Raw genomic sequence first — 121896 nt, 5'->3', positions numbered from 1 at the left:
CTGTATATTTAGTACTCTAACTGGTGTTATGGTTATACAACATTTTACCTGTGAAGAACCCAAGCTAGGTACACAGGTGTATATTTAAGGTAATACTGGGCCTCATTTATAAAAACTAGTCCAGAAAAAAACTTTTACTTTCTAACCATGAAACCTGGAATCTGGTAGCTATTGACAACTACTCCACCAATCTGAACTATTTTTATATAGTAAACTCGCTGTTTGTATTTCATTACCTTCAAGGCTAGTTTTATCCAAAGGCCTGTTTATACAAAGAAAATTTTGTTCAGATCTGAATTACAAGCATTTCTAATGATAATTGCCCCATGTAAATGAGTAAATCAAGTATAAATGAATGATAAGAACATTACTGATCATTCATACATGAAAATGTCAAAGATACCCCATGTATGCACAGAAGTGTACCCTTCTGCTTATTACATGTAAACAGAAAACTTAGAAAATATTACTACTTGCCCATCGCTTATTGGTGAACATTCCATGTAAATGGGCCTTAATTTGAAGTATTTTGCTTTTACATACCACCAATCTCCATGTAGAATGGAAGATAAACATATAAAGAGACCTCAGCATATAGGCATATGCATAATTGGGGGCTTATGAGAGAATCAACTCAAGATAATGCTTTGAATGAAAACCATATTCTTTTATGTGTAAAGGCAAAAAGTGGGTTATATTTACTATTGGTGAAGCACCAGAATTCTGTACAACTTGGAGGTTGTACAGAATCATAATACACTCATGTGCATGACCTCTAGTTGAGATACTTAACATCGCCTTCACAATTTTATCACTCCACTTGCCGGAGAGGATTGGCCCAGTAATTCGGCTCACAGCTTCTTGCTATCTTGGACAGGTTACAATGTAGACTATTTATGTACAATTACACACAAAAGGGAAAACAAGAATATACCCAATTTTCAATAAAAACAATATTGCTTCATCTTTTAATTTATAAAATAAACATAATGAGGAGACACTTATTTCTTTCATTTTAATAAATCACCAGATAAATGATATATTGTTTTCATTTTTCCAGCATTTTTCACTGTTCCATTGTTACAATACTTCATTATTACTATCTACATGTAAATCATCGTCTTCTTCTAGTACTATGTCAAAGGATGGTATTGATTTTGGAGGTTGATACATTGATCTCGCTGACATCTGTTTCTTTGGCTTTAGTGGCCAATGTACTCCTCTGGCTTTGCTCCTTGTGCCTTTATTGACTTTCTGTTCTTTCATTTTATGTGATGGTACTTTTGTTAAACTGGTTTCCGGACTAACTAGGACCTCTGCTATTTCTTCAAATACAGAGTCATCATCATCGTCATTGTGATGACCTGAATGAAAACCGATAGACATTTAGAATATAGGCGGAGCAGATACACAGGAGATCATTCAAAACTAAAAGTCTAAGGCCTTATTCACACGAACGTGTTATACGTCCGTGATATGCGCGTGATTTTCACGCGCATCGCACAGACCTATGTTAGTGAATGGGGCCGTTCAGACTGTCAGTGATTTTCACACAGCGTATGTGTGCTGCGTAAAACTCACGACATGTCCTATACTTGCCCGTGTTTCGCGCAGCACGCACCCATTGAAGTCAATGGGTGCGTGCAAATCGCGCATGGCACACGGAAGCACTTCCGGGTGACGCGCGTGAATCCCGCAACAGCTGGTAAAGAAGAGAAGGGAAACATAAAATCCCCTCCTTCTTTACTGTGCCGTAACATAAAAAGGTAGTGTCACGCAGCCACGCACCATGTACACATGTCACACTGAACTTTTGTGCGCGCAAAATGCAGCGATTTTTGCGCGCGCAAAACGGACACGTTTGTTTGAATAGGGCCTAATACTGAAAAAAAGAACATCTTTTGCATCCTGTCATTCATTAAAGAGGTGTAGGTAATCTGTATTGTGTGGCTTAAAACTAGAAGATTATGGCTACAGACAGCACCATGCGTGACAAGGGTAATGGTGTTTCTTAAAAAAAAAAAGCTTGGACAACCCCTTTTAAATGTTTTTGTATTTTTTTTTATGTGTATTCACATGAGTGGGTGTCTACAAACTGTAGAGAACACAAACCTTTCTACTACTGATTATGGATGCCCAGTGTCCCCCATTGGTGGGATCTTTTATCTCATAAACTCTTTACATTATTGATATAATAATAACATTATCACACACGTCCCTACATCACTTCATTCTAGCTTTCGCTCTAAGCTGGGCATATACAGGTGTATAATTCACACGGTAAATACTCTTTTTGGCATTTGTCAGGAAGTATTTATATATTTCATACTAGTGTAGGTTTACCTACTGTATATAGAAATATTACCTTGGAGGGATTCATGTTCAAAGTATTCCTCTGGTTTATAATAGTGATGAGGCAGTGATAAATAGCGGACATTTTGCACATCTGTCTGTTAAGAGAGGTATACAACATGTTATAAATTATATTTAAAGAGGCTCTGTCACCAGATTCTCAAATCCCTATCTCCTATTGCATGTGATCGGCGCTGCAATGTAGATAACAGTAACGTTTTGTTTTTTTTTGAAAAAATTTTTGGCCAAGTTATGAGCTATTTTATATATATATATGCAAATGAGCTTTGAAATGGACAACTGGGCGTATTTTTTTTCGTATGTCCAACTGGGCGTGTATTGTGTTTTTAACTGGGCGTGTTTACTTGTTTTACTAACTGGGCGTTGTGAATAGAAGTGTATGATGCTGACGAATCAGTGACCAATCAGCATCATGCACTCCTCTCCATTCATTTACACAGCACATAGTGTTCTTACTAGAACGATGTGCAGCCACATACACAAGTGTCCTGATAATGAATACACATGACATCCAGCCTGGACATCAACACTTCTGAATCTTTTCTGTGAGATTCCAGCAAGATTACGAGGTAAACGAGATTTAGTTTCACTTGCTGGAAATCTCACAGAAAAGATTCCGAAGTGTCAGGATTCTGAATACACATGACGTCCAAGCTGGACACTTGTGTATGTGGCTGCACATCGTTCTAGTAAGAACACTATGTGCTGTGTAAATGAATGGAGAGTGCATGATGCTGATTGGTCACTGATTTGTCAGCATCATACACTTCTATTCACAACGCCCAGTTAGTAAAACAAGTAAACACGCCCAGTTAAAAACACAATACACGCCCAGTTAAAAAAAACACGCCCAGTTGTCCATTTCAAAGCTCATTTGCATATTTATAAAATAGCTCATAACTTGGCCAAAAATGAAAGTTTTTCAAAAAACGCCGATCACATGCAACAGGCGATAGGGATTTGAGAATCTGGTGACAGAGCCTCTTTAATTTAATCACACCTTTTTTTCCCAAAGTTGCACTATTTAATGTTTGAAATTATGTTTGAAATAGTTTCAAATATCGTTTTGTAACTAACATAATCATAGCGCTTGGAAGCACCACATGAAAATATTTTTAGAGTAGAATTAAATAAATGACAATGAGCAGCTAAACAGGCAACTCATGTGAACTTTAATGCCAGTTAGTATGGGTATGTGCACATGTAGTGTTTTTAGGAGTATTTGGGGAGTTTACACTTCGAAAAACGCCTGAAAAACCAGAAGCCTCCAAACATCTGCCCATTGATTTAAATGGGAAATACTGCATTCTGCTCCGACGTGGCGTTTTTTTACGCCTCGTTTTCCAAAAACGGCATGTAAAAAAACTACCCGCAAAAAAGAAGTGCATGTCACTTCTTCAGCTGTTTTTGGAGCCGTTTTTCATTGACTATTGTAAAATAGTTAAAAAATACGGCCGTAAAAAACGCAGCGAAAATCTCGAGTGGCTTAAAAAACTTCTGAAAACAGTTCCATATTTTCAGACATTCTTGATTTTGTGTGTGCACATACCCTATGTGTTACATCAAAACTCTAAATTTTTGGCTCAAAGCAAAGTGAGTCAGGTAACAAAGAGTCCAAATCATCAGTGCCTAAATTGTAGGTACATTGTCTGTAAACTGGATAAAAAATAGTGTAGAGAGGAACAGTAGTCCCAAGTTGTAGTCTTAAAAAATACTACACAATTGTATCAGCAATTACCAAGACAAACTGTACCTTGCGGTCTTCACAAAGTTGGAATTTATAGCCGCTGTTTCAAACATATTCTACAGCTTTACCAATCACTCCTATCACCACTTGTGTAAGAACATAAATGATTATGGCAACCTATAAGATTTCAGTTGTAAATCTTCGAGACAAAAACAAACAATCTGGAAACAATCAATTTCGATGATGCTATTGTGTCTTTGTATTTTATGCCCAGTGTGATGGATCTGAATAGGTTAAGTGGACCACAAACTAGGCATCAGTATTTTCACATATGTAAATTATATGGTAGCGGAAACTCACTATTTCCTATGTATATCATTTACCTGTCTCTCCCAGGGGAGGCTGCTTCCCTTCCTGAAGCTTGAAAAACGACGAATTAGTATTTCCCTGTTTTGCCTTTCATTATCTTCTTTTGGTAAATTGTATTTGACATATGAAGATGTCTTGAATAAAGAGAAAATGAATGGAGAATGTCATTTTTGTACACATATTTCAATGTACACACACATTCAAGTAGTAGTTGTTGTGATAATAATAGTAAATGAATTGACATAGTCCACGTTAAAATTGCATTGTATATAATTGTTTATTTTAAAGAAACACTCAAGGCAAAACTAAAAATGTTCTTTTCACCCCTATAGTACCTAGCTTTCTAAATTTTAAAGCTATAAGGGGTTCCTGAACCTGTTCTGAGCCTGACCTAGTGTAATGCACCACCCCACATTCTTCCCCCGAATGTATAGCAGATATATACTGTTGCCATGAAGGCGTGTACCTGGTCTGCAACAATGTTCATGACAAATTAACATCCACATGAATGCCAGGACCCAAGGCTTCCCAGCAGAAAATTTCCCAGCGCATCACACTGCCTCCGCTAGCTTATCTTATTCCTATAGTGCATCCTGGTGCTATCTCTTCCCCATGCACCCAGCTGTCCACGTGATGTAAAATAAAACTTTATTCGTCAGACCAGAACACCTTCCTCCATTGCTCCATGGTCCACTGATGCTCATGTGCCCAATGTATGTACTTTCAGAGGTGGACAGGGGTCAGCATCGACACTCTGAGTCATCTGCGATTACATATCTCCAAATTCAGCAAGCTGCGATGCACTGTGTGTTCTGACACCTTTCTATCATAGCCAGTATTCACTTTTTCAGCAATTTGTTCTACAGTAGCTCTTCTGTGAGATCAGATCAGATAGGCTAGCCTTTGCCAGCCCCCCACGCACATAAATGAGCCTTAAGCTCCCATAACCCTATCGCCGGTACACCGGTTGTTCTTCCTTGGAGCGATTTTTGTAGGTACGAACACTTCAGATTGGGAAGAAAGCACAAGACTTGCCATTTTGGAGATGCTGTAAACCTGTCATCTAACTTTCACAGTGTGGCCTCGTCAAGGTTGCTCAGAATCTTCAGTTTGCCCATTTTTCCTGCTTCCAACACATCAACATCAAGAACTGACTGTTCACTTGCTGCCTAATATATCCGACACCTTAAGGCTTCATGCACCCAACCGTGCCCATAATTACAACCCGTAATTACAGGCACGGCCGTCCGGGGACAGGCGGCCGTTTTTACAGGCCGTGCTCTCATCGGAAAGTATAGGAGCATGGTCCGTAAAATAAAAATTAGGACATGTCCTATTTTTTTGGGCATGTTTCTGCGGCACGGACACCCTCCCGTAGACGTACGGGAAGGTGTCTGATGGCTATAGAATTGAATGGGCCCGTAATTACGGGCGATTTTACGGTCGTGTGCATTGGGCCTAACAGGTGCCATTGTAATGAGATAATAAATGTTATTAACTTCATCAGTCAGTGGTTTTAATGTTATGGCCGCACCGTGTGATCTTCTGGACACAGAGGAGTAAATTTCTTATACGTAGAATGTATTAAGGTTGGTGCAGAACTCATATCACAATATGCCTGCATGACTCCAGAGAAGAGAGGTGTTGCGTCAAGATCATCAGAGCATTATGACTATCTCACATCACTGAAATAAAGTGCCTGAGTACTGTAATATTTATGGGGTGTGGTGCGGGCAGCGTCTAAGACCTAATTCACACGAGCATGTCCGTGTGGCATCCATGTACCATGTGCGTCTGTGTTTTTTACGCGCGTATGTCATCCGTATGTCACGCGTTTTTTACGTCCGCAAAAAAAACTGAAGGAGGTGTTTTCTTTTTTCCTCATCATTTCTTTAGCAACTGGTCCGTGTGCTGTCTGTCTTTTTCACGCACACATTGACTTCAATGGGTGCGTGATGCGCAAAAAACGCACAAGAATAGGACATGCAGTGAGTTTCACGCAGCAGACACATACTGCGTGAAAAACACTGAATGTCTGACTGGCCCCATTGAATTGCATAGGTCAGTGTGTGGTCCGTTGTTTTAACGTGCAAAACTCGGGCGTGAAATACGCTCGTGTGAATAAGGCCTAACACTTGATGCGAAACAACTGATGAACAAATGTTGATTTCAGCACTAAAGGGCAAACAGTCTACTGATTATTATGTTATTTTGGACATGTAACAATCTTACAACTAGAACTGCATTAATTTTATATACCATTAAAAAGCTCCACTGTAAATTATGGTTCCAATAAATATTAACATACTGTATAGAGTACCATGTACATTTTCTGCAGTTGTAGACATGGACTTAAAATAAAATATTCCACATCTCCACATAAAATATGTAGTTCCTCAAATATTCCATTCATACATGGAGAGAATATGCAGAAGAAATTGGGCCTTGTACATAAACATTAACAAAACTTGTCAGTGTTGTCCATAGCAACCAATCAGATTCTAGCTTTACTATTTCTAGCACGTTAGAAAATTAAAAAAGTCACCTGATTGACTGCTATGGGCTACACTCAAAGGGGTTTGGACAGGATTAGAAAAACTTGTCTGCTTTCTTCCAGAAATTGCGCCACATCTGTATTTGGTTTGTATCCGGTATTGCAGTTCAGCTCCATTGTAATAAATGTGGCTGAGCTGCAATACTACACATAACCTGTGGACAGGAGTGGCACTGTTTTTGGAAAAAAAAGCAGCCAAGTGTTTTGTTCCTGGACAACCCTTTTAACACTTTGTGTGTGGGCTAACATGTTAACAATCGTACATTACTGTATTAAAATATTCATTTAATAAAGAGAACTGTAGGCTGAATTGTATCTTACCCTTTGACGCACGCGGTAAAGACTATTTGTTAATATGTCCTTCAACTGTACAACATCTTCTGATGAAAATGAGTTTGCAAGTTTTCCTTTTCTATAAGTTCTAGAAATTATGAAAAAGACACAACTATTATTCTTGCATCAGTTCTGACATATTAACTTGAGCTGCCAATAAGAATCTAGGCCAATCTAACGTACACAGAGTTGCCGACCTCCACTTTAGTAATTTTTGCACAACTGAGCTAAAAATCACAGACAGACCAAAATTTTTACAGACACATTACAAAATCATTGCCTGTGTAGTGTGCTAGGAGTAACTCACCAATCACAGACCCGCTTGTATCTTTCCCTCGCTAACTCACCGTGGGAAAGCTGCAAGTGGGAATATGATTAGTGAGTCAGACTCACTCACCACTCACTCCACCGCACCACCCCCACTACTTTCTTTTTTACAAAGTGTTGCCCTGGGCAAAGATAAAAGTGGGGCCCCAAATGTTGAGGTATTGTATCAATAATGCAGTCAATTCAGAGGGTGACGTGCAGAAAACTGCAACGCTGTTCTAGCGCATCTAAAATTGTTGCAAGCCCTAAAGCATATGTCCCCCCTCTCACACAAAACATTATCTATATACATGTACATTTATTAAATCGTACCACTATACCAGATTGAATATTACCTGCGTACTGTTACTGAGCACAACTCACTATTATAAAACTCATAAAACCAGTAATAACACGATATAAGGTCCACGTAACACTGCGACACCATAATCATATAGTGACTGACTAATACCTCCATGTTGTTACTAAATGATACCGCCACATCATAACCACAAAGTGACTGAATAATGCCCCGATACTGTTACTGAATACCGCCACACCATAACCACATAGTGACTGAATAATACCCGCATACTGTTACTAAATAATACATCCACACCATAACCACATAGTGACTGACTAATATCCCTATACTGTTAGGCTGGGTTCACACGACCATGTTACGTCCGTAATGTACGGAACGTATTTCGGCCGGAAGACACGGACCGAACACAGTGCAGGGAGCCGGGCTCCTAGCATCATAGTTATGTACGACGCTAGGAGTCCCTGCCTCTGCGTGGAGCTACTGTCCCGTACTGTAATCATGATTACAGTACGGGACAGCTGTCCTGCAGCGAGGCAGGGACTCCTAGCATCGTACATCACTATGATGCTAGGAGCCCGGCTCCCTGCACTGTGTTCGGTCCGTGTCTTCCGGCCGAAATACGTTCCGTACATTACGGACGTAACATGGTCATGTGAACCCAGCCTTACTAAACAATACTGCCACACCATAACCACATAGTGACTGAATAATACCCCATACTGTTACTGAATAATTCCACCACACCATGACCACATATTGCACCACACTGTGTCTGAATAATACCACCATACTGTTACTGAATAATACGTCCCCATCATAACCACATAGTGACTGAATAATACCCCCATACTGTTACTGAATAATACCGCAACACCATAACCACATAGTGACTGAATAATACCCCCATACTGTTACTGAATAAAAACACTATACAAAGACCAATATTACCACCCTATAGTGACCATATAGTGGTAGACGTTGGTTATACACAGGAGCTCTGCAGATCATGTAATATTACCACCATATAGCGACCATATAGTGGTAGACGCCAGTTATACACAGGAGCTCTGCAGACCATGTAATGTTATTACCATATAGGGAGCATATAGTGGTAGATGTCAGTTATACACAGGAGCTCTGCAGACCATATAATATTACCACCATATTGTGACCATATAGTGGTAGATGTCAGTTATACACAGGCGCTCTGCAGACTATATAAGTAAATACAGCACATTTATATCTAGTGACTCACAGGTGATGTTTTCTGTAATTAGAGTCTTTCCCTTTCCCTTTTTTTTCTCCATCCGGTCCAGATCTCTGTGACAACTTATTCCAGCCACGACTCGTCTCTGCAGAATTTGTCACACAGACCTTTTGGTTTCTCGCTTTTCCAGTATCCTCCCCACCTATACCCCATCCTCTAAACAAACTCGTAATCCACAGTGGCCCAGATGATAATAATGATGCCTTAGTGATTGACACAATAAAAGTGCCCCCTCAGTAACCATGCCCCCACAATGTAATAATGCCCTATTTGTGCCCCCTGTAGATAGCACCACACACACAGCCCCCTGTAGATAGCGCCGCACACACAGCCCCTGTATATAGTGCCACAAACCACCGTTTGTAGAGTGCGCCACAGCCCTCATTGAAGAGTGCCACACAGCCCCCCCCCATTTTAGAGAGTGCCACACAGCCCGGATGTGAGGTCAGGTGACTCAGATGTGAGGTCAGGTGACTCAGGTGGGATGACTGGACTGGTCCACTCCTGGGCCGGCACCTACCTCACCCAGACCGCTTACTCACTTGGTCTTGACCTGCATATTGTCCTCCGGAATCTGAAAATATGCTCGCGCCATGGCCTACTCTTCCCTTTGCACTGTACATGTACATTTTGGCGCATGCACAGTGCAACGTTCCGAAAGAATGAGGCTAAATCCCGGACAGTGCTTTTTTCTACCGGACACTACGGGTGTATGTTATATAAATTTGTGGACAGTCCATATCAATCCATATCACTTGGGTATTCAGAGCCTAACGGAGGCTCCAGCAGTGGCGTAGCTATAGGGGTCGCAGCGGTCGCAATTGCGACCGGGCCCTGAAGCCTGGGGGGCCCACGGCCCCCCCCACCACATTTTCGTGAGGTTACTTATGTAAAAACGCTGCATAAGCAGCATTAAAGTTGGACAGATGCCGTTTGCTAAAGGACCTTTAATGATGTCATGCCCATGTGACCTGATTCGCCTTTGAGGAACAGAAGCCACGCCCACCGATCAGGTCCTTCTATCACAGTATAGCAGCAGCAGAGTCGGCAGAAGAGAAGGCACGTCCACCTCTCAGGTCCTGGTGAGCGCTTCCTTAACCCCCTCTCTCCCTGCATCCCCCATTGTCTCTTCTTTACTTGTCTCTCCTGACCCCAACTCCTGTAGGGTTAGTTACATTTTTTAATTCACCATGCGTTTTGCGGCGATTTTCGTAATCGCGGCAAAAATGGCGCGGTTTTGCCGCGATTTTCGTAATCGCGGCAAAAATGGCGCGGTTTTGCCGCGATTATGAAATTTGCAGCAAACCACACCATTCATATTAGTACCCTATCTCCTACATAAGGAGATTGGCGCTATAATGTAGGTGACAGTAATGCTTTTTATTTAGAAAAACTATCTATTTTAAACCACTTTATGAGTGATTTTTAGCTTTATGCTAATAAGTTTCTTAATACCCAAGTGGGCGTGTTTTACTTTAGACCAAGTGGGCGTTGTACAGAGGAGTGCATGATGCTGACCAATCGGCATCATGCACTCCTCTCCATTCATTTACACTGCACTAGCGATATAGTTATATCACTATGTGCAGCTACATACACAAGCCCTAACATTACTAGTGTCCTGATAATGAATATACATGACCATCCAGCCTGCACGTCATGTGTACTCAGAATCCTGACACTTCTGAATCTTTTCTGTGAGATTTCCAGCAAGGGAAACGAAATCTCGTTTACCTCGTAATCTCGCGAGATTTCGTATCCGTTGCTGGAATCTCACAGAAAAGACTCAGAAGTGTCAGGATTCTGAGTACACATGACGTCCAGGCTGGATGGTCATGTGTATTCATTATCAGGACACTGTAGTAATGTTAGGGTTTGTGTATGTAGCTGCACATAGTGATATAACTATATCGCTAGCGCAGTGTAAATGAATGGAGAGGAGTGCATGATGCTGATTGGTCAGCGTCATGCACTCCTCTGTACAACGCCCACTTGGTCTAAAGTAAAAACACGCCCACTTGGGCATTAAGAAAGCTCATTAGCATAAACCAAAATCGCTAATAAAGTTGTAAAAATAGATTGTTTTTTTAAATAAAAAGCACTGCTGTCACCTACATTACAGCGCCGATCTCCTTATGTAGGAGATAGGGCACTTATAATGTGGTGACAGAGTCTCTTTAACTACGCCCCTGAGACCCAGCAATTGAGCTGAAAGCTGTGGGCCATCAGCCATTAACTGGGGGGGGGGGAAGGACTTTTGCATCGGGGCCCATGAGCCTTTAGCTACGCCCCTGGGCTCCAGGATATGTTGCGTTTGGTTATAGAGGAAAACTGTGTGCTTTTATAATTCCTAGGAGCTGGAGAGACACCTGGAGCGTCGGATGCAGGAGAGCTGGTATTATATCAGAAGCTGCTGCTCTAATTGAGTAGATGAAAATAGTATGTAACCTCTTTACATAGGAGCAGTATTTAGCAATGTCTATGTTAGACTGGAGCAATTGATGGTAAGCCAAACATAAAACCCTATGAGTATTTGTTTATGCTGAGTCCCCATGTCTAGTAGTATGACAGTGGTATAGTGGAGGATTATTGTTGTGTTAATGGCAAACTGCGTTGAACTTTCTTACTTTTACTCAAGCCGTGTCCTTATTTTTTGGCACTAAAGACGTTCCATATATATATATATATATATATATATATATATATATAAATATAATATATATACAAGAAATCCCACAGCACTCCAATCAAGCTTGAAAAAGGTCCCATAGTAGGACGGAAACGTTGCAGCTTTGTGTTGACTGAATAAACTACACCTTTTGATTCATTGGAGTGCTGTGGGATTTCTTCTATTTATACGCTAAAATCCTCGGATCAGGATTGCCTGCTTGCACCCACTACCATCTTGGATTTTGACACTGAGTGCTGCTTATTTATACTTGTATATATGTATATATGTACTCGCCAACATTGAACTTGCAACACCAAAAAGGAAAAGTTTTGGAATTGTGGAAATCAGAGGATCGATAGATACATTAATGATGTGTAAATTATAAAACATGGAAACAAAATATTCCAAACATATTAATTTATTCAGTATCAAGTATGAGCACCATGCAAAGAAATACACACACTTGCACGGCTTGGCATGCTATCCATGAGGTTATTAATGGTTGTCTGAGAAATGCCATGCTGATTGCACTTGGGCACGTACATCATCAAGATTGGCTGCTGGCAGCTCCCTTTGCAATTGCTGACCAATGATTTGTTCGATGGGAGACAAGTCCTGAGATGCTGCAGGCCATGGTAGCACGTTTAGGCCATGCAGGCTACTCACAGTTGCATGAGCAACATACGGCCTGGTATTGTCCTGTTGAAAAACTTTGGAGAAATGGCCGTACCACTAGTTCGATGGCCAAATCAATGTAATGCCAAGCTGTTAGTGTACCTGAAATGAAGACTAGAGGGGTCCGGCTACTGTACAATATGCCACCCCACATTATAATCCCGGGAGTGGGACCGATGTGATGTACACTTGTGGAGGACTTACAGTAGAGTCCGATCGGGAGATAATAGGCCTATTTTCTCTAGATCAGTCTCTACCGTAAGTCCTTCACTTTTCAGTTTTACACAATTACATTCATTGGTCATACCACTGCATTCTATTGGTCTATGCATCTGTCTATCAACTGTAACTCCCCTACCTTGTATGACGTCGGATTTAGATGTTTTTTGGCATTTTCTTTTTAACAAACATTTTGTCTAATTGATCCTTGTATATAAGTTGTGTGTGTTGTATGTGTAAAATTATTGGCCTGATGAAGACAGTAGTACAGTGTCTAAACGAGTAGCCACTAATAAAGACTCTATTACATTAAAACCTTAATTGCCTGGTTTTCCAGGTTGATGTATGTAGTGCTTCGTTTAAGTACTTATCTTTTTGGATTCTTTTACAATTACTTTTATTGTGGTATCTATTCTGCTACCCGTTGGGACCTAGCTGCAGCTCAGAATTACATCATACCTTGCTTACATCAGAGTTGTGCCTGAATTTGCACAACCACTACAGGTGATGATAACTGCCACGTAAACGTACTCCCTCCCCCTACTCTGGTGACCTGCACAATGTGGCGCTGTGCATTTTAATTTTTTTTCTTTTAGGTAACTTTGTGGAAGCCTATTCATGGCGTTGCCAACGTGGTCACCAGGCCAATCTCCGGCTATCATTGCATCCAAGACAAAAGCAGGACTCATTGCTGAAGACGATAGAACTCCATGGCAGCCTTCATTGCCATTTTTCTGTGCACCATGATAGCCTTTGAGAGTGTGGTGTGTGATCAATGGAACACCTGTAGCTGTAACAAACACCTTCTGATGGTTTGTGTCAACACTCGTTGCTGCTCTAGGCTTGGGATGTGAAGTCCTATTTCACTTCCAGTACGCAATAGATCACTACGCACTAGTCATCAAATCAGGCAATCCGCCCGTACAGAGGTTCACCCCCGCTCACCTCTTGCTGTCATTCCAGTTAGATGAGTTCTCTCAACCTCTGGGACATGCATGTTGAACAGTGCTGACATCTCAACCTAGGCACATAGCGATCTGCCTGAGTGATAAATCAAGGTCTCTCAGTTCAAGAATTCTTCCCCTCTCAGTTTATGACAAGTGGCGATAACTGGCACGTCGACAATCAGTAGGCTTCACTCCCGCTCACCTCTTGCTGTCATTCCAGTTAGATGAGTTCTCTCAACCTCTGGGACATGCATGTTGAACAGTGCTGACATCTCAACCTAGGCACATAGCGATCTGCCTGAGTGATAAACCAAGGTCTCTCAGTTCAAGAACTCTTCCCCTCTCAGTTTATGACAAGTGGCGATAACTTGCACGTCGACAATCAGTAGGCATCCACAATTATCCCACACCACTTGATCCGATTTTTGAGGTTTCATGTGGCTAAAAAAAACTGTGCTTTCAATCTGGCTTTTATGCCTCCCCCTCATGCCACAGATTGGAGCTAGCTGCTTGAAAATGTGATAATTTGCAGATCTTAGCGACACCTTCTACTTCCTCGATTTGCATAACCTTACGGCTTGCCCGTCTTGGTGTTGCAATTTCAATGTTAAGGAGTCTCTATCTATCTATCTGTCTATATATACAGTATATATATACAGTGGAGGAAATAAGTATTTGATCCCTTGCTGATTTTGTGAGTTTGCCCACTGTCAAAGTCATGAACAGTCTAGAATTTTTAGGCTAGGTTAATTTTACCAGTGAGAGATAGATTATATTTAAAAAAATAAAGAAAATCACATAGTCAAAATTATATATATTTATTTGCATTGTGCACAGAGAAATAAGTATTTGATCCCCTACCAACCATTAAGAGTTCAGCCTCCTCCAGACCAGTTACACGCTCCAAATCAACTTGGTGCCTGCATTAAAGACAGCTGTCTTACATGGTCACCTGTATAAAAGACTCCTGTCCACAGACTCAATTAATCAGTCTGACTCTAACCTCTACATCATGGGCAAGACCAAAGAGCTTTCTAAGGATGTCAGGGACAAGCTCATAGACCTGCACAAGGCTGGAATGGGCTACAAAACCATACGTAAGACGCTGGGTGAGAAGGAGACAACTGTTGGTGCAATAGTAAGAAATTGGAAGACATACAAAATGACTGTCAATCGACATCGATCTGGGGCTCCATGCAAGATCTCACCTCGTGGGGTATCCTTGATCCTGAGGAAGGTGAGAGCTCAGCCGAAAACTACACGGGGGGAACTTGTTAATGATCTCAAGGCAGCTGGGACCACAGTCACCAAGAAAACCATTGGTAACACATTACGCCGTAATGGATTAAAATCCTGAAGTGCCCGCAAGGTCCCCCTGCTCAAGAAGGCACATACAAGTACAGGCCCGTCTGAAGTTTACAAATGAACATCTGGATGATTCTGAGAGTGATTGGGAGAAGGTGCTGTGGTCAGATGAGACAAAAATTGATCTCTTTGGCATTAACTCAACTCGCCGTGTTTGGAGGAAGATAAATGCTGCCTATGACCCAAAGAACACTGTCCCCACTGTCAAGCATGGAGGTGGAAACATTATGTTTTGGGGGTGTTTCTCGGCTAAGGGCACAGGACTACTTCACCGCATCAATGGGAGAATGGATGGAGCCATGTACCGTCAAATCCTGAGTGACAACCTCCTTCCCTCCACCAGGACATTAAAAATGGCTCGTGGCTGGGTCTTCCAGCACGACAATGACCCGAAACATACAGCCAAGGCAATAAAGGAGTGGCTCAAAAAGAAGCACATTAAGGTCATGGAGTGGCCTAGCCAGTCTCCAGACCTTAATCCCATCGAAAACTTATGGAGGGAGCTGAAGATCCGAGTTGCCAAGCGACAGCCTCGAAATCTTAATGATTTACAGATGATCTGCAAAGAGGAGTGGGCCAAAATTCCATCTAACATGTGTGCAAACCTCATCATTAACTACAAAAAACGTCTGACTGCTGTGCTTGCCAACAAGGGTTTTGCCACCAAGTATTAAGTCTTGTTTGCCAAAGGGATCAAATACTTATTTCTCTGTGCACAATGCAAATAAATATATATAATTTTGACAATGTGATTTTCTATTTTTTTGAAAATATATTCTATCTCTCACTGGTAAAATTAACTTAGCCTAAAAATTCTAGACTGTTCATGTCTTTGACAGTGGGCAAACTTACAAAATCAGCAAGGGATCAAATACTTATTTCCTTCACTGTATATATGTGTATATATATATATATATATATATATATACATACATGTACTCTACAAAAACAAAATCATCCAATCACTTACCACCTACATCCATACCACTTACTGTATTGATGTCTGTGACATATCTCTGTCCATACCAAACTTTGTCATCTCAATAGCTTGTTTAATTTCAAGCTTTTTGTGGAGATCAACAATTCTTGATTTCGGCTGATTTTCACGAATAAGAGCTTTTCGTAGAAATCTGTGGTCAACTTTTTTAAACCTGAAAAACAAATGTATCTCTGTTATTTTTACCTATTACCAAAATATCTGTTAACTAATTACCTATGACCTGATATCTCACGATCAACCAACCACCTTTGGCCAATTTTAATAAAAGAAATTGATTATAACTATATAAATCATTAGAAATTCTCCCCCAACAATAGTTGCCCCCTTTGTCTGCTGATACCTAAGACACTGGGAGATCATTTACAAATAATAGAATTAGGTATCCACATAAATATGTAAAATACATCGTGATGATGCTAAAAAGATGGAGCTTACATCAGGTGCTTAAAGGGGTTTTCCACGTTCTGACAACTGATGACCTATCCACTGGATAGGTCATCAGTATATGATCGGTGCATTTCCGACACCTGGACCCCGCACCGATCCGCCACTCCGGCTGCCTGCCGGAAGCAGATGGCTCCGGTCAAAGAATAGTGGCCGAGCTGCAATACTGCAGCTCGCTCCTATTCAAGTGAATAGGGGCCAAACTGCAGTTCTGCCGAACGGCCGCTATGCAGTGGTCGGAGCCATCTGCTTCCTTCTCCAAATACTGCATACCGTTTCAAACATCCGATGCACGGAGGCAGCCAGAATGGTTGATCAATGCGGTGTCCAGGTGTCGGACACGCACCGATCATATACTGATGGCCTATCCGGTGGATAGGTCATCAGTTTTCAGAAAATGGAAAATGCCCTTTAATGCCTGTAATGCAAAGGTGCTAACGTGACAGGCTAAAAAGATGCCTACACACTGAAGATCCTACGATACAACAGGACATGATATGTGCCTGATGAATAAATACAAGGTGATTGGTACATACAAAAAGAGCCCGATCCACCTGTGCAATGGATCTAATGTGATAGGCTGAAAATATGCCTACACACTGCAGATGCCAGGACAGAATAGGACACTCAATATGCCAGGTATATAAATGCTAAGTGATTGGTATACACATAAATTGTCTAGTCCACCTGCGCCTGATGAACAAATGGAAGGTGATCAGCAGCTGTATACAATGTCCAATCCACTTATTAAATCAGTACTAATATTAGGCGATTAATAAACCAGTAATCATTGTGGCAACAGGTAGCCGGAGGTGTTCAAATGAATAAGACATTAAGACCAAATGTAATCAATAGGAAAAGCCCATAGTATCTAAAAAAAAAAAAAGCCCAGCCTAGTGTGGAGCAAGGCTTGACATGTCATGCATATGAGGTGGGGATTGGAAGAAAGCCCACTTCATGATTGGTTGTACATTAGCCAAGCCCCACAAAGGGAGGGCTATGGTACATAAGAACCACCAGCTCACTTCAGACGCCGCCACTGCCGATATATGACATCCTGTTATAACTTCGCTCGATATACCTACCTGACTAGCCGGGAAACCCGGGTGAAATGTGTAGGGACCTGAGCTAATAGCATTAAGGTTAATGCAACACAACGAGGGTTAGGTCCCAGTGGTATTTTGGTCTGTCTTTTCAGGACAGGTGCCCAGCAGAATACCATATTATGGCTAACAATAACTGTAACCTGAGAACGTAATGTGGGGAATAAAAAATTTGCTACTGCCATTTCTCCTACATGACCGAGAATACCACTTACAGAAATTGAACTCTATACCCAAGCTAGATATAAAAAAAACTGATTTAAAATGAGTCTGTAAGTGTGCAGCCAATGCTTTGGTATTTACACATAACTTAGGCACCATGCACACGACCGCAAAAAATCTCCGTAATTGTGGACCGTAATATGGTCCGCAATTACAGACCCATCTGGTTCTATTGGCCGCAGACACCTTTCCGTATTGCCCCAGATAGGTGTCCGTGTCGTAGAACTGTACTGAAAAAGATAGAATATGTTCTATCTTTTGCGTTTTATGGGCCCTGCTGCCATACTTTGTATGGGAGCACGTCCCGAACATGCGGCCCGCGGCCATCGGCGGCCGGCCGTACCCGCAATCACGGGCCGTCATTACGGGCACGGCCGTGTGCATGAGGCCTAACTTTAGGTACTAATACATTTTATGAAGAGCACAATAAAAGCTAAGTTTTATTATTTAGTCCTTCTAGTTGAAAGCAATAACTAATGAATTTACATTATACTAATTGATTCTTTGCTAGGCAGAAAATAGATTTTTGAAAAAGAAAAGCAAATCTTAGCAAAAGGGCTATTTGATCCGATAAACATGATTAGAACATGTGTTTGTGCAGTGCTACATGATATGTCTTAAAAAACATTTGCAATAGTTGTGTAAAAATAATAATAATTTTCATTTATGCAGCCCTGTACAACATATTAGTGGATACAATAATATACATTAACACTAACAGATGTACAGTTCAAAAACAGTTCTTATTTGAGTAATATTTTACAGCAGTGAACCAGCCACATATTAATAAATAAGGATATAGGCTGAGTGAGTCAACTGTTCATCCAGTATCAGCATTGTGAGAAACTAGACATGGACCGCACAATCCACAATATATACGTTGATCTGAGCCGCTAGGCATAATTTAGAAACATGAACATGAGGTTCTTTGTAAACATTTTGATCAAACTGTATAAGCCCACTTGCCACTTCACGGCGACCTCTTTAAAGTGGGTCCCTACTCTAACGGCTGCAGCACCGCATGGTGGCCCCCGCCACCGCAGCACCGCTCCCGCAGAGGGAGCAACCCAGTGGTCCAAAAGCACCCATGCTAACAGACCGTGCCAAGCCTCCTTGGCTCTGGGCCACGTCCCCCCACAAGTGCAGCACTACAGCAACAGACACCACCACAACATGTGAACAAATGGAATGAGCTCACCTTGCCATGCGCCCCCAGTGGCCAACTGAGAGCAATAGCAGTATACAGTATGTATCAAAGTAAACAGAATAATTCTGTATTTGCTCTTGTGAAGATTCTATGAATGTGTAAGAAAGACTACATATACGTTCATGTTACTCTATGGGGGAAGTCATGCCACCTTTTCCAGTCCCAGGAAAAGCTCACCTACCTGAGTCTGTATTTCTCTTCCTTGTGCTGACCGTTTTCATGACGGATGGCACACGGACCCATACAAGTCAATAGGGCTAGTCACACATCCGTTCTTTCAACAGAGTGTGTGTTCGTGGTGCGAAACTCAGAGCATGCCCCATTCTTGTCTATTTTTGCGGACCAGACTAGCCTATTGATGTCTATGGGTGCATGAAAAATAGACAGCAAAAGAACGACATCTGTGTGCTGTCCATTTTTTATGGATAAACGGTGCATAAAAGAAAGTGAATCCAGGAAGTGCTTGGAACGGAGAAAAATGGATGAGAAAAAAACGATGACATACGGACATAAAAAATGGACACATGGAATGCACTTGGACGCAACACTGATATTCATAAGGATGAACAAAGGGTCCGTGTAACTATCAGGGTAGCTAGCATAGCATCTTCTATAGGGTCAAACAGGTGAGGGGGCCCTCCTTCACTGTTATAGGAGCCTCAGAGTAGAAGGTATTTAGGGGTTGTTGTAGATGTAGTATTGAGTGTGCACAAACAGGGATAAAGTTAAAGCCGTAATATGAGAACTTTTCCATTTTCTGAGCTCACTTGCGACTGATAATGAAGATGGCAGAAGGATCGTATTTTTACTTGTTAGGCCCAAGTCAAGCCACCTTTTCCAGTCACAGGAAAAGTTCACCTACCTGAGTCTGTATTTCCCCTCCATGTGATGACCGCTTACCGTTTTTATGACGGATAGCAAACTGACTTATACAAGTCAATAGGACTATTCACACATCCGTTCTTTCAACAGAGTGTGTGTCTGTTGCGCGAAACTCAGAGCATGCCCTACTCGGCTGTTTTTGCGGAAAAGACAACTGATTCCTTGGTACAGGAGTTACTCTTGCAGCTGTTGTATAGAAAAAGTCTATGTGTAACCCTAACATTATTATTATTATATGAAGAAAAACATTGTATATTGGACTTTGGGTCCTGTAAGTAGTGTTTGGTATAAAAAGAACAACAGATGTTTAGAGCTAGATTTTTTTTCTTATATAGAACAAAATGGATTGGAAAATTAATGCATTTAATTCATTGTTTTTTAATAATTTGTACTTATAGCTTATGATCCTAGTATGGTTTTTAATGGACTAAATAGCACTATGCTACATCAAACTTAAAAACAATACACTTATTGGCGGAGAAGAATAAAAAATACTTACTTCTCCCTCATTTGATAGTGTCCCCAATGGCCACATACATCTGCAATTCCTGCCTTCAGGTGATCCATTAGCTACCAAGTAATGAGAAAAACATTAGTAATATAAAATGTATCTAAAATCATTAATGGGTTTGTCTGGTTTAGAAAATACATTTTCAAATATCCTTTCAAGGAACTATGATTTAAAAAGGGAATGGGGTCCTGGTGGGGGGGGCCTCTTTTCAGTGGCGAAGGTATTTATCTGGAGGACCTGGTGCACCTATTCATGACACAGACAGGCCATTAATTTCAATGAGAATTGTGAAATGTCCCATTTCTCCTGCAGCAGTGCTGAAGGGGAATTGGACACATGCTCACAGAATGGTGAGGTTTTTTAATTATTGCTCCTCGCTCCTGGGCTCCTCTTTACTTCCGGGTGCCATCACGCACAAGTTACTGCTGCTGGCATCAAGACATTGTGTTCAGCAGTGCCCAGGGGGGAAGAGGACTGATGTGAGGAGTGTGGTGTGGGGTCTGAAATAATTTTTGGGTATGAAATCTGAATTTTGTTAGGAATCTGGTTTGGGGGTATGAATTAATTTTAGGGACTGGTCTAGGATCTGAATTTATTTTGGGATCTGATATGAGGTCTGAATTTATTTTGGGGTCATGTCTACAGAGTATCTCTGTGTTTCTGGGGACACATATGACAGCACAGTATATCTCTGGGAGCACATATGGTGGCACAGTGCATCTATGGGGGCACATATGGCATCACAGTTTATCAATGGGGCAACATAGGGTGCACACTATCTCTGGGTGCACATGTGTGGCACAGATTGTATATGGGACACAGTATTGGAGGCACTATAATTCTGTGGCACAGTGTATATCTCAGTGGCAAAGTATATATATCTCTGGGACACAGTATTGGCGGCACCGTATCTATCTCTCGGGCAAAGTATTTATCTCTGGGGAACACTATATATGTCTATGGATGGGACAGTATATCTCTGAAGCATAGTACTGGTGGCAGGCACAGTATTGGAAGTAGAATCAGAATTTGAGTTTCTATAAAGAGTGAGAATATGCTAAAAAAAAAGTGAGGAGCCAAAGATGACTGCGTGGCAAACTGTGCAGAGACGAGCCATAGCCAGAAGAAGCCATCATGATACAAAATCATCCTAGCATTCCTTTCTATTACTTTTTGTAATGGTACTGACCAGTCCAGTAAAAGCACATCCACTACCAGACTTGGCGCTAGCTGCCCGATTCGGCAAGAGGTGGTGATCTAGTCCTGTGACGCCTCTGAAGAAACTAGGATCCTGCCTAAAGCAGATAAATCGCCATGAAAAGGGCGTACCCACTATCAGGTACTCAGCTAGCAGACACTGAGTGAATCCTGTTAGTGGAAAAAATTTATTTGCTTTCACCAAGCAGGTAGAACGGACAGGTAGAAAAGTTAGAGTAGCCAAGGTCAGAGTGGTAACACAGTACAAATTCAGCAGGTAAAAGAGAAATCAACACAGTTCAGGTCATACACAGTTTATGTACACAGCGTTACCAAATCAGCAGGCAAAGTCAATCTGGGTCATACACAGTAGCAATAAGGGAGAATGCAAAGTAAACAGGAATACTCACAGCACAGGGCTAAAGAATCGGGTAGAAAACTAGAAACAGCTCCATGACTTAACCCTCGCCTAGCATTCTGTCTAGCTTCAGGAGCAGAAAGTGTGACACTGAAACAACGCACAGCACACGGACCCATTAATTTCAATGGGACCGTTCACACATGCGTGAGAACATGCAAGTGTCCGTTGCATGAAACTCACTGCATGTCCTATATTGGTGCATTTCACGCACCTAGCCACCCATTGAAGTCAATGGGTGCATGAAAACCACGGACAGCACATGGTCATCATCCGTGTGCTGTCCGTGTTTCACGCATCAATTACACTGAAAAAAAAAGTGCTTGCGAGTGCGTGAAAAACACATGCCACACGCAAAGCACACTGATGCAAAATGCAATGCACACAACCAGATTTACACGCACATAAATCTGTCACGCTCGTGTGAATGTAGTCTTAAATACAGGGCCCCAGCAGTAAGTATCCTTGTACTAACCCTCAGGGGCAAATTTGGCATTTCTGGGGCCCCAAGCAAAGTTATGTCTCTGGGCTCTAATCAAAGACACCTGTAGAGAGTGCCCCACACAATGCCCCCGGTATATAGTGTCACAACCCCCCTGTAAGGTTCCACACATAGTCCCCCTGCCATACGTCCCCCTTGTAGACAGTGCCATGCAGTGTCCTGTAGGTAGTCCCACATACCCACCTTGTCTCAGCAGACAGTATCACACATGATAGGCTTAGATACATGGCCCCAGCAGACAGTATCACACATAATAGACTTAGAAATAGTGCCCCAACAGTCAGTATCACACATGATAGACTGAGGCCCCATGCACACGACAGCAAAAAACCTCAGTTTTTGCGGACCGCAATTGCGGTCCGCAAAAACGGAGCCATTCACTTTCATTGAACACTGACACCTTTCCGTAGCACTACGGAAGGGTGTCAGTGCCGTGGAAATGTTCCGGGAATTATGGAACATGTCCGTTCTTTCGCATTTTGCGGGCCGTGCTCCCATACTTTGTATGGGAGCACGGCCCGAAAATGCGGCTGTCAGTCAGCGGCCGGCCGTGCCCGCAATCGCGGGCCGTGATTGCGGGCACGGTCGTGTGCATGGGGCCTGAGACAGTATCACACAGGATAGACTTAGATACATGGCCCAGCAGACAGTATCACACATGATAGTTAGATACAGGACCCCAGCAGTAAGTATCCTTGTACAAACATATGTTCACCCACCCCCAAAAAGAAAAATGTGTGTGCTTGTATGTATACATGTGTGTATATATATATATAGCATATCTATACTCTGACCCTATACTCCGACACTCCGACCCTATAGCTATAGATAGGATTAGATACAGTGGCTCAGCAGACAGTATCACACATGATAGGATTAGATATAGGGTCCAGCTCACTGACATTGCAGCTCCAGCGCTGGACCCAGGAAAGGTAAGAATAATAATTGTTTTGCTTTTTTATGTGCTACTAATTTTTTTGGTGTATTGTGTTTTTTTTACAGGTTTGGATGTTGGACTACATCGGATTCGAGGACTACTTCGATTACGGCTTTTTTATTTTCAATAAAATGGTTAATGAGGGTTGTGTGGGTTTTTTTAATTTCAGTAAAATATTTTTTCTATGGCCTTGTATTTTTTTAAACTTCATTACTACCGCATTATTAATAGCTGCTGGCTGATTGACAGCGTCCATTACTAAGGCGGGGCTTAATGTTAGCCGTTGCAGAGGCTAACACTAACCCCCATTATTACTCCTGTACCCACCACCACCAGGGGTACCGAGAAGAGCTGGGTACGATCCAGTACCCAACCATCGGTAGTGTAGGTCGGGTACTGGGGCGGCCACAGGCTGGTATTATTAGGCTGGGAAAGGCCAAAAACAGTGGCCCTCCCACCCTGTTAATGCTAGCCTGCTGCTGCTCTGTTGTATTGGGCTAGTTATGTAAAATGGGGGGGACCGCATGACGTTTATTCCATTTAAAAAAAAATGACATGGGGTCTCTATTTTTCATAACCAGCCAGATACAACATAGCAGCAGCAGGCTAGCATTACCAGGGTGGGAAGGGCCACAGTTTTTGGCCTTTCCCAGCCTAATAATACCAGCCTGCGGCCGCCCCAGTGCTCGGCCGTCACTACAGATGGTCAGGTACTGGATCGTACCCAGGTGTTCCACTTGGATAGCCCACAAACTAAAATGAAAATATAAAGTAAAAGTGACTTCCCATTTAGGTATTCCCTAAATAAAATTAATAATCGTAAACTGTGTGGTACCTTTCAAAACAGGGGAAGTTGCAGAGTCTGGTTGAGATGGGCAAATCGGGCAGTAAAACTGGCTATCCCTCCTCCTTCTATGCTTACTGCAAACCTGGCACCTTTTATGGGCATATCTTTGGTTCTCGGTGGAAGGGACAATGTGATGAAAGTGGCGCTCTGCAAGTCTTCAAACATCCTCTGACTCGGTTGTGAACCCCGTTGTGCTCTATACCTTATACAGTTTAACACAATATCTGGCACGTTTAGAGGGGATGAACTGCCGGAATGAAAGACGGCCTTTATAGCTCATCAGGGATTCATCCACCGATAAATTTTGATCTGGGGTGTAGGATTTAAGAAAAGATTCTTGTAGGAGGGAAATTAAAGGTCTCAATTTATTAGGGCGATCGGAGCCTGTGTCATTTCTTTGGGGGACTTGGGAGTTAAAGGTAAAATGCATGAAGCGCATTATTGATTCATATTGGTGTCGGGACATAACTGCTGCAAATACAGGGGTAGCGTGGACCTCTCTTGATGCCCAGTAGGAGTGGATAGTTTGTTTTTTGACCAGCCCCATATTTAGAGTTAGGCCTAAAAAAGTTTTTAGCAGGGACACTAGTGGAGGTCCATGATGAGTAGAGGGATGTGGGTTTGTGTGCAATAAATTGTCTTTCATAAATATTTGTCTGGTGGACAATCAACTCCAGGACTTGGTCACTGACAAATATGTGGAAGACGTCACAAGGGGTAAAATTAGCAACAACCACTTTTATTTCTGGGTTGTTGATAGTTGCGGTACTTGGGGTGAAAATGAAATTGCGGGATCCCAGAACACGGGAGTGACTGCACCACTAGGCCCTGCTCCACTAGTCCCTGCCCCAGGGGATTCGACAGCAACGACTGATTCCCCCACCATAAGGCTATGGGGTCCAGAGGTAGAAGTAGAACTTGAGCCGTCACTGTCTAAAAAAAGTTCTATCTCTGATGCAAAGTCTGTGTCACTACCTGAACTGCTGGAGCATAGCAAGGTGTACGCTTGCTCCGCAGTAAACATTCTCTGAGCAATTATTTATCAGAACTTGTTGTAAGTAAATAAGTTGTAAGTAATATTTGTCACACTATATCTCTTACCAACGATACATAAAGATCAGAGGAGACAACCTGGTCGTCCGATAGTGTCTGGATGTGGGAGTCTCTGTGAATCTACCTGTCGTTTTTTGGATTACTATCTACGCCAGAGGACTCAAACTCGGCAGGGTAAGTGGGCCGCATATAGAAAAAATGGGAAGTTGACGGGCCGCATTACTTTCAAACTTGATACAACACAAAATTATTGTTAATAAATTACTTATTTGAACTACTATAACACTATATTACTATAATAATAATAATACTACATTACTATAAAATTAATACTACATTACTATAATAATACCGCTAGGTTTAAAATTTGAGATATTTCTCCACGTGCTTATTTCAACAATCCAGTTTAAGTGTCGCTAAATGCAGTCTGGCGGCTCAGTTGGCAGCGTTTGGCAGACACACATGTCAAGATTGGGCAGCCCCTTTTTAGATAGTGCCACAGTGCCCTCTGTAGATGCTGCCACAGTGCCCTCTGTAGATGCTGCCACAGTGCCCTCTGTAGATGCTGCCAGAGTGCCCTCTGTGGATGCTGCCTCGATGCCCTCTGTGGATGCTGACACGATGCCCTCTGTGGATGCTGCCGCGGTGCCCTCTGTGGATGCTGCCGCGGTGCCCTCTGTGGATGCTGGCACCGTGCGCTCTGTGGATGATGCCGCAGTGCCCTCTGTGGATGGTGCCGCAGTGCCCTCTGTGGATGCTGCCGCAGTGCCCTCTGTGGATGATGCCGCAGTGCCCTCTGTGGGTTCTGCCGCAGTGCCCTCTGTGGATGCTGCTGCAGTGCCCTCTGCGGATGCTGCCGCTGTGCCCTCTGCGGATGCTGCCCCTGTGCCCTCTGCGGATGCTGCCCCTGTGCCCTCTGTGGATGCTGCCACTGTGCCCTCTGTGGATGCTCCCGCAGTGCCCTCTGTTGATGCTGTCGCAGTGCCCTCTGTAGATGCTGCCACAGTGCCCTTCGCAGATGCTGCCACAGTGCCCTCCGCAGATGCTGCCACAGTGATGTCAGGGGCTTGCCCAGAGCTGGAGTCCCGGAGCAGAGCCGCTTCTAGTACTCTGCCTGGGATTCCAGCTCTGCTCCTGACATCACTGTCCAACTGGTTCAATTCCTTATTTTCCTTATGCGTTTTGTTCTTGAACACAATTATTTTGTGTTCAGGGACAAATATTATTTACAACTTTGTGGGACTGCCGTGGGTGCTACCTGTGCTCCATCCTACGCAAACTTATTCCTAGGCTTTTGGGAACAAGAGTATGTACGGGAACTAATGGATATGGATAGAAATTATGGCATTTCTGGGTATTAAAATTGCAGTGCAGGGCACAGGTAGGTTGAGCACTACCATTTTTCAGAAAAAAACATTGGTTCATACTCTCTTACATGCTTCATCTTTTCATCCCCCACATACCATACGTGCCATCCCAACAGGTCAAGTCCTGAGGGCAAGACATGTTTGTGACTCTTATTCCAATTTTGAGGATGAATCCCACCATCTGAGGATTCTATAATGCGGGTATCGTAAATATGACATTGAAAAAGGTTATCAAAGAGCATGCAATACTGACCGTAATAGTCTGCTAACTCAACAAAAGCGGAGAAGCCAGGACAACACGGTAAGACTCATTACAACATATTATACACTGTGGGCAGAAATTAGGGCAATTGTGACTCTCTTCTGGCCAATCTTGCTGACTGATCCGGATCTCAAGAGATATTTACTCTTGAGACCCCAACTGACAGCTAAAAGAAGCAAAACTTTGAGTGACCATTTAGTTCGAAGCCACTATAGCGCTCCCAATTCTAACACCTATTTATATGGCTCTATGGGACAGGATTGGGGATCATTTCCCTGTGGTCAATGTTCCATCTGCAAACTGGTGACTAAGACTGACACATTTTTTGATTCTGATAATCAAAAATGCTTTAAAATCGTGCACTTTATCAGTAGCAGTACTGACATTGTCTATATGGCCACATGCCCCTGTGGCCTTTCCTATGTAGGGTTGACCACAAGAGAAATGAGAATCAGAATTCAGAAACATGTGAGAGATATAAAAATAGGCTGGTACAATTGACTGCAACGATTGGGACAAACTTAACAAACTCAAATTCATCCTTAGACTTTTCCGGGAACCTCATAACAACAGATGGCAAGATTTGCGAGTACGCGGTATCGATAAAATTATCATTGGATCTCATGGTGGCGACACCTTTCGGAAATTGGAACGTATAGAATGCAAGTGGATAACTAAATTAGAGATTAGCTCTCCACTAGGACTTAATGATATAATATTGCGTGAGCATCAGTAGTTTTATTGTGGTATGTATACAAATGATGGTTGGGGTGACCTTTTATGGTGTATTTATAAGACCTGGGTGGTGTTTTGGTTCGTTTGTATTGAATAATTAATTCATTCTTGGTAGAGATTTCTGTAATTTTTCATGTTTTTGGATTATAGGCTTGATATTGTCTATGCTCTCTATTGATCGGGCGAATTGGAGTGACTGGACTACTTTTGAACTATATTGGGCCTCTTGATGGCCTCCAGCATTGTACAATATATACTGATATTGTTCCCTGTGTTAGTCCCATGTTCTCAATTAGAATTAGGTTACTCATATGTATGTGTAATTACTATAGTGCATATACAGGTTTTCCAGCTTTTTCAAGGGGTACTCTTGCTTAATGTTACACATATATTTTTTTATTTTATATTGGGCATTTGAGTCCTGTCTTTTTGGGCTCATATGTGCATCTTAAATATTGTCACATTTTCACTATTGATTTTAAATTCATTTATGTAATCGCTAAAAAAAAATTATATACAGATATACACATTTTATATACATATACACATTCTTTATTATTAGTATTGTATTCTTAATAGAACTATTTTGTGTAATTAAATTTGTATCTATATATTTCATCTTTATTTGTTTTTTAGGTGCAGGTATTTATTCACTTTATTTATTTTTTCACTTATCACTTTTGCACGTGTTCACTTTTTATTTATTTATTTTTGCACTTTTATTATCAATTATTTTGATATTTACTTTGGAGTATATGTACTCTTGTAAGAATACGGTTTAAGCCATTTAGCATATTGTATGTGTACATTGCAATTTATTTATATGAATTTAATTAGTTTTGGTATATGTACAATCTTATATGTGGTACTGAGCAGGTACTCTTGGTTGTGTATTTTAGTCATGAACATACATGCACTGTATTATCTATTGATTGTCATCTGTACTTAGATACATTTGTATGCCTCTTTGTTGTTATTCTTGAATATGGCTGCTCTTTTGCATCCATCAGAGGCGCATGCGCTGTTCCGACTCCCTCCTATTCAATGAGGGACCCGGGGCGGCACGTCCACCTCAGACGTTTATGTATGTCAATGCCTGTTATGCTGTTCCTTTGCCAATATGACTATTTTTGATATCCAGCTCACTATGCATGCGCTAACGCGATTCCCACCTTTTGGCCTATTGCCCTTTTGGGGATCTGTGTGTTTAGCATCCGCCGCGGGCTGTCTCCATGTATTTTAGTATTTTCATTTCTGCTAAACATTCATATGTGTGCATACTTATCATTAGCCTGGCATCTTGCCCTTACTCAATACGGCCATTGTGTTGCCCGTTTTTGGTGCATGCGCCGTCTCATGCTCTCACTCCCAGTGCTATGTGATGATGTCGAGTCCGCAGCTTCCATACGCCGGGATGGGGTGGTCAGGGTAGCAGCGTCCGCCATTGAAATGCTTCATTGAGCTTATCCTCAGGTATGTATAACATAACACCTGTACAACAATTTTTACAAATGGTAGTTAGAATGATCTTATTGCATAACTGAGGAAATCTCTTCCCATTATTCAATTTATTTAATGAGCCAGTCATCTCGCTAGTCATTACCCCTTGAAAAAGCTGACGGTGAAACGCGCATCAGGGCTTCTAGTGTGGTGGCTGTGTGTTGGGGTGGTAACAGTATGCAGCATACGGGTTGGTACTTGCTTTAGGGCCCCGATTTTGGGTTTTTATTTTTTTTAATGGAAGTGCACTTATGTATAGTAATTGACTATGTGTACATTTATTTGTCTTTCCTTGTAGTCTATTTTGCAGCACCATGCCATATTGTGCTCTTATTGTAAATTGTATTATATTGCTGTGATCCCACCACCACCACACTATTGAATTTTTAAATTGTATGTATATTTTAGGTCTTGATGGCCAAATTGTTTTTATGGTATTCCTAAATAAAGTATTTGAATTTTGTATGGTACGTACTATGTGCTATGAATTATTTTTCTTTTTGGATATTGATGTGTCTACGCATATACTTATAGGTATTTTTTTTTTTTTTTTAACAACAGATAGTAATAACCTGCCGCTGCCAGAAAACAGAGCAATAAAAAAAACGTACTGATCACTTATGCTTACACTGGTCAGGGGATGAGGGGGCACAAATGGGGTCATCAGGGGGCACAAACAGGGTGATCAGGATGCACAGACTTGAAAAGTTTGTGTGTTTTTTCAGTTCACTTCACTTTATACAGCTCAGGATTTGTAGTGTCTCTCTCCTCTCACAGATCAACTACAGGGAGGGGAGAGGAAGAAACAGCTCATGCCCTGGCTGTATTTTCTAAACAGACTGACATAGATAACAGTGATAGGTATATCACAGAGACCATGTCAGCAGGGACCAATGAGATTGGTCCCTGACTGTTACTATTTGGCATATGCTGCCACAGGCAGCATTGCAATATGCAAACAGCGATGCTATTCGGTGAATAATGGCGATCACGTGACCGGGAACTGGTTCAAAATGGTCCTCGGTCGGTACTCCGAGGCCTCAGCTAACTCCGTAGCTGAGTACACAGAGTTTAAGTGCTTCTTAGGGCAGGGCCATATTTAGGGTTGATGCTGCCCTAGGCAGTTTTAGTGCTGATGCCCCCCCATAACTCCCGAAGTTATGGAAACAGCGTAGCGCGCTGACATTGCAGCTCCAGCGATGGACCCAGGAAAGGTAAGTAATAATTGTTTAGCTTTTTTATGTGTTACTAATGTTCTTTTTGTGTGTTGCATTGTGTTTTTTTATAGGTTCGGTTCTTGGACTACTTCGGAATCAAGGACTAATTCGATTACTGTGTTTTTTATTAACGAGGGTTGTGTAGGTTTTTTGTTTCAGTAAAATATTTTTTCTGTGTGTCTGTGTTTCTTTTTAATTTTATTGCTATCGCCTTAGTAATGGCCGCTCTCTGATTGACAGCGTCCATTACTAGGATGGGGCTTAGTGTTAGCCGATGAATAGGCTATCAGTAACCCCCATTATTACCCTGTACCCACCACCACTAGGGTTACTGGGAAAAGCGGGTATGATCAGAACCCGACCATCTCAAATGGCGAGGAAGGGAACTGATGGTTCACTTGCCTCACCTGCGCTATTTCAATTGAATTTGCGTCCTGAGGACATGGATACAATTGAAGCGACCCTCTGGTCCTGGGAATTGTGACATACAACATTGTAAAATAATACACACCTTACCTGGTGCACTCCAGTTGTGCCGTGGATCCGCTGTTTCCCTCAGCGCTGTTCAGAAATGGCTGCAGCGCTACATAAACTATAAGTTTGAGCAGGGCCGGCCTTAACCCCTTAGTGACCAGCCTATTTTAGGCCTTTTTGACCGAGCTATTTTTTATGTTTTTCCATCGTCTCATTTAAAGAGCTATAACTTTTTTATTTTTTGCATTGACAAAGCTGTATAAGGTCTTTTTTTTTTGCGGGACAAGTTGTATTTTTTAATAGCACCATTTTGCGGTACATAGAATTTATTGATTAACTTTTATTAACTTTTATTTGGGGGGAATAGAATAAAATACCGCAATTTTTCCACAATTTTTTGCATCCTAAATTTCCACCGTTTACCGTGTGGTATAAATAACAAAATAACTGTATCCAGCGGGTTCTTACGATTGCAACAATATCAAATTTATATACATTTTGTATTTTTACTACTTTTAGGCTATGTTCACACGGAGTATTTTGGGGGAGGAATATCTGCCTCAAAATTCCATTTGGAACTTTAAGGCAGATTTTCCTCTCCCTGCACGCCGCTTTTCGCGGTGATTTTCGCGCCGTTTTTCGCCCGCGGCCATTGAGCGCCGCGGGCATAAAACAGCGTGAAATACGCTTTCTCTGCCTCCCATTTAAGTCAATGGGAGGTCAGAGGCGGAAGCGCCCGAAGATAGGGCATGTCGCTTCTTTTTCCTGCGAGGCAGTTTTACTGCTCGCGGGAAAAATACGCCGACGCCTCCCATTGAAATCAATGGGAGGCGTTCTCGGGCCGTTTTTGCCGAGTTTTGCGACGCGGTTTCCGCGTCAAGAAACTCGGCAAAATACCCCGTGTGAACATAGCCTTACACAGTAAAAACACTTTTTTCAAACTTATTTGTTTTTGTGTCTCCATGTTTCAAGAGCCATAACTTTTTTAATATTCCACCAATGCAGTTGTATGAGGGCTTTTGTTTTGCGGGACGACTTGTAGTTTTTATTGGTACCATTTTGGAGTAGATGCGACGGACGCGGCGATACCAAATATATGGAACTTTGTCGGGTTTTTTTTAATAATAAAGCATTTTGTAAGGGTATGTTCACACGCACTGTTTTCAGACGTAATTCGGGCGTTTTACGCCTCGAATTACGCCTGAAAAAACAGCTCCATTACGCCTACAATCATCTGCTAATTGCTTTCAATGGGAATTACGATGTTCTGTTCCCACGAGCCTTTATTTTACGCGTCGCTGTCAAAATACGGCGCGTAAAATGAGGGCTCGTCAAAAGAAGTGTAGGACACTCTTGGGAAGTTTTTGGGCCGTAAAAATGCAGCGAAAAACGCCCTGAAAATCGTGAGTGCTTTAAAAAACTTCTTAAAATCAGGAGCTGTTTTCCCTTGAAAACAGCTCCGTATTTTCATACGTTTTTGGTTAAGCGTGTGAGCATGCCCTAAGGGGGAAAAGTGGGCTTTTCATTATTTTTTTCACGTATTATTTTTTTATTAACTTTATTAAACTTTTTTTTTACTTTTTTACTAGTCGCACTAGGGGACTTCACTATGCGATCCTCCGATCGCTTTTATAATACACTGCAATACTTTTGTATTGCAGTGTATTACTTGCCTGTCCATGTAAAACGGACAGGCATCTGCTAGGCCATAAGTAGGCATAACTAGTGGCAGACCTGGGGGCCTTTATTAGGCCCCCGGCTGCCATAGAAACCACCGACACCCTGCGATCTTACTCAGAGTGCCGGTGGGTTAAGAGAGGGAACTCCCTCCCTCTCTACAAAACCACTCAGATACGGCGTTCGCTATTCGCTATAACTGCACCGTTCATGACGGCGGCCTGCTGCCTCTCTGAGGGTGCGGAGGCACCACTGTAACCAGATGTGCCCCCCCCTCCTGCACTTATATTGTACCTGTGTCTATAGGAGGCAGATAATATTACAAGCATAAGCAATGAATGGCCGGGTAAGTTCCATGCCCGCCCATTTCGCCTTTAAACGTCACAAGCGGCGCAACTACTTTTTTCCGCCGCTTGCGTCGTTGAAAAGCGCTGATTGACAGGGCAAGTCATTCTGCCAGGCCAATCAGTGCCTTTCAACGATGCAAGCGTCGTTCAACCCCAGCAGACCTGCTCAGAAGAGAACAGGTCTGCATTGCCACCGGACGGCACGGGAACGGGATTAAGGTTAGTATGTAAAGTTTTTTTTTTTTCATCCTAATAAATATGTGAGTGGCATTATCTACAGGGTGGGGCTCCATCTACAGGGGTCGGCTCTATCTACAGGGGGGCTATATGTGGAGCACTATAGGGGGAGCTATATGTGAGGCACTATATACAGGGGTAGGCTATATGTGGAGCGATTACTTTTTTGCGCTGCTTGCATCGTTGAAAAGCGCTGTTTGACAGGGCAAGTCATTCTGCCGTGCCAATAAGCGCCTTTCATAGACGCAAACGGCGCGATGACATCAGCGTGCCGCTTGCGTCCAAGAAAGGCGCAGATTGAGAGGACAAGTCATTCTGCCCTGTCAATCAGCACCTTTCAACTACGCAAGCGGCGCGATGACGTCATTGCGCCACTTGCGTCGTTCAAGCCCAGCAAACCTGCGCAGAAGAGAGCAGGTCTGTATTGCCACAAGACGGCGCGTGAACGGGATTAAGGTTAGTATGTAGAGTTGTTTTTATTTCATCCTAATAAATAGTGAGTGGCTTTATCTCCAGGGGTCGGCTCTATCTACAGGTGGACTATATGTGGAGCACTATAGGGGGAGCTATATGTGAGGCACTATATACAGGGGTGGGCTATATGTGGAGCATTATCTGAAGGAGGAGTTATATGTGAGGCACTATCTACAGGGGTGGGCTATATGTGGGCACTATCTACAGGGGTGGCTATATGTGGGGCACTATCTACAGGGGCTCTATGGGGATCACTATCTAAGATATAGATGACATAGATGTACCTCTGTACATACATGAAGGCACATATTTTGACATGGCAGGCAAATATATATATATACACACACACACACAGTCACACAGTGTAGCGCCCATGGCCGCGGGCCGTCGGGTTCACTCACCTCCCGACGCCCGCAGCCATGGATCTGTGAGCGCTGGCCTCCGTCTCCCTCCTAGGAGATGCCAGCGCTCACTTCCGCTCCGTCCGGCTGGGTCCCGTATGATGTGCGCGCATGCTCGCGCCCGCTCTTAAAGGGCCAGAGCGCGCACATGAAAACAATGATCATTAACCCACATGATTTCCTGCTCTATAAGAATGCCCCAGCCCTTCTGATCCTTGCCTGAGCGTTGTTAGTCTTTCCCAGTCTGTCTCGCAAATGGTCCCTTAGTGTCTCCCGTTCCAGCTGTTACCCGTGCCCTGTTACCGTTCCTGTATTCCGCATTGTTCCTGTGCCTACCCGTGTTCAAGTGTCATCTGCCACGTTAAGTGCCATCTGCCACGTCAAGTGCCATCTGCCACGTCAAGTGCCATCTGCCACGTCAAGTGCCATCTGCCACGTCAAGTGCCATCTGCCACGTCAAGTGTCTTCTGCCACGTCAAGTGCCATCTGCTCATCGGATACTGCCCGCCACGTCTGGCGCCACTTTCCGCACCTGCCTCCATCCGTGCTGAAGCCACAGCCACCGCCCGGACTATTTCAGGTACCTAAGCATTACTGTCTGCCATCTTACTTTCACATAGACTGTGACCTGGTCAGCTGCCTCCCCGCTACGGCGGAGCGGCCTAGTGGGTCCACAAACCCAGTGTCCGTGACACACAGGCACATAAATATACACATACTGGAAGATATACGAATACATAAAGGCACATATATATACACACACAGGCACATGTATTCAGGCACAGAGACACATGTACACATATAAACCCATATATACCCACACATGCGCACATATACACAGTACAGATAATGTAGTAGACGTTACATGAAAACCTATGTAACACCACAGATAACAAAGTGATAACTCTCTTGGTACAGATAATGTAGTAGATGTTACCTGCAGTCCTATGTAACACCAGAGATAGCACACAGCGATAACTCTCTGAGTACAAATAATGTAGTAGGTATTACCTGCAGTCCTATGTAACACCGCTGATAACACAGTGATAACTCTCTGAGTACAGATAATGTTGTGGATGTTACCTGCATTTCTATGTAAAACCACAGAAAACACACAGTGATAACTCTCTGAGTACAGATAATGTAGTAGATGTTACCTGCAGTCCTATGTAGCAAAACAGATAACACACATTGATAACTCTCTGATTACATATAATGTAGTAGTGTTACCTGCAATCTTATGTAACACCTCAGATAACACAGTGATAATTCTCTGAGTACAGATAATATAGTAGTGTTACCTGCAGTCCTATGTAATACCACAGATAACACAGTGATAACTCTCTGAGTACAGATAATGTAGTAGTGTTACCTGCAGTCCTATGTAACACCACAGATAACACAGTGATAACTCTCTGAGTACAGATAATGCAGTAGTGATGTTACCTGCGGTCCTATGTAACACAACAGATAACACACAGGGATAACTCTCTGAGTACAAAGAATGTAGTAGATGCACACATACAGACAAATAGACACACACAAATAGACACACACAGAGACACAGAGACAAATAGACACACACAGGGACATATAGAGGCACGAACAGCAGACAGATTGAGCACTCACCATCTCCTTTCTCACAGGCTTCTTGCAGTGTGGGCTGTGGGCGGAGCTTCCTCCTCTCCTCTTGCTTCTTTTGCTCGTGTCTCCTCCGTGTGGGCCCTGAGACAATCCAACAGTCCTTGTATTGGCTACAGCACCAATCCATGAACGGAGGACGTGTCTTAGAAGCACTGGGGTAGCCACCCCCCGCCCCTGCCCTGTGAGTGACCTGACGCTGGTCGGTCAGGTCACAAAGTAATATTTAAAAAAAATAAAATAAACAATCCTGCAGCTCCCCCCTGCTGGACACGCTAGGAACTGCACCCCTAGTGCCTAGTGGCAAATACCGCCCTGCCCAGGGGCGCTATCTCATGCCAAGGCCCTGATGTGAAAAGGCGGCACTTTGGTATAAGTACCCCTAATGGCCGCAATTAAAACACGTATAGTCGGTCATTAAGGGGTTAGTATCCTTAGGGGGTGCATAATTCAATATATAAACATTCGAGTTTGTAATTTTAATATACTTACACGTGTATGAATCTCTTGGTTAACTGTTTCTTCTCTGGATGTTCTTTTCACATTTAGGAATCTAACCAACGGTCCAGTTGTTATTCCCTGTATTAATATATACATATATTACACATTGCATTTTTTATATGTTGTATGATACGGTATATATGCATTCTTACCATGATAAACACTGTGAAGTATATGACTACAATTGTGGAAGTGATAAACATTTTCTTTCTTGGAAATAATAGAACTGGTAGCAAAAATACAAGTGAAAAGCTACTGGCGCCACGTAAACCACTGTATGCAATGATGACTTGGTCCTTAAAACTGAATGGATATGTCCGAAAACGGTTAATGATGGAGAATAAAAGGAAAACACCTACATTGTAAACAAGACAGAAAAAAAGATTTCAAAATGTGTTTTCGCTATATTAACAAAACAGGCAAAACATATTATATAGAATTTTTATATTTATACATTTTAATGTGCTTTTAACACTACAATTTTACTGTGCAGTAAGAATGATCTAAAATAAGCAGAGCAGTAGGAGGACTTTCGAGTCCTGAAGTCCCATCAGTTAGCTAATGTTTCAACCACCATCTGGATTTCATTAACAACAATGCATTATAAAACGGCATTTTACACATTTCTTTAAAGGGGTTTTCCCACCAAAGAAAATGTATGGCATAGCCACAGGATATGCTATTAATGTATGATGGTGAGGGTCCCACCTGTGGGACCACCACATATCAGAATAATGAGGACCTGCCTAATGAGGTGGTTGCAAACTGCTGCATCCAGGTAGAGTAAGGGCATGACCACACATGGCGGAATTCCTCCGCAACTGTCCGCATCAATGCCGCACCTAATCCGGGTTGCGGATTACGGCTGCGGATCTGCACAAAATGTGCAGAAAATTGATGCGGACTAGCTGCTGCGGACTGCGGGAAAAGTGCTTCCCTTCTCCCTATCAGTGCAGGATAGAGAGAAGGGACAGCACTTTCCCTAGTGAAAGTAAAAGAAATTCATACTTACCGCCCGTTGTCTTGATGACGCGTCCCTCCTTCGGCATCCAGCCCGACCTCCCTGGATGACGCGCCAGTCCATGTGACCGCTGCAGCCTGTGCTTGGCCTGTGATTGGCTGCAGCCGTCACTTACACTGAAACGTCATCCTGGGAGGCCGGACTGGAGACAGAAGCAGGGAGTTCTCGGTAAGTACGAACTTCATTTTTTTTTTACAGATACATGTATATTGGGATCGGTAGTCACTGTCCCGGGTGCAGAAACAGTTACTGCCGATCGCTTAACTCTTTCAGCACCCTGGACAGTGACTATTTACTGACGTCTCCTAGCAACGCTCCCGTCATTACGGGAGCCCCATTAACTTCCTCAGTCTGGCTGTAGACCTAGAAATACATAGGTCCAGCTAGAATGAAGAAATGTCAAGTTAAAAAAGCAAGACGTATCCGCAGCACACATGACATGTGCATGACAGCTGCGGACTTCATTGCGGAACTTTGAATCTCCATTGAAGTCAATGGAGAAATTCCGCCATGAGTCCGCCACTGCTCCGCAACAGACAGAGCATGCTGCGGACACCAAATTCCGCTCCGCAGCCTATGCTCCGCAGCGGAATTGTACGCATCGTGTAAACGAACACTGCTAAATTAAAGTGAAAGTCAATGGAGAAACGGCTCCGCTGCGGATTAACGCTGCGGAGTGTCCGCAGCGGAATTTAAGTGAAATTCCGCCATGTGTGAACGTGCCCTTATAGAGAGAGATGGCCGTGTATGTCCGCAGCTCTCTTTATTCGAATCTATGGGAGGTATTGGAACTGCAATGTTTCAGTTCTCCTGCAGTGACATGTAGGGATATTGAATACTGCTGGGTTCTCCTACAGATTACAGCTAAATGATAGGGGTTCCAGCAGGGAGACACCCTATGATTAGCTTATCATAAGGGAACCTTTTTACCACTCGCGGGAAAAAAAACGCTTCCGCCTCCCATTGAAATCAATGGAAGGTGTTTTGGGCCATTTTGTGGCACATTTTCTGACGCGGTGTCCGCGTAAAAAAACTTGTCAAAAAGGGCCTAAAAGTTGCTTCATTTGAGTAAAACAAGTATATACAAAGTTGTTTCTTCTCTGTTCAGACAAAATACCAAATTCAAGTTCTGCTTGTTTCCTGTTATCAGAGAGTAGTGCATTATGGGAGTTCAGATAAACAGCAGAACATTTACTGCTCTTCTCATAGGTTACGTAAACTGGGTGGAGCTAAACTACAGTCTGGATTAAACCCTTAAGGACACAGCCTGTTTTGGCCTTCAGGACACAGCCGATTTTTTCAAATCTGACATGTGTTACTTTATGTGGTAATAACTCCGGAACGCTTTTACCTATCCAAGCGATTCTGAGATTGTTTTCTCGTGACATATTGTACTTGATGTTAGTGGAAAAAAATTGTCGATAAATTCAGTATTTATTTGTGAAAAACACCAAACTTTTGAGAAAATGTGTGAAAATTTGCATTTTTCTTAATTTAAATGTATATGCTTGTAAGACAGATAGTAATACCACACAAAATAGTTACTAGTTAACATCCCCCATATGTCTACTTTATGTTTGCTTAGTTTTTTGAACGTCCTTTTATTTTTATAGGACGTTACAAGGCTTAGAACTTTAGCAGCAATTTCTCACATTTTCAAGAAAATTTCAAAAGGCCATTTTTACAGGGACCAGTTCAGTTCTGAAGTGGCTTTGAAGGCCTTATGTACTAGATAGACCCCATAAATCACCCCATTTTAAAAACTGCACCCCTCAAAGTATTCAAAACAACATTCAAAAAGTTTCTTAACCCTTTAGGCGTTTCACCGGAATTAAAGCAAAATAGACGTGAAATTTACAAATTTCATTTTTTTTTGCCAAAATTAATTTGTGATAAAAAAAAATTTGTACCACAGAAGGTTTTAGCCAAGAATTGCAACTCAAAATGTGTTACCCTGATTCTACAGTTTTTAGAAATATCCCACATGTGGCCCTAGTGTTCTCTTGGACTGAAACACGGACCTCAGAAGCAAAGGAGCACATAGAGGATTTTGGGGCCTCCTTTTTTTAGATTTTATTTTAGACACCATGTCAGGTTTGAAGAGGTCTTGTGGTGCCTAAACAGTGGAGACCCCCCAAAAGTGACCCCATTTTGGAAACTACACCCCTCAGGGAATTTATCGAGGGGTATAGTTAGCATTTTAACCCCACAGGTTTTTTGCTAAAATTATTGGAAATAGTCTGTAAAATTGAAAGTCCACCTTTTTTCTGAAAAAACGTAGACATTTTTAATTTTTACTAGAAATAAAGGAGAAAAAGAACCACAAAATTTGTAAAGCAACTTCTCCCGATTACGGGAATACCACATATGTGGTAATAAACCGCTGTTTGGACCCACGGCAGGGCTCAGAAGGGAAACAGCGCCATTTGGATTTTGGAGCACAAATTTTGCTGGAATGATTTTCGGTGCCATGTCGTGTTTGCAACGTCCTAGAGGTACCAAAACAGTGGAAACCCCCCAAAAGCGACCCTATTTTAGAAAGTACACCGCTCAAGGAATTTTCCTAGGGGTATAGTGAGCATTTTGACCCCTCAGGTTATTTGCAGAATTTAGTGGAATTCGGCCATGAATATGAAAATCGACTTTTTTTTTTTCTGAAAAAACGTAGACATTTTTAATTTTTACTAGGAATAAAGGAGAAAAAGAACCACAAAATTTGTAAAGCAACTTCACCCGATTACGGGAATACCACATATGTAGTAATAAACCGCTGTTTGGACCCACGGCAGGGCTCAGAAGGGAAACAGCGCCATTTGGATTTTGGAGCACAGATTTTGCTGGAATGATTTTCGGTGCCATGTCGCGTTTGCAACGTCCTGGAGGTACCAAAACAGTGGAAACCCCCCAAAAGCGACCCCATTTTAGAAAGTACACCCCTCAAGGAATTTTACTAGGGGTATAGTGAGCATTTTGACCCCTCAGGTTATTTGCAGAATTTAGTGGAATTCGGCCATGAATATGAAAATCAACTTTTTTTTCTGAAAAAACTTAGACATTTTACATTTTTACTAGGAATAAAGGAGAAAAAGAACCACAAAATTTGTAAAGAAACTTCTCCTGATTACGGGAATACCTCATATGTGGTAATAAACTGCTGTTTGGACCCACGGCATGGCTCAGAAGGGAAGTAGTGCCATTTGGCTTTTTGAGAACAGATTTTGCTGGAATGGTTTTCGGTGTCATGTCACGTTTACAGAGCCACTGAGGTGCCAGTACAGTGGAAACTCCAAAAAAGTTACACCATTTTGGAAACTACACCCTGAAAGTATTCATTTAGGGGTATAGTGATTATGTTGACCATGTCGTTTTTTTTAGCTAGAATTACGGGAGAGGATAAAACTGAAGGAGCGCCTTGTGGCTTTTTGGGCCTAGTTAGATGAATTCCAGGCACAATTTATTTGCAGACTTTCTGAAGTGACTGAGCAGAAAACACTGTCCTTCAGTATTCATCTAGGGGTATAATGAAGTATTTCGTTTTTCAGTATTCATCTAGGGGTATAATGAAGTATTTAGTTTTTCAGTATTCATCTAGGGGTATAATGAAGTATTTAGTTTTTCAGTATTCATCTAGGGGTATAATGAAGTATTTAGTTATTTTTTTAGGTTTAATTCCAAATCATAAATGGGCAATAATGTACTAGTATTCATCTAGGGGTATAATGAAGTATTTAGGGGTTTTTTTAGGTTAAATTCCAATTCATAAATGGGCAATAATGTACCGGAAATAGGGATGAAAGGCCAAAAATGGGTAAAAAAAAAGTAGAGAGTAAGTCATAAAATTAATAATTTAGGGAGGAATGGTAGGCGCGAAAACAGTCCTTGATACACAATCCTGGCTTATCAGGACAAGTCTCACACTGATAGGCCGTGTCTTTTCGCATTCCGTTTTTATAACAGACGCGACATTTTTTGTATGGTCTTCTCTTTTTCTCAGTGGGGGGCACTTCACTTGGGAAGTGCTGCCCTGATACAATTCTGCTGGCCTCGCTGCTATGGGATGTACTTGCAGCTTCTTCTGCTCGGTCTTTGAAAAGTAGTTGCTTTATAACTTTTTCCTGGTATTCAAGATACCGTGCTTGATTCCCTGACTTCCTATAAATAATAAAAGAATTGTACAGCGCTGTTTGTATGAGGTGCACTGCAGTCTTCTTGTACTATACGCGGGACTTCCTCATAGCGCTGTTTGGCTGTAGCATTTGATCTGCCAGGTCTACGCCACCCATGTGCTGGTTATATTCCTGTATACACACAGGCTTGAGGGCGGTGGCATTACGCCCTCTTACTGGAACAGGGGTGCTGCTGTCCCCATGAATGGACGTGATGATAAAAACATCTTTTTTATCCCTACATTTGGTCACCATCACAGTCCCATTAGTCAATGACCTGCTATCACCAGGTCTCAGTTTCTGGTCGACCAAATTTTTTGGGAGGCCCTTTTGATTCCTCCGTATTGTGCCACAGGCGACTGTATTTTTATCAAATAGGCAGTGGAACAATGGGACGCTAGTATAGAAATTATCTATATAAAGGTTATAACCTTTATCTAGCAGGGGGTACAAAAGGTCCCACACAATTTTGCCGCTTATATTGAGGACAGGGGGACACTCTGTTGGGCAGATTTTGGAGTCTTTTCCCTCGTAAATTCGAAATCTGTGAGTGTACCCACTTTCACTCTCACAGAGCTTATAAATTTTGATCCCGTATTTTGCCCTTTTACTTGGCAAGTATTGCCTAAATCGTAGCCTTCCTTTGAAGAGCACGAGTGACACATCTATGGCAATATTGTTATTAGGGGTGTATGCCTCTGAAAATTTTTCACTCAGAAGTGAAATGAGCGGCCTAATTTTAAATAATCTGTCCTGGATGGGGTCACCAGGCCGAGGGCACTGGCTGTTGTCCGTGTAATGGAGGAATCTCAATATTGACGCAAACCGAGTTCTCACCATTACAGCCTTGTACATTGGGGTAGCATACAGAACGTCGGTTGACCAGTAGGACCGTATGGTGGGTTTCTTAATAAGCCCCATATTAAGAAGGAGCCCCCAGAACTTTTTAATTTCTGCAGCACATGTTGGATGCCACTTCTGGCCTCTAGCGTAATATGACGCGGGGTGACTGGCCAGATACTGTTCGGCATAAATATTTGTTTGGGTGACCATTAGGTTCACCAATTCCTCCGTGAAGAAAATGTGAATTTTTTTTAATTCCGTGTACCCAGTGGTATCAATTTTTATTCCTGGGGCAGAAGTGAATTCAGGAATTTGGGGTGAAAAAATATTTGGGGGCACCCAATTGGAGTCACTTGAGTGACTGTCACTCTGCCTACTCCGCCTTTGTGGCTGTTCCTCACTATCGCTAGAGGATGACAAAATAAGGAAGTGTTCCTCATCCTCCCTGGCGGTTTCCGTGTCTGTGTCTGAACACAGCATGGCGTAGGCCTCCTCCACAGTGTAATTCTGTCTAGCCATAACTTTATACTTTTTTTTAAATTTTATGACAAATAAAAAAACGACGTCTGAAATGTCGTCAGAAACCTGGTGTATGCGTGTGTATATATGTAAACCTACCTAAACTACTACTAAAATGTTTTAGATTATTTAAAATTTAAACTTTTTATTTTATGCTAAAACAAAAAATCGCGCCTAAAACGTCAGCGCAGGAAGGGTTAACACTCTTTTTCGGACGTCTGCGTACGATATATATATAGCGTATATTTATTACCTATATATATATATATATACTATATAACGTATATATGTATGTATATAATATACACGTGTATATATATATATATATATATATATATATATCAAATAATCACCTATATATATCCTACACTACCTATCATTTTTGTAGATTTTTTTTTATATTATTTTTTAGATATTTTTTTTATTTTTTTAACAAACTAAGTAACTAGGCAAAAGGAGAGGGAAGGGGAGGTGGATTGGGGAGCTCTATGGGGTTAAAAAACGGGTTTGTGTGCTGTTTTACAATTGTGAGGGGACACACTAAATTCACTCTGGTCCGATCTCCTCAGAACTGTCACAACTGTGACAGAAATGAGGAGATCCGTCACAGAGGAAGGGCGGCAATTCACTTTTCTGCTGTGATTGGTCAGTCTGGAGTGACTGACCAATCACAGCGATCCACGGGGGGGGGGGGAGAGCCGTGATTGGTCCCACCGCCGATAGCTGTGACGCTCAGCTGTCTGTGACAGCTGAAGTCACTGTCCACAGTTTAACTGCAGGACGAGAATGCTCGTCCTAATGCGGCAACGACCCGCCGCTCAGAACGAGCATTCTCGTCCTGCGTCTTCAACCAGTTAAAGGCAACCCGCAGAATTTTGAACAAAGCAACACTAAATATGAATGGAGAAGACAACATTGAATAACGCAAAACTAGCACAAAAACACTGAGGGTATGTGCACACGATTAACAAAATACGTCTGAAAATATGGAGCTGTTTTCAAGGGAAAACAGCTCCTGATTTTCAGATGTTTTTTGAGCAACTCGCGTTTTTCGCTGCATTTTTTACGGCCATTTTTGGAGCTGTTTTCAATAGAGTCTATGAGAAAACGGCTCCAAAAACGTCCCAAGAAGTGTCCTGCACTTCTTTTGATGAGCCGTCATTTCACGCGCCGTATTTTGACAGCGACGCGTAAATTGACAGCTCGTCTGCACAGAACATCGTAAGACCCTTTGCAAGCAATGGGCAGATGTTTGCCGACGTATTGGAGCCGTCTTTTCAGGCGTAATTCGAGGCATAAAACGCATCCATTACGTCAGAAAAGAGGTCGTGTGCACATACCCTAAAACGAAATAGTTAGGGGGAATTCACAGGCGGCAGATTTGTTTCATACATTTATGCAATTGTCCAATTGATCTCAATACGGCTTTCAGAAACGCATGCACATGCTGCAGAAACAACCTCATTCAGATGTATGGAATGGATTTTTAAGTTGCAGAAATGACTGCAGCAAACCGGCTGCGTGTGAATATACCCTTACCTAAATTGAACCTGAACTTTTTGGAAAATTTTTTAAAATCTCTAGGCATCCTTGCTCATCGATGCATTGTAATGTACTTTCAAAATATTGACACCTGTTGCTAAGAAGCATCTGAAATCTCTATGAAAATAAGTTTTAATATACATATTAAAATATGACAAAAATAAATTAAAGTGTAAAAGACACAATATGAAATATCTTACTTAATGCTCGCCAAATGAGACAGAAGAGTAATGTGAAGCTGACAAAGGCCCAGTTCCATTCGTGGTTTTTTCCTACTGTGGAAACGCCCATGAAGATAAATATCAGAGTTTCGCTCACGCTGCTCAACATCTTCATGAAGTATTTAATGGTTATGCTTGAATTCTTTGAGATGTTTTCTTCAATATAGTTTTTCATGGTCATTGCACAGGCTGTCATACTGTTGGGCATAAAAAGCTAATAAATCCTTGTGTATCTATGAAAAATTCATGGAACCTATGTCTAAATATTGGCATATTGATTTTTAAATGTATACATTTTCTGAAATGTAGAGTCATACTGTGAATTATAGATCTATCAAATGTTACTATGGGAGTGTTGCATGTTCACAGATAGCACTGAGACGACACCAGGCCATATGGGTATGCCAAGGAAATGGTGAATAAGGACTAACTGTTAATGCACGCAAAATATGTTCCAATAGACAAAATATTGTTTCCACCTTAAAAAAAAATATTGGTATTGTTGTATTAATGAGGTTGCCAATGCCAATTGAACTTTGAGCTGAAAGGAGGAATATTAGAAAAATAAGTGAATTAATTTTATGTTTAAAAAAAAAAAAAAAAGGCAAATTACGGGGAAATATCACGTCTTATAACTGTAATGTGAACTGTTTACTACATCTAATTTTGAAAGATCTGACTCTCTGGTCACATGGTTCATGGTTGGTCATAACTACTACTCTACCATAGGATCCTCAGGTTAGCTTAGGTTCTGAACCAATGAGCACCAAAGGTTTAAAACTGATTTGTAGAACTCCGCTTCCTGTTAGAGACAGTTCTTATGGGATGATTCACAAATAACCTATTAGAATGTATTAGTTATATTACCTCTGTGCACAATGATAACAGCATAATTTAGGGTTTAACTAAATGTGGGCATGCACATGTTCTGTGTAGATTGACCGTAGACCGTAGACCTTCAGAATCATTACCTCTGTTAGGCCCAAGGCATGGCAGTCCGACACTGCCATGGTGGCACATTTTCTGTACCAACCCTCTCAGTAGTCAGCACTGTTCATGGGCAATAATGTTTATGCAGGTTATTTGGTTGGTAGAAATATAAAGAAAGTGTTTGATAAGGATATTTTGTGTCGAAGTGGCTAGGAACCAAGCAAATTTCCAAATATAATATAGTACTTTAAAGATGCCAAACACGGTATATATACAGTAGTAGCTTTCCAATGCCTCTTGCACATGGAGTATTCTGGCTCTGTACAAGTTCGAGTTGTATGGAGCCATATTACGGTGCACGTAGAAGTCTATGGGCCCAAAATGTACCAATTTCATATGGAGGCAAAGGTTGGTTGTTTCTCAGATCCATATGGAATCTGAGAAAAAGAAATCGTACTACAGTTGTGTTCACCGTTAACTTTTCTTGAATTGCATTAAATTATACAATTTGTCATGATTCCAATTCAATATAATCTTGCGTCAGCCAATAAAATACCGTAAATATTTTCATATGGGAGTTGGATAGGCGATGGATGGCTAGGAGATTGCATCCATCAATATAAGTACAACAATACCAAATTGATATAGTTTTTTTTTTTATTATTTACTACCTTTACAAAGAAAAAAAATTGTTACAAAAAATTAGCTTCGTGTAGACATATTCTGCGAGCCCAAACTTTTTTATTTATCCGGGGGCGAGCTATAGTTTTCATTGCCATAATTTTTGGGTGTATAAATAACTTATTGGTCACTTTTTATTCAATTTTTTTGTGATAGCTAAGGTGACCAAAAAACAGTAATTCTGACGGTCGTTTTTTATGGTGTTCACTCTGCGGGTTAAATAACATAATATTAGAATAGTTTGGACGGTTACAGACTCAGCAATGCAAATGATGTTTATTTTTCTTATTTTTTACATTACTTTAGTGGAAAATGGAAAAAGTTTTTTTTTTTCTACTTTTAATATTTTTTTGTATATTACAAAAACATTTTTCAACTATTTTTTACATTCCCCCAGGAGACTGCAACATGCGATCATTTGATTGCTAGTAAAATACACAGCAATACTTATTTATTTATTGCAGTACATTGTGATTTTTACCCGCTTCTATTAACCCCTTCCCGCCGCAGCCATTTTTCAGATTTTTATTTTCGTTTTTCCCTCCCCACCTTCCAAAAGCCATAACTTTTTTATATTTCCGTCGATATAGTCCTATGAGGGCTTGATTTTTGCTGGACGAGTTGTAGTTTTTTCGTAGCACCATTTATTGCGCCATATAATGTACTAGGAAATGGGGAAAAAAGTATGTGTGGGGTAGAAAATGAAAAAAACAGCGATTCCTCCATTGTTTTTTTGCGCTTCGTTTTTACAGAATTCACTGTGCAATTAAAACAACATGTTAACTTTATTCTGTGGGTCAATACAATTACGGTGATACCAAATATATATAGTTTTTTCTATATTTTACAACTTTTACAAGTAAAAACTAAGTGTAAAAAATAAAATTTCTTTTTTGTCGCTAAATTCTGAGAGCCATAACTTTTTATTTTTCCGTCGATTAAGTGATATGAGGGCTTATTTTTTGCAGGATAAGCTGTAGTTTTTAATAATACCATTTTGGGGTACATGCGATGTTTTGATCACTTTTTATTTAATTTTTTGTGGCAGATGAGGTAACCAAAAAATAGTGATTCTGGCTTACGGATGCGGCGATACCAATTACCGTATTTTTCGGACTATAAGACGCACCTGACCATAAGACACACCCAGGTGTTAGACAACAGAAAATAGTAAAAAAATGATTTGTTAAAAAATTATTTATTCTGTTTCACCACATTCTGAGAGCTAAAAATGTTTTTATATTTTTTTCATCAATTGAGTGGTGTGAGGGCTTATTTTTTGCAGGACGAGCTGTAGTTTTATTGGCACCATTTTTTGGTACATACGATTTTTTTGATCACTTTTTTATTTATTTCATATTTTAAGCTATAAGGTGACCAAAACCCTATTTTGATGTTTTACATTTTTAAACTCACTATGTGAGTTAAATAATGGTATATTGTAATAGATCGGACTTTTACGGACGCAGCTGTTTCCGTAACTACTGTTCAGTTCTATAGGAGTTACGTAAACAGCGTAGCTCAGCGAGTAACTTAACATGTAATCAAGTGGCCGGGAGAGCACAGAAAGCTTGAAGGGGGTTTAGGGGGCCCGTTCTAGAGATTGGTGTGGGTCCCAGAGGTGGTACCTGCATCTATCTGACATTTATGACATATCCTGCGGATATGTCATAAATGTCCTTCATAGAAAAACCCCTATAAATGCCGCGGTCGCTATTGACCACGGCATTTAACTAGTTAGAGGGTTTGCCATAAAACACATTTATCCCCTATCCACAGGATAGTGGCTACAAGTTGGATCTCCGGGGGTCCGACCGTTTGACCCTCAGCAATAAGGAGAACTGGGGACCGAAAGTCACCCAAAGCTCTACATGAGAAGCCTGGACTTCCGGGTTCTGTGTCCAGCTTATTTGTTCTGCAGCTCCAAAGAGATCAATAGAGTGCCGCTTGCGCATGCGCAGAAGAATCCCATTGATCTCTATGAAGCTGCCGGACACAGAACGCGGAAGTCACAGCTTCTCATGCAGCGCTCTTTGTAACTTTCGGTCCCCGCTCTCCTTATCGATCACACATGTATCCCCTATCCTGTGGAAAGGGGATACATGTGTTTTATCGCACAAACCTTTAAACTGCCAGGAAAAGCGAAATTGCTGTTCCTGGTCGTTAGAGCAGTGTGTCAGAAGCGGACACCTGCAGTGTATGGAGCGGGCTCAGCGTGTGAGCCCGCTCCATACATCACCCCCCTCCAGCTCCATGATGTGCTCGCACGTCATTGGTTGGGAAGGGGTTGAGTAATGAAGCGGTCAGGGGGCCCGACAATGCCGGGTCCCTTGACTGCGGACTATAAGACGCAGGGACTTTTTAGCAAGATTTATTCTTGCTAAAAACTGCGTCTTATAGTCCGAAAAATACAGTATGTTTATTTATTTATTTTGTTACTGTGCTCTAGGGGGGAAATGGGAAAAGGGGGGTTTTTGAACTTTTTATATTTTTATTTTTTTTTACATAAAAAACAACTTTATTTTACAAACTTGGCTATGACTTAAATGTACTTCAAATGTTGGTAAGGAGTTAAACGATATTTGTTGAAAGGCGGTATCTTGAAAAGTCCTGTATTTTTAATTATATTGACTTTTATATATTTTTTCTTGAATTTTTAAATTTTTTGTATTATAATTCATTTCTATATTTAATTTATACATTTTGCAGCACTGTACAGAAGATGTACTCTGTACCCAGTAGAGCTCAAACTCTAAATTCCCTGTGAGTTTTTAAAGGATTTATCTGGGCAGTAAAAAAAATGATCTCCAAATCCCTTTCACACATATAACCCCTTTAGGCCGGGTTCCCATGGGTCGGATACACTGCGTAAAAATTGCGTAGCGTATCCGACATGGAACCCGCAGCACCTTCCATCCGAAAAATCGCACCACATTGTGGTGTGGTTTTGCAAACAGAATTTACGCATACTTACCTCCTCCGTCTTCTCTGCGCGTAGTCCAGACTCCTATGATGACATTGCAGGCCATGTGACGCTGCAGCCTGTGATTGGCTGCAGCGGTCACATGGGATGAAACGTCATCCCATGTGACCGCTGCAGCCAATCACACGCTGCAGCGTCACATGGCCTGCAACGTTAACGTAGGAGGCCGGACTACGCACAGAGAAGATGGAGGGGGTAAGTATGAGCGCTTTATTCCGCAACGGAAATTCTGTTCGGAAAAAACTGGACCACAATGTGGTGCCATTTTTCGGACGGAAGGTGCTGCGGGTTCCAGGTTGGATATGTTTTTACGCAGCATATCCGACCCGTGGGAACCCGGTCTAAAGGGGTTATATGGGGAATTTAAATAAATGGAGAAATCCCGCAACGGAAAATCAACTAAAACGCAGCATAAATTGATATGCTGCGGAATTCAATTCTGCACCGCAGGTCAATTTATTAACATTTTCGATACGATTATTTTCATTGCTGCGGATTTCCGCACAGAATTCCGTTGCGGAAATGCCGCAGTATTTTCGCTACATGGGAAACCGGCCTTAATGTGTGGGAGGAAACCTGAGTACCTGGAAGATATAAACTCCATGCAGATTTGAATCCAGAACCCCACTAAGTATTAACCACTAAACCAACGTGCTGTACATTTTTTATGGATTTAGCACCATGAAAACTGAAAACTTCACCTGACAATATATGTAAAACCATGTCAAAATTGTGTCTGTAGCTTAATTTAGAGAAGCACATGTATAAGTCATAACCTTGGAATACAAAGGATGTTATGGAGGGCTTCATATTACATATACGGTATATGCTATGTAACAACATCACACTATGATACTCACGACAGAATTCCAGAGAGGTAGAATGCTTCGGCAGATAGGTAGGACAAGTAGCTGAACATGAAAACAAGAAGAGGCTCAATAGAAGTGATGTTCTTGGTGAATCGAGTGATGAAAGCTGATAGGAATCCAAAGAGGATCCCAAAACACACTCCTCCAATGCCAACCATAAAAAAACGCCCAATACCAGCAAAAACGTCCACCGTTTCAATTTGTTCATAAGTATGCATTTGTGTAAATGAAATGAAAATGTTATAAAGAACCTGGAGGAAAAAGATAAGAGTACAAATTGGTAGTCTCTATATTGGAAGACCTTGAATTACAGAATACAAGGGTTTTATAGACATTTATTTGTACAGTATAAAGGTTTTAATGGTTTCTGACATACAGTAGGGTTCCAAACAGAACATTGCGGTTGAATGGCTATGATTTTAGATTATAGGATTTGGTATCATTGTGAACTGACCTTGAGGGAAGATTCAGACGAACGTTGAGTTTTTGCGCGCGCAAAAAAACGCTGCGTTTTGAGTGCGCAAAAACCACTTGACAGCTGCGTGTGTCATCCGTGTATGATGCGCGGCTGCGTGATTTTTGCGCAGCCGCCATCATAGAGATGAGGCTAGTCGACGCCCGTCACTGTCCAAGGTGCTGAAAGAGCTAACTGATCGGCAGTAACTCTTTCAGCACCCTCGACAGTGAATGCCGAACACAATATCGAGAAACCTGTTAAAAAAAAAGAAAAAGTTCGTACTTACCGAGAACTTCCCTCCCGGCCGTTGCCTTGGTGACGCGTCCTTGGTGACGCGCCTCTCTTGACATCGGGCCCCACCTCCCTGGATGAAGCGGCAGTCCATGTGACCGCTGCAGCCTGTGCTTGGCCTGTGATTGGCTGGAGCTGTCACTTGGACTGAATTGTCATCCCGGGAGGTCAGACTGGAGGAAGAAGCCGGGAGTTATCGGTAAGTCAGAACTTCGGTTTTTTTTTTACAGGTTCATGTTTATTGGGATCGGAAGTCACTGTCCATGGTGCTGAAACAGTTTAACTCTTTCAGCACCCTGGACAGTGACTATCTCCTGACGTCGCGTACCGGAAATTTTATTGCCGGGTTCGGCCAAAACGAGTTCGGCCGAACCCGGTGAAGTTCGGTTCGGTTGTCCGGGTTCGCTCATCTCAAAGACACTCCGTTTGGATGTTTGGAAACAGAAAAGCACGTGGTGCTTTTCTGTTTACATTCATCCTTTTGACAGCTGGTGCGCTGTTTCAGTCGGTTCGCACGGAAGTGCTTCCGTGCGACCTGCGTGGTTTTCACACACCCATTGACTTCAATGGGTGCGTGATGCGCGAAATACGCGGAGATATTGAGCATGTCGCGCTTTTTACGCAGCTGACAAACGCTGCGCAAAAAGCATGGACTGTCTGTACTGCCCCAAAGACTTGTATTGGTCTGTGCGTGGCGCGTGAAAACCACGTGGCCCGCACGGACCCAATACACGTTCGTGTGAATCCCCCCTAAGTGTTGGTCTCAGTAGTTATTTGATCCAAGCACTTCCATTAATTCTGCATTTGATCTGTTCTGTGTTATAAATGGCGTGATAGAAGGTGAGATCCCTGGTGGCCATTAAAACGCTGGTCTCAGTTATGTTAATATTCTCAAACACAACACCATCTCCTGTACACCTCTACTAAGAAATGCTGCCCTTACTTTCTCAAAATTACTTGGAAAAGGTGGAATAGCTTTAGAAGGGCCTAAAATAGCAGAAGCTTATTTGAAAAAATAAAAAAAATTCCAAACCAGGCAGTCGATTAGAACCAAAACCAAAACATGAGGGTGTTTCCACATCTGTGTACAATAAACGAAATCATGACGCCTGCAAAAATAATATTGCTTGCAACTGCTTTTCTCTTTGCACAAAATAAAATAATCTGTTAGACTATTTTAGGATAGAGTGAAGTCTAAATTTATACCAGGCTCAGCTCCATAATTAAGATCCTAATTATAAATGAATATTTATTAGTAAAACACTATCCGCCAGTCTTAAAATATTCCGTGCTGTGTTCATTTTCAAGTCAAAGCTGTTCTGAAAATCCTTTTCTGGGATGTATGAGGTAATGAAAACCAAAATGACACTAATATGTTCACCCTACTTACGAGGAAGACGTATATGAGTTTACACCGCACAATTAATGCTTAGCTTTAAGGTTCCAGCAAACCTTTTTGAGTTTGTTTTGTGTTCTGTGTATGTTTCCAAGGACTTATGTGAAAGCAGGTGATGGATACAACAACTCAACCTCTCCTCCCCCTTCCACACTTGTTTCCTGACAGTAAGTGAATATACACACGCGGCAGATTAGTTGCAGAAATTTCTGCAACTAGAAATCAGTGGCAAACATTTAGGGCATGCCCCCACGTGGCGGAATTCCTCCGCAACTGTCCGCATCAATGCCGCACCTAATCCGGGTTGCGGATTACGGCTGCGGATCTGCCCAAATGTGCAGTAAATTGATGCGGACTAGCTGCTGCGGACTGCGGGAAAAGTGCTTCCCTTCTCTCTATCAGTGCAGGATAGAGAGAAGGGCCAGCACTTTCCCTAGTGAAAGTAAACGACTTTCATACTTACCGGACGTTGTCTTGGTGACGCGTCCCTCTTTCGGCATCCAGCCCTACCTCCCTGGATGACGCGGCAGTCCATGTGACCGCTGCAGCCTGTGATTGGCTGCAGCCGTCACTTAGACTGAAACGTCATCCTGGGAAGCCGGACTGGAGACAGAAGCAGGGAGTTCTCGGTAAGTATGAACTTCTATTTTTTACAGGTTGCTGTATATTGGGATCGGTAGTCACTATCCAGGGTGCAGAAACAGTTACTGCCGATCGCTTAACTCTTTCAGCACCCTGGACAGTGACTATTTACTGACGTCTCCTAGCAACGCTCCCGTAATTCCGGGAGCCCCATTGACTTCCTCAGTCTGGCTGTAGACCTAGAAGTACATAGGTCCAGCCAGAATGAAGAAATGTCATGTTAAAAAAGCAAGACGCATCCGCAGCACACATAACATGTGCATGACAGCTGCGGACTTCATTGCGGAATTTAGAATCTCCATTGAAGTCAATGGAGAAATTCCGCCATGAGTCCGCAACCAGTCCGCCACTGCTCCGCAACAGACAGAGCATGCTGCGGACACCAAATTCCGCTCCGCAGCCTATGCTCCGCAGCGGAATTTTACGCATCGTCTAAACGAACACTTCTAAATTTAAGTGGAAGTCAATGGAGAAACGGCTCCGCTGCGGATTAACGCTGCGGAGTGTCCGCAGCGGAATTCAAGTGAAATTCCGCCACGTGTGAACCCAGCCTAAAATGCAGTTGTTTCTGCAGCATGTGCATGGATTTCTGCAAACGCCATTTAAATAAATGGGACAGTTGATGTAATTTCTACTACATGTGAATTTACCCCCCCCCAAAAAAAAAAAAAAAATCATAGACGTGCCTTCAAATAATAAAAAAAAAAGTTCTTTGTATATATTTATGTTTGACATTCTGCTCAGGCAATGCTCAGTAACTAGTGTGGAAATTGCAACATTTCAGGATTTTTCATTAAAGGGGTTGTCCAGGCCTGTGCCAGTTTTTCATACTGATAGGTCATCAGAATATGATCGGTGAGGGTCCGATACTCGGACCCAGCACTGATCAGCTGTTTCCGGCAGGCTTCGGGCACCAGAAGTTATACAGTGGTCGATACCAGAAGCATATGGCTATTCAAGTGAATAGAAGCAGAGCTGATTTAACCCAACACGGCCGCTATACAATGACTGGAGCCCCACCGATCATATACTGATGATCTATCCTGTCGATAGGTCATCAGTATGAAAAACCGCCCCATGCCTGGACAAACCCTTTAATATAGATAGTGTCAAAAATATTTTAATTATCTTTATATGTGTGAACCTAAAAGTGCTATAGACAGTTGTCACTGGAGCTCACAGATCTGCTAACAACAGCCTACAGGGGGGGATGAGTATTCTATTCTAAGGCTTCGGCCACATGACCTAATGACCTTGTAATCAGCTGATACAAGGGCTGACATGACAAAACCCAAAACCACTTGTTGTCCATTTTAACTAAATATATATGTTGAGATAAGTTGCTTGGAACTCTATGTTTTACCATATGTGGTATGTATATGTGTACGCATGAGGGTAACACCTTCTCTCTCTCTTCATTATAAATAAAGATGCATCTGCCCCCCATGGCAGAGACTGTTTTGAACACCAACCCATGCGTGTCATTGTGTCTCTGGCCGGCCACTCTCTGAACCTCCAGGAGAGAGAAGATCACCAATTTGAAACTCATAGACAAATGCAGAAAATGTCCGAAGTTAACTGACATACTAAATTCTGCAGCGACATTACTTGGGGGCTCTTGTCCGGGATTCTCAACACAGATCGAAGGCGACAATCGAAGGTGGATGACGGCTAAGATAACGGAGAACTGCACACAAAACCGGTGAGTAAGAAATGTTATTCTTACTGTGCACTTCTCTCTTGTTTTAGCTGCCGTCCAGGTATTGTCTCTTTTGACTATTTGGGAACCATGAACACCATTTGTCTATGAGTAATTGTATGTATGAATTATAGGAATAGGCGTGTGAGTAGAAACAAATCTGTGAGTGTATCTGTGAGAGGCTGAGATAAGGGAGCGTTTGTTTTCTGATCCCAAAACATACAGAAACAACCAAATACCGAGATAACACTAAACGGCCTGTCCGAAGTGTTCCCTCCGGCCCCTGGGTTTAGTATGTATTAAGATCAGGTTGCAAATTGATCCTTGCAGAAGTGACGGGTAACCATCCCCGCCCAAGTGATTGTTAGGACTTTCGCGTATCCAGACTGTGACCCATAGGAGGCGCACCTGGCCGGAAGTAAGTATGTATGTGGGCTAATCCTCGGACGCCCGAACTGAATGAGTTGCTGATTATTAAATAACATCTCTGTAACTAGAAAGTTTATGGAATATCCATGGGCGCCTGAGACAGTGAGTTATAAATCACACCCATCCCTTTAAATACAACATAAAGTAGGTTAACGTACACTGCACCGAGGGACTTGCAATAATTGTGATCTTGTTGACAATAGTTGTGATTTGGCTGCTGTTTAGGAGACCGGATCAGAGACGTGGTTGCCCAACGACAGTCTAAAACATTTAGCAGAGCGCGTGGGGGGTAAACTCCATGACAGTCTAGAATATTTAGCAGAGCGCGTGAGGGGGAAACCACCATGACAGACTAGAAATAGGCCCAGGATTTAGCAGAGTGCTTTGAGGAGTCCTACGGACAGACTAAACACAGGAGTTAGTAGAGTGCCTAGGGAATTCTCATTGACAGACTAAGAAAGCCGAAAGTCTAGCAGAGGGCGTGGGGACTTCTGATTCAAAGTATGCCCAAGGTAAAGTGCTGGCCAGCCGGGAATTGGGGCATAACACCCAAGGTACAGGGTGTGGAAAAACAGCAGCAGATATTGTTAGGAAACTAAGTGGGAAAAGGTTTAGTTTAGAACCTAGAGAAAATAACGTAGAAATCGAGAATGTCCAAGCAGGTAGTTTTCAGCTATACTGGATGGGATGGTTTCTTGAGAGATGATGGGCCCTGGATTAATAGACAGAGTTGCAGAGAACAGATAGAAGTGATTGAATGCACCAGAAATAGGGAAAAAAACAAAAAAAAAACACAAGGAAGCACAGTTGTCAGTTGTCAGTAAGAATTGACCAGCGTCTATTTCTATAGATAGAGACATTCCAGTAGAAAAGAATGTGCCAACGTATAATTGTTCTATGTACAGTTTTATAAACCAAAGGCTTACAGAAACAAGAGGTTTCCAGGGGTGACATGCGATCAGTTATTAGTCATACATAGAGAGAAAGGCGTCATCAGAATTCATAAAGGAATCAAGTAACTCTTCACTTCCTAAAAAGGAAACATTGGGTGAAATGTTCAGGGATTATTGATAGAGAGATAGATAGACATGGATTAGGAATTGGCTAGAAATAGAGTTAAAGCCAATAGGATAATTATAAGTGTAATGACCCGGATTGTAGAAGACGTGAGATTGATAAAGTGAAGATTCTTATGTATTTCTATCCAGATCTGCTTGTTGGAATATACTGTATATCATCTGTCCTAAATTGTCACTAATGAAATTTCCTCTCGTTATAGGAGTTTTCCAAGACATTTTAAACTTTACTGTAAATCTTTTTCCTTTTTGGTTTATTTAACAGTCATTTTAATAATTGCATGGAATGTCTAACAAGATATTGTTAATCTATAGTAACCGTGTTAGACTAATAGAACTAATGATAAGAGAATAACGTGTGTTACGTACAAGAGCATGCCTCAGATATCCATTGTGGGGAAAAAAAAACATGTGAAGAGGTTTTGTCATTGATTGACAGGAGCACATGGTGACATTTTGACGTTGTAGCTCATAAGTTTTAGCTAGTAAGGGGTTAATGCTACATTCTCTGTTATCTGTAGTTTAGCTGTGTCTGCAGAAAGTGCACATATAGTGCAAAATAAGAACTGTAACTTAAAGATTAAAATAAGAAAGGAAAAGAAGCCTAATAAGAATACAGGATTGAGTATCATATGTTTTATGTTCATATGTTATATGTTATGTTATTTGTGTTTTATGTGTCGACCACAATGGAAAACGTCATTCATATTTAAATTTAATATGATGCGCATTACTAAATGATTATAGTTCATTGGATGAAGAATCCAAGAATAGGAGTTTATACACAGTCATTCTAGTTATATACTTGTTTTACATAAGGTCACACACAAAAGGTATATAATGTGTGAGATTGGATTCTCAGTACTGAGAGTGTCTGGGAACAGCTGGTATTGTGAGTGACTGGTGTGTGCTGAACTATTTTTAAAAGGAAATGGTTTCTTTGAAATCACCACATGAGAAGTGACAAGACAAGAAAGATTTTTATGTCATTGTTACATTTTAGTTTATGATCATTTGATATTAAAGGTTTCTATTGGCATATGATGACGCATATAGTGCACGATATGTTTCATCATTTGTGTTAATAGATTGGTTTATTTAATAATTGACATATACTAATTAAGGAAACAAATATTTTGCTATTTTGCAAAGCTCTATTATTTAATTATAAGAGTATCCTTTCTGTTGAATGATGGTATATACATTACATATGCACATGACACACACACACACACACACACACACACACACACACACACACACACACACACAGTAACATGTTGGGAATATATTTTATGAAATGAAAATGTAAATAAGATGACAGCATTCACAGGAGCTGTTGTCAGGTGTATGGTGTCAGATTCCTGTCAAGTCAATCTTATAGTTTCTGACATCCTTGCAGCAATTCAGGTTGTCATTGGATATAAGTCTGATGGACAGATTGAAGTTACTGATGTGCTAAATTTTATGTGTGCTGCACTCTATGGGGATTGCACTGAGAGGAGGACCTCACATCTCAGGCATTGAGGGCGGTCCTGTCCTCCTTCTGGGCGCAGGGTAAACAGATGTAGGACGTATGTCTGTGGCCCCTGTGACTTAAAATTGTTTGCAAACATCCCCAAACCTCAGTTGAAGCCGTGCCCTCCGAGCCTCCCGCAGTTGAAAAGTATTGATAACCAGATAAGACAGTATTTGGAGGCCGGGGTACTGAAGGAATGTGTATGTTCTTATAATAAGCCCCTCTCCCTAAGAAAAAAAAAATAAAAAAAAATTTGTACCTTCCGTCTTGTATCTGTGTAGTAGCAGCAGCTGCTCTTCTCAAAGACAAGACAACAGACATAGTGCTAAGATTAGCCTCTAGTTCTCAGGGTGCCCCGTGCTGTTAGTGAGATTCTTCATCAAGCACACACTAAGTATATGTCTACAAAGTATAAGACCTGTCTCATGGCCCCATATAAAACTAACCATACATTGATGTACAGTGTTAAACCCTACTACATTGCTTCCGCAGGGATCAACAAAGGAGGAAGAGACGGATATATGGTCAATGGGGGACTTGAGGGAATGGGATGTCACAGGAAATAGTAGACAGTGAATTTCCGGCCTGGTGGGAAGTTGATTTCTCAGCACATTTGATTCCCTAGTACCCAGATCACCAACATAATTGTCTTGAATTAATGACAATAGAGATGAAAACATTAGAAAATGTAACAGGGGATCCAATATCTAATCTAGCTTTTGAGTTTCTTTTGTAGATGGTTCCAGGTACCACCATGAAGGATGCTACAAGACTGGGTATATACTGTCACCACCGAAACAGAGGTAATAATGTAACAACCACTCCCATCCTCCATGTCAGCACAGGAGGTGGAGGTGAAGGTACTCGCTGAGGTGTGTAGACTGGCTGAAGGTAAAACCGCAAACATATATACTGACTCTAGATATGCTTTTGGTATTGCACATGATTATGGCCCAATCTGGAGAAGCAGAGATTTTGTTGGATCCTCGGGTAAACCCATAAAAAATGTTGAGAGAGTGAGAGAACTGTTTGAGGCTCTGACACTGCCAAAGCAGGTAGCTATAATCAAAGTGCAAGCCCACACTAGAGAAACTACCCCCGAAGCGAGGGGAAATAGACTTGCAGACGAGGCGGCGAAAGCTGCGGCTCTCATGTCCCTCATAGAGGAGGACGTAGTATTCTTGACCAGCATAGTATCTGGTCCCATAGACATGATAATATTAAGTAGACTACAAAGTCAAGCCACAAAAGAGGAAAAAGGACATTGGCAGACAAAAGGTGCCAGTGAAGGGGAGGATGGAATATGGAAGGTGGGTAACAGGATGTGCCTACCCAGAGTCCTCTTCCCCATGATAACCCAACTAATGCACGGACCAACGCAGGTGTCAAGAGAAGGAATGAGTGCAATGGTGAGCAAATGGTGGGTACCCCCGAGGTTTCAGCAAGTGCTGTTGCCAGATTTGTCCAGAGGTGCATGATATGTGTCTGCCATAACATAGGCAAAACTGTGCGGGTTGCAAAAAGGCATATGGTAAAGGCAGACTACCCATATCAGCGATTGCAGATTACCAAAGGTGGGACAGTATGAACATGTACCGGTCCGTGTAGATCTGTTCTCTGGGTGGCCTGAGGCGTGGCCAGTAACGTGGGCCACAGCAAAAGTAAAAGATGGCTCTCAGAAGTGGTATGTAGATATGGGGTCCCTGAGACAATAGAAAGTGATAGAGGAATTCACTTTACTGGAGAGGAACTCCAAGACATCCTGCAGGTCCTGGGTATACAGCAGCTTTTCACACCCTGTATCCCAAGAGCAGTGGGAAGGTAGAAAGGTGGAATGGGACTTTTAAGTTAAAAATCCAGAAGGTCATGGCTGAAACTCATAAACCCTGGACTGAGCGCCTGCCTATTGCCCTCTGACCTCACCAGTTATGTGGGAGCTCTGAAGAAACAGCTCACGCAGATGTATAAATATGTTTATGATTCCATTCCAGAACCGAAGTGATAGGAGGACATTGTTTACAGTCAGGGGACTTGGACGTGTTTAAAGAGACACCGTAAAGCACTAGAGCCGCACTGTGACGCTCCGTACCAAGTCCAGCTCACAACTTCCACATCCGTTACATTGGAAGGAAAGAACTTGGACACCCGCCGGTCACTGCTGAAAGGTCCTCAATCACGATGAACTGTGGGTCTCGTCAAGCTCTGGCTGACCTTCATCTTTTCTGTCATCTCTACATTACCTATTGTCTAAATGATGAGCGAGAAGAAGAGTTTAATGACACGTTTATCAAACATCAAGTGATATCAGTATTGACTAAATTGCTGGACTGTTGTATATGTCTCTATTCAAAAACGATGCCAGATCTGAAGATAGATGAAGTTATTGCTTGGCCTTGCGGTCCCATCTCTTTTCCCTAGCGCTTAACCCTTACTCTCCTGGAGTTGTCCTTCGTGTAATAGCAGCGTGGGCATTGGTTCCCTGGCTGTTTTATCGTGTAAGATATTCAAAGAGGGAAGCGCTGTGGAAAACAGATCTCAGGCCAGGAATACGGCCGTCCATGATTAGATGTTACCCCAATGACAGTGTGTGATGTGTAAACAGAGGTCAGGTTAATAAAAATGACATGTTGTTTGATGCTGTAGACCTCACCGACTGTGAGGGAAGAGACACAGAATATGTATAGTCTGGGGATAAGAGCAACTGGCAGCTCCTAGTGCTCAGAAACAGCTAGAAAATGTTTAAACGCAGGGTCTAGGGGGTGTAACACGAGGTAATCTAACTAATAAAGGGGGTGGCATCGATGAATGCCACCGGACAGGGCATGATCTTGTTCTCCTGGATTGCAGGAGTGTTAAATCACTCCAGGGATGTGCTTCAACCCAACATGTATGTCATATATGTGGGTACGAGGCATATAAGTGGTTGCCACCCGGGAGGCCAGGAGTATGTACCTTAGCAAGGATACAACCAGCTACTTGGGTATGGGAAGATAAAGATTTCCCCTATGCTAATGTTCCCCAACACGTTATTAAAAAGGGGAGTACAAAAGAAGGCCAGGCCATTAGTACATGTACCATGGCAGGAAAAGTTCGGCCTAGCATTAACACTTTCAGGCTTATCTATAAAAAATGCTCACAATATAGAAAGATTGGCCGAGCTATTTGATAATGTAACTGATTATATATTCGATAGTTTAAACATAACATCAGCCATCATGGGACAATTAGTCTTAGTAACCAATCAACACACTATGGTACTTGATTATTTAACTGCATCACAAGGGGGTATGTGTCAAATTGTTGGACCAGCCTGTTGCCATTATGTAGATCCCTCAGGACTGGTGCAGGTAAAGCATGACATAGAACAAGCCCAGAAGGTAAAGGAAGAATTTAGGAAAGCTAATTCTAAAGAGGACTGGAATATTGATTGGCCCGACTGGTTGAGCTGGTTAAACCCCGCCAATTGGTTTAAAGGAATTGGAGGCTGGGTTTCTGGGATAACTCATGTGGCTGTACAGGTATTAGTTTTTGTTTTGCTGGGATATATTTTGTTTAAACTTGTAATATGTTTGATTACAAAAATAACAAATATCAAGAGAACAACACAGGATATTAAAATTCATGTGGTCCAGACCACCCACCACCCTAAGAACCGAGGTGGTAGGAAACATTCAGAGCCACCTGTTTACGTGACACTAAATGCTTCCATACCTGATAAAGTCATCTGTCAAGCCGTAGAAAACCACCAAGATAGATGGTAATGCCCGAATTGTGAAACCTGTAATTCCCTAAATCTTCAGGTGTGTACAGTATGTAACGCTGTGCACTCACCTATTGCTAGACACGTATCCTGAGTATTCATTTCGCGGTGAATGGCATTAAATGCCCTGGTCTAGGGGATCTAGTCAGAACGTAATCTCGAACGAATATTCGAATACATGGCTAAGCAATTTTATGTTCAAAAGAAGGGAATTGTCAAAAATATTTTAATTATCTTTATATGTGTGAACCTAAAAGTGCTATAGACAGTTGTCACTGGAGCTCACAGATCTGCTAACAACAGCCTACAGGGGGGGATGAGTATTCTATTCTAAGGCTTCGGCCACATGACCTAATGACCTTGTAATCAGCTGATACAAGGGCTGACATGACAAAACCCAAAACCACTTGTTGTCCATTTTAACTAAATATATATGTTGAGATAAGTTGCTTGGAACTCTATGTTTTACCATATGTGGTATGTATATGTGTACGCATGAGGGTAACACCTTCTCTCTCTCTTCATTATAAATAAAGATGCATCTGCCCCCCATGGCAGAGACTGTTTTGAACACCAACCCATGCGTGTCATTGTGTCTCTGGCCGGCCACTCTCTGAACCTCCAGGAGAGAGAAGATCACCAATTTGAAACTCATAGACAAATGCAGAAAATGTCCGAAGTTAACTGACATACTAAATTCTGCAGCGACATTACTTACATGGAAAATAAAAAAAATCACCACAAAAAATGTCTACAAGATAAAGGTCAAAATAGGTCATTTTCTGGCATTAGAATGTGGGCACTGCTGAAGGGGCAGTGTATCTGGCTGACACTTTTAAATGTCACAAGGACAGACCTCTAGTACTAAGGTCATCTAACAGATGTTAGCACCCGCTAAACAGCCACCAAAACTCCCGTTCTGTGCAACACTAATAAAACATGTCTTTTATGTGGTTCGAGTAGGACCATGTGGTAGCATTAAGTTCACTTTACAAACTAAAGTGCCATGGATGTGGCCACATGGGCCTGCTTGGAACAGAACATTCACCTGATTGATCTTTTGCCAGAGCTTAGTCAATCTGAATGTGGGTGAATTTGAAGGGTTTGGCCATAAAGAAGCAAACTGGACTCATTATCTCCCCTTATCCCTTGCTCTAAGGGCATGTTCGCATCAATGTCGAACATAATCTGCGTTGCAGATTCCGTTGCTCCTTTGCCTAAAATGTGAAGTAAAATGCTGCGGATTAGTCGTTGCGGATTCAGGTGAAGAGTACATCCTGCTGTCTTTTAAAACATTCCATCTCAGTCTTGCTATAGACCTCGAAAAACACATAGGTCCAGCAGAATGATGAAATATCCTGTTCGCAAAAGCAATCCCCAACACAACACACATTACATCTGCGGATTTCATTGCGGAATTTTGCAACTCCATTGAAGTCAATGGAGAAATTACGCCACAAGTACGCATCAAGTCCGCAACAGCCAGTGTATGCTGCGGACACCAAATTCCGCACCGCAGCCTATGGTCCACAGCGGAGATTTCCGCAACGTCTGCACAAAGATAACTAAAAAGGTGTGGAAACCAATGGACAGACTGTCTGCTGCGGATATCCAGTGCGGACTGTCCGCAGCGGAATTCCACAGCAATTCCACCACTTCTGAACATGCCCTAAGCAGGGGCGTAGCTAAAGGCTTATGGGCCCCGATGCAAAGGTTCTTCTTGGGCCCCCCCCAAACTTCTCATGGCCGATGGCCCGCAGCTTTCAGCTGCATCGCTGGGTCTCCTATGTGATCCAACAATGCAGCACTAGCAGCCGGGGGTGTCACTAAGGACTTAAAACATCAGGGGGAATAGCCCCAATACATATGTGCCACCCTAATCCTTTGTATGTCCCATGAAAGCCACCGTATCTATCACCTATGACCTTGCTGACATCACCAAGTCAGCTCTTCAGCAGCCATTTCAGATTCTAATGTCGAACAAGCAGTATCTAAAGACATCCTCTTCAACCAAGCCTATGGTAGCATGGCTGGTATGTCCAAATTACCATCTAGCGTTGTAGGTTTGTGTATTGATGAATATGCATGTCTCCTGCTGTTATTTTCCAGTCTATAGATACCAGTCAGAGACCATGCCTGTTACAGATAGGACAGCATCTTCCTGTGTCTGTCTATCTACACTCATCATCTCTGTGCTCATGTTCATGTATATCATGCACATGTTCATGTTTGTATAGCTTTGTATAGTAGTGTGTTGTTATATGCTGGTGCGGTTTATAGTAGAATGAACACATATTCCATAGAAACAGATGCGTAATAGTTTTCCTGTGCTTTATAGACCTGGAATGAACAGGATCTATGTGTAGTTTATAGTAGAATGAACACATATTTCATAGAAACAGATGCGTAATTATGTGTTCATTCCACTATAAACTGCACAAAGATCCTGTTCATTCCAAGTCTATAAAGCACAGGAAAATAATTACGCATCTGTTTCTATGGAATATGTGTTTATTCTACTATAAACTGCACATATATCTTGTTCATTCCAGGTCTATAGAGCACAGGAAAACTATTACGCATCTGTTTCTATGGAATATGTGTTAATTCCACTATAAACTGCACAAAGATCCTGTTCATTCCAGGTCTATAAAGCACAGGAAAATAATTATGCATCTGTTTCTATGGAATATGTGTTCATTCTACTATAAACTACACATAGATCCTGTTCATTCCATGTCTATCAAGCACAGGAATTTCCAAAGACGTCTGTTTATATTATCGTTAATGAGGAAATAAAAACAATGAAAATCTTTTCTTGCCATGTCTACCAAACATAAAAAAATAGTTATGCCCTTTTTTGTATTTTCTTTCCATTAGTAACAATGTTCATTCTTTTTCTTCATTCTTTGTCTTCATTCTTTTTAGTATGTCCCTAAATATTTGTTACAACCTGTAAAAATTTGCCCAAACTGACTAGGCTGAATACAACCGTGTCAGGATTTAGTCACAAATGTGTGCTTGTGAATGTAATTTTACAAATCAGAAAACAAATTCATCCATCAACGTATATGCTTTCTTTCTTTGTGTTATTACAGCATTTTATTTCTTTGCAACCATCATATGTCTGCCTTTACTGTTTGCATTAGGCATGATTCTAAGTACTGGAAATTACATTTCTCCTTTCATCTTTTGTTCCATATCATTCTCTAGTACAAGAGTATGAATCATGAAAAATACATTAACTAAATGTGTTTAAACTGTGAACAAAACAAAAGTCTAAGGTGTGATTTTGCTGCCAGTCACAGCTCAATATTTGCTTGAAAACGGACATTCCGGGTTGTAGCGTGAGCCCTTTCATCTCACAATACAAGGGAAGTATTTGCACTTACTAAGGCCCCATGCACACGACCGTAAAAACTCCCGTAATTACGGCCCGTAATTACGGGCCCATAGACTTCTATTGACCACGGGTACCTCCCCGTATGCTTACAGGAAGGTGCCCGTGCCGTTGAAAAAGATAGAACATGTCCTATTTCAGGCCGTAATTACGGCACGGGCAGCCCATAGAAGTCTATGGAGCTCCTGTAATTACGGGTGACTACGTGTGTGCACCCATGATTATGGGAGCATTACTAGGCGACGTCAGTAAATAGTCACTGTCCAGGGTGCTGAAAGAGTTAAACGATCGGCAGTAACTGTTTCAGCACCCTGGACAGTGGCTACCGATCACAATATCGATAAAGCTATAAAAAAAAAAAGATGTTCATACTTACCCAGAACTCCCTGCTTCTTCCTCCAGTCCGGCCTCCTGGGATGACGTTACAGCCCATGTGACCGCTGCAGCAAATCACAGGCCAATCACTGGCTGCAGCGGTCACATGGACTGCCGCGTCATCCGGAGAGGTCGGACTGGATCTCAAGAGAGGGACGCGTCACCAAGACAACGGCCGGGTAAGTATGAATTTCTTTTACTTTTATTACGGAAAGGGCTGTCCCTTCTCTCTATCCTGCACCGATAGAGAGAAGGGGCTGCCGATTAGTGCAGTGTAATTTTGCAGGCAAAAACGTGCCCATAAATACGGGTGGAATACGGGTGACACCGGACACGTAGTTACGGGCACGGGTCCGTAAATACTGGTGCAATACGGGTCCAATACGTGTGACCAAGGACCCGTATTTACGCCAGTATTTTCGGGTGGCAAAAAATACGGTCGTGTGCATGAGGCCTAAGTCTGTCATTTCTCTATTATGCTTTTTTAAAAATAACTACCCAAGCTATTTCCTACCTAGTCCCACTGTCCATGTGGCTGGCAAACATGAGCTAACTACGTAAATTATATTGCCGTTGAGTTGTGCAGTATTCTTGAGAGCTTGGGCTCTTGCCATCAGTACAAAACCTGTACCCCTATGGCCCCTACATTATTAATTTTCTATCCTACGAGCTTTCTGCCTGCATTGTATAAGGATCACTGTCCTGCACAAAACTATCAATGACCACAGCTATTGTATCTATTATATGACAGTGTGGTCACCAGTACAGGAAGTCCCAGAAAACTGGGGAAAAGAGAAGATAGCGTTATTGAGTGGATTAAGCGGAAACAGCGCAGTTTAATTGACGGACATCTGAGCTCTGATTGGTTGCTAAGGGCATGACTACATCACCTAGAGACAGACGGCAATGTAATACACGTAGATACACACACAGTGAATGAGATGTTGCTATAATAACAATAATTCCACCATTTTTCCTATTCAATTGGTCCATAGATGTCATGTAACCCTGTTGACTGAGTGCCAAAGGTCACATGATGTGTGTGTGGGCGAAGTCAACGCACTGCAGACGACAACATTACTTTACTTCTATAAACAAAGCCATGTCCAAAGAGGCAGAAGAACAAGCTGATGCTAAACGCCAAAAAGCCGATTATGGCAGAACAATGCGGCAACAACGAACTGCAGATGAAAGAAATGCTGAGCTTCAGTGTTTGCATGATCGTTATAACGAAATGACACCACAATATGTTACAATTGTCCATGGAACAGCTAAAGGCAAACTGCTTTCCAATTCAGAAAAAATCTTTACAAAAAACTTTGTATACAAAGAAATTTTCAAACATTGATGACTGATTTGTAAAGAATCAACGTAATCATACTAATATATAAAAGAATAGCTGTGTTGCCAGCAGCTTACTTTTTAACAAATTCCCGCCGCAGTCATTTTTTGGATTTTTACTTTTTTCCTCCTCACTTTCCAAAAGCCATAACTTTTGTATTTTTCCACTAATATCGGCGTATGAGGGCTTGTTTTTTGTGGGACAAGTTGTAGATTTTTACAACATTTATTGTACTACATAATGCATACCTCGAAACTTTTGAATTGGGAAAAGAGGGACATTTTTAAGCCACGCCCCTAACCACGACCAATATCCCGCATAAACACATCAAATCATGGCCAGATGTTTCTTCAAATAACAAGAACATATTCTCACTGCGGATCTCCAGACTATCTGGATATCACAGCAGTGGCGTAACTGGAGCTATAACAGGGCCCGCAACATGAGGGGGCCCGTGCCACCCACCGGCACGGGCCCCCCCATGGCCGGAGGCTCCGCTAGCAGCCGCTATGGCCGCTACAGCGCAACGCCACTGAAGGGGTTGTTCCTACAAAAGACATGCATCCCCTATCCAGCGATAAGGAGAACGGGGGACCGAAAGTCCCCCGTAGTTCTCCATGACAGACCCCGGACTTCCGGGGTCTGTCTGCAGCTCCATAGAAATGAATTGTGCACTGGTCCCGCTTGTGTGCATGCGGGTCCAGCGCACCTTTCGGTCCCCCGTTCTCCTTATCGCTGCCAGCGATCACACATGTATCCCCTATCCTGTGGATAGGGTTTACATCTCTTTTGTAGGACAAACTATAGGCCGTTTTTTTTGTGGGGGGGGGGGGCTATATGGGGTTATCTACAGGGGGGTCTGTATGGCGTTATCTACAGGGGGGGTCTGTATGGCAATATCTACAGGGGAGGTCTCTATGATGTTATCTACAGGGGGGTCTGTATGGCGTTATCTACAGGGGGGTTCTGTATGGCGTTATCTACAGGGGGGTCTTTATGACGTTATCTACAGGGGGGTCTGTATGGCGTTATCTACAGGGGGGTCTGTATGGCAATATCTACAGGGGGGTTCTGTATGGCGTTATCTACAGGGGGTCTGCATGACGTTATCTACAGGGGGGTCTGTATGGCGTTATCTACAGGGGGTTTCTGTATGGCGTTATCTACAGGGGGGTTTGTATGGCGTTATCTACAGGGGGTATGTGTGGCGTTATCTACAGGGGGTCTGTATGGAGTTATCTACAGGGGGGACTCTTTATGGCGTTATCTACAGGGGGGCTGTATGGCGTTATCTACAGGGGGCTGTATGGCATTATCTACAGGGGGTCTGTATGGCGTTATCTACAGGGGGGTCTGTATGGCGTTATCTACAGGGGGGACTATGGCGTTATCTACAGGGGAGTTGTATGGCGTTATCTACAGGGGGATTGGGGCTGTAAGACATTATCTACAGGGGGCTGTGTATGGTGCTATCTATATGGGGGTGCTGTGTGGTGGAATCTATAGGGAGGCACTATCTACAAGGGGGGGTTGTGTGATACCCGGCAGAGGGGGGGCCCCAGTCGAAAGTTTGCTATGGGGCCCAGTCTTTCCTAGTTACGCCCCTGTATCACAGATATTATGGCTCAGGTTATATCGTCTTTATGTTACTTTTCCTGACTTGGGTATAACATTTGCTCATCACGGCAGCAGCAGCTGCAGGACAAACCAAAAGGCTGAGAACAATGAAAGTCAAGATGGAGACTCTGTGGTTGATGACTTTTCAATTGACAGGTAGCAGAGTTACATGATGGGGATTTTTTTTTTCCATTTATGTAACTCTTCTACCGGTCAATGGAAAAATCATCCACCAGAGCCCCTTTGCAGATCGCTCTACACACAGCCCCCTGTACATAGCGCCACATGCAGCCCCCTGTAGATAGCTCCACATACAGCCCCCTGTAGATAGCGCCACACACAGCCCCCTGTAGATAGCTCCAAACACAGCCCTCCTGTAGATAGCTCCAAACACAGCCCCCTCTAGATAGCTCCAAACACAGCCCCCCGTAGATAGCTCCACACACAGCCCCCCTGTAGATAGTGCCACACAGCCGCCCTGTAGATAATACCCCACACAGCCCCCCTGTAGATAATACCCCACACAGCCCCCTGTAGATAGTGCCAGACACAGCCCCCCTGTAGATAGCTCCAGACACAGCCCCCTGTAGATAGCACCAGACACAGTCCCCCTGTACATAGCACCAGACACAGCCCCCCTGTAGATAGCTCCACACACAGCCCCCCTGTACATAGCTCCACATAGAGCCCCCTGTAGATTGTTCCACACACAGCCCCCCTGTGGAGAGCGTCACACACAGCCCCCCTTCAGATAGCTCCAGACGCAGCCCCCCTGTTGATAGCTCCAGACACAGCCCCCCTGAAGATAACACCAGACACAGCCCCTCTGTACATAGCACCAGACACAGCCCCCCGGTAGATAGCGCCACATACAGCCCCCCTGTACATAGCTCCACACACAGCCCCCCTGTACATAGCTCCACACACAGCCCCCCTGTACATAGCTCCACACACAGCCCCCTGTAGATAGCTCCACACACAGCCCCAATGTAGATAGCGTCACATACACACAGCCCGCCTGTTGATAGCTCTAGACACAGCCCCCTGTAGATAGCACCGCACACAGCCCCCCTGTAGATAGCTCCACACACAGTCCTCCTGTAGATAGCGCCACACACAGCCCCCTGTAGATAGCGTCACACACTGCCTCCTGTAGATAGCTCCACACACAACCCCCTGTAGATAGCTCCACACACAGCCCCAATGTAGATAGCTCCAAACACAGCCCCCCTGTAGATAGCTACACACAGCCCCCCTGTAGATAGCTTCACACACAGCCCCCCCTGTAGATAGCTCCAGACACAGCCCCCCTGTAGATAGCACCAGACACAGCCCCCCTGTACATAGCTCCAGACACAGCCCTCTGTAGATTGCTCCACACACAGCTCCCCTGTAGGTAACGCAACACACAGCCCCCCTGTAGATAGCGCCACACACAGCCCCCCTGTAGATTGCTCCACACACAGCCCCCCCAGTAGATAGCTCCACACACAGCCCCCAGTAGATAGTGTCAGATACAGCCCCCTGTAGATAGCACCACACACAGCCCCCCTGTAGATTGCTCCAAACACAGCCCCCCAGTAGATAGCTCCACACACAGCCCCCCAGTAGATAGCGCCAGATACAGCCCCCTGTAGATAGCTCCACACAGCCCCCCTGTAGATAGCGCCACACACAGTCCCACTGTCGATAGCTCCACACACAGCCCCCTGTAGATAGCTCCACACACAGCCCCCCCTGTAGATAGCTCCACACACAGCCCCCTGTAGATAGCTCCACACACAGCCCCAATGTAGATAGTTCCAAACACAGCCCCCCTGTAGATAGCTACACACAGCCCCCCTGTAGATAGCTCCACACACAGCCCCCCCTGTAGATAGCTCCAGACACAGCCCCCCTGTAGATAGCACCAGACACAGCCCCCTGTACATAGCTCCAGACACAGCCCTCTGTAGATTCCTCCACACCCAGCCCCCCAGTAGATAGCTCCACACACAGCTCCCCTGTAGGTAACGCAACACACAGCCCCCCTGTAGATAGCGCCACACACAGCCCCCCTGTAGATTGCTCCACACACAGCCCCCCAGTAGATAGCTCCACACACAGCCCCCCAGTAGATAGTGTCAGATACAGCCCCCTGTAGATAGCACCACACACAGCCCCCCTGTAGATAGCGCCACACACAGCCCCCCTGTCGATAGCTCCACACACAGCCCCCTGTAGATAGCTCCACACACAGCACCCCCTGTAGATAGCTCCACACACAGCCCCCTGTAGATAGCTCCACACACAGCCCCCTGTAGATAGCTCCACACACAACCCCCTTATACTTTGTGCCACAATGCCGCCAGAGCGGTAGAGGTAGCCGGCCCTACTGCTGCCACTCTCCGCTCTGCTTTGACGTCACTCACCGTCAGAAGAAGGCAGGAGTCTTGCAGCGGCATTCTCACTGGTGTCGATGCCGGCCCGGGAGTGGACCAGTCCAGTCACCTGACCTGTCACCTGACCGTCAGGTCACTGTGTGGTTCCCGATTCACACTGTCAGTTACAGTGTGCATCGGGAACCAGGAGGTCAGCTGTCCCCGACAGCTGACACTCCACTGATGCCGATCAGTGGCTCAACGCCGCTGATTTAGACAATTAAGCCCTTAAATGTGGCAATCACCGCATTCAGGGGCTTTGTAGCACATCGGCAGTCCCCATGTAATTGTGGGGGCTGCCGATGGTTGTCATGGCATCCGGAGGCCAGACAATGGACTCCGAGTCTGCCATTTATGGAAGCCTATGAGGACCAGCCTCTGGCTGGTCCTCATAGGCTTACTGTCAGAGTGACTATGACGTCACACTGACAGTTTGAATACATTACACTACTAGGTAGTGTAATGTATTCTAGCAGAAATCAGTGCTGCAGTTAAAAAAAAAAGTGTAAAAAGAAAAGTCAAAAAAAAGTTAATAAAAAATGTTTTATAAAAGTAAATAAATAAAAGTGTTTTTTTTCCTATAAGACTTTTATTATAGGAAAAAATGAAAACGTTAAAAAAAAGTACACATATTTTGTATCACCACATTCGTAACGACCCAATCTATAAAACTATAATGTTATTTTTCCCACATAGTGAGCACCAACAAAAAAATAAACAAAAAACCATGCCAGAATCACAATTTTTTTGTCACCACCCCTCCCAAAATATAGAATAAAAAGTGATCAAAAAGTCGCATGTACCCTAAAATAGTACCAATAAAAGCTACAACCCGTCCCACAAAGAAAAAGTCCTTACACAGCTTTTTTTACTGAAAAATAAAAAAGTTATGGCTCCCAGAATATGGTGACACAAGAAATAAATTATTTTGCAAAAAAGTGATTTTATTGTGCAAAACATAAAAAAACTATATACATATGGTATCGCCGTAATCGTACCGAAAAAAGTAAAATTTAATCTATAGCGCACAATGAACTCCGTAAGAAATAAAGAATTTAAAACGCCAAAATCACTGTTTTTTGGTCACCTTAGCTCTAAATAAAATGTAATAAAAAGTGATCAAAAAGTTGTATGTACCAGAAAACGGTATCAATAAAAACTGCAGTTTGTCCCGCCAAAAATAAGCCCTCACACCGCTCAATCGACCAAAAAATAAAAAAGTTATGGCTTGCAGAATGTGTTGATATAAAACAATTTTATTCTTTTAACAAATAGTTTTTTCTTTGGAAAAGTAGTCAAATATAAAAAAATAAAAATAAATGTGGTATTACCATAATCGTATTGAGATGCAAAATAAATTTAAGTTATCTTTTTTACCGCACGGTGAAAGTGGTAAAAACGAAACCCAAGAAACAATGGGGGAATCACAGTATTTTTGAATTTCACCCCCCAATGAATTTTATTTTCAGTTTCCTCGTACATTATATGGTACTTTAAATGGTGTCAATAGAAACTACAACTCTTCCTACAAAAATAAGCCCTCACACCGCTCGGAAAAATAAAAAAGTTATGGCGTTTGGAAGGAGGGGAGTGAAAAACAAAAATGAAAAAGCAAAAAAAAGGATCAGTCCTGAAAATGTTAATTAATTTCTAATTAAAAAAACATTTATGACCATATGTGGGGTATTGCCATACTCGGGAGAGATTGCTTTACAAATGTTGGGGTGCTTTTTCTCCTTTATCCCTTGTGAAAATTAAAAAAATCAACATTTAGTGGACAAAAATATTGATAGTCATTTTCTCGGCCTAATTCCACTAAATTCTGCAAAAAACCTGTGGAGTCAATATACCCCTAGAAAAATTCCTTGAGTGGTGTAGTTTCCAAAATGGGGTCAAATTTGTGGGGGTTCCACTGTTGTAGCACCTCCAGTGCATTGCAAACACGACATAGCACTGAAAACCAATCCAGAAAAATCTGCGCTCCAAATTCCAAATGGCGCTCCTTCCCTTCTGAGCCCTGCTGTGGGTCCAAACAGCAGATATTACCACATGGGGTATTTTCGTAATTGGGAGTAGATCCTTTACAAATGTTGGGGTGCATTTTCTTCTTTATTCCTTGTAAATATTAAAAAATGTCTATGTTTTTTCAGAAAAAAAGTAGATTTTCATTTTCACAGACTAAGGCTGGGTTCACACGACCTATTTTCAGACGTAAACGAGGCGTATTATGCCTCGTTTTACGTCTGAAAATAGGGCTACAATACGTCGGCAAACATCTGCCCATTCATTTGAATGGGTTTGCCGACGTACTGTGCAGACAACGTGTCATTTACGCGTCACCGTTTGACAGCTGTCAAACGACGACGCGTAAAAATACAGCCTCGTCAAAAGAAGTGTAGGACACTTCTTTCAGACGTAATTTGAGCCGTTCTTCATTGAACTCAATGAAGAGCAGCTCAAAATTTACGGCTGTCAGAGAAGCCTCTCAAAATGTGAGGAGGAGCATTTACGACTGAAACGAGGCAGCTGGTTTCTCCTGAATACAGTCTGTCTTTTCAGACGTAAATGCCTGCTATCATGTGCACATACCCTTACTCCAATAAATATAGCAAAATACCTGTGATGTCAAAATGCTAACTATACCCCTAGATAAATTCCTTGAGGGGTGTAGTTTCCAAAATGGGGTCACTTTTGGGGGGTTACACTGTTTTGGCACCACAAGACCACTTCAAACCTAACATTGTGCCTAAAATATAATCTAAAAAAAAGGTGGGCCCAAAATCCACTAGGTGCTACTATGCTTCTGAGGCCTGTGTTTCAGACCATCAGGACACTAGGGCCACATGTGGGATATTTCTAAAAACTGCAGAATCTTGGCAATAAATATTGAGATGCGTTTCTCTAGAAAAACCTTCTGTGTTACAGAATTTTTTTTATTACAAATGAATTTCGGCAACAAAATTTAATTGTAAATTTCCCCTCTGCTTTGCTTTATTTCCTGTGAAACACCTAAAGGGTTAAGAAACTTTCTGAATGCTGTTTTGAATACTTTGAGGGGTCCAGTTTTTAAAATGGGGGTGACTTATTGGGGTTTCTAATATATAAGGCCCTCAAAACCCCTTCAGAACTAAACTAGTACCTGTAAAAATAGCCATTTGACATTTTCTTGAAAATGTGAGAAATTGCTGCTAAAGTTCTAAACCTTGTAATGTCCTAGAAAAATAAAAGGACGTTCAAAAAATTATGCAAACATAAAGTAGACATATGGGAAATGTTAACTAGTGACTATTTTGTGTGGTATAACTATCTGTTTTACAAGTAGACACATTTAAATTTAGAAAAATGCAAATTTTTGCAAATTTTCTCTAAATCTTGGTGTTTTTCACCAATAAATATTGAATTTAATGACCAAATTTTTCCACTAACATAAAGTACAATATGTTACGAGAAAATCTCAGAACCGCTTGGATAGGTAAAAGCATTCCCAAGTTATTACCACAAAAATTAACACATGTCGGATTTGAAAAAAAACGGCTGTGTCACAAGGCCAAAACAGACTGCGTCCTGAAGGGGTTAAGACAAATTTGCTCATCCCTTATACAGGTTTTTGCCTTCCTCTGGATCCACAATTTATACCTTTCTCTCCTTCTGTTTATCCACATCACTTTCATCTCCCTGGTTGAACCTGATGGACATAAGTATTTTTTCAATCATACTAGCTATGTAACTATAAAATATGTCAAAAGATGGTGTACAGGGAGTAATAACTTAAAATATGTTTGATAATAACATTTGTCTGAAATACTGCAAATTGAGGCATACAACAAATCGAATATTCTCAATCTTTGTCAAATCTCAGAGGTGGGAAATGAGACAAAACCTTGTGTTGGTGTAATCTTTTTGAATATATTTTTAGAAATAACAAATAGGTACTTACCACAGTTATACCGTCATTCAACAATGACTCTCCAAATATCATCATGTATAGCTGTTCATTGACAGAAATTTCCTCAAATACAGCAAGGACAGCCACTGGATCCACTGCTGAAATAAGACTTCCAAACAACAAATTTTGAAGCAGAGATACATCACTTAATGCAAAGGCTTCAATCTGGCATATGCCATATAGGGAAAGACCGATGCCAAAAGCATTAATAAGGGTCCCCATCACTGACCACCAAATAATGGTTCCAATGTTGTCAAAAAAAGGACGAGTAGGTAAAAAATATCCTCCTTCAAGCACAATTGGAGGCAGGAGATAAAGGAAATAAATATCAGTCCTCATAGCAGGTGGAGCTTTGTGATCTGTCCCAAAAATAATTCCTCCAAGTAAAACACCAATGGCAATCAAAATGCAACTTTCTGGCATTATTGCTGGCAATTTGTGGTAGAGATGAAATCCTGAAGAATAAAAGAATTATATAAATGTCGTAAATAACACCGTGGCAGACTTAAAAGAGGTAAATGAAGCTTGATGTTTGAAGATATTTAATGAAGAATGCTGTGAATAACCTAATATGATCAAAATTACATGCATTTGTGTATACGCTTTAATACAGGGTGATTCAAGTACATACACAGTATGGTGTATCTTAAGAAAACATCTGCGTTGTAGACTATACAGATTACATGTACTTCAAGAAATGAAACCAGATGGCAAAACCAGATTGCCGTGACTTTTAAACTGACTTACAGGACCGATTGAAAGAGGCCGAATTCACTGACAGGCTGGTGTTCAAGGATGAGGCTACCTTTCACCTCAGTGGAAAGGTCAATCACCACAACGTTAGAATTTTGGGCTCACAAAAACCACGTGCCCTTATCGAGCACATGAGGGACTCAAAGTAAACGTGTTGTGTGCAATGAGCAGACGCAAAGTCTACGGTCCCTTCTTTTTTGCCAAGATACTGTCACTCGCCACTCCTACCTAAACTTGTTAACGAATGTCTTATGTCACAGATAGAGGAAGATCTGCCAAACGTAGTCTATCAGCAGGATGGTGCACCTCCACATTTCCATTTGGATATTCACCAATACCTGAATCATACTCTACCGGAACGTTGGATCGGCCATGCATGAAACAAGGATTCACCATTGTTGCTCTGTCCTCCACGATCGCCAGATCTAACACCCTGCGACTTCTTTCTGTGGGACTACATAAAGGACTCAGTGTAAGGACTTCGTGTATCTGCCTCCCCCCCAGCCACAGGATCTGAATGACCTGTGACAAAGCATTACTGAATAATGGAGTCCATATCCGAGGATATGCTGGCACGCGTCTGGACAGAACTGAACTACCGCCTATACATCTGCCGTCACACCAATGGAAATCACTTTGTACATTTTTAGTGTATAGTTAAAACTTGGATAGATGGTGTGTCTTTTCATGTTAATAAATTTGTGTTATGTTCTCTCGGTTATAAAAACCGAGGCTATAATTTTGCACCTTCCTTTTTGAACCACCCTGTATTTTAAGTCATATATGTATTAAATGTAATTAATAAAGGGGTGCAATATCCATAAGAGGATGTGAAAACTTAATCTCAGGCAGCACCAGCAGGCAGCATTTTGGCAGACCATTTGAGCCTTGAGGAGAGGAAGGGTGCGCTATTTCACTTTTTGCCTCAGCCACCAAAAAGGCTAGTAGCACCTGATAAATAACACATATAAGACTTGTGCTGTTAAGGGAAAAATACTGAATTAAAGGGTAGAAACAGTTGCAAAAATATTATTATAGAATTACATTTAACATTACATTATAAATCATAAATGTTTGTGTTATATAACTAAAAATAAATTTTCTATATAAATGCAAATTAATTATACACATATTATATTACTTGACGTTAGATCTTTGCCCTCTTAGGCTGCAGTCACACGTGGCGTACAGTTTTGAATTTCCACAGCGTAAACATACCCTGCAGAAAATTGTACAATGTAAGCTTATGGGAAAAATATTCCATAACGCAAGAACTATTGAAATCTGTCTGAATATTTTTCCAATAGGCCAACATTGTTTTTTTCCATTGCTGTGGAAATACGAAGCACATATGCCATGTGTGAGTGCACCCTTATTGGAAACTTGTAGCTAACCTTAACCTATCTAAACCCTCATACTATTTATATTTTTAGTAATAAAAACTTTTCTAATAAAAATTAAGTTACAGTTTACATAGAATAAATATTGCCCTATAATAATTATATGCTCCTTCTTCTCTCTATTAAAGAAAACTTGTCATACAGTGGAATCATAGTGGGGCATCAAAATAAGCCATGAAGGATCACCTGGTGTTTTATTATGATTTAGATATTTTTATGTTTTTCACCTGAGAATTGGATCCCCTAAGCCGCAAACACTTTTGCGCTGGTTAGATTGGGCTACAGAGTCTATGAAATCTCCCCATTTTTCAACTTTTACTCCCTCAAGGAGATATGGACTTTTCCGGTTGGATTCTCAAGTCACAGTTCCCAGAATAGTCACCAATTTCTGGCAGATGTGCTGTGGTAAGAACTTGTAGTGACGGTAAGAATGTGGCCAAGGGTCCTCAGCAAATAAGTGGTCGAGATTCAATAAGCCGGAGGATGAGATGGATTTGTAGTCGGGAGTCGATATCAGGAGATGTCTGCCAACCAAATGTGTCCATCAGCTGGAGCCGTGGCCATGGTACTCGGGGCTCGACCCAGTAAAGGTACGTAACAGGACTCTCCCTCTTGGGGGCCCCCCAAAAGCGGTTCCAAGAGGTTTAAGAGGATACTTTAAGGGAAAAGTCTTTATGAGCTGTGCAGCATCAATATCCTACTTAGGAATCCAGCTCCTCTCCTCTGAACAATATGCCTTCCAGTCGATTAGATAATAAAGTCTTCCACAAAGCTTACAATCCAGGATTTACTTAACCTTGAAATCTGATCGGATTTGAGAACGAGGGCAGAAAAAGTCTTGATCTTCGTAGAAAACCTGTTGATGACCAGCGGTGGAAGAAGAGAGGTATGGAAAGTATTGTAAATTCGGAAAGAAGGCTGCAGTTTCAGGCGGGAAGTAACTTAGTTAAACTGCTTAAGTGCCTGTAGTGGACCAATGAAACGTGGAGTCAGTTTATAAGACGGAACAAGCCCTATTGGCCATAGCAGCAGCAAGCTCCAAAATTGTTGTAGACTTCTCTCGGACACCAATTGTATCGTGAAAGCAATTTGCTGGTACGTTCAATTCTAAGGTGTACTGAAAACAATGAAGAGTGAGCCCAAGATAACACTTTACAGTGGAGATTAGGAGATATAAGGGAACATCCTCTAAGAGGAATTACAGTTGAAATATTTGGGGTCGATAAAATGTGCTAGAACCTCAGGAAGGGAATCAGACAGATCAAAGTAACTGTAGTATGTTTAGATTCTTGTTAGTCGGACAATTGGTCAAGATTAAATTAAAATACCAAAAGAAGAGTCCCCTGTGTGTTGACGTGGATTAAGTCTTCTAGCACTGGAGATACTCCAAACATTTGTGGTCATGTAATGATCTGGTTTCATGTAAACTCCAGAAAAAGAAGCAACTGGACAGCACTATTTACTTGTAGGGAACCCTGTCCCACAAGTTCGGTTTTGATTTAAGGTACAGTACTAAGATGAAACCAGAACTTTGGTGCAAAAGTTGTCCGATCTTTGATTCTCTGGATTTAAGCCATCAGAGGGTAACCAGGTCTAAAGAAGGTATATGAGATGCATTTGCAATGGGTAACAGCAGATAAATAACTGACAAGTTCAGCTCTACTACTCTGATGCGTATGTAAAAAGTCCAGGTTTCAGCAACAAAGTTGCATAGCTGGATATGGCACAGGAGTAGAAGACAAATAGGTAATCAGACATTCCTAAGTTCAGTAACGTTGTAGCAGAGCCGGATTGTGGTACAGAGGCAGAAAGCAAATGGGTAGTCAGACAGTCCAGGATACAACTACGATGTAACAGAGCCAAATCACATCACAGAGGCGGAAGGCAAGTGGTTAGTCATAAAGTTTCCAGGTTCAGCAACAAAGGTATACCAGAGCCAAGTATTGAGTACAAAACATCTAGAATCAAAAAACATAGTCAGGGCTAGGTCAGGTCACAACAGACATATTCAATCATATATATAAAAGAGCAACCTTGTTAGGAATCAAACACTAATTACCAGTGGCGGATTAAGTAGACCATAGGCTCTGGGCTGTTCCCCAAACTTGGGCCCCCCTTCCCCACCGCCGCTCTGCCGTGTCTATAGTGAACACCACCTTTTTGTGCGAGCATTGGCAAATGGGTGTTACGATTCTCCTTGTCAAAGGGCTGTGTCCCTACTTACTTACAGTCTCCAACCATCGCTGACAGTATCACCCTTCCTCTTGACAATGGGAATGGTAACACGCATTTGTCTATTAGTCCTGGGTACACAAAGGTATGTAGAATACAAGGATTTCCTACAACAGACATGTCAGGAGAGGGGACAGATCCCCAATAGATCCAGTGACTCACAGGTGATGTCTTCTCTGATGGAAGTCGTTTTCTTTTCTTCCCCATCTGACGCAGACCGTTATGGCGAATTCTCATGATGAGACATCTTTGCCCATCACTTCTGCAGCCATTTCCAGTCTCTATAGAAAAACACAAATTTAGACACCAAGGCCAAGAACCATACATTAAAGGGGTTGTTCAGGCACAGACCGTTTTTTATACTAATGACCTATCGATGTGCCCGGACAACCCCTTTCACTCAGACTAATAAGTTTGGACCCCAGACTAGATCATAGAATACATACAGACCCAGACCTTCTAAACTACTGCATCCCCAGACCAGACCCCCCTAAACAAATACAGACCTCAGAACAAACACCCTAAATAAATGCAGACCTCAGACAGGACCCCTAAATCCAGACCGACCCTCTACACTAATAATGACCCCAAACCTAACTCCCTTAATACAAACCCCAGACCAGACCCCCTAAACTAATACAGACCCTAGACCAGGCCCCCTAAATACAGACCACATAAACGAATACAGACCCCAGCCCCCTAAATACAGACCCCTAAATACAGACCCCAGACCTTAAACTAATACAGACCCCCTAAATACAGACCCCAGTCCTGACTTCCTACACTAATAATGACCCCAGACCTAACTCCCTTAAAGAGGCTCTGTCACCACATAATAAGTGCCCTATCTCCTACAGAATGAGATCGGCACTGTAATGTAGATAACAGCAGTACTTTTTTATTTAGAAAAACAATCTATTTTCACCAAGTTATGAGCGATTTTAGCTTTATGCTAATTACTTTCTTAAAGCCCAACTGGGCATGTTTTTACTTTTGACCAAATGGGCGTTGTGGAGAAAAGTGTATGACGCTGACCAATTAGCGTCATACACTTCTCTCCATTCATGTAATCAGCACATAGTGATCCTGCGTTGTTCACTATGTGCAGTCACTTACTCAGACATTAATGTTACTGAAGTGTCTTGAGAGTTAATAGACATTACCTCCAGCCAGGACGGGATGTCTATTCACAATCCCGACACATCGGTAACGTTTGTGTGGGATTTACAGCACAGCAAGTGTAATCTCGCTGTAAACTGTCATTTACAGCGAGATTACGCTTGCTGTGCTGTAAATCACAAACAAACGTTACCGAAGTGTCGGGATTGTGAACAGACATCCCGTTCTGGCTGGAAGCGATGTCTATTTACTGTCAAGACACTTCAGTAATATTAATATGGGAGTATGTGACAACACATCTAGCAAGATCACTATGTGCTGATTACATGAATGGAGAGCATGAATGGAGGGAAGTGTATGACGCTAATTGGTCAGCGTCATACACTTCTCTCCACAACGCCCACTTGGTCAAAAGTAAAAACACGCCCAGTTGGGCATAAAGTAAGTAATTAGCATAAAGCTAAAATCGCTCATAACTTGGTGAAAATAGATCATTTTTCTAAATATAAAGCACTGCTGTCACCTACATTACAGCACCGATCTCATTATGTAGGAGATAGGGCACTTATAATGTAGTGACAGAGCCTCTTTAAGTAATACAGACCCCAGACCCCCTAATCTAATACAGACCCCAGACCAGACCCCTAAATACAGACCCCTAAATAAAGACCCCTAAACTAATACAGACCCTAGACCAGGTCCCCTAAATACAGACCCCATAAACTAATGCAGACCCCAGACCCCTAAATACAGACCCCAGACCTGACCCCCTACAATAATAATGACCCCAGACCTGACTCCCTTAAGTAATACAGACCCCAGACCAGACCTTCTTTTCTAATACAGACCCCAGACCAGGCCCCTAAATACAGACCCCTAAATAAAGACCCCTAAACTAATACAGACCCTAGAACAGGCCCCTAAATAAACCCCATAAACTAATACAGACCCCTAAATACATACCCCAGACCCGACCCCCTACGCTAATAATGACCCCAGACCTGACTCCCTTAAGTAATACAGACCCCAGACCAGACCCCCTAGTCTAATACAGACCCCAGACCAGACTCTTAAATACAGACCCCTAAACTAATACAGACCCTAGAACAGGCCCCCTAAATAGACCCCATAAACTAATACGGACAACAGATGTCAAACTAATACAGACACCCTAAATACAAACCCCTTAAACTAACACAGACCCCTAAATATACAGACCCTAAACCCCATAAACTGATACAGAACTCGGACACCCTAAATACAGACCCCAGGCCCCTTAAACTAATACAGACACCAAACTTCCTAAATACAGACCAGACCCCTAAATACAGTCTCCAAACCAGACCCCTAAATACTGTCCCCAAACTAGACCCCCTAAATACAGTCCCCACACCAGACACCCTAAATACAGCCCCCTTAAACAAATACATCCCCTTATACTTACATAGCAGCTCGCCTCAGTCTTCTCTGTGGAACTTTGTTGCTGCTCATGGACTTGCGGTCATGTGACCAGCAGGTCTCTAAACAGTAGTAAGAACTTCAGAGATGAGGTCATGTGACCTTATGTCTAAAGGTCCTTTTGCAGGACATATGCAATGCCGTTTAGTCGCGGCTTGTGCCGCGATTCTCGCCAAAATCGCGGCAATAACGCGACAAAACTACATTGTACGTTGGGTGGCCATGGGCCCCCCGGGAGCCTCGGGCCCCGGGCGGCCGTCTAAAATGCCCTATGATGATCCGCCATTGCTAATTACTGAAACACTAATAACTGGCGCTGAGGCCAGCATAAAGAGAATTAAAAAAGAGCGCCCCTGCTGTATGTTCTGACTGGACAGATTTGCGCTCTGCGAGATTAATTGCGGTAGCTGACAGGGAGAGATAACACTGGAACACAGAGAGGTGAGTATGTTACAGGTCAGGGAAGATAGTTATGGGAAAGTTTGCATCCTCCAATAGATGTGGCCATTCCTCCAGGGCAAGTTTCCCTGCCAGCAGTACTCGAGTTTTATTTTTTCGACACAAAAAAATTATTTTTGAAGAAGCCGCCAAATGGAGTGTCTCTTACCCTCAGACAGTTGGAAAATAACTTTGTGTAAAGGTTCAGATAGCACCAGATACGTGGAAGGGTGAGGTTTTGCACGGATAGGGGCCCAACCCAAACATAAATATAAAAGAGTATCCGGCACACCTATATTGGTGTGCCGGATACTCTTTTATATATATAGTTGGAAAATAACTGTTATGACTTTGATTGAAGAGGCATCGACCTCCAAATAGAACGGCTTATTAGAAATAGGTTGATGGAGAACCAGTGCTGAGATGGCAAAGGCTTATGCTGCAGAAGCTGGCCAATCCAGGGTATTAGCGCCCTTTCTGGATAGGGCAGAGAGTGGAGAGACCTCTTAGGAGAATTTTTAATAAATTGACAAATCCCAGGCGAATCCCAGGAATCTGCACTGAACTTGATCCATGCGAAAACCTTCAGATAAGATGATTTAGCTCAGGAATACTTGGCGTGTACGGAATTCTGACTTAGCCGAAGTAATGCAGAATGAACATGAGAATGATGAGTTTTCAGATCTCGTGATTAGATTAGGATATTGTCGAGGTGGACCAGGACATACTGTTTAAGAACATCTCTAAAAATGTTATTCAAGAACAGCAGGGCATTGCAGTGGCCGAATGGCATCACCAGGTATTCATAGTGCCCTTCCTGGGTATTAAAGGCAGTTTTCCACTCGTCTCGCCATCCTTCAACTTTAACACCCAAGTCACGGTCCACAGAATAGTCACCGATTGGCGGCAGATGTGCTGTAGCATAGAACTTGTAGTGAAGTAAGGAACTTAGCCAGGGGTCATTAATGAATAATCGGTCAGGATGTCGATACCAGGAGAACCACAAGAGTCAGATAACAAATTCAGAGGGAAAATCAGGAAAAAAATGCAAAGGTCAAGGATTAGAAGTGAGGAAAAGAGCCAAAATAGCAATAAAAATAATAGCAAACCACAAGATGTACCTTGCTTTGCAGGCAAGGGATACAAGAAAATCGGCCGCCTAACCTGATATCATGACTGGCTGACAGTCGCCATGGTAACTCAATGCAGCCGGCAGATAGAAGGAAGCCACGGTGTAGTAACAGAGGAGGAGGCGTCGGGGTGCCAAGAAACCGAATGCTATAGCCAGGACCATGTGCTGGAACTCAACGCTTAATCCAGGGGGGAGTGATAGATATTTACAGAGTTTAAAGGTGTTTTCCTATTAATAACATGTATGGCCTATCCACTCAATTCAGACTGTTGGGAATTCCACCAAATATGAGCATATATTTTTCTGGTCCCTCTTCTTGGTGTAGGAATGGCAGCACATGCATAATAACTTTGCAATAAAGTCTAGTGGAGATAAAGAAACAGCTGAGAGAAGACTGAGCAACCTTGATCTCAGAAACAGTGGAGGTCCCAGGGGTCAGAGCCCCAATGTTTAGACTTTTATGAAATATCAATTAAATACTTATCAGAAAACCCTTTTAATCATCCAGACTTCACTCCGTATATTCCTTAAAGGGGTTTTCCGAGTTAAAACTTGTATATGTTAATGCTTTTAACTTGGGAATGTGAATACATTTGTAATGTACTTAGTTTCCAAATTGGCCCCGTTTCCTGATGCTGCCGTGGGGCACATGACTGGTGACCTCACTCTCTGCCCGCTGTGTTTATCATCCGTATACCTGTTACGTGGTGTAATTATTCACATTTTCTTCCTGGTACCAGGAAGACATTTTTAATAACTGTGTGACATCACCAGTTTTGTGCCCCCACGGCTGCATCGTCAAACGGGGCAAATTTGGAAACTGTAAGTATATTACAAATGTATTCACATTCCCAAGTTAAAAGCATTAACACAAGTTTTAACTCGGGGAAAACCCTTTTATATTCTACTAATACTGAAAAATAAAAACAAACTGATTTTATAGATATTAATATTTGCCAGATGTATATATGGGATAATATAAATTGTGAGGAACACAGTAGTCACATTGGTATTTAACCATGTGAAAGATGAAAATCTGTTACATTAAACATCTAAGGTACCTATAACATCACAAGTATTCTATATTTGGTGGTGTATTAACCCTTATAATACAGAGGTTCAGCATCAGGTATAATTTTGGATGAAAACATGTAATTGCTTGTGTAAAGTGAGTTTATATTTCTTAAAAATCGAAGTATAAATCATAAATGGCCTCGCTTTAATGGGTCAATAATTCTAAAACAAGGCAGGCAGTATTACAAATATATTGTACACTACTTACCGATTTTAGCATAGGAAGCAAGAATAATCCAAAGAGTAATTTCATAGGGGATTTGGACCAAATTGTAATCCACAGTGAAGGCATGGAATACTGTATTAGTTTCTGATCCTTCTGTATCTGGGGTCCCAGTAGTCACTTCTGAGCTTGCACTTGTGAGCTTGAAAATCATCAAAATTGCGAGAAGAATGCTTTGATCCATGTTTCATGTGTAAACCAGTCTTTTACTTAGCAACATTTGCTCTATGTTGGGATAAAGATAAACTTCACCAAGATATTGTTTTCCAGACAGGGAACATTCTTTAAAAGTTTCTCTCCTAAAATATTATTGTGAGGGATGTACTATAAATGTATCAAAAACATAACAGAAAAGGAATCGTAGAAAGCCGTTCTAATAGCCTAATACAATACTGGGAAATAATGGTGCCTCTCTCCTGAGAAAATCACCTGGTCAGTGTATTTACCGAAGATATCATTCATGTTCCTTAAAATGTGTAAAGGTATAATATTGACCAGCAATCTCTTCTACAAGTAAGTCCACCCAGTCATTACTTACTGACTCTGTGTCATTGTGAAACCTGATACAGAGAGAACACTGACATCAGAAGTAGTGTGGTGTGCACAGGGGTGGTTAATACACACAAACGTCCTGCCACTCTGTGTTTACAGATAACAAGGTTGCCACCTTGTGAACAGGCAGGTCAATTACTTTTTGATATTAATAAAAACAATTTGTAGATAATTTTATACCATAACAATTCCTTCTTTGAGCTGCGATTTATTGTGCTTTTTGTTTTTTAATCAAATCTTTATTTTATTAATAGAAATAAAGAGCAAAAAAGTACATGACAAGTGCAATACAGGTGAGAATAGCGTATCCTTTTGTGTTAATGGCATGTACACACAACTTTTATTTTGGAGCATAAAACTGCCACATTACTTTCCAAAATAAATTTTTGAGGCAGTTGTTGAAGCAGATTTTTACATTTCCAATGGACAATGCCGAAACTGTTTCTTAAAAACACTTCAAAAACGCTTGGCAAATCTGCTTAAAAGCTATGTACACCTGTGAAATAGTTTGGGTTTTTTTTTTTGTTTTTTTTAAATAAAAATGTGTATCAGTGTGTTTTGTGTAACTTTCTTAATACAGGGGCGGATTCGGGATAGAAACTATGCAGGAAGTTTTCCATACCTTTGTTAACTTTAGTTGAACGAAACTCAAATGAAATAGATCTGCTAGTAGGTCACATAATACATCAGTACAAGTTTGCAGAATCTTATCTAGGCCTGGGGCTTTCCTAACGTTTCATTTTTTCAATTGCTCTGTCACTGTCTCCATTGTCACCACGAACACCCCCACCCCCCCCCCCCCCCCGCACCACAGCTTTCCTTTCCTGTTGTATATTTCACATCCTCTCCATCTGATTTTATCGCGGCTACCTTCATTTTTTTATTCCCACCAGAAAATCTTTTGAAGTTTCTATTTAATTCATTCACCATCCTTCCATCCTCGTCAACCACCTTAGGTCACATCCTCATCCCAGTAATAGTTTTCATTCCCGTCCATACCTCCCTCAAATTATTTTTTGCACGTTTTAATTCCACTTTCCTCCTATATAGCTCCTTACTTTCCCATATTTTGCACTTCAATTCCCTTTGCACTATCTTAAAGAGAACCTGTCACCAGCATTTCACCTATTGAACTCTACTCACCCCTCGCTGGCCGCTGCTGTCCAAAGTTCATTGGCGTTATCCCCTCTCCTAAGCTCCTGTGTTGACCATAAATAACGGTCTACAAACATTTTGCACCTTTTATGGTAATAATCCAGCAGTTTTGTTTGTTCCTCTTCTTATGCCCGCCCACTGTTGAAAACTGGCCCACCCTGAATGCTGTCAATCAAAAGTAAGCTGTCACTCAAAAGTAAGTAGGCGGAGTTAACTCAAAAAGGCTTGAGGAATGAACATATGACTTTTTTCTTATCCTCATTAACAGGGACACTAAAAAATGAATACTAAAGCTACAGAGCCGACTAAGAAGACAATTATAGGTTATATAGAAATAATTTTTCACCCACTTCCACTAGGTATTGCTGGTTTAATAGGTGAAATGCTGGTGACAGGTTCCCTTTAATCTCCTCACCATCCCTGTCTCTATAGGTCTTTTTCTTCCTGTGTAATAACCCTTTTAGATCTTTTACCACCCACGGTTTGTTGTTTTCAAAGCACTTCACCTGCACTTCCAGTATAATTAGATCTGTACAAAAATTAACATAATCAGTAATGCATTCCGTTACTTTGTCTATATCACTTCCATCTGTCCCTAATCCAAAAACTCCCCAGTCTATCATTTCAAGGCAAGCTTGTAACCGTTCCTCATTTTCATTAGTCCATTTCCTTACCAATTTAAAGGGCTTTTCCAGGGACATTTTTTTCCTCAGGCCGTGCAGCGCACGAGCACTGAGGAGTTTTACCAATAAGAGGCAAATGGGGGGGGGGGGAATTGGGGAATAGCATGCATGCAAAGAAAATGGTGCTGCTATTGAAGCACAAGCAAAGAATGAACGGAGCGGACATTGAGGAGGCCGTCGACCAATAGGATGCCTCAAACCCGGGTGAACGTCAAAAGTACCGGGTTTTGAGGGATCCTATTGGTCCACGGCCTCCTCAATGTCCGCTCCATTCGTTCTTTGCTTGTACTTCAATAGCAACACAATTTTATATATATATATATATATATATATATATATATATATATATATATATATATATATATACTACCGTTCAAAAGTTTGGGGTCACCCAGACAATTTTGTGTTTTCCATGAAAACTCACACTTATATTTATCAAATGAGTTGCAGAATGACTAGAAAATATAGTCAAGACATTGACAAGGTTAGAAATAATGATTTTTATTTGAAATAATAATTTTCTCCTTCAAACTTTGCTTTCGTCAAAGAATGCTCCATTTGTAGCAATTACAGCATTGCAGACCTTTGGCATTCTAGCTGTTAATTTGCTGAGGTAATCGGGAGAAATATCACCCCATGCTTCCAGAAGCCCCTCCCACTTTGGCTTGATGGGCACTTCTTGAGTACCATACGGTCAAGCTGCTCCCACAACAGCTCTATGGGGTTGAGATCTGGTGACTGCGCTGGCCACTCCATTACAGATAGAATACCAGCTGCCTGCTTCTTCCCTAAATAGTTCTTGCATAATTTGGAGGTGTGCTTTGGGTCATTGTCATGTTGTAGGATGAAATTGGCTCCAATCAAGCGCAGTCCACAGGGTATGGCATGGCGTTGCATAATGGAGTGATAGCCTTCCTTATTCAAAATCCCTTTTACCTTGTACAAATCTCCCACTTTACCAGCACCAAAGCAACCCCAGACCATCACATTACCTCCACCATGCTTGACAGATGGCGTCAGGCACTCTTCCAGCATCTTTTCAGTTGTTCTGCGTCTCACAAATGTTCTTCTGTGTGATCCAAACACCTCAAACTTCGATTCGTCTGTCCATAACACTTTTTTCCAATCTTGCTCTGTCCAATGTCTGTGTGCTTTTGCCCATATTAATATTTTCCTTTTATTAGCCAGTCTCAGATATGGCTTTGTCTTTGCCACTCTGCCCTGAAGGCCAGCATCCCGGAGTCGCCTCTTCACTGTAGATGTTGACACTGGAGTTTTGCGGGTACTATTTAATGAAGCTGCCAGTTGAAGACCTGTGAGGCGTCTATTTCTCAAACTAGATACTCTAATGTACTTGTCTTTTTGCTCAGTTGTGCAGCGGGGCCTCCCACTTCTCTTTCTACTCTGGTTAGAGCCTGTGTGTGCTGTCCTCTGAAGGGAGTAGTACACACCGTTGTAGGAAATCTTCAGTTTCTTGGCAATTTCTCGCATGGAACAGCCTTCATTTCTAAGAACAAGAATAGACTGTCGAGTTTCACATGAAAGCTCTCTTTTTCTAGCCATTTTGAGAGTTTAATCGAACCCACAAATGTAATGCTCCAGATTCTCAACTAGTTCAAAGGAAGGTCAGTTTTATAGCTCCTCTAAACAGCAAAACTGTTTACAGCGGTGCTAACATAATTGCACAAGGGTTTTCAAGTGTCTTCTAATCATCCATTAGCATTCTAACACAGTTAGCAAACACAATGTACTATTAGAACACTGGAGTGATGGTTGCTGGAAATGGGCCTCTATACACCTATGTAGATATTGCATTAAAAACCGGACGTTTGCAGCTAGAATAGTCATTTAGCACATTAACAATGTATAGAGTGTATTTCTGATTAATTTAATGTTATCTTCATTGAAAAAAACTGTGCTTTTCTTGAAAAGATAAGGAAATTTCTAAGTGACCCTAAACTTTTGAACGGTAGTGTATATATAGTTACATATATATGGGGTACATATATTATGATGGGGATCACATTAGATATCTGAGGTGCGGTCACAGGATTCTGTGACCGGACCTCAGATAAGGCAGGTGGGCGGGATAAACTAAAGGTGAAGGGAGAACTAGTTGGGAGCCAATAGACACAGAGGGGGCGGGAATACTTAGTAAATAACAGTCCTGTGTCGTTACGTAGGTCAGTGAGAGGTATCGGCACAGGGCTGTGTGTATTCTAACTCTTGTGCACGAGCTTGTGTTGAGATAAAAAAAAGAGACAGACGAAAATCAGAACTTCCGGCAGGGCAGAGGCAGAGAGAATAGGAAAGAAAGTCTTTATTTATTTTTATTTATTTATTTATATTTATATAGCGCCAACATATTACGCAGCACTTTACAATTTAGAGGGAACATGAAACAAACAATATCAGACATTACATTACAATTCAAACCTGGGGAGTGAGGACCCTGCTCGCAAGAGCTTACAATCTATGAGGACATAAGGGAGACACAAAGTGTAATAGTGTTTGTTCTGTACAATGGTCCGGCCATTTTTATACACATGCGGTGGTAACATAAAGCTGCATGAGCCGGTCACCAGCCAGTATCCGTGTATGACGGACATGAAGAGAAGGAGTGTGAGGGAATCTTATTCTGATGACTAATCTAAATGGAGGGCCATGGAAAGGAGTCAGATTAGGGAATGTTATAGGCCTGTCTAAATAGATGTGTTTTCAGGGCACGTTTAAAACTGTGGATATTGGGAATTAATCTGATTGTCTGGGGTAGCACATTCCAGAGGACGGGTGCAGCACGAGAGAAATCCTGGAGACGGTAGTGGGAGGTTCGGATTATGGAGGATTTTAATCTAAGGTCGTTGGCAGAACGTAGAGCCCGAGTAGGGTGGTAGACAGAGATGAGGGAGGAGATGTAAGGAGGTGCAGCACTGTGGAGAGCTTTGTGGGTGAGAGTAATAAGTTTGAATTTTATTCGGAAGGGGATGGGCAACCAGTGCAGTGACTGGCACAGATTAGAGGCGTTGGTGTAGCGGTTGGTCATAAAGATGAGCCTGGCTGCTGCATTGAGGATAGATTGGAGAGGGGAGAGTTTAGAGAGGGGAAGACCGACTAGTAATGAGTTACAGTAGTCAAGACGAGAGTGAATCAGAGCAACAATGAGAGTTTGGGCAGTTTCCTCCGTAAGAAAAGAGCGGATTCTGGAGATATTTTTGAGGTGAAAATGACAGGAGCGTGAAAGTGATTGTATGTGAGGAGTAAAGGAAAGATCTGAGTCAAAAATAACCCCGAGACAGCGGGCGTGCTGCTTAGGAGTTATGATAGTGCCACACACAGAGATGGAGACATCAGGTTTAGGGAGGTTAATAGATGGTGGGAACACAAGGAGCTCAGTTTTAGAAAGATTTAGTTTCAGATAGAGAGAGGACATGATGTAAGAGACAGCGGACAGACAATCACTGGTGTTCTGTATTAGAGCAGGGGTGATGTCACGGGAAGAGGTATATAATTGGGTGTCATCAGCGTAGAGATGGTACTGGAAGCCAAATCTGCTGATGTCCAATAGGAGCTGTGTAGAGAGAAAAGAGGAGCGGACCTAGGACTGATCCCTGAGGAACCCCGATATCAAGGGGAAGAGGAGAAGAGGTGGAACCAGCAAATGACACACTGAATGAGCGGTCAGAGAGATAGGAGGAAAACCAAGAGAGAGCCGCGTCCTTGAGGCCAATAGAGTGGAGCATGTTAAGTAGGAGTTTGTGGTCTACAGTGTCAAAGGCTGCAGAGAGATCCAAAAGAATCAGGAGAGAGGATTTACCGTCCGATTTAGCCGCCAAGAGATCATTTGAGACTTTAGTAAGACTTCAGACTTTATACAGACTATATATTAGGAACTTTATTAAATAGTTACATGGAATGTTATGTCAAAAATTTTATGTCCCTGGAAAACCCCTTTAACCCCATCTGGTTTCCCACTCACCTTGGGGCAATAAATTGGTTTAAAAAAATACCATATTATGGTGCGAACAACTCAATGATGGCAATATATCAATACTATAAGCATTCTTTACATTTGCGTATAATAAATCCAGTGTTTTATCCCCCCTTGTTGCACATTCCACATACTGGGTAAAGTTTGGTAGAACCCCACCATTAGTAGCATGATTAAAATCCCCTGTTAGTACAAAAAAACTGTCAGGATATTTAGTCATAATATGTGCCACTACAGATGACAAAAACTCACATGCTACCCTAGCATCAGCTGATGCCGGAATATACACCAAACCAACCATAATTACATTAAATTCCCGTGGCAAATAAAACGGTCTTATTCCTACCACAAGAAATTCAATATAAATGCTGCAATGTATTTCTTTCACAGTTATATGCCTCGGATGACACCATTTCCTATTAAAAAACAATACCACCCTCCCCTTTCTTCTACCCAGTGCTCTCAAAATCTCTATCTGCTCGTATAACTTCAAATCCGGGGACTTTGGTACTCGTATCTGGGATAGCAAGAAGACAACATTCCCTAACATCATGGACAAACATTCCCATTGCAACAAGCTCATCCATTTTGTTACCTATAGATCTAACATTCCCCATTAATATCGATTGAACCACTGGTTTATACTGCCTATTTTTTTCCCTTACCTTACGGCCTGCCGTACAATCCTTAAAGGGCCACCATACATCTCTAGAAACCTTTTGTAATTTAGTAGCAGACTTTGGTATATCACTTCCAATCCGTAATAGCTCTCTCCTAGAATATCTAATCACAATATTGCTAACCACACTAACAATAGTAAAGGTATAAAATCGATATCCGCCTTCTTCTGCGTTCTTCCATACCACGGATGTCCCTTTGGAACGTTCAACGCAGTATGTAGTACATCCAGTGTATTTCCAAGTTCCAAAAGGCAAAATGCAGTATCAAACTCCTCAAGCAACACCCTTGGTAGTGACAACAGGGGGAATAAAGACAGCATGGGAAGCAGCATTGGCAACAACAGCCCTCCCAATCACTTCATCCTCCTTTGCACTCGTTTCCTTTGTAGTCGCTGTGTTGGCATTAATGATGGGACAGGCATCGGTGACCTGCACTTGCTTAAGTGTCATCCTCCACTCTGCCTCCTGCACTGTAAAAACGGTTAATCTGAGCTGTAGCCTCCCGCTCTCAGGTGTTCAATGTCTTCACCTCCTCTTCCCCCTCCTCCTTTCAGTAATCGGCAGCCCTTATTACAGTCAGTCTCTCCTCTTCTCTGATGCCTCTCTCAGGGTGACTAACCTGGACGCTGCTCTGGCACTTCCACTGCATCTCCCCACCCAGCGTGGATGCTACTTCCGGCTGACACCAACCACCCAGGCTGACGAGCCGATACGTGGTCCGGATCTCCCACAGACTGGGCCGCTACCTCCTTCGCCAGATATCCGGGTCACCACCTCCTCCACCGACCTCGTCGGCTCATCCTACATGCGGCAACGAACATGGGCATACCTTCCAACAAACATAGACACTAACTCGGACAGGGAGCCGTTCTCACATGCTGCCGCTAGCACAGTGCACGAGTGGGACTGATGGCTTCGGTGACAGCAGGTCCTGTGTGTCTCTGACACGCAGGATCCATTTGTTATCGATCACATCTAAGTTCATAACTTAGATGTGATGGATAACAGGTGGGTCCTGCCTGTATGAGGCATGCAGGGCCTGCAATCTCCGAATCCAGGATACATAGAAGTAAAAAATGTTTTTAACAAAAACAAATTACAGACACTAAAAGTAATACAAAAATCTATGTGTTCACATAGACTTTAAAAGGCTGAGCAGAGCCAAAAGGTAATGAAATGGTACTTTGTTCTAGTGATTGATAGGGGTTACAGTTGTCCGACCCCCACCAATCAGACATTGGTGGCATGGACTAGCGATATGCAGTATTTGTAATGAATCAACCCCTTTAATAATAAAAAAAAGTTACACAGCACCTCATACAATGTCAGCCACATACAACAATACACAAAGTGCAGCCATGTGCCCCAGCATACAAAGTGACTGCCATATGCCTTCCCAAATACTGTATCTACCACAGCCCCCTCCACAAATTCTAGCCACATCCCCATATACAGTGCCTGTCACATGTTCCACCATAAATAGCGGCAATATGCCTTTACACAAAGGGCAGCCATATGCCCCCATAAGTGTCATCCACATGTCCTTTCATATGCAGTAGAGACACATGCCTCCTTGCAGTGCTCATATGCCACCCAAAAATGCCTGCCACATACCCCCAGGCACATTTCCCCAACACAATGCGGCTACATGCTCAACATGAACTCATAGCACAGCCACCCTTTCCTCAAAGGAAGTAATAAAATAGATGAAGAACTGCATCCTCTATGTCTAGAGGAAAGAAGGTTTCTACGCCGACATGGAAGAGGATTCTTTACTGTAAGAGCAGGGAGACTATGAAACACTCTACCAGAGAAAGTTGCCATGGAGAATTTGCTAGAAGGGTTCAAAAGGGGCCTAGATGTCTTCCTTGAGTGTAATAATATTATAAGTTATGGGTACTAGATTACTGTAGATAGGTCTTTAAACCTGGGACTTATTCTGATAAATATTTGGAGTTGGTAAGACATTTTTTCTTAAGATTAGAATAACTGCCATTTGCCTCTTTTTTTTTTGCCTCCTTCTGGATCAACATTGCAGTATAATAGCCTAAACTTGATGGACTTATGTCTATTTTCAGCTTTACAAACTATGCTACAATCATTAACAGAGCATGAAGGGGTAAACAAACACCAGGCATTTCTGTCCCTGATGGCAAAACCTGGGACCATAATGTAGGACCAAATTTGATCTTTGCTATAGCCCCCTCTCTCTTATGTACACCACTGCCTCTCCGGTGTGTGTGATACTCAGCTCCGGCTCCAGTCTACATCCAATTTATCTCTATCAACAGAAAGCAGCCTTACTGAGTGATTCTGCCACCTGCTGGTAAGACTGTTTATGTCTCCACTTAAACAGAAGAGAAATAGTTATTGCACTTTCCCAGTCCTAGTGGGTCTCCGGTTCACAGAACATATTTGGACAGGGAAGGGATAGTGGGACTTGGCTCTGAATAGGAACAGTTTAGTGGAATGCTTGGTTGCATACTAATAAACTAGGTGTATGAAAAGCTCACATTTAAGCAAGAGTTTGACTGCTGAGTATAAACATCTGGTTGTAAAGCACTGTAAAGTTTTGCAATAACAATAACCAATGTATTCTTTGGTAGGCTAGCCCTACATTTAAAAGCACAACACTGCAATATTATTATAAAATGATTATTTTATTTTACAGAGTAATTATGTTAATTTGCTAATCAACCTAATTAAATTGGAGTGATGTTATATAAGTTACTAGATCTACAATATAAAATGCCCAAAATGCGCAAACAGCACCTTCATCAAATTTAAAGATACTAACTTTGTACATTAATTTACAATTCATAATGTCCAGGGTTGCCAATCGTCCGTAAATTTACGGACAGTCCACAAAAATTGGTGTTTTTTTCTGCCGTCCGTAGCGTCGTCCGGGATTTTTTGTCAGTCTCCCAGAACTTTGCACTGCGCATGCGCCAAAATGTACATGCGCAGTGCAAAGGAATAAGCGTCCGAACATATTTTCAGATTCTTGCCGCTGCCAAGTGAGGTCGGTGCCTGGAGTGGACCAATCCAGTCACTTGATATGAGGTCAGGTGACTCAGGTCAGGTGACTGTACTGGTCCAGTCCTGTGCCGTCACCGACCCCATTCAAAAGTGATTCTCCGTGGCGCCTCTTCGCTTCATGACCACCTCCTCCTCCTGATGGCATGTGGTGTCAGGCAGAGCGGAGGGTGGTAGCGGTAGGCTACCGCTCTCCGCTGTTTGCACTAAGTTCAAGGGAAGGGGGGAGGCAGTGCGGAGTGGTGCGGCGCTACTTAAAGAGGCTCTGTCACCAGATTTTGCAACCCCTATCTGCTATTGCAGCAGATAGGCGCTACAATGTAGATTACAGTAACGTTTTTATTTTTAAAAAACGAGCATTTTTGGCCAAGTTATGACCATTTTTGTAGTTATGCAAATGAGGCTTGCAAAAGTCCAAGTAGGTGTGTTTAAAAGTAAAAGTCCAAGTGGGCATGTATTATGTGCGTACATCGGGGCGTTTTTAATACTTTCACTAGCTGGGCGCTCTGAAGAGAAGTAACATCCTCTTCTCTTCAGAACGCCCAGCTTCTGACAGTGCAGATCTGTGACGTCACTCACAGGTCCTGCATCGTGACGGCCACATCGGCACCAGAGGCTACAGTTGATTCTGCAGCAGCATCAGCGTTTGCAGGTAAGTCGATGTAGCCTCTGTCGCCTGGTGCCGATGTGTCCTCGCTCGTCCGACACGATGCAGGACCTGGGGCAGGAAGTGACGTCACAGCGTGATCTCTCGAGAACACGCTGTGTGTCTGTGCACTGCCAGAAGCTGGGTGTTAACGAAGAGAAGTGGATGATGCAGATTCGTCAGCATCATACACTTCTATTCACAACGTCCAGCTAGTAAAAGAAGTAAAAACGCCCAGATGTACACACACAATACACGCCCACTTGTACATAACTTTAAACATGCCCAGTTGTACTTAAGAAAGCCTCATTTGCATAAATATAAAAATGGTCATAACTTGGCCAAAAATGCTCGTTTTTAAAAAAAAAAAACGTTACTCTTATCTACATTGCAGCGCCGATCTGATGCAATAGGAGATAGGGGTTGCAAAATCTGGTGACAGAGCCTCAACACAAGGAAAGAGGTGCGCTGTGTGTGGCTATCTACAAGGGGATCTGTGTGGCTATCTACAAGGGAGGGGCTATGTGGCTATCTATAAGGGGGAGCTGTGTGGCTATCTACAAGGGGGTTTGTGTGGCTATCTACAAGGGGGAGCTGTGTGTGGCTATCTACAAGGGGAGCTGTGTGGCTATCTACAAGAGGGAGCTGTGTGTGGCTATCTACAAGGGGAGGTGTGTGTGGCTATCTTCAAGGGGGAGCTGTGTGTGTCTATACAAGGGGGCTGTGTCTGGCTATCTACAAGGGGGCTGTGTGTGGCTACCTACAAGGGGGAGCTGTGTGTGACGCAATCTACAAGAGAGGGCTGTGTGTGGCTATCTACAAGGGGGGCTATGTGGCGCTATCTACAAGGGGGAGCTGTATGGCACTTTCTATAAGGGGGAGCTGTGTGGCGCTATCCACAAGGGGGAGCTGTGTGGCGCTATCTACATGGGGCTGTGTGTGGTTATCTACAAGGGGGCTGTGTGTGGTGCTATCTACAAGGGGGAGCTGTGTGGCGCTATATACAAGGGGGAGCTGTGTGGCACTATCTACAAGGGGGAGCTGTGTGGCGCTATATACACAGGGCTGTGTGTGGCTATCTATAAGGGGGCTGTGTGGCTATCTACAAGGGGGGCTGTGGCTATCTAAAAGGGGGTTGTGTGGCTATCTACAAGGGGGGGCTGTGTGGCCATCTACAAGGGGCGCTGTGTGGCTATCCACAAGGGGGAGCTGTGTGGCTATCCACAAGGGGGAGCTGTGTGGCTATCTACAAGGGGGGCTGTGTGTGGTGTTATCTTCAGGGGGCACGGTTACTGAGGGGACACTTTTATTGTGTCGAGCACTGAGGGATCATTATTACCATCTGGGGCATTGTGGATTACGAGTTTGTTTAGAGGATGGGGTATATGTGAGGAGGATGCTGGAAAAGCGAGAAACCAACATGTCTCTGTGTCAAATTCTGCAGAGACGAGTCGTGGCTGGAATAAGTCGTCACACTGGTCTGGGCCGGATGGAGAAAAAAAGGGAAAGTGAATGACTCTAATCAGAGAAAACATCACTTAAGTTAGCGGGGGAAAGCTACAAGCGGAGCTGTGATTGTTGAGTCACTCCTAGCACACTGCACAGTGCACAGGCAACGATTTTGTAATGTGTCCGTAAAAATTTTGGTCTGTCCATGACTTTTAGCTCAGTTGTCCAGAAATTTCTGAAGTGGAGGTTGGCAACCCTGATAATGTCACTAGAAGCACTTCACTGCTATATACACAGGATGCTACATTTAGGAGCATTTTCATTTTAACGGGGTTGTCTCAGGATAGATTTTGATGACATCGGATCTGCCACCAATTTTCGATCAGCGGCAGTGATTGTGACCACTGCCGATTGGCAGAATGAAGCAACATCTGTCGACTCCACTTGGCTTTCTCCAGATGCTAATTATTCAAGTTTTCTAGGCCATAATAAATCATAATTTTCCATTTCCCTTGCATTTTTTCACTGGCATATAATATCTGATCCTTTTCCAGAATTTTGTAGTCTGAGGAGATTTACTGTTAAAGTCCCCTTTCCAGGAGACTATTGGTAGAGCTCTTAGAGCTTTCTTCACTATATGTGGTAAAGTCTCTGGTTCTTTAAAAGATTTCAACTTAATCAGAATCAGTTTAAGGTTCTCCTGTTCTTCCAGGGAACATGTAATAGCTGCCTGGAGCTCAAATAGGCTTGGACCTGTGATGTATCTCTGAGATAGTATGAAAATAGCTCGCCTGCTTCTCTTAATTATCTTGGCAATATCTTCAACGTAGGCTAGAAAAAAAAAAAGATGGAGATTATCTCAGAAAACAGCTTAGCGATATCTCTGATTATTTATATAATATACACATACAATTAAAAATAATAGTAGAAATGTCCTGCTTACCCCGCCCGCACAGGCTGATTGACAGCTTTCCCAGTATCAGTGCGTTTACAGAGAAGCCCGTTAATCGGTCTATGTGGGTGGGGTTTGCAGGACTCTCACTGTCTCCTAGGATTTCCTAGGATCAGGATTTGCGCTGTTTTTTAATGACAAATTCAATTTCCTATTACAGTAGCAGTAGATTGGAACAAATTTCTTCCACACGTTGCAGAAACAATATGCAGAGAAGTGCGGAATTTGACCTGCAGTGCGGATTCTCAATCTGCAGCATGTCAATTTCTCTCGTAAAAACGCTGTGGAATTTCCACACAGAATATTCAGTAAGATATTCCGCAGTGTTAATGTCATGTGTGGACGTACCCTAATACCCTAAGAGGTAGAAATATGCAAGTATGAAAAAACAATATTGGCCTCTTCTCTTTAACGCACTGAAAACAAATATAATAACCCAAAATATAACCCAGAAGAGTTGTCTTACCTCCTCCTGGCAAAATATCTCTTTCCAGGATGCAGAGTTTGTAATTATAATAGTCCTCTAGCACACTTGGTAACAGCTGTGTTGCAAATTGCTCATCTTCATAGTTGTTAAAAGAGCTTTCAGTGGTCTCTTCACTAAATTCAGACGTCTGCGTTGCATATGAAATAAAGGCATCAAAGTCCTTATCATCTAAAATAATAATAATAATAGTCAAACGGTCATTTCTGTCACCAGAAACAGTATAATACTGTCTAACAATCAAAAGTCAATAATAATGGCGATTCTGCACAAAAGATTATTGCGGGCCTTCAGACTCCTGTATAACCACCCACCATTTAGATTTAGGCAAAAAATAAAGAAACTACTTGACACACGCACATAATTTCAGTGCTGGCCATTTGTGTCAAGCAATGACCGCAGTCAAGAGAAACATAATGCCACTGAATGTCACTGGGACAGCATGTGACAAAATATCAAACAGCAAGGGGTAGGATTAACTTTACAATAAATTACTTGAAAAGTTTACTGATGCCACGGTGAAATGGGTGGTCAGTGGCCTGTATTGGTTCTGGACTAATTCGTTTGACACACAACGTTTTCATAGTTATTATCTGTGTTTGGGAAAGTTTGTGGTCAACCAACATGCCTGCCATTATTGTCCTCACAGGGACTGTTACCCAACTTTTCCAGACTTTTGTATGGCAAATCTGCCTAGTTATGCAATGATACATTCCCTGCTCCCTTATCCATGCTTAACTACTAGTGATGAACCCCAGAGATGGTAATATGTAACCAGTCCTCATCACTGTGACATTTTTAATTTGCTGAGTGTTTTCCCTATTTATGAAACTTGTTTAATGGATTGGTAACCTCTGGAAGAAAAGTTTAAAAGACAAACTGTATTGCTAACAAGAAACCATGGATCACCTCTATTGTATGATGGACTTTACTTCTGTAAATGAGCTTTAGCGCTACAGTATTTCTTTTAAAGGGAAACCACAGATCTTTATTAAAAAAAAAAAGCACATTCCTTTCCATTAGTTACTAATAATAATTTCTAGCAAATGGAACATCTTTTGTGAATTTTTTTGTCCATGAAAGGTATTCTGTTTTTTGTCCTTGTCAACCACAAACAATAAAAGCTAAAAGTTTGATTAGATCTATTATAAAATCCGGTACAAAGGTGGTTTGTGCACAACATATATCCATTTTATGTGTAGGGGATGAAATGTTACCTCCAATGGTCTCATCCTTTGACAGGTAATGGCGATAAAGCAACACTATTTCAACCCAGTGTAAATATACTGTTCCAGCACCCATGAGCAAGATCAGAAGCAACAGTACAGATGCACACAAAATATAGCTCCGGAACACCTGGTCTGTTGGGAGAAAAATTGTTGAAAGTAAAAAAGTAAGAAAATTGGTTCCTCCTTTAGTGGGATTGGGTATTTGCATTAAGGGCACGTTCAGACGTGGCGGAATTTTTCCGCAGCAAATGTTGGTGCAGATTCGGGGCAATTACGCAACGAATCTCCACCAACATTTGCATATTTGACAGGTAATTCAGACGTTGCAGAAAAGACAGCGGACTTGCCACAGATTTCATTTTTTGTATTGCAAAGCCTGAAATACGCAGTGAAATTCCGCTTCTTCTCTGCAACAGACAGTGCATACTGTGGAGGAAAAATTCCGCACCGCAGCCTATGGTCCGCAGCGGAGTTTTCTGCAATGTCTGAACTAACTTGCCTAAAAATGTATAGAAACAAATGTAAAAAACAGCCGCTGGAGAATTCCACTGCGGACTGTCCGCAACGGAATTCCACAGCAATTCCGCTACGTCTGAACGTGCCCTAAGACATTGATTGTTATAGATTTGTGATATACAGATGCAGCCATTTTTATCTTGAGCTTTAACGCATTAAATACACATTGACAAGAAACTTTAAAGAGGCTCTGTCACCAGATTTTGCAACCCCTATCTGCTATTGCAGCAGATAGGCGCTGCAATGTAGATTACAGTAACGTTTTTATTTTTAAAAAACGAGCATTTTTGGCCAAGTTATGACCATTTTTGTAGTTATGCAAATGAGGCTTGCAAAAGTACAAGTGGGTGTGTTTAAAAGTAAAAGTCCAAGTGGGCGTGTATTATGTGCATACATCGGGGCGTTTTTAATACTTTTACTAGCTGGGCGTTCTGATGAGAAGTATCATCCACTTCTCTTCAGAACGCCCAGCTTCTGCCAGATCACGCTGTGACGTCACTCACAGGTCCTGCATCGTGTCAGACGAGCGAGGACACATCGGCACCAGAGGCTTCAGTTGATTCTGCAGCAGCATCGGCGTTAGCAGGTAAGTCGATGTAGCTACTTACCTGCAAACGCCGATGCTGCTGCAGAATCAACTGTAGCCTCTGGTGCCGATGTGTCCTCGCTCGTCTGACACGATGCAGGACCTGTGAGTGACGTCACAGCGTGATCTGGCATAAGCTGGGCGTTCTGAAGAGAAGTGGATGATACTTCTCGTCAGAACGCCCAGCTAGTAAAAGTATTAAAAACGCCCCGATGTACGCACATAATACACGCCCACTTGGACTTTTACTTTTAAACACACCCACTTGGACTTTTGCAAGCCTCATTTGCATAACTACAAAAATGGTCATAACTTGGCCAAAAATGCTTGTTTTTTAAAAATAAAAACGTTACTGTAATCTACATTGCAGCGCCTATCTGCTGCAATAGCAGATAGGGGTTGCAAAATCTGGTGACAGAGCCTCTTTAACTTGACTTTTTCAATGGCTTTTCAGTGGCTTTTGTTGTGTGATATCACGCTCCAGCAAGTTATCAGAGTCAAGATAAAGATGGCTACATCCGTACAGGGATATCGCAAAGTATGTTTGCACTTGTATAAAAACAAACAACTAGCAACATGTTATAGCAAAACGTTTAGAATCTTTTCGTTTCTTGAAGGATACTTCCAGTTTCCAGGAAAAAAGTATAGTATTAGTTGTATTGCTCTCTCTGCAATAGAAGCAATTTGAATTCCCATAGCTGCTTTGCAGCCTGTAAACACCAGTCCTGAATTTGCTAATAGAACCAAAGTGTATTTGTAATTCCGTTGGCTTAAAGAAGTTGTTTCATAAACAACCCTATTAGTGTATATGGACATCATAGATAGACAAAGGCAGAGGGTTGAGTCCAGCGTTGTAGAGAGGTAAAACTGAATCCTGTTCCAAGTTTACTAGTTCAAATTTTAAAGGTCCATAGGTATGGAGTCTTAGTGTGCAGGAAGGAGTGTATGTCGGTCCAGTCGTGAAGCCTACGCGTTTCAGACGTGTTAGACGTCCTTAATCACAGCCATGATTAATGACGTCTAACACGTCTGAAACGCGTAGGCTTCACGACTGGACCGACATACACTCCTTTCTGCACACTAAGACTCCATACCTATGGACCTTTTAATTTGAACTAGTAAACTTGGAACAGGATTCCGTTTTACCTCTCTACAACGCTGGACTCAACCCTCTGCCTTTGTCTGCCTTCACCCATCGTGTGCCGACACGAGATTCCATGCGATGTCTACGACACACATGCTATGTGTCAGGTGAGCTGGAGGATCTCTCCCCCACATTTTTCTCTAGACATCATAGATAGTTTGGGACCCATATCTATAAGCAAGAATGCAGAGATGATCTGCTCCCACTGGCATAGCTAGCTCGTACATGGTCGGTCATTTATTTGATTATCCACTTTTTTAGTACATTAATTAAATATCTAAATTTTAAAAAGTAGACATTTGCTTCGAGCATAAATAAACATATGTAGCAAGTTATACTGTATTCATTCTAAAACATTTTATCAAGTATAAAAACAATATATCTAAAAAATGAAAACATCTCCAAACTTCTATTAGCATGATTATTTTCTCAAGGGCACAGTGGAAGAAAAAAAAGGATGGCCCCAAAAAACTTACAACTAGCTAACAACAAGCAAAAATCTGTTGATGTTCCACAGGATATTAATTTACCTATTTCCTTTCTGGACAGCTTGACACTTGTTGTAACATTGCCTATTGAATTCCGAGCAGAACATTGAAATAATGTAAGTAGATCTTTTGTTGTTACTTTATTCAAAGTGACTGTGAAGACACACTCATATCCATCCAGATAGTTGGTAGTATTTAAACTAGAAGCAAAATGAAAAGTGATCACTAATACAGCAAAATTACATGGCTGAACACTTCTGTCTAGTCCCATGAAGAGTATTCTGGGTTTATGTCATAGGGTATATAATAAAATGTCTGTAGTTGTTTTAAAATCTGCTTTTTTCAAGTTCTTATGCACTAGGCTGCCCTTTATTGAGTTATATTCATCTCACATCCAGATCTCCAAAATTGGGGCAGAATTAAACAAGCAAATATATCAGTATTTGGAGTTAATACAATATATATTAACTAGGTGAAAAGGTTCAGTGGGCTGTAAGATCTGGCACATGCTAGAAGGTATGATCTATCAACCTATAAATTGGCCTGCAGAGATACCATGCAAGTTCTTGTAAGTAGACCTAAACACCGCCCCAATCCACACTCACATACGCTGCAGAGTCGGGGCCCTTTGAATTAGTGTGGATAAGACCAGGAGGGGATGAGGAGTGACTCTGAAGTCAAAGAAACTGCTAAAGATTTGTATGTAAAGCATCAGGGGAATTGCAGCGTGGCGTGACTTATGTCTATCTGCCTGCAGAAATTGAGGTGGTTCATACATCTGTATTTAATCTAGGCTTATTTAATGCTTTGAGATATTACTACATAGAGGGTTTATATCTGGACTGTGCTGGCTTAGAAGTGGATATTATGCTTACTGGGTAACCCCTCTATATATTTATCCAGTGTAAAATTGGTTTCTATTTTGTCCACAAATATGGCTGTAAAGCATTGAATTTAAGCTCTTCAGAAACAAAGTTACCCAAGAAATAAGTAGTCAGTTAGCCAAGTAAGGATTATGTGTTATGAACTTAGATGTGATCGGTAACAGCTCCATCCTGCGTGCCAGAGACACGCAGGAACCGCTGACACTGAACCAGTCAGTCCTGCTGACCTGACGAATACGGTTTCAGTGCTAGATACAGCTGTTCTATATACAGGATACAAAGCAGCTGTATCTCAAAAAGTTAAAATAATTTTTAATAAAATGTTTCGGTTAAAGGGAGTCTGTCACCAGAAATTCGCCTAACAAAGCAGCAGCACATGGTAATATAGTGTAGCCTTACCTGAATCTAATGCTGTTTTCATTTTTCCGCTGAGTGGCTCTGTTGCAGCGATAATAACTTTATTTGTTATAAGCAAAGTAGCTTTTTTGAGCGAGGTGAACGTCACTGTTGCTCCAAACTGCTCTACCTTCTATCCCCAGTCCGACCCTCCCTTTCTTCTTTGATTGATAGGGCCAGGCTGTGTAGAAGACGTGATCACGCATGGCCCTGTATTCTCCATGAGTGCGCCTGTACATCACTGACATTTCACCGGTCTATTCGGCTGTACTGCGCATGCGCTGATTACGTCACACTATACCCGGGTGTAGTGTGACGTAATCAGCCCATTCGAAGTACAGCCGATTAGACCGATGAAACTTCAGTGATGTACTGCGCATGCGCTGATTTGGGAGCAGAGGCGTGGGCATGCTTACGGGGCAAGGTGTGATCCCATATTCTACACTGCCTGACCCTGTTAATCAATGAAAGAAGGAAGGGTCGGACTGGGGATAGAAGGTAGAGCAGTTTGGAACAACGGTGACCCCCTTATTGCTCCAAAAAGTTTATCTGCATATATGGAATAGAGTTAGAGTTATTATCGCTGCAACGGAGCCACTTAGCTGAAAAATTAAACCAGCATTAGATTCAGGTGAAGCTACACTATATTACTGTGCTGCTGCTTTGATAGGCAAATTTCTGATGACAGACTCCCTTTCAAAAGTTTGCAGGGTGTGTTTGCTTGTGCTACTCTGATATGTTACCAGCCTAGTCTTGTATTTCCTTAGTCCTTGTTTGTTTCAGTGTTTGGTCTTGTTTAGTTGTTCAGTTTTATCCTGTCACAATTGTTCTCTGTTTTACTTCCCTTCTTTGCTGGTTTTCATTTCCTGTGGTTCCTAGTATATTCCTGGTGCTGTAATAGGGACAGTGTCTGCAGATTAGGGTCTCCATTAGGGACAGAGTTTGGGACAGTGAGATTTAGTGATATGGTGTTAGGGTCAGTGCTTACGGACAGATCCAGGAATATATATAGAGAGATCCAGTTAGCATTTGCTTGTTATTATCATTCATCAGATGAGTTTTCATCGTCTGACTGCAATAATTTCCACATCGTCGTGGTTACCATCACCCAACTGTTGTCATCACACATTATCCATTTGTGCCCATCATCCATCTGACATCATCATATTGTTACCATCCCTGTCTTCAATTGTTGAGTTCCTGTTTCTTGTATTCCTGTTGCCTGTCAATATTGTAATACATGCTACATAATTCCCTTCCTTTTGACTGTCCACTTGGTTTACAATATGGCCCTAGTGTCCCGGAACTTGGTATAGGTGAAGTCTAGTACTGCAGTCTTATGGCAAGTCGGGCTCATTACAGTTTGGGGGTTTCTTCTGGGTTTTTTTTCCTAGCAGGAGGGTCAGGTTAGTCAAAACCACCCATCATATTTTCTGATGCTTATGGTAAAGGGACGTGACTTGAAAGGGATGTTATTGTCTAATTACAATCTAGCAACTGAACAATGCCACAAGTGAAATTAATTTTTTTATACAGATTTTCTCTTACCAAAGTTCACGTCCCCCAAAATATTCTTTTTTGGCCTCAGGATGAAAAACTGTCCATTTAATTTCTGGGTTAAACGATCTTTCATATTCAAAACCAATTCGACAAATTACTTTCATGGGTTTTCCTGATCAAAAAAAATCAACTCAAAGTCCATAATTTCACGTAAAATAGGAAAAGCAGTTCTGAAGTATAACTGTGGCATTAAAGTGCAATAGACTACATTAATTTCTGGTTTTATGTAAATGAAGTTTAATAATTTTATAACTAAAAGTTAACCTTCCGTTATACACTATGATTATATCTCTGCTTGCCTTCAAATGAACGGAACAATATATTGTCCAATTGACACAGGTTTGCAACTCGTTACAAAAGAGAGCTCTGATGCACTTAAACTGCGCACCTATGTAAGTTGGACATGATCAGGACGGTTTTCAGCCTCCAAGTAATGGAGCCATTCACTGACAGCAAGCAGAGAACTAAAAAAAAATGTGAGAGCTGCATAACTTTGTATTAAACAATAATCAAAGTATGCCTTGTTAAAAAAAAAAAAGAACAAAACACAATTACTTAATTCTTTGCATTTAAACATTTTCTTCTTCTTTCGCTCTGCATGCCTTCTGCAAATTCATATTTTCCCACTACACACATGATTAGTGGACCAGCTTTTCTGGGTGTGAAATCACAGCTGTGTACAGCTAATCACATGTCTCCTCCCTGCTCTCCCTCCCATCTTTCCTTTACGCTGTTACACTGAAGCACTGGGGGATCGAGAAACTGCAGCTGCATCCCCCTCCTCCTTGTCTTCTTTTAAGGGCTCATGCACACGACCGTAGTGGTGTGCACGGCCCATGATTTGCGGCTTGGACGGTCGCGGAGTGTTATCCGGGGGCCGCCCACAAATCGCGGGCCATGCACATGGTCGTGTAAATTCATTTTAATGAGCCTGGATCGCAAAATACGTCTGGTCGTGTGCATGGGCCTATAGAAATTAATGGGACCGCAATTTTCCCGCAAATTTGCGGGTGAATTGCGGTAGCAAAAACACGTTTGTGTGCATGGGGCCTAACTGTTTAAAGAGGACGGGGGTGCAGCTACAGTTTCTCTATCTTTCGGTGTTTCAGTGAAATAGCACAAAGAAGAGATGGGAGGGAGAGCAGAATGGAGGAGACATCTGATATACTGTACACAGCAGTAACTTCACGAACGGACGTTACAGAGGAAAATTCATGACAGATTGCACGCCTTTTCCAAATTGGAATTTGCATGAATTTCACTTGGGAAATGCCTCCCATTTTTGTCAATTCAAAACTGCCCCGTTGTTCATACAGGGCGTAATTTTTAAGGTGTGGAATTGAAAGCCATCTCGCTAAAAAAATAGAAGTGACATGTCACTTCTTGATGCAGTTTCCACGCCAAAACAGCGTTGGGTAGACACACAAAGATTAGTCCTAATAATAAGGGCTGATCTGCGTGCAGGTTTGCGGTGGGTTAAACTACAAAACCGCAGCAGAAGGGCATCCTCAGAGTCAAAGCCAAAACTGTGTGTAATTGATGGGGGTTTTCTTGGTGATTGAGGAGGTTTGTGAACATTTACCGTGTTTTTTTTAAAATTAAAAACATATATATAACAATAGCAGTTTAGGTCAAACTAGAAAACTCATGTAACTACTGTAAAAGTAGGGAATGTAGGTGTATATTGGCATGTGAAACTAGGTTTTCCAAACCACATAGCGGTGTATATAAAGCAGGGTAAAATCTTATTTACATTCGGTTTCTTGACGGTCTGAACTTTACAGAATGTGGTTGTAATTACTTCTCATCAGGAGTTATAACATCTGGGATACAAACAAAGCAAAACTGGATTTGTCATTTGGTACTACGTCATTTGTTTATTTTGTATGAGCAAGTTAAGTCAATGCAGTACTAGGGATTGTTAGGAAAAGTGGGTGAAGTGTTTAATTCAGGTGGTGTTGGCTGTATGCTACAGCCGACACCTCACTGCAACGGCTGGAATCTGAGATTTCTCCTAACCCGAGCATTTAACCACTTAGATGCGGCAGTTAAAAGCGACCAGTTAAAAGCCATTGGGCTGCCGATGGCCGATGGCTGCTGAAGGCCCCCAGGTCTGCCATCCTTCTGTTCCTATTAAGGCCCCATGCACACAAACGTGTTTTTGCGGCCGCAATTCCCCCGAAAATCCACGGGAGAATTGCGGCCCCATTCTTTTCTATGGGGTCATGCACACGACCGTAGTTTTTGCGGTCTTTGCACGGCCCGGGAGCCCGGACCGCAGAAAGAACAGGCATGTCTTATTACGGCCGTTGAAAACAATGGCGGCGGCCATGTTGCGGCTGACAGTCCGCAGCCGGCCGACCCGAAAATCACGGCCGTGCACACAGCTACGGTCGTGTGCATGAGGCCTAAGCCCTGGAGCCGGTAAAAAACACAATGTACAGATGTAGCCATCTTTATCTTGACTTTTAACGCATTAAATACACAGTGGCAAGCTCCCTTATCTTGACTTTTTCAATGGCTATTGTTGTGTGATATCACACTGCAGCAAGTTATCAGAGACAAGAGACAATACATCTGTACTGCAATACATAATATTGCAGTATATTGTTCACGATCCAATGATCACTAGTTCAGGTCCCCCTAGGGGGAATAATAAAAGAAAGTAAAATACTTTTTTTTATACATATACAAAAATAAATAATAAAAGTTCAAAAAACCCCTTTTTATGATTCCCCCCTCCAAAAGTAATGTAAACAAAAAAAATATTATACATAATTTGTATTGCCGCGTCAGTAAAAGTCCAAACTATTACAAATAAGCATCACTAAAAAGTGATCAAAAGTTGTATGTACCCCAATTGGTTTAAATAAAAACTCCAGCTTGCCCTGCAAAAAACAAGCCTTCACACCACACAATCAAAGAAAAAAGTTATGGCTCTCAGAATGTAGCGACATAATTATTTTTTTTTAACAATTATATTTTTCTTTGTAAAAACAAAAATGAAAAAACAAAAAATAACTGCAGCGGCAAGGGGTTGCTTCAGACCTTGGAGGTCTAGGGCAGTGAAGGGGTTTTTGTCAGTCTACCTGGTTATCTAGGGCAGTGAAATTGTTCATTTTAAGATCATTAGTGATGAACAGTGATGGTGGTAATTGTATACCTGGGTTCCAGTGGTTACTCGCCTCTCCAGGTTCCAGCATTGGGCTGGCTGCCTGTGTTCATCCTGCACTGAACATAGAGATGAGTGCATGGAGTAGATAGGGAGGATTGTACTACTGTAACTATATCACTGCACAGTTTTCTCTATAATCGGGCAGATCGATTCAGGACCGCTTTGCCTGAGGCAGTCTGTGTAGAAAAGACTTTCTCCGTGTGGGGATAGCCTCTGATTTGTGTGCTGCGCAGATTAAAGGGAGCAGTGCATGTTACCAAACTGCTCAGTTTTAAAAAAGTTTTCTGATATTCTGGGAATATTGCATAATAAAAACTATTTAAAAAAAATAACAAAAAATCCTATAATCACACCTCCATGAAATTTTCCCCATCAACACTGTAGTTGCAACTACCAGTGAAGTAACTGTTATGCTTGCAGTCGCTGACCGCCGGGACATTATACTCACCGGCAACTGCGACCGCAGAACACACCAGCATACTCGGCTGCACTGTTCCTCTGTCTCCACTAGGGTGTGCGCGCGCTTTTCCTCGGCTTTAAAGGGCCAGCCCAAGCACATGTTAAATGTTAAATGTTCCCCACCCAATCCTTTTTCACCCTGGACTATAAAAAGGGCTCTGCCCTTCCTCTCCTTGATTGTGCTTTGTTGTGTCTACCCATGCTCCCTTAGTTGTATCCTTGTTGCAAGGGTACAATTGCTTGGGTTGAAGAGAGAAGAGTCGAGACACATTCTTGCAATAACTTTTCTGGAATACAACGACAATAATCCTCTTCAGTGTGAAACAGACAGTAGAACTAAGGGTGGGGACATCGATCCCGCTGGAGTCCCCCTGGGAGAGGTCGCGCCTGAACTCACGCTGCCCGGAGGTGGCGATGGAAGCGTCTCCACCAGTTACCATGGTAGCTACCCACTACTGAGCGGAATACCAGCAGTAAGAGTCACACTCTCGGCTGCTGGTTATGCCGTGAGTGTCAGATGGACTAACAGGACCTCCCGGGCGCCACCGCGGGTCATTACGGTGCTAACCGCTACCTTTCACGGTATCCCTCTACCTCCCTCCCGGTGGGCCCTTGCTATAACCTCACCTGAAAGCGCAGCCAGTCCAGTAACGACAATATACTTGAATCTCTATATGACACCTTCAAGCCATACATTAGTATAATCACAGTTTAGTCTTTTGTCGTTTTGCACTGTCTGCTTCACACACTAACAATTGCAATATTTCTTTGAAATCACATCACATACGCTAGAACAGTCACAAGTTTGTATCACTTATTTGCAGCCCAGGGACATCGGCCTTAGGTAGCCACACCGAGTAAGGGAAGATACATCCAAGTCAGTGCTTATCTGACTAAATGAGATCCACAGCTTCAGGGGGTAGCTGTATATGCAGTCTCAGGCTGTGCAGCCATGCAGCCTTCCGTTCTCCGGCTCAAACGATCCCTGAATCTAACTTTTCTCTCCCTCTTCAATGGTGTCCTGTCCCTCTCCTCTCTCTCCTTTTCGTGGCAACCCCGACCCCTGCCCCCTGCGGGACGTCATGACGACTCCCGTCACTTCGGCACGCTTTTCCTCTCCTTACAGAGCCGACGGAGACTTCCTCCGTCGCGCTGTACAGTAAATGACTGGGTCATGACGCTTGACACTGCGAGTGACAACGCCAGCACTTCTGTCGGTGCGGGAGCCGCACTCCCGAACCCTTCCTCTCGGCCATCGGCACATATCCTGTTCCCATTGTTCCCGTGTCCTGTTTCCTGTATCCAGTAACTGTGTTTGTTCCTGAGCAAAGTCTAGTGTTGGCGTCAAGTTTATCCTCTATACCACGTGTCATCTGCTTTGCCAAGCGCCATCTGTCACGCCAAGTGACATCTGTGCTGAAGTGTCTACTAGGACTGTTATACAGGTACTCTACTTCTAAAGACTTACATTGACTGTGTTTTGGCCAGCTGCTACTCCACTACGGCAGAGCAGCCTAGTGGGTCCACATACACCACAGCCATGACCGTAACTAACTATAAAAATCTTACCAAGTTCTGCTTTGATTTCAGTCCCATTGGATGGACCCAAAACACGAGGGGGTTCATGTGTGTCTGGTACTGCAAGAAAAATATAAATTCACTTTTCAAAGACCTTGTTTATCTTGTGTGTATATCTTAAAGGGGTTGTCCGGGCATGGGCAACTGATGACCTATCCACAGGATAGGTCATCAGTATATGATAGGTGGGGGTCTGAAACCTGGACCTTCACCAATCAGCTACTACAGCTGCCTCCGGGCACCAGATGTCCAGAAGCACATAGCTCCGGTCATGGAATAGCGGTCGAGCTGCAGTACCGCAGCTCTGCTCCTATTCAAGTGAATAGGAGCAGAGCTGCAATTCTGTATCATGGCCGCTATGCAGTGTACTGAGCCATCCGCTTCCGGCTCCGAACTCTGCATACACTGCATAACATCTGCCACCCGGGTGTCAGACCCCCACCGATCATATACTGATGACCTATCCTGTGGATAGGTCATCAGTTGTCCATGCCCAGACAACCCCTTTAATTTATGTATAAGCTACTAAGAAATAAAATGTATTCAATGATTTATTTATTTAACACCTTCTTTTCTGACTTCTTGTAAACTCCATGTCTAAAATAGTCATGGACATTAAAGTTAATTTTCTTATAAGGATGGGCTTCTTTGTTTTTCCCTGCACAGAGGCGCTCCCGGGACTAAAAGCAAATGGGGCTGTGTTGCAGTTCTTTTCACAGCCGGTGGTCAGTGTGCCGCAGTGCAGGAAAAACTTTGAAGGATACACAGTGCCAAACCAGCACAGCGACCCTTTCATTCTAAGAACTGATCAGAAAGTGATGGCATATCTTAGAGTTATGCCATTTCTTTATGAGATGGGAAAACTCGTTTAATTATAGTCTATGGTGGTCTGAGATTGTGTTTCTATTTAAAATACTAGTCTCATATGATCCAGAAACAAGCAGTTGTTTGTGCAGTCACTTCCGAAAATGGCCCCTCTACATTAGGCCTCATAATGTGGTTCTTTTTTCTTTTCTCCCACCCAGCAACCTAGCCCCTCAATGTATGATTACCATCTGTCTGTTGTTACATACTGTATCAGTTGGATCGATGTAAGCTGCTATCAAATGTCTCACACTCAACCTGTATGTATTGCAGCTGATTTGTATTGCGTGATGAAACATTATGGATGTAGTAGAACACTTACCATCAACTGAAACCTTAATAGTTGCTCTCATTATCCATTCCTTTCCACTCATATATAGACTATAATCACAGGTGTAAATTCCAGCATCTTCTACATAGATCTTAGAAAACTGAATATCACTATTATTTCTTTTTAAAGTAAAACGGTTTGGAGATGTCACTTTTAAAAATTCCACAGTCTAAAATAAAGATTAGAAGCTCAAAGTCAGTCAATCAAATGCATTAAAAAGGCAATACTAAAGGAATAAGAAGTTATCATTTCTCAGGTTATTTAAATATTATATTTATATGTAAGTAAAGATGGGAATCTCCATTATTCATAGACAATATGGTTCTTGAAACATGACAAGCCCACGTATCATACTCTTGTAAGGTTGTCACAACACTGCCCCTAGTGACCCTGGGTGGTATTGTAATTTAAATGCCACTGCCTCCTTTTTTTTTTTTTAAGTCACTCAACCATTACCTGGGGGGACAAGCTCTGAAATTTGTTGGTAGAAATGCCTTTTTCATTTTTTTTTTTTAACCCCTAAACAACTGGTGTATAGCCTTTTTACATCTGCCGTTCAGTGTAGTTCTTCTGAAGTGCCGCCTTTTCACGTCGGCACTTCAGAAAGACTTTTCCCAAATCGTGCAGGATGCTCCTGAATCCAGGGCTGTTCCTAACAGCATCGGGCTTCAGGGCAACGATCGGAGACCACTAGCAGTGTTCTCCGATCATATTTAACCTCTCCGATGCGGTGCTCAATAACGAGCGCCGCATCTGAGTGGTTTAAGAGGGAGGGAGCTCCCTCTCTCCACCCACTGGCATCCCCGCGTGCATCGCGGGTTGCCAATTGTTTCTATGGTAGCCTGGGGGCCTAACAGATGCCTGTCAGTTTTATACAGAAGTATTGCAGTGTATTATAAAAGCGATCAAAAGATCACACAGTGAAGTCCCCTAGTGGGACAAAAAAAATAGTTAAAAAACTTTAAAAAAAACAACAATTTTTCCCCTTACAAAATGCTTTATTGTGAAAAAAAGTTACTCATATTTGATATCGCTGCATCCGTAACTAACCCAACTATAAAACGATTACATTATTTAACTAGCACGGTGAACGCCGTAAAAACCAAAATAAAAACTTATTAACGAATTGCTGTTTTCTGTTCATCCTACCTTCAAAAAAATATGATAAAAAGTGATCTAAAAGTTGTATGTACTCCAAAATGATACCAATAACAACTACAAGTCGTCCCGTAAAAAAAAAAAAGCCATCATACAGCTGCATCGGCAGACAAATAAAAAAGTTATGGCTCTTAAAATATGGCGACACAAAAACAAATACGTTTGTAAAAAAAAGTGTTTTTACTGTGTAAATGTAGTAAAAGATAAAAAAAACTATATAAATATGGTATTGCCGCAATCGTAACCACCCGCTGAATAAAGTTCTTATGTTATTTATACCACACGGTAAACGGCGTAAAATTAAGACGCAAAGAAGTATGTAGAAATTTCAGGTTTTTTTCCCAGTACCCCACTAAATCCTTAATAAAAAGTTAATCAATAAATTATATGTACCCCAAAATGGTGCTGTTAAAAAATACAACTTGTCCCACAAAAAAAGTCCTTATACAGCTATGTCGACGGAAAAATAAAGTTATAGCTCTTTGAGTGAGATGATGGAAAAACTTAAAGAGAACCTTTCACTTGCCTATACATGTACAGGCTAAGTGCAGAATGTAGGCAGGGCTGCACAAACCCTGGAGCACTTTAAAAAAAAAATCCTATCCTCCGTTATTTAGATATCGATGCCATTATATTTGGCACCCGATATTTAAATAACCCTCTGAACTGTCATTGGGGCATGTAATTGTCAGGGGGGTGTGTAACATTGCTGTGACACTGTCCAATCAGCCATGGACAGTGTCACAGCAAAAGCTGGAGAGAGGAGAGTGTTCTCCTTGTCTGCCGAGAGATGAAGAGTGAGTGAGAGCGTGCCCGCACAGCTCTGATGCCGCTGCCAAAGATACTCACGCCGCCATGGAACGGAAGAAGAAGAATTCACATTCTTCTTCTCCTCTTCTGTTCCGTGGTGGCGGCAGAGCTGCACGCGCACATGCTCTCGCTCTCCTCTCCTCAGCTCTTGCTGTGACACTGTCCGTAGCTGATTGGACGGTCTCACAGCGATGTTACACGCCCCCTTGACAATTACACACCCCACTGACAGTACAGGGGGTTATTTAAATATCGGGTGCTAAATATAACGGCACCGATATCTAAATAATGTAGAAAGATAGGAAAAAAATGTATAGTGAGGCAGAGTTTGTACAGCCCTATGGTTCTCTTTAAAAAATTGCTTGGTCATTAATGTTTAAAATACCTTTGTTATTAAGGGGTTAAAGGAAAGCTAACATGGCTGTCCTAAATATATAATACCTCCCAATTAACCTAGTATTATCAAATGAATCTGGAAGCAGTCCAGGTTTTATTTTTATAATTGTGACCCTCCACGTAAGCCTAAATTTGTGACATATAGGAGATAGTTGGACTACTCACCTTGTACCATGTGACATTTGTTATGTTGTTTACTTGCAGACAATTTAGTGAAGGGCATGAGATAGATCCTTTGTCAGTGTTTCTAAAAAGTAGACTATTAGGACCATATTTTCTACAGTTTTCCCTTTCTTTGACGTGTACTATCATTTTCATGCAGAGATTTTTCAATCTGTACTAACAGAAAAAATAAATTATTTCCTGACAAAAAATACAAAACAACTTACTTTCTCCATCTTTACCTCTTCCCTCTCTTCTTGACTGTCTTTATGGTATCTTGTATATTTTCCTTTGTCTCATATATGGACAGAGATGTCAGGGGCAACCCCAGAGCTGGAGTCCCAGGCAGAGCGCTAGTAGGCTCTTCCTGGGACTCCACCTGTGCTACTGACATCACTGGGACTCCTGCTGTGGGGAAGCCCCTGACATCATTGTTGATGTATGGACAGCGATGTCAGAGGCTTCCCCAGAGTCTCGGAGCAGAGCCTATACTAGCCCTCTGCCCGGGACTCCGCTATGGGGAAGACCCTAACACACTGTCCATATATGGGCAGATATGTCAGGGAATTCCGCAGCGTCCCGGGGCAGAGCCTATACTAGCCCTCTGCCCGGGACTCCGCCTCTGAGGAAGCCCCAGACATCGCTGTTCATATGTGGACAGCGATGTCACGGAATTCCACAGAGTCCCGGAGCAGAGCCGACACCAGCGCTCTGCTCGTGACTCCGGCTCTGGGGAAGCCCCAGACATCGCTGTTCATATGTGGACAGCGATGTCAGGGAATTCCACAGAGTCCTGGAGCAGAGCCGACACCAGCGCTCTGCTCAGGACTCCGGCTCTGGGGAAGCCCCAGACATCGCTGTTCATATGTGGACAGCGATGTCAGGGAATTCCAGAGTCTCGGAGCAGAGCCGATACTAGCGGCTCAGTGTCCCGCGGGCCGCAGATGACAGCCCCAGGGGCCGCATGCGGCCCGCGGGCCGCGTGCTTGAGACCCCTGGGCAAAACCAAAGAGCTTTCTAAGGATGTCAGGGACAAGATCATAGACCTGCACAAGGCTGGAATGGGCTACGAAACCATAAGTAAGACGCTGGGTGAGAAGGAGACATCTGTTGGTGCAATAGTAAGAAAATGGAAGACATACAAAATGACTGTCAATCGACATCGATCTGGGGCTCCATGCAAAATCTCACCTCGTGGGGTATCCTTGATCCTGAGGAAGGTGAGAGCTCAGCCGAAAACTACACGGGGGGAACTTGTTAATGATCTCAAGGCAGCTGGGACCACAGTCACCAAGAAAACCATTGGTAACACATTACGCTGTAATGGATTAAAATCCTGCAGTGCCCGCAAGGTCCCCCTGCTCAAGAAGGCACATGTACAGGCCCGTCTGAAGTTTGCAAATGAACATCTGGATGATTCTGAGAGTGATTGGGAGAAGGTGCTGTGGTCAGATGAGACTAAAATTGAGCTCTTTGGCATTAACTCAACTCGCCGTGTTTGGAGGAAGAGAAATGCTGCCTATGACCCAAAGAACACCGTCCCCACTGTCAAGCATGGAGCTGGAAACATTATGCTTTGGGGGTGTTTCTCTGCTAAGGGCAGAGGACTACTTCACCGCATCAATGGGAGAATGGATGGAGCCATGTACCGTCAAATCCTGAGTGACAACCTCCTTCCCTCCACCAGGACATTAAAAATGGCTCGTGGCTGGGTCTGCCAGCACGACAATGACCCGAAACATACAGCCAAGGCAACAACGGAGTGGCTCAAAAAGAAGCACATTAAGGTCATGGAGTGGCCTAGCCAGTCTCCAGACCTTAATCCCATCGAAAACTTATGGAGGGAGCTGAAGATCCGAGTTGCCAAGCGACAGCCTCGAAATCGTAATGATTTACAGATAATCTGCAAAGAGGAGTGGGCCAAAATTCCATCTAACATGTGTGCAAACCTCATCATCAACTACCAAAAACGTCTGACTGCTGTGCTTGCCAACAAGGGTTTTGCCACCAAGTATTAAGTCTTGTTTGCCAAAGGGATCAAATACTTATTTCTCTGTGCACAATGCAAATAAATATATATAATTTTGACAATGTGATTTTCTTTTTTTTTTTTTATATAATCTATCTCTCACTGGTAAAATTAACCTAGCCTACAAATTCTAGACTGTTCATGTCTTTGACAGTGGGCAAACTTACAAAATCAGCAAGGGATCAAATACTCATTTCCTTCACTGTATATATATATATATATATATATATATATATATATATATATATATATATATATATATATATATATATATATATATATGTATATAAAATGTATATCTATATATGTCTATATAGGTATATAATGTATAGGAAATGTACGGCACTTCAGTGTTAGGTGGTGCTCGAGTAAGACTCCATCCCTTAGCGATATAAATATAAGAGCTCGGCACTCAAGTATTTGGTAAAATAATTTGTGATCTTTATTATGCAATCCACTTATATGAATGTTTTCGGCCAAATTAGGCCTTCATCAGATAATTTGGATTTCTCTGGAACATAATGAAAAGAAACAGGCTGTAAGACTTGGTAAGTCGCTCTCATATGCAACATCCGTTACTACGTTCCCGAGCAATCCGAATTTTATGATGAAGGCCTAATTTGGCCGAAAACTTTCATGTAAGTGGATTGCATAATAAAGATTATGAATAATTTCACCAAATACTTGAGGGCCGAGCTCTTATATTTATATAGATATATACACACACAAGTGTATATGTATATATATATATATATATATATATATATATATATATATATATAGATCCAAAGAATCAGGCAGCACTCCAAGGTATAAGCAAAAAAAGTGGTGGTGTTTTATTGGTCAATAAGCAATTGCAACGTTTCTGTGTTGAGCTGAAACGTTGCAATTACTTATGGACCAATAAAGCACCACCAGTTTTTTGCCTATACCTTGGAGTGCTGCCTGATTCTTTGGATCTGCTGGTTTTGGGTCTTATGGTCGTGACCCAGGCAGGCTTGCACCCACATATTTTTGGACATTATATATATATATATACATACATACATACATGTATACACATACATACATACATACATTCATACAACATTAATGAAATTACTCAAATTGCTCACCTGCATATGTATGTTCCAGAGTGTCTTCTTTCCGCCGGGGATATCTGAATTGCAGTCCCATAGACTTTCAAATCCTTACTGCTTTTCAGTTCTTCAAGGTTTTTGTAAGGTTTTTGTAAGAACCACTGAATTGTGTTTTTGTCAGTTTTTAATGGTTTATAGAATGGTAAATTACACTGGAAGAAAACAATCTCTCCAGCATATACCTGATATCTATAACTTGGTTCTTCATCTAGGCAATCAGAAAAATGGAGAAGCATCACAAAAGTGAAAACCTTGTAATAAAAAATAGAACAGATATATCCCTGCATGACAGAAAATAAGAGGAAATAATACATGATAGCTATTTGGATATAAAATATACTATTGTGAAAGTACGTTAATTGGTATTTTTGTGCACTAAACCCAATGAAGAAATATTTTGTCATTTAATTATACTCACTCAACTTAGCCACAAGACTTATTTTTATTTTGGGTACAATTTCTTTATAAAGTTTTCTGAGGCAGAGACTATTATATGGTTTGAAAAGTTTTTCCTTGAAAATAGCATACAGAGCCACTAGGGGTCAGGGTCTCATTACTAAAATGTTAAGGGAACGTGTCAGCAGGGCCTATACTTAAAAGGGTTTTCCCATGAGAGACATTTATGACATATCCACAGGATATGTCATAAATGTCAGATAGATGCGTGTCCCACCTCTGGGACCCGCACCTATCTCTAGAACGGGCCCTTATACCTCGTTCTACTTCTCTGTGTTGCGGCAGAAGCAGGTGAATTCCAACTATGACTTAGGAAACAGCGTAGCTCGCTGAGCTACGCTGCTTCCGTAAGTCCCATAGAACTGAATGGTAGTTACGGAAACAGTGTAACTCGCATGCTATGCTGCTTCCGTAACTGCCATTCAGTACTATGGGAGTTACGGAAAGAGCGTAGCCCAGCAAGCTACGCTGTTTTTGTAACTCCTGACCATATCGTCAGGAAGTGGCCGGGGAGGCAGAGGGAGCAGAAAAAGATAAAACGGGGTTTAGGGGGCCCCATTCTAGAGATAGGTGTGGGAACCGCATCTATCTGACATTAATGACATATCCTGTGAATATGTCATAAATGTCTCTGATGGGAAAACCCATTTAGTTAAAACTTTTTTGCATACAGGGCATTACAGGGGGTATAATGTGCCCAAAAAAAGTTCAACCAAGAGATAGCAATATGTCTTACTATGTTGGTCTTAGCAGTGGTAGTGGCTTCCTACCCACTGAAAATATGCAAGGAAACATCTGTTTTTGAACAAGCATAGGTAATAGACATCCTCAGAACGGAATTACTGGTAAGTGTCTGTTATTTACGCTGAATCTCTGTGTGTCTATTTTGTTTTATTCTTTCTACACGTCAAACAGTAGCAGAAGAAATAAGTCTCTTATATCAGTTGTCATGCTGTGCTCTGCTTCCGCCATAATACAATGACTGACCAGATTCTGTATAGTGTGAATACTGCTCTACAGTTATAGGCAATATCTATTAGGCGCTGTTCAATCTTGCGTTCGTTTTTTTCCGTCAGGTCAGCATGCTGTACTATTCTATCCAGTAAAAAAAAAAGGGTAGCTGACAGAAACCAAAACCAATGGAAACTACTATAAGTCAAAGTATAAGATTATAGCTGTTCATGACGGATCAGTCATATCCATTATAAATAAAAACAGAAAGCATGATGCCAGTGTGACTAGTGCCTAAAATGTATTTATTGCACATTCAAATGATAGTATTAATGTATACAGAGAACAATGAATAATATTTGATGAACGAGGATAAAAACAGACTAAAAAAGATCTTCACATGGTCCCCAAGATTGAACAGCAACTTGTACAGTATATATTAATTGGTATAACTATAGGGGATGTAAAGGTTGCGGTCACAACTGGGCCGTGGCTCCTGAGTTGGCCTATTTGCCCCCTCTCCTATAAGAGGACACCAGTACTGTCATTTACATGCCATAGTTGGTTGCCCTGTTACAGATTGTGCTTTGGGGCCCTGGGGCTTCACGTTATATCTTTGCATGTAAACATTCCAACATCTACAGTCTGAACATGTTTATATTTGCATACAGTAATATGACTTTCATATCAAATTGTTGTTTTCTTCATCCAAACAGATCTAGACCTATTTTCTGTACAAAAGTTATCCATGCTCTGCACTACATTGAAAATAAACTAATGTCACAATGTAAAATAAGCGAGGTAAAATGCCATTGAGAGTCGTCATATTAAGAATATCTACAGTGTAAAGAATTGTCCTTACCTGCTACACCAGCCTCTTCTAACGATGCGAGTTTTACACTGCAGAAGAGAAAAGTCAGGCTTAGCCAGAACTTGTACGTCATGTTTTACATATAATATTTAGGAACAAACTGTCCCTTGTAGCACAGAAGAAAACAGAAGCTCGAAATGATTCCTTCCCCTTACAACAGATAACGCCCATAAGGAAGGTACGACAAAGGAAATGAAATCTACGTTTTCATTTCAATAACTGGCAATGATGGGAAGTTTTTCTCTCTTATGGATATGGGTGTGGAGTTTAAGTTCAAGTTGTAACAATACTCAGGATGTTATGCAATAGGACAGTAAAAAGATTTGTTGCTGAAATTTCTGCGACTGGATAATACATTCCATGCATTTGAATGGGGACGTTTCTGCAGCGTGTGCCCAATTTTGATAAAAATACCCATTAGGACTCAAGATTATGACTTGTTTTATGGCTCTATTTTGTACTAAGCTGTATTAGAGCTTTTGTAGAGGTACATGAGCCCTCTGCTGTACATCCATATGCCTCTAATTTCATACAGGCGTTTTCTGTCAGATCCGGTATGAATTGTACAAGTAAAATTGTGGCATATTGCATTGGACTAGAAACATTTCTTGTAGAAGAGAATATATTATCCATACACATGGAGTCTCATGAAGCCTGTACAAGCCCGATGCACTGCCATACAGGCTCCGTGCCAGTGTGCATTGCGCCCTAAGTTCAGTGGCGTAGCTATAGGGGTTGCAACGGTCACAACTGCGACTGGGCCCCCAAGCCTGTAGGGCCAGCAGGGCCCCTGTTGCCACACAGCGCTGACCACGCTGGTCCCGCTTCCAACTGTAATTATGTTATTATTTTTCTATTAGGTACATACATATGGGGGCATTATACTGGGTATGGGAGGGGGGGCTCATATGGTAGCTGCTGATGGGGCATTATACTGTATGGGGGGCATTATACTGGGTAGGGAACAGCTAAGGGGACATTATACTGTATGGGGGCATTATACTGTATGGGGGCATTATACTGTATGGGGCAGCTATGGGGGCATTATACTGTAAGTGGCAGCTACGCAGGGCATTATACTGTATGGGGGGCATTATACTGTATCGGGCAACTATGGGGGCATTATACTGTATGGGGACATTATACTGTATCGGGCAGCTATGGGGGCATTATACTGTATGGGGACATTATACTATATGGGGGCATTATACTGTATGAGGGCATTATACTGTATGGGGCAGCTATGGCGGGCATTATACTGTATGGGAGTCATTATGCTGCATGGGGCAGCTATTGGGGCAATAAACTGTATGGGGGCATTATACTGTATAGGGCAGCTATGGGGGCATTATACTGTATGGGGGCAATATACTATATGTGGTAGCTATGTTTGGCAATATACTGTGGGGCAGCTATAGGGGCATTATACTGTGGGGCAGCTATGGGGGGCATTAGACTGGGGGGGCAGCTATGGGGGCATTATATTCTGGGTGCAGCTATGGGGGCATTATACTGTCGTGGTCAGCTATGGGGGCATTATACTGTGTGGGGAGCAGCTATGGGGGGCATTATGCTGTGTGGTGGCATTATACTGTGGGGGCAGCTATGGGGGCATTATACTGTGGGGGCATTAATGGGGTCTGTCGGGCAAGGCAGCTAGGCATACAGCTATAGCCATCTTTTCCTTGACTTTTAACGCATTAAATAAACAATGGCTAGATCTCTTATCTTGACTTTTTCAATGGCTTTTGTTGTGTGATATCACGCTGCAGCAAGTTATCAGAATCAAGTTAAAGATTTACACATCTGTAGGCGTGCGCAGGGGTCTGGTGGTGTTGGAGAGGGGTAGGGGGGCCCAAGCTGAACTCTTGCACCAGGGCCCATGAGCCTTTATCTACGCCCCTGCCTAAGGTTATGTTCCTACACAGAGGGTACGCTGCAGAATTTCTGCAATAGAAACTCTGAAACGGAATCTAGAAAAACGCAGATAAATCTGTCACAGAAATCCACAGCAAGTACTGCTTATTTGCTGTGCATATTGCTGTGGAAAAGCTGCAGCTTTTCTGCAGCTATTTTACCTGCGGAGTTAGTGTTAAACATTGATTATAGCAAATTATATGTGCACCTGCGGATTCCCAGCGGGGAAAATGCTCTATAAATCTTTTCTTTATACCTTTCCTTCCTTTTCAATCCACTTCTGGCTTTAGTTTAAAAGACTAAGCCAAAAAATGCTGGCGTTTTTTTCCTTGAATTTTAAAATTGCACAAAAAAACTCAGAGATACAATGCAGCTTTTACTTGATGTTTTGGGGTGTTTCTTTTTCTGATGGGTAAATCTTTGCTTTGTTATTAAAGGAACAGTGTCACCCAAAATTTTTTTTTTATATCAGTTTTATGTTAGGGTTTTATTAAAAACATTTATATTTATTTGTGTGTTTGTGTGTTACTTTTTTCTATTTGTACACTTCTTCTTCCCTATGGGGGCTGCCATTTTTTTTTCCATTTCTGTATGTGTCGATTAACGACACATACAGACATGGAATACGGCAGCTCCAGTCCCATAGGGAATGCGAACGGGGCCCGTTCCATCCACTATGGTGCACGCCGTGTGTGTGGGAACGGCGCATGCGCCGCTCCCACACAGTCCAATTTGAAATGCGCGCCGTCCGGCGCCATTTTCCTGTGGACCGGAAGTCGCGGCCGGACAGTAGGATTACTACTTCCGGTCGCGGCTTCCGGACTTGTGCACATGCAGCAGCGGCAGCAGACGGAGCGGACGGACCGGAGGGAGCGGCGGCGACTGGAGCAGGTAAGTGATTTCTATGTATGTTTGTGTTTCAGTGTGTGTTTACTAGTGTATGTAAACCTTC

The 121896-nt window shown here is 42.2% G+C and overlaps 2 protein-coding genes and 1 long non-coding RNA gene across 3 annotated transcripts; 1 reads left to right on the top strand and 2 right to left on the bottom strand.

The window, feature by feature from the left end:
• Window positions 1-1001: 1001 nt before the first annotated feature.
• On the bottom strand, window positions 1002-84635 carry SLC9A4 (solute carrier family 9 member A4). Its single transcript, XM_075852700.1, has 12 exons — window positions 84206-84635; window positions 74383-74846; window positions 50014-50273; window positions 44539-44756; window positions 36400-36602; window positions 36239-36325; window positions 20449-20519; window positions 16084-16242; window positions 7305-7404; window positions 4444-4563; window positions 2366-2450; window positions 1002-1364 (listed from the first exon to the last, which is right to left on the bottom strand). Exons 1-12 carry the CDS (start codon window positions 84402-84404, stop codon window positions 1081-1083), a joined length of 2250 nt encoding a protein of 749 aa, XP_075708815.1. The 5' UTR covers window positions 84405-84635; the 3' UTR covers window positions 1002-1080.
• Window positions 10013-23669, top strand: LOC142742687 (uncharacterized). Its single transcript, XR_012881423.1, has 3 exons — window positions 10013-10296; window positions 11569-11718; window positions 23580-23669. It is a non-coding gene; the product is annotated as an uncharacterized LOC142742687 (long non-coding RNA).
• A 10743-nt stretch (window positions 84636-95378) lies between the features above and the next one.
• Window positions 95379-119100, bottom strand: IL18RAP (interleukin 18 receptor accessory protein). Its single transcript, XM_075851116.1, has 10 exons — window positions 119019-119100; window positions 116726-117068; window positions 113585-113753; window positions 111047-111224; window positions 109852-109920; window positions 104637-104760; window positions 101851-102008; window positions 99063-99206; window positions 97828-98016; window positions 95379-97240 (listed from the first exon to the last, which is right to left on the bottom strand). The coding sequence occupies exons 1-10, from the start codon at window positions 119098-119100 to the stop codon at window positions 96903-96905; spliced, it is 1794 nt and encodes a 597-aa protein (XP_075707231.1). The 3' UTR covers window positions 95379-96902.
• Window positions 119101-121896: the final 2796 nt, after the last annotated feature.

Source organism: Rhinoderma darwinii, chromosome 2 (assembly GCF_050947455.1).
Source record: "Rhinoderma darwinii isolate aRhiDar2 chromosome 2, aRhiDar2.hap1, whole genome shotgun sequence".
Classification (NCBI taxonomy): Eukaryota; Metazoa; Chordata; class Amphibia; order Anura; family Rhinodermatidae; genus Rhinoderma; species Rhinoderma darwinii.
This window is presented reverse-complemented; position numbering and strand designations above follow the sequence as displayed.

Excerpts from the sequence above, each read along its gene's own strand:
- SLC9A4 (XM_075852700.1), bottom strand. The coding sequence starts at position 84,404 with ATGGATCAAAGCATTCTTCTCGCAATTTTGATGATTTTCAAGCTCACA. Across the intron at positions 44,757-50,013 it reads TACCTCTCTGGAATTCTGTC|TATGACAGCCTGTGCAATGA; the intron begins GTGAGTATCATA and ends TATGCCCAACAG. Across the intron at positions 36,603-44,538 it reads TCTCATTTGGCGAGCATTAA|GTGTTTTCCTTTTATTCTCC; the intron begins GTAAGATATTTC and ends TTTACAATGTAG.
- IL18RAP (XM_075851116.1), bottom strand. The coding sequence starts at position 119,100 with ATGACGTACAAGTTCTGGCTAAGCCTGACTTTTCTCTTCTGCAGTGTA. Across the intron at positions 113,754-116,725 it reads TCTGGAACATACATATGCAG|ATTGAAAAATCTCTGCATGA; the intron begins GTGAGCAATTTG and ends CTGTTAGTACAG. Across the intron at positions 99,207-101,850 it reads GCTGTCCAGAAAGGAAATAG|ACCAGGTGTTCCGGAGCTAT; the intron begins GTAAATTAATAT and ends TTCTCCCAACAG.